The sequence below is a fragment of the Hyla sarda genome, chromosome 5 (assembly GCF_029499605.1).
Source record: "Hyla sarda isolate aHylSar1 chromosome 5, aHylSar1.hap1, whole genome shotgun sequence".
Classification (NCBI taxonomy): Eukaryota; Metazoa; Chordata; class Amphibia; order Anura; family Hylidae; genus Hyla; species Hyla sarda.
The window spans coordinates 32,838,653-32,982,831 of NC_079193.1; the positions used below are offsets into that span (position 1 = coordinate 32,838,653).

Below are 144,179 nucleotides of genomic sequence, written 5' to 3' on the forward strand. Positions count from 1 at the left end.
CTGAATGGATATAAACTGATCAGTAATAACCCTATAACCAGGTGAAGTGAATAACATGGATTATTTGGTGGAACATATTAGGTTACAAAGTCAAACTGCTAAAAATGTTAATACTGGACACCTACAGAGGTCCTGTGGAGTCCAAGCCTCGAGGGGGCTGTGGTGACTGGTAAGTGGGGAGTAGTACAGTAGACATTTATGACACAGCCATATAACAATGTTGGCTGAGGGGGTGTGAGAACTTTAATATTTTCATATTGTTGAATGTGGTCAACATAGATATACAGTACAAAAATAAAATACACTTCCAATCTTTGTTGCTTTACTTTTTTGTGTTTTCTTTCTATAAAAAGATCACAATGCACCTTGTGTACTCAATGAGTCAGTGTCGGTCTTGATTTGAACCTATAAAAAAAAGAAAAGAAAAGTACAGGACAGAATGTGGTATTGGAAGACTGAAGTCGTATGAGGTTATTCGGGATAATAAACCAACAGGTCCTTCGCCACATGTTGAATCAGAAAGTCAAAAGACTGGTTGTAAGAAGAGAGTCCTGTAGATCGTGCTCATAGGGTTAATCGTCCTTTTCAACAAAGACTTCTCCGTGCAGAACTTTCCTTCTTTGACGCAGCATGTGAAAATATAGCTGGGGAAATACTGACAGGAAAAATAAGGAAAGATTAGAGAAGAATATTTGGCGATACCTTTTGATGATAAATTTCCTATCATTTTGTGTCTCCATGGTCACAGACTACAAAAGAAATCCTCTGCGTTTTCCTACTACAGTCATATTTTCTTGTATATGTTCCCCATTTTTTGTTAAAGGGGTATTCCGGACAAAAACATTTTATCCCCTATCCTTTTGGATAAGACATTTGATCGCGGGAGGCCCACTGCTGAAACCCCCCGCGATCTCCCTGCAACACTTGCATTCCATGCGGGGCTGCGTCTCCAGTTTCGGAAACCTCCTTGTTCCCGGGACTGGGGACGTGACGTCATGCCATGCCCCCTCCATTCATGTCTATGGGAGGGGTCGTGACGGCTGTCACGCCCCCTCCCATAGGCATGAATGGAGGGGGTGTGGCGAGATGTCACGTCCCCAGTCCCGGAAACCCGAAGGAACTGGCGACGCAGCTCCGCATAGAATGCGGGTGCTGCAGGAAGATCACGGGGGGTCTCAGCAGTGGGCCCCCCACGATCAGACATCTTATCCCCTATCCTTTGGATAGGCGATAAAATGTTTTTACCCCGAATACCCCTTTAATACAGCATGTGTTCAGCAGGTTAGAAAGAATGAAAGGAAATGTGATAGGGTTCATAGCCAGCCATAGGGTCAGACCATTGCCGTTACATTGGCTTACATAGGTCTACATGGGAGCCGGAGGAACACAATAATTTTGTTTCATCAATGATGTATAATTTTTCATTATGAAGTTAATCTTCACCAGTGCCATAAACATTAAATGGAGCAGCCATACTAGACGACCGCTTCAGTTAAACATGGGCAATAGGGGCCTCTGCCTGGGTGATTGGTGAGCGCCCCAGTTGGACTGCCACAGATCAGATACTTATCACCCATTAAAGGGGTTGTGCGCTGCCCTGGCTTTCGGAGCTCCGCACGCAGCGTCCGGAAGTTCATTACCAAAGTCTATGGGAAGGGGGCGTGACAGTGGTCGCACCCCCTTCCCATAGACTTTCGTTGAGGGGGCGGGCGTGACGTCACGAGGGGGCGGGGCGTGACGTCACGCCCGGCGGCCGTGAACACGGAAGCCCGCACACAGCGTTCGGAGTAATGAACTTCCGGACGCTGCGTGCGGAGCTCCGAAAGCCCCCAAAGGGCTATCCCCCAAGTCTAAAGGGATATTCCTACAATTTGAAGGGAATCTGTCAGCTGTTAGGGTATAAAAGCAAACTTTACCTTTCAAGGAGCTGATGCTGGTTGCTAAACTTACAAAATCTCCTATTTATTTCTCAAGCAAGTGTTAAAGGGGTTATCAAGGAATAGAAAAACCGTAGGTAATTTCTTTCCAAAACCACTCCCTGTCCCCAGGTTGTGTGTGGTTTTGCAGCTCAGTTCCATTGAAGTGAATGGAGCCAAGTTGTAATACCACATCCAAAGTGGAGACAGACAGGGATCGGTTTTGGAAAGAAATTACCTGTGTTTTTCTATTCCTGGATAACCCCTTTAAGGAGGTGGGAGGAGGGGAATAGTGTTGAGCGGCATAGGCCATATTCAAATTCGCAATATTTGGCGAATATATGGACGAATATTCGTCATATATTCGCTACATTCGCATACTCGTAATATTCGCAAAAATTTGCATATGCAAATATTATCATATGCGAAAATTTGCATAAGCGAAAATTCGAATATGCGGAAATTAGCATATGCAAATTTTCACATATGCGAAAATTCGTACGCCAGTCTCACACAGTAGTATTAGAGCCTTCTTTACACCACACAAGCTGGAAGCAGAGAGGGGTGATCACTGTGAGGTGTACTGTGAAAAAAAAAAAAAAAAAAAAAAAAGCGTATATTCGTAATTGCGAATATATAGTGCTATATTCGCGAAAATTTGCATTGTGAATATTCGCGAGCAACACTAGAGGGGAACTGTAACCATCACCTATTGTGAATGGATCCTATGTTATCTATACACAAAAGTATATTAAAAGTTGACACCAGTCTGTATTAATAAGGAGAATACTGTTGAAAAGTTTTCTATACAGAACAAGTGTCAGCTTGTTATTAGGCTTAGTAGCCAGACAGAAAACTGCAACATATTCATATAAAAATGTGATTCAAGCTATAGGTGAGGACACATGACAGTAGCAGATAAAGGGGCCATATGTTCCACCTGATTGTCACAACAATCTTACAATTGCCCTTCAGCGAAGACTAAGAAAATATGATATGAAATAATTTTCCAGTGGGCAAAGCAATTTGTCACGAGGGTCCAGAAGAAAAAAAAAAGACCATTTAGAAGGAAGCAAAATAATGTTTACGCCAGGACAACAGAATAACCCTGAGAAATTTGTAATCATGTGACCTCCCTGTAACCACCTTAACTCCTTAGAAATCTGTCATGCTTGGCCAGCAGTCCATTCCCTTGCTGTGGGATTTCTGAAGATAGCTGAGTACAATGTTAGGCTATCCCATAGAGAGTCCAATAGAGAGTGAATGGAGCAGCAGTTGAGCATGTTTGGTGCCACTCCATTTATTAAGGGACCCCCATTCCCATGATCCTGGGGGTTTCAGTGGTTTGACCACCACCGATCAACTACCTATCAGCTATAAGTCAGTGGGAGTCTGACACTGATCAACAAAATGGAGGGAGAAATGTATCCAGCAATTAAAGGAGCAGTTAGATGCCAATTATTCACCTACTTTTTCCCTATCCTATGACTAGAGGATAATTTTAAAGGGATTCTGTGGTGGTTTGGCACAAGATGGCACACCACTTGCTCAACCACGCCTCCCAGCCTCTGCTCAATTGATGTACCTTGTATGTCAATCAAAGAGACAGAGATGAGGGCGAGTGAGGAGGTGTGCCAGGCTGTGGAACTTGAGCAGCTCGGTCCTGCCCTCTAGGCATGGCTGAGAAGTCTATCGTCCCAGATTAATGTCAACTTTCATTATACTGTGTATAGATAGCACAGAAGCCACCATTCACAATAGGTGATGGTCACAGCTCTCCTCCTCTCCCTCCCTGCACAATGACCTCTGCAAGTTAGATAAGCCAGGGAAGATAGAGCAATAAACAGTGTCTGATAACACAAAACAATATTTTACTATATTAAACTCCTGTTGAACTAATCCTGTTCAATAAGACAAAATATAACATTTCAAGTTTTGTAAAGATAAACTTTTTTTTATTTTATTTTTTTAACCCCAAGACAGGTCGATACCTGACAAATGTATTTTGGAAATGACTTACATGGTACATAAAAACACATGACAGCGATGAGAAAGTAGTAGTAGTCGAATGACACATTGTATTTGTTTGGAAGTCTCAGTGAGTACATCCCAGTCTTCCGCACATACGGTAAAGCAGCATAAATTGTTAAGAGTTCACCCGCTACGCCGAGAGGATACAATACAATAAATAAATTATACCTGCGGAGGGAAAATAAAAGAGAGAAAGCATTAAAGACTCTACATCCCTACATAACAGTGAAAACGCACAACATGGAGCCCAGGAACCAGACCGATGCGCAGGAAGCCTGTCAATCAAATCTGTTCATTGATTCTGTGTCCAATTATATTGTATACAATGGTCTTATTATAGGTGTAGCGGGATCATGATGTGAGAAGGATTATGTCACAAGAGGGGTCATGAATGAATTGTGTTTTATCTTATAGTCTATGGGGGAGATTTTTCAAAACCTGTCCAGAGGAAAAGTTGCTGAGTTGCCCATAGCATCCAATCAGATCACTTCTTTCATTTATAACAAGGCCTCTACAAAATGAAAGAAGCTATCTGATTGGTTGCTATGGGCAACTCAGCAACTTTTTCTCTGGACAGGTTTTGATAAATTACCCTCTATGTCTATGTATACTCATGCACTCTACGGCTGAAGAGAACTATTCAACCCCAATATATGTAATTTTCTTTCTTTTTTTTTAATATGCAAAAGAAAATAGTGTTGGCACTCACCCCCTTTAAAAGCAGCTTTTATTTCTTCTTTAAAAACATGCCTGCCGGTCGGGAAAGAACCTAGCCTGGCCAGAGGAAGCAGGGAGTACGTGAAACAGGCTGTCGCTTTCTTGGCTCATTCTTACCCAACTGGCGGGCATGTTTTCAAAGAAGAAACAAAAGCTACGGTTCAAATGGGGTGAGTGCCAACACTATTTTCTTTTTTAATATACGTTTTTGGCATGTTTTGCTTCATGTTTGAAACCTTCGCCCCCCTTCCCTTAACATACTATCCTGCATTTCAAAGACAGGTATTTCGGTTGTATAAGAATAGGTTGTACTAGTACAAGTTAAGCAGTAGTGCCACCTGTATATTTTTTCTGTGCCTAGTATCTAATTGGCATAAGGCTGCAGTTTATGAGTGTTTTTGATAAAAAAAAATGTCTGTGATTTGGTCGAAATCTTAGAAACAAGAGGGGAGAGACCAATGTTTGGAGGGTAATATATGTACAAACAATAAATCACCAATAGGTGGTCAAAAAAGACCCCTTAGTTCCCAACCATTAAACCGTATTGGGCTATGATCGCTCCATGTAGTATTGAATGCATGGAGGGGACATATCTGCAGTAAATGTCCCTTAACTACATGAGAATAATGCACACAGCGAGTTAAAAACAGCTATCTCCGGGCTGGAAGCGGCGGCATCCGGAACACGGAATCTTGGAGCTTCTGTGTTCATGATGTCACGCCACACCCCCTACATTCATGTCTATGGGAGGAGGCATGATGGCTAGTACGTAGCTTTTACACCTCCTCCCATAGACATGAATGGAGGGGGCATGGTGGCTTTAGTCGCCAGTCAACCGTTATGAGCGGAGTTCGCTCCGTGCACCAGATGACTGGGGTGCCACTGTGGAGATCACAGGGGTCCCACCGTAATCCTTTGGATAGGGGATAAGATGTTTTCCGACGGAGTACCCCTTTACGCCCCAGCAGTGATAAGCTGCTTGTCCTCCCTGCACTCATTACTTCATCAGCGCTGCCATGCACTGATGTCTTCTCTCCTACTCACTCTTCTCTCAGGGTGCAATAAATCTTCTCTCTCCTTCCCCCTGCCTACTCTCTGCACCTGCCTGCCGAACAGTTAAATCATACTTTATCATGACATCCAGTGGCAGGGTATTTAAAACTTCTTGTCAATGTCCGCAGCCCAAGAGGAACAAGATCAGGAGATGTTTTGAAAGTCTATAGACTCCTATAGACTTGCATGGGACTTTTGGTACATGTATGATTTACTTGTCCGAGGTTCGCTGTTTTACTCTTGAGCTGTGGAGATTGTTGGTATGGGGACATCCCCAAATCTGTTTTTTTTATTTGACATATAAAAAAGTTAATACCAAGTTTAATCGCAATATATTCAGCCATTAAGAAGTAAACATACATATACACAAACATATGTTGTGAGTGTGTGTGTATATATATATATTTCTGCTGGACCTGGCTGTTAAAAATAAACCATAACACTATCAATGTCCTCTCAACAAAAACCTGTAATCTATAACCTATAGCTTATTTTTATAAGCTTTCATTTGGGGTTCTTAGGGGTGCCTTAACCATAAGGTGCTTTGAGGGAGATTTATCAAACCAAAGCCGGGGTAAAGTTGACCAGTTGCCCATAGCAACCATTTTTTCCCCTGCACAGGTTTTGATAAATCTCCCCCATTTGTTGGCACGCAACTACAACTCCCAGCATGCCGAGACAGCCTTTTACTGTTCATGCATGCTGGGAGTTGTAGTTTTGCAAGATTTTGAGGGCCACGGTGTACAGACCACTGCACAGTGATCTCCAAACTGTGGCCCTCCAGATGTTGCAAAACTACAAATCCCAATATGCCCAGACAGCAAACTGCTGTGTGGTCATGCTGGGAATTGTAGTTTTGCAAGATCTAGAGGGCCACAGTTTAGAGACCACTGCACAGTAATCTCCAAACTGTACCCCTCTAAATCTTGCAAAACAACAAATCCCAGCATGGCCAAACAGCAAACAGCTGTCTGGGCATGCTGGGAGTTGTAGTTTTGCAACATCTGGAGGGCTACAGTTTAGAGACCACTGCATAGTGGTCTCCAAACTGTTGCCCTGCAGATGTTGCTAGGCAACTACTCACCTCCTGCAGGAGGATCACCACACGACGTTCAAGCTGGAGGATTGCTGCCCACCACTGCCGATCGCCACCTGGTAAGGGACCTCCACTGCTGCCGCCGCTCACATCACGGTTCCCACACTCTGCCCAGACTACCGTGGGTGGGCAGAGCAGGGAAACTGAACTTTAACCCCAATCCCTGCCACCTCACTCCTATCCATTCAGAGGATCGGGGGTGTCTTGGACACCCCTGATCCCCCTTATTTTCCGGGTCACCGGAGACCCGTATGACCCGGAATCGCCGCAGATTGCCGGTCTGAATTGACCGGTGATTTCTGGCAATTGCGGAAATGGGGGCGTCTCAGGACCCCCCTCGGCGATGTGCTGGGATGCCTGCTGAATGATTTTAGCAGGCATCCCGGTCCTGTCCCCGACCAGCTAGCAGCAGGGATCGAAATTCCAACGGGCGTACCTGTACGTCCTGCATCCTTAAGGACTCAGGATGCAGGGCGTACGGGTACGCCCTGCATCCTGAAGAGGTTAATAGTTGTGAGCCTGGGGGTGTCATCTTGTTTTATAAATATATGAATGGACAATAAAGAGACCTTTCTAGGGATCTCTTAATACCTAGGCCGGTAACCGTGACAAGGGGGCATCTACTATGTCTAGAGGAAAGAAGGTTTCACCATCATCACAGACAGTAGATCTTTACTGTAAGAGCAGTGAGACTATGGAACTCTCTGCCGCATGATGTTGTGATGTCTGACTCAATAAACAAGTTCAGGGGGGCCTGGATGTTTTTCTGGAAAAATATAATATTACAGGTTATGGATACTAGAATTATATGGATAGAACATTGATCCAGGGATTTATTCTGATGCCATGTTGGGGTTGGGAAGGAATTTTTCCTCTGTTATAGGGGAATTGGCATCAGCCTCATGGGATCTTATTTCTTCATCTGGATCAACACAGTAGGGTTATAGTGTAATGTTCCAGTACAGGACATGGTCCTGCACTACTCTTAGTGACCTGGGGGCTCCCCTGCAGGGTCTCCCCTGCTGTTTTTATAATTTTATTTATCTTACCTATGTGTAGTCAGTGTCCTAAAGTTTAGAAAGTCTAAAGGACCTGTGGGAGGTCTCAAGGACCTGTGGAATGTCACATGTTATGTTATGCAGTCACATGATTTGTTGTCACATGTTCTCCCAGAGAGCACCAGCTTAACCTATGACCCGCAGCTTGACCAATGGACCTTAGTTCAGACCCCCACTATATAAAGGGGCGTCAATTACAATTCACTCTCTTCCTCCAGAACCAGCCAGTACAGATCTCAGTACCAGTGATCAGCATCTGGAAGGCCACAAAGCTACAGTCATTCCAGTAAGTCTATGTCTGCTGTCACTACAAATAGTCAAGTCCTGCATATAGTCAAGCCTCAAGATAATTACCTAAAGTCTATTACAATAACTACAAGTCCAAGCAAGCTACGAGGTCCTTCTGGACAACCATAACTGGTTGTGGACTCTCCTTTCCTTAACTAGCCATTGGAATAGCAGAGATACCAATCGTGTGGTTCCGGTACCAAAAACCACTCTGGCGTCACGAACACTAGGGGTTAACAACATCTGGCCCCCAGTGTTAATACCATCTGATCCCACCATCTACACCGCTACACCCGTGGTCCCGCCATACACCGGTGGTCAACCACAATTTGTTGAACTTGATGGACTCTTCTTTTTTTTTTTCAACGTTATGAACTATGTAACCCAGATTCAGTTCCATTTTGAGGTGGAAATTTTATAATTTGCTGGAACCTGTGGACGGTTTTAAAGCAAAGAAAACAGGGGTGTAAATTAGCTATATGGCTATAAAAAGCTAGTCATCAGGATTTCATAGTCATACTCATCTACCTCTCACATTCTGAAGTGTCCCATGTCCCCCACCGCCAGCCACATGTACTGTGTCAAAAGTAACCAGGAAGTAGAGACTGCTGGGAGATCCAGGATCTGATGGAACAGGAGCGGCAGGGGATCGGTAAGATGAGTATGACGTCCTTCTTAGTGTTCTGAGCTTCCTGAAAATAAATGTTTGAAGGGTATTCCACTAGAAAACATTTATTTTTTAATCAACTGGTGCCAGAAAGTTAAAAAGATTTGTAAATAACTCCTATATAAAAGTCTTAATCCTTCCAGTACTTATCAGCTGCTGTATACTACAGAGGAAGTTCTTTTCTTTTTGAATTTCCTTTCTGTCTGACCACAGTGCTCTCTGCTGACACCTTTGTCCATTTTAGGAACTGTCCAGAGTAGGAGCAAATCCCCACAGCAAACCTCTCCTGCTCTGGACAGTTCCTGACATGAACAGAGGTGTCAGCAGAGAGCACATCCTGTGAAACACAGCTGTTCAGTGTGAGAAGTGTGCGGGTGTGTCCCTGTTTGAGCTCTCCAGGACTTCCAAGAGAACTACAGAGGCAGGTGTTCTAACTGCTTTTCCCAGGAGGGTGACAGACTCCTGGGGAGAGCCTCCCCTGCATGGAGCCCCGGAAATCTCGAGCCTCCACTTCCTGTTCTTCCAGGCTGGCGGGGGGTGGAGAGAAAACTGCAACAGCCATTGTTCCGGCCGGAGGAAGAAAATCTGGCAGAGTCTGCAGCAATGCAGGCTCTGCTTCCACGGCGACGGGTGCCAACCAGAGATCTGGAGGAAGCAAGGCGAGGAGGAAAAAAGTGGAGATGTGGGCAGAGAGAGGGCCCAAGGAGTCGAGCGATACATACTGCTCCCGCATGGCCGCACGCTTTGCGGAATATGACCAGTGCGGTAAGGAGCTGAGGATGGCCAGGGAGGATCTACGTGTGGCTCAGAATCTGGTGAGCACGGGGTCCAAAAAGAACAGGCCAGAGCTAAGAAAGAGGATCACAGCGCTGAAAAGCAAGATTGTGAAGCTGGAGGAGAGGAGAGACGAGATCCTGGAGGGAAGCGGTCTTTTCCAGGAAAAGCTGATTAATGAAGACCGGTTTGCCGCCACGAAATCCCCAGGTAAGGTGGAGGTGGATGATGGGGAGAGTAGTGGCGGTGAAGAAAGTGAGGATGGTGGTGATGAGGAAAAGGATGAGAATGTGGAGGAAGACGCTGTGCCTGTGGCTGCTCCCTGTGACACCCAGGCCACCCAGGACAGCTATATTGAACCGGCCCAGGTGGCTCTTCCTTCAAGTGAGAGCGAGGAGGATGATGTGGAGAGTGAGGCTGGGGGATTGCTAAGGGCGATAGTCATGCAGGAGTCCCCAGCCCACCTCCAGCATTTCACCTTTGGTGATGATCTCTGTGATGATGTGGCAGTTAAGAGGAAAAAGCAAAAGACACAAGAATCAGTGAAGTACGTGTTTGTTCCTTTCCAGCAGTCTGGGCCAGCTGCAAAGCTGGTTCAGGCTGCTGGGCCCCCCAGACTGCCAGACTCCGTTTCTGTGGTGGAACGGAGCCAGCATGGGGGGTACAGCATGGCGTCAGTAAAAGCTGCAGACGCAATAGATGTGAAGCCCACCCATCCTGCCGGTAGGGAGGGGCAGGATGGGCTCATGGTGGGCAGCGCGAGTTATGCCCCTGGGTGCTCGGGGGGCGGTTCCCCGAGTACTGTGGGCATTACCGGCACTGCGGGGCACTCCCCTGTGAGGGGGGGGAGTGTCCGGGCGCCGGGATTATCCACAGAGCCTGTGAAGTTGGGTGAAGCAGGTGCTGGCGCTGTGGGAGGAGCTGGGGTGCGCCCGGTGGGGCAGCCCCAGAATCAAGATATGATATCAGCCATGAAGGAGAAACCATCGGCGTCGACCCCAGCAGCGGCTAAGCCAGCACAAAGGACTTTACTAAAGCCAGCCATACTACAAGTCCCAGCCAGCCCAGAATTTGTTAGTCAGGACAAGAATGTAGGATGTGATATTGATGGGTGTAGTAGTGTTGTGGGTGAGAGGAGTGTATGTGGGAGTGTCAGTGGATTGAATGTTGATGGGAGTGGTAGTAGTATGGCTGGAAATAAAGAGGTTGAGAGTTGTGGTGTGAATGGTGTTGTAAGTGGTTCTGGCTCTGGGTCTGGTCCAGCTGCCCCCCCGGCAGTGACTGCTCCTAGGAGCTATGCTAATGTCGCTGCCGGGGGTTCAGGGGGGTCCCCGTCTCCGTCCGGCCCTGGGGGCCATTTGCAACAGCGCCTCCTGGAGGCTCTACGCAGGGGTGACAGGTCGATCCAGGTAGAGGGAAGGGGTGAGGTCGACCTGTCTTTCTGGATAGAGAGGCACGGTTTGGGGGCTTTCCGAGAGCGGAATGGGGAGGTGGTCTGGTCCCTCCCGACAACCGGGCAGGACAATAACCGTAGGAATGTGGTCCGTCTGATTTGGAGGGGCGAGGATGCGTGCCCACCTCGCGCTAAAGTGGTTGAGCTCCTCCTTCAGATGGAATTCAGGGCGAGTGACATCTTTGCCCTGATTCACCCCTACGGATCGTCTGAGTTTGACGTCAGTTTCGTTCGGCCAGAGGGTCTCGAACTCTTCTGGTCGAATTACGAAGTGGCAAAAAACGAGCCCGGCTGGCGGGATTTCGCCGTAAAGGCGATTTCCCGTCAGAATGCTGTCAAGAAGGTGACCGTTTTGACCCGTAACGAGTCACTTTCTTGTTATGACATCATGACCTGGCTCGGACGGTATGGGGATGTGACGGACATGCCCAAGAAAAACTTGGATGAGCACGGGATCTGGTCTGGGGCCTGGACGTTTTCCGTCAAACTCAAGCGTTCAGGGAGTACGGTTGCCCACATTCCGTCAGCCGCCTTCCTTGGACGTGATAGGATCCAGGTCTTCTACCAGGGGCAGCCTAAGGTCTGTCACAGGTGTGGCAGCCCCACCCACTTTAGCGCAGCCTGTACTGTACAGGTCTGCGCTTTGTGTGGTGGGGTGGGACATCTGGCCGCATCCTGTAGGCAGATCCGGTGCCACCTGTGTGGTGTCCTTGGGCACCCATTTAGCCGTTGTCCTAGCGCCTTCGCCCGTGCAGCGGCCGCTCCGGCTGAGGAGAGCTGTGAAGTTGCCTCGGCCGGGGAGGGTATGGGCAGGGATGGGGGTGCAACAGGGCTCGTGAGGAGGAAAAAGGGCCCCGCCAAACTAAGGCGGGAGGAAAATCGTAGAAGGAGTAGGGAGCTGGAGAGTGCCCAGGTGACGGGGGTAGCTCTGGCCTCTGCTCCTGAAGCTGGCCCTGTAACCGCTGAAGCCCTGGAGGAGGATGTGCTGGATGGGGAGATCAGGAGGCTTCACAGAGAGGAAGGCAATATGGCCGACCCTTCCGATTCCTCCCACTATGAAAGTGTGGATGAGGAGAGTGGGGAGAGGCCTAAAAAGAAAGACAAGGGCAAAAGGAAAGGGAGAAAGAAGAGGTCAGAGCCCTCTGTTCCTTGTACTACGGGCCAGGTTCAAAACGGAAGCCTGACTGCCCCCCCTCTGGTTGACCTGTCAAACCGGTACCTCGTCCTCGATACCATCTCCTCCCCCTCCTTGGCTGGGGAGGGTGAGGGCGAGGTGCCTAGGGAGAAAGAGTCTCTGGGAGGAACTGGGCCCTGTCCTATTGAGGCACCTTCCTCAGAGGGCAGGGCTAGACCGGGGCCGGACGGAGACGGGGATAATATGGATCTATCTGAATCGAAAAAAAGATCCAAGAGTGGTCCTGCCCTCTCGTCTTCTTCGGGGGATGAGGGGGCAAAAAAGAAGGGAAAACAAAAGTAAAGGGTGTGGCCGTCTAATTTAATCACCCTGTATGGCGGCACTCACCCCATTGACGCTGGCATCTATTAATTGTGCCAGCATAAAGTCGGATACGGCTAGATTCGCAGCCTTTGATTTTCTCGGCCGCGTTGAAGCCGACATTTTCTTTTTACAGGAGACCAGGTTGTCAGATCTAGCCTCTCTGGTAAAAGCCAGAAGAGAGTGGAGGCGCGGTCCCTCCCACTGGTCTCTTGCGGCTGAGCCGTATAGTGGGGTGGCGGTCCTTTTTACCGCTCCTGTTGAATGCCGACGGGTTATTGAATTAGAAATGGGGAGGTGCCTGATCTTAGATGTCTTCATGAAGGGACAAGAGCTCCGGCTTATTAACATCTACGCCCCGCAAAGTAAGCGGGGCCGTAAAGATCTCTTTATGAGGATTAAGCCCTTTCTTTTTACGAGTCGGCAGGTGATCTTTGGAGGGGACTTCAATAATGTCACGAGGTCCCAAGATAGGAGAGGCTCCAATAGTCCGCTGACTTGCGATAGTGTGGCGCTGATTATCATAGCTAGAGAAGCTCGCCTAGAGGATGCCCACATCCGGAGCCCCTCGGGCCACGCGGGTTTCACCTATCATCAAGGTAGTCGCAGGTCTAGGATAGATAGGTTTTATTTAAAGGAGGAAGCCGTCTCTTCTGCAGTGTCCGTGGTTGAGGTGGAGTTCTCCGATCACTGTATGATTTTGTTTTCCCTGAATGTTTCAGAAACCCCCCGGATGGGAAAAGGTTATTGGAAGCTGAATTCGTCCCTCCTGGAGGAAGCGGAGATAAGACAGTCCTTTGAGGATTTTCTTCAGAGTCAGGTACCTTTACTGGGCCTATGTAGTAGTAAGTCAGAGTGGTGGGAGATATTCAAGAAGCGGGTTGCGGGGTTCTTCCGCCAGCTCTCGAGCCTCAGGTCCCTGAACAGGTATCGCCTGTATCAGGGTCTGAGGAGGAAACTCGAGCTTCTTGTCTCGACTGGAGGTAGCCAAGAGGATATCTCCAGAGTGAAGTCCTTGCTGATGAGGTGTCAGTACGATAGGCACGCATCTTTGGTTTTTGAGAGGGATTTCGGGAAGTACCGCTCGCCCGACCCTTACAGAAACTGTAAGATGTCAGTGAGTAGTAAAGTCATTTCAGGACTGATTGATAGTACGGGATCTCTGAATCGGTCCAGATCAGGGATCTTGGAGATCGTCAGATCCTTCTACTCTCACCTCTTGGGAAGGAAGGATCTGGATCGGGATGTGATGTCGGGTTTCCTGGCTGAAACCATTCCTGAGCCAGGGGTAGACCCCTCTCTTGGCGTTTTGGCAGAAGAGATCAGGGAAGAGGAAGTGAGACTGGCGATCGAGGGGCTTGCCCCCAAGAAGTCGCCAGGTCCGGATGGCTTAACATCTGAGTGGTACAGGACCTTTAAGGAGTCTTTAGCTCCCCTCTTGACTGAGGTATTCAATGAGTGTCTCTCCTCGGGCACTCTGCCAAAGTCAATGAGGAGGTCAGCCCTGATTCTTCTCTCAAAGGGTAAAGATCCCAGCCGTATTGAGAATTGGAGACCCATAGCTCTTCTCAATACGGACAGGAAGCTTCTGGCCAAGATACTGTTTAATCGGCTGGTGAAGTTTGCACCCCGGCTCCTTTCGGAGGCCCAGCACTGCACTGTTCCAGGCCGAAGCACCTTAAGTGCTGTCCTTAGTGTCAGGGAGGCAGTGGAGCGGAGTAGTGCGGGTTTCTGGAAGGGGTACTTGCTGTCCTTGGATCAGGCCAAAGCATTTGATCGGGTGAACCACGAGTACCTCTGGTCCGTCCTCCTGAGATATGGCTTACCGAGTACTTTTGTTAATTGGCTTAAGATCTTGTATGCAGGGGCAGAGAGTTTCCCACTGGTGAACGGGTGGTCTGGCCACTCTTTTGGAGTGGGGTCTGGAGTCCGTCAGGGTTGTCCTTTGAGCCCGCTGTTATATGTGTTCGCGATCGATCCCTTCCTTAGGAGGGTGAGTTGCGGACCGTTGGTGGGAGTCGGGATGAGTTTGGCGGAGCCGGGGGCCATCCAGGGGGTAGTGGCGTACGCCGACGATGTCACTATTTTCGTCTCCTCAAGAGAGGGGGTTGATGTGGTGATGTCGGAGGTGGAACGCTACTCGGAGGCATCCGGGTCTAAGATCAACCGGGATAAGTGTGAGAGTCTCTGGCTGGGAGGGGGGGATCCCACGTTTGATCTCCCAGACACCCTTCCAGGGCCCCAAGAATCAGCAAAAGTCTTAGGCATCACATTTGGCCAGGATGATTATCCCACCAAAAACTGGGATGGTAAGCTCCAGGATGCCACTCAGAGGGTGAACCAGTGGAAGGGTTGGTCTTTGACCCTCAGGGAAAGGGTACACCTGATCAAATCGTACCTGCTCCCCTTGTTTATCTATCTGGGCAGCGTATGTATCTTGCCAGAGGCTTACTACACTAGGATCTACAGCCTGTTTTTTCAACTGTTATGGGGGAACAGGATGAACCTAGTCAAGAGGGAGGTTACGTACCGCACGAGGAGACTAGGGGGTTTATCTATGGTAAACCCTGTGGTGTTCTTAACAAACACCTTTTTAAAAGCTAACATCTCAAACCTCTGGTCAGAGAGGGCTCCTCCGTGGGTACTCTCCTGCAGGGAATGGTTTCGGCCTTTCTTCCAGGAATGGGAGACAGGAGGGCAAGTGAAGGACCTCCGTACGCCCCATGGATATCTTCCGGCTTACGCTACCCCGACTCTGAAGGCGATACGTCGGTGGGGTCTGGGAGTGTGGGAGATCAGGACCCAGTCAAGGCAGTTCCTTGACAAACGGGTTCTGTTGACCCACTTCCAGAAGCCTCTGGCACTCAGGGACTGCCCAGGTCGGGATCTGAGGGTGGGGTTGTACCTTTTAAACATGAAAAGGATCCCCCAGAAGTTTTGGGACTTGGCCTGGCGCTGCTTTCAGGGGAAGCTATATGTAAGGGACAACCTGAAGTGCAGGAACTCTGATGACCGGGGATGTCCCCGAGAAGAGTGTGGGGACACGCTGGAAAGCATGGACCATTTCCTGCTTCATTGTCCCTTTAATATAGGGGTTTACAACCGGGTGGGCGCTTCCATCGGCTGGAGTCAACTTGCCGGCCTTACCTATCCGGAGTGGGCTTATGGGGCATTCAGGACACTGGGTGGCCGAGACCGGGGCACTTTATTCTTAGTTAGTTTAGTGGTTAGGTACTACACGTGGAATGCACGGTGTTTAGTGTCGACCCAGCAGAAAATCCTCTCCGAGGTGGAGGTCTGTAGGAATATCACCGGTGACCTCGGGAAGATCAGGTCTTTGGAGTATGGCAGTCTTGGTACCAGTAGGGCTTCTCTCCTGTGGAGAGGGTTTTCTTTTGATGTGCCCTAGGTACTAGATCTTTTGGGTAGAGTACCTTTATTTTGGATAGGGGAAGTGTGATAGGGATAGAGATAGGGTGAGAGTAGGGTTAGCTTTAATGGAGGGATAGAATTAGGGAGAATTGTAGGGGGAGTTAGGAAAAGAGTTAAAAATTATTTTGGTGTATCAAGTCTGCCATCCTTCTTTCTGGTGGTGGGCTAATGCATGTGCACGCTAGCTTTTTTGTTTTGTTTTAAGCTGATATGGCATGAAGGGCTTACAGGCGACCAAACTTGGGCCTAAAGTGGGTTGTGGTTCAGTGTCTGTTAGTTAGTATGTATAAGTTTGTGTATAAGTTGGTTGGGTGGAGTGCTAGGTGGGGAGGGTGTATTTGTGGGTGGTGGTGTGTTTTCGTGTTTTTGGGGGACCTGACATGGGTCAGTTAAGGACAGAACTTTGTAAACTGTAGAGGAACGGTATGGACTCTGACCCATGTGCAGGAGGGGTGGTGTGGGTGAGGGCACAGTTCTAGTGTAGGGATTTCCTGTATTTTTTTATTTTTTATTTTTTTTGTAGGTTTCTGTAAATAGGGTGCATATATTTATGTTTATATACTATAATTTATTAATTTCTATTAGTGATTTTGTATCTATTTGGTTTTGTATCTACATCGTTTTATATTGTCTCATATTATAGTTATGGCAGTCGGACCAGTTGTTGTGTTATGTGTTTTTGTTTATTTATTTATATTTTTAATTTTTATATTTTTAATTTATTTATTTTCCCCTTTTGTTTTGTTTCCCGAGTATGGATGGTTTTGAGTCACAGCCGGGTAGTGCTAATTTTATGTTTATGTTTAAGCCAAGTTGTGCTGTTTATTTTTATTTATTTATTTCTTTATTTTTATAATTATTATTTATTTATTTATTTATTTTTTATTTTTTACCCCCCCCCCCCCCCCCCCGAGTATGGATGGTTTGAGTTACAGCCAGGTAGTGCTAATTTTATGTTTATGTTTAAGCCAAGTTGTGCTGTTTTTATGTTCATTTTTGGTATGTGTGTCAGTGTGTTTTTGTTTGTTTGTTTTCTTTTTGCTTTGTAAAGCTGGGCTGGCCGGTTAGGCAGGGTTTTGTTTTTGATTTATATTATAGCTGGTTAAGCTTGTTTTTTGTTGTATTGGATAAGTTTTGTATTTTTATAATAAAAAGAGTGTCAGCAGAGTGCACTGTGGTCAGACTGAAAGGAAGATCAAAAAGAAAAGAACTTCCTCTATAGTATACAGCAGCTGGTGAGTACTGGAAGGGTTAAGATATTTAAATAGAAGTAATTTACATATCTGTTTAACTTTCTGGCACCAGTTGATTAAAAACATTTTTTTCTAGGGGAGTACCCCTTAAAAGCAGGACAACCCCTTTAAAGTGAATCTTCATGGTTTTATTCAACAATGAAGTTCTGACCTCTTTAAAATTTTAAGTCTTTTTTTTTTTTTTTTTTTTTAGTAATGGTTTTCACAGTGGACATTCAGCAGCAAAGGAGCAAGAGGTGAAAATATGCAGAACGGAAAGCTTTGGAAAAAGAAGCTGATGGCGATTCTCACATAAAATCTATAACCATGTCCTCTCCAATTGTAGCCGAACCAGCTGAAAACATTTCTCCTGCAGAGCCTTTATACCTCCATTTCTCTGACCCCCTGGTGCACCGCACTTTACTTTACAGGGAATGAGGGAACAGATTTAGAATATAGGTCAACATTTCCCCGTTTCATTATGTTACTAAAGAAAGACAGAAAAACCCTTCCTGGATCAGGAGCCTCGCCATTGTTTGCATTCACTTAAAAAGAGTTCGTAATGCTTAAAAAAGAAATTATCTGGACAGGGCCGGATCTTAGAATGGGAGGGAAGCAGAGCTGGTGCAAAAGCTTTCTCTGGGCCCAAAATGTAGCCACTGAGTCCTGATGAGCTGAATATAAGCAGTGATACTTTCAATAGGAAATTGTTTTCTAGGATTTGCCCTTTTGCATCTAGTGATCAATGTGTTTGCATCCAGCAATAATGCAGTGATTTCAGTGATCAACCTATTAGCATGCAGCGATCATTTCAGAGATCAACCTATTAGAATGCAGCGATCATCCCAGTGATCAACCTATTAGAATGCAGCGATCATCCCAGTGATCAACCTATTAGCATGCAGCAATCATCTCAGTGATCAACCTATTAGAATGCAGCGATCATCCCAGTGATCAACCTATTAGCATGCAGCAATCATCTCAGTGATCAACCTATTAGCATGCAGCAATCATCTCAGTGATCAACCTATTAGCATGCAGCGATCATCCCAGTGATCAACCTATTAGCATGCAGCGATCATCTCAGTGATCAACCTATTAGCATGCAGCGATCATCTCAGAGATCAACCTATTAGCATGCAGCAATCATCTCAGTGATCAACCTATTAGCATGCAGCAATCATCTCAGTGATCAACCTATTAGCATGCAGCAATCATCTCAGTGATCAACCTATTAGCATGCAGCAATCATCTCAGTGATCAACCTATTAGCATGCAGCAATCATCTCAGTGATCAACCTATTAGCATGCAGCGATCATCTCAGAGATCAACCTATTAGCATGCAGCGATCATCCCAGTTATCAACCTATTAGCATGCAGCGATCAACCTATTAGCATGCAGCGATCCACCTATTAGCATGCAGCGATCATCCCAGTGATCTACCTATTAGCATGCAGCGATCATCTCAGAGATCAACCTATTAGCATGCAGCGATAAACCTATTAGCATGCAGCGATCATCTCAGTGATCAACCTATTAGCATGCAGCGATCATCTCAGAGATCAACCTATTAGCATGCAGCAATCATCTCAGTGATCAACCTATTAGCATGCAGCAATCATCTCAGTGATCAACCTATTAGCATGCAGCAATCATCTCAGTGATCAACCTATTAGCGTGCAGCGATCATCTCAGTGATCAACCTATTAGCATGCAGCGATCATCTCAGAGATCAACCTATTAGCATGCAGCGATCATCTCAGTGATCAACCTATTAGCAAGCAGCAATCATCTCAGTGATCAACCTATTAGCATGCAGCGATCATCTCAGTGATCAACCTATTAGCATGCAGCGATCATCTCAGAGATCAACCTATTAGCATGCAGCGATCATCTCAGTGATCAACCTATTAGCAAGCAGCAATCATCTCAGTGATCAACCTATTAGCATGCAGCGATCATCTCAGTGATCAACCTATTAGCATGCAGCGATCATCCCAGTTATCAACCTATTAGCATGCAGCAATCATCTCAGTGATCAACCTATTAGCATGCAGCGATAAACCTATTAGCATGCAGCGATCATCTCAGTGATCAACCTATTAGCATGCAGCAATCATCTCAGTGATCAACCTATTAGCATGCAGCGATAAACCTATTAGCATGCAGCGATCATCTCAGTAATCAACCTATTAGCATGCAGCGATCATCCCAGTTATCAACCTATTAGCATGCAGCGATCAACCTATTAGCATGCAGCGATCATCTCAGTAATCAACCCATTAGCATGCAGCGATCATCTCAGAGATCAACCTATTAGCATGCAGCGATAAACCCATTAGCATGCAGCGATCATCTCAGTGATCAACCTATTAGCATGCAGCGATCATCTCAGAGATCAACCTATTAGCATGCAGCAATCATCTCAGTGATCAACCTATTAGCATGCAGCAATCATCTCAGTGATCAACCTATTAGCATGCAGCAATCATCTCAGTGATCAACCTATTAGCGTGCAGCGATCATCTCAGTGATCAACCTATTAGCATGCAGCGATCATCTCAGAGTTCAACCTATTAGCATGCAGCGATCATCTCAGTAATCAACCTATTAGCAAGCAGCAATCATCTCAGTGATCAACCTATTAGCATGCAGCGATCATCTCAGTGATCAACCTATTAGCATGCAGCAATCATCTCAGTGATCAACCTATTAGCATGCAGCGATCATCTCAGAGATCAACCTATTAGCATACAGCGATCATCCCAGTGATCAATCTATCAGCATACAGCGATCATCTCAGTGATCAACCTATTAGCATGCAGCGATCATCTCAGCAATTGACCTATTAATCACTTCATGCTAATAGGTTGATCACTTGGATGATCACTGTGTTCTTATAGGTTGATCACTGATATGATCGCAGCATGCTAATAGGTTGATCACTGAGATGATTGCTGCATGCTAATAGGTTGATCACTGAGATGATTGCTGCATGCTAATAGGTTGATCACTGAGATGATCGCTGCATGCTAATAGGTTGATCACTGAGATGATCGCTGCATGCTAATAGGTTGATCACTGAGATGATCGCTGCATGCTAATAGGTTGATCACTGAGATGATCGCTGCATGCTAATAGGTTGATCACTGAGATGATCGCTGCATGCTAATAGGCTGATCACTGAGATGATCGCTGCATGCTAATAGGGTGATCACTGAGATGATCGCTGCATGCTAAAAGGTTGATCACTGAGATGATCGCTGCATGCTAATAGGTTGATCACTGAGATGATCGCTGCATGCTAATAGGTTGATCACTGAGATGATCGCTGCATGCTAATAGGCTGATCACTGAGATGATCGCTGCATGCTAATAGGTTGATCACTGAGATGATTGCTGCATGCTAATAGGTTGATTACTGGGATAATAGCTGTAAGCTAATAGGTTGATCACTGAGATGAGCGCTGCATGCTAATAGGTTGATCACTGAGATGATCGCTGCATGCTAATAGGTTGATCACTGAGATGATTGCTGCATGCTAATAGGTTGATTACTGGGATAATAGCTGTAAGCTAATAGGTTGATCACTGAGATGATCGCTGCATTCTAATAGGTTGATTACTGGGATAATAGCTGTAAGCTAATAGGTTGATCACTGAGATGATCGCTGCATGCTAATAGGTTGATTACTGGGATAATAGCTGTAAGCTAATAGGTTGATCACTGAGATGATCGCTGCATTCTAATAGGTTGATCACTGAGATAATAGCTGTAAGCTAATTAGCAGGAAGCAATCATCCCAGTGATCAACCTATTAGCATGCATTGATCCACTCGCCTGCTCAGTGCAGGGACTAGAGACCCTGAGTTGTGTCACTGCAGATGCCCAGATAAATATTCATGGAGGAGATGCTGATAACATTAATGTTAAACAAAAACAACGCAGTGGAGAGTATTATTTAAGGTCCATTGTTAATCATGTCCCCTGCCCTGTTAGCCCATAGCAAACGGTTAGATTCTTCCAACCTGCTGTCAATTTCCCTTTAGGACTCTGTTTTGTTCAGATTTGTCTCATTTGAAGAAGGGGGCGGTCCTATTCAAAGATTGACAGCTATCTGTGAATAGGTGAATATAGAGAGAAAGAGCCGGCAATCACGCAGTAGAATCGCCCACTTGACTACTTAGCTTATTTTGGAAATAACTACTTTTGGGGTTATCCAGGAAAAAACATATATATAAATCAACTGGCTCTGGAAAGTTAAACAGATTTGTAAATTACTTCCATTAAAAAATCTTAATCCTATCAATACTTATGAGCTGCTGAAGTTGAGTTGTTCTTTTCTAAGTGCTCTCTGATGACACGTGTCTCGGGAACCGCCCAGTTTAGAAGCAAATCCCCATAGCAAACCTTTTCTACTCTGTGCAGTTCCCGAGACAAGTAGAGAGCACTGTTGCCAGACAGAAAACAACAACTCAACTTCAGCAGCTGATAATTATTGAAAGGATTAAGATTTTTTAACAGAAGTAATTTACAAATCTGTTTAACTTTCTCGAGCCAGTTGATTATATATATAAAGTTTTTTCCTGGAATACCCCTTTAAGTTTTTTGGGAACTTTCCCTGTAAAACTATAAACCATTCTGCTTAGCTCCTCCTGCTGTATAACAAGATACCTACAGATTTAACTGCATTTTAATCTGACAGGTTTCCTTTAAAGGCTTTTTTTTTTTTTACAAAACCCCACAATAAAAAGTGCCGGTTGGCGCGGTGCCTAATTGATTTATAAATACAGGGAAATGCAATCTGGCGTAGTGAAGGATAAAGTGACAAATATGTCAGTACGTGATTGCGTTATTTCTTCAATCTGTCCTGTACTAATAAAATTCCATTAAAAAACTCTGCGATCAGAGCTGCCATCCATGCCCACCAATCTGTCCCGGTACGTGCACGCGGCAAACACCAGCGACCATGCACGCTGCCCACCTGGCCCATTTAATGAAGTACGGCAAGTGATGGAGAAGGTTAAATGTGTAGTAGGAATATCGAGTGATCTCGGTCACAGTCCACACCACCAGGAAGAGAAGGACGCTCTGTTCATTCTGGATCTGAGAAAACATCAAGGAACATAAAGCGTCATCTAGAAGTGTAATAATACAGCGGCCGCACATAAATCACATCACAGAAAACCGGAGAAATGACTGACAAAACGACTGCAGTCTGAACAGTTTTATGGATGGTCTGGACATATGGCGCTCATGGAGAGTACAGATAGTGGTTACAGCAGCGTCTCCAAACCAGCGTGCCTCCAGCTGTTGCTAAACTACAACTCCCAGCATGCCCGGACAGCCTTTGTGTATCATTTGAATAAAATGATGCACAAAAAAATCCAATGGAAAAAATAAATAAATACATCTAAAAAAATAAAAAATAAAATTCCACCAACATCAAAAACAAAAAATAAAAAAACACAAATAAAAGTACAAGGCAGAAAATGTCACTACTGCAGCACCTGCTACTCAGTATTGGTCCCATTGGAACTGCAGAGTTACACTATAAGTCTATGTTCACCTAGCATAAAACCAAAACAAAAAAAACGCCCATAAAATAGGTATAAAAGCATTAAAAAAAATTTTTAATCTAATAATGTTTTATAGTAAAGTCTATGAAAAAAAGCTGAACAATGATTGCAATGAGGGGCATTTTTCCATAGACTTTAAAGGGGTATTCCAGGCAAAAACTTTTTTATATATATATATATATATATATATATATATATATATATATATATCAACTGGCTCCGGAAAGTTAAACAGATTTGTAAATTACTTCTATTAAAAAATCTTAATCCTTCCAATAGTTATTAGCTTCTGAAGTTGAGTTGCTGTTTTCTGTCTAACTGCTCTCTGATGACTCACGTCCCGGGAGCTGTCCAGCTCCTATGGGGATATTCTCCCATCATGCACAGCTCCCGGGACGTGACATCATCATTGAGCAGTTAGACAGAAAACTTCAGAAGCTAATAACTATTGGAAGGATTAAGATTTTTTAATAGAAGTAATTTACAAATCTGTTTAACTTTCCGGAGCCAGTTGATATATACAAAAAAGTTTTTGCCTGGAATACCCCTTTAATATAACACATTAGGGTGTGATTGCTTACACTGTGTTTTGTCGTTTGCGTTATAGTACCTTATAATACCTTAACAACAATACCTCGAAATCCATATTTTATAATATAAGTCAAGGGGAAACAGATACAGGTGATCGCGGTGATGCCCTGTATTAACCCTTCAGACGCGGCGATCAAAGCTGACCACCGCGTCTGAAGCGAAAATAACACTAACCCGGCTGTTTGATCGGGCTGTTCGGGACCGCCACGGTGAAATCGCGGCATCCCAAACAGCTTACAGGACACCGGGAGGGACCTTACCTGCCTCCTCGGTGTCTGCTCCGTGCCGGGATCCCCTGCATGGCCGGAGCTCTCCTTTGTAGTCATCACGTAGTCGCGCACGTCATGGCGGCGACGGAGAGCGAGGATACCGGGCAGCAGAGACGTTCCGGAGCGACGAGGACACCCTGGGGACGCAGCGACAGGAATGGAGGGCGACATCCAGGGCAGCGGTGATGAGTGGTGACGGGTCCGGAGTGGCGGGGACACGTGAGTATTACCTTCTAGACCAGTGGTCTTCAACCTGCGGACCTCCAGATGTTGCAAAACTACAACTCCCAGCATGCCCGGACAGCCAACGGCTGTCCGGGCATGCTGGGAGTTGTAGTTTTGCAACATCTGAAGGTCCGCAGGTTGAAGATCACTGTCCTATACTTCACATTGTATTTGGTTCAGAATCTTTATTTTCGAGATTTTTATCCTATAAAATTAGGTGCGTCTTATATGACGAAAAATACGTTACATAAGAGCAATAAAACTGCAGTGTGAATCCAGCCTTATTAGTTTAAAAAAAAATTATGATAAATTGCTGGTTTTTATAGCTATTGCATGGCCTTTTTTTCGTTGTTGTTTTTCATTTTTATTTTTATTTTATTTTACAGTGTGTGAACGTAGCCTAAACCCCATTTAATCAGCATTAAAGAGTACCTGTCAGGATCATGTTAAATTTTATAATCCTCCCAGTTCACTGCCCCCATCATGATAAACCACCTCCTGCCTTTATTTTTATTATTTTTTAGTTTTCTACCTTGATATTGCTCTGTATTTTCTGCTCAGTCTCAGTCCGATTCACAGACTGGGAAGGGGCGTTCCCCAGCAGGCGTGACATCATCTGAAGCCATACAGGGGAGAACTTCCTCCCTCACTCTGCTACACATAGCCCAGAGCAGTTCAGTGTGAGATGAGCTATGATGGCCTAAGGCTGCACACACCCCTCTCAGCACTCCTGACTGCATTTCCTGATTTTGGACTTCTGCCAGGCCAGCAGGAGTCCAAAGTCTGTAAGAGATAGGGGGGTGGGGGGGGGGATGTGCTCTGAACAAGTAGGGTGACACCTAGTGGCAGCTTTTTTTTAAGCACAAATAAAACCTAGAAAACTTCATTTTTTTTAAAAACAAAGTACATTAGAAAGATTTTTTTTTCCCTCGGACTCCCCTGGCGGACGTCAGTCTGGGCAGTGTTCACCCCCTCCTAACACTTCCGACATGGCTACTACCTGATGTTGGCATACCGTGTTCGGGGGTCTGGCCTGTAAACCTTCATTTGCTCTTACACCCTGTCTTCTCTCTCCCCCTTTCTCATTACTGACCCTCTTCTTTCTTCTCTTTTTCTTTCACTTCTGCACACCCCGCTCCGTTTCTAACTATACTCGGCTCATAATGGGGCCCTACGGGACTATAAGTGATACTGGATGGATTTTAGATTCCACACGGGCTGTCCAACCCACCCATCGATCCGGAGCTATTCATGTTTGTTGTTACTACATTACTTTTACTGAGATTTTGCTGTATTTGCTGTTGTAGTGGACACTCGGTGTCCATTTTGGCACATGTATACTTGTTCCTCTGAAAAATATCCAATAAAAATTATACTATAAAAAAAAAAAAAGGAATAAATAAGAATAGAAAGATTTTTTTTATTTACCATACATAGTGCAATAGCAAAAAATGTGTTTTAATGACAGTGCCCATTTAAAGGGGTACTCCAGTGGAAAACATTTTTACATCGACTTGTAAATTACTTAAATTACTATTTAAAAATCTTAATCCTTCCACTATTTATAAGCTGCTGTATGCTCCAGAGGAAGTTGTGTAGCTCTTTCCCGTCTGACCACAGTGCTCTCTGCTGACACCTTTGTCCATGGCAGGAACTGTCCAGAGTAGGAGCAAATCCCCATAGAAAACCTATCCTGCTCTGGACAGTTCCTGACATGGACAGAGGTGTCAGTAGAGAGCACTGTGGTCAGACAGAAAGGAAATTCAAAAAGAAAAGAACTTCCTGTGGAGCACACAGCAGCTGATAAATAATGGAAGGATTAAGATTTTTAAATGGAAATAATTCAAAAATCTGTATAACTTTCTGGCACCAGTTGATTTAAAATTAAATTGTTTCCCATTGAAGTACCACATTAATGTGTAATATTTTTTTTTTATAGATGGATAGATAGATGTGATATAGATAGATAGATAGATAGATAGATATGAGATAGATAGATAGATAGATAGATAGGAAATAGATATGAGATAGATAGATATGAGATAGATAGATAAATATGAGATAGATATGAGATAGAGAGATAGATAGATATTTATTAGATATGAGATAGATTGATAGATAGATAGATATGAGATAGATGGATATGAGATAGATAGATAGATATGAGATAGATAGATATGAGATAGATATATAGGAGATAGATATATAGATATGAGATAGATATATAGATATGAGATAGATAGATAGATAGATATGAGATAGATAGATAGATAGATAGATATGAGATAGATAGATAGATAGATATGAGATAGATAGATATGAGATAGATATGAGATAGATATATAGATATGAGATAGATAGATAGATATGAGATAGATAGATGATAGATAGATATGAGATAGATAGATATGAGATAGATAGATAGATAGATAGATATGAGATAGATATATAGATATGAGATAGATATGAGATAGATATATAGATATGAGATAGATAGATAGATATGAGATAGATAGATAGATATGAGATAGATAGATATGAAATAGATAGATGATAGATAGATATGAGATAGATATGAGATAGATGGATATGACAATTCACATTGACAATGAACGGTGTAATGCTCCTATGTTTGGTAATACTGCCACCTAATGGTTATATTGCAATGTTGCAGCACAGAGCACCTGCAATTTTAATTTCTATTTCACTATTTTTGCAGATCTTTTATGTAATGGAACGACTGCTTTTTCTTTTGTCTGACTGAGCTAATAAAGATACAGTTGTTTTCTAAGCTTAAAGGACAATAAGAAGCTGTAAATCTTTTATTAAGCATTTGAAATGTTCTTGAGTGATTAAGCTTCATGCACATAAAACCAGCAAACTCCTTTATGGACAAGCTCACACACCGCAGTCATAGGGAGTTAGTTTTTCGTGTTTTTTTTATTTTTATTTTTTGCCAAATCGGCAATGCCTGTACCAAATTAAGATGAAGAAGTAAAAGTTAGCGCAAACCAATGAGGTCATCAGACACATCTACAGAGCTATGCATAGGACTCCACACATTTCTGCTTCCTTGGTCATTTAATTAATTCAGTCATTTTATTTATTTTTTATTTATTTTATTTATCTTATTAAACTTTATTAATCTTAATTTGACTATTTTTAAAAGCTTAAAGGGGTACTCCCGTGGAAAACTTTTTTATTTATTTATTTTTTTTTTTTATCAAATGGTTCTAGAAAGTTAAACAGATTTTTAAATTACTTCTATTAAAAAATCTTAATCCTTCCAGTACTTTTTAGCGGCTTTATACTACAGAAGAAATGCTTTTCCCTTTGGATTTCTCTTCTGTCACGACCACAGTGCTCTCTGCTGTCCATTTTAGGAACTGTCCAGAGCAGGAGAAAATCCCCATAGCAAACATGTGTTGCTCTGGACAGTTCCTAAAATGGACAGCAGAGGTCAGCAGAGAGCACTGTGGTGGTGACATCAGAGAAATCCAAAAAGAAAAGCATTTCCTCTGTAGTATACAGCCCCTTAAAGGTACTGGAAGGATTAAGATTTTTTTAATAGAAGTAAATTACAAATCTGTATAACTTTCTGGCAGTTTTTCATGGGAGTACCCCTTTAATTTGAAGTTGGAACAGTTCACTGGGCATTCTGGGGGTTATAGTTCTGCAACAGCTGGAGAGCCATGCATTGAAGAGCATTGGTCTATTACAGTGTTTCCCAACCAGGATGCCTCCAGCTGTTGCAAAACTACAACTCCCAGCATGCCCGGACAGCCTTCGGCTGTCCGGGCATGCTGGGAGTTGTAGTTTTGCAACAGCTGGAGGTGCCCTGGCAGGGAAACACTGGTGTATTATATGACAGTGCGGCCCCATATAAATGAATGGTCAGCTCACAGTATATCTATTACAGTAGATTTGCTTTCCACATGCGAGAAGCTTTCTGCAGTCACCACAGAGACACATGGAAGGAGCCCAGGAGCTCACAGAATGAACTCCGCTTCATCTCCAGCAGCTTCGTCTGCACATATCTGCCGATCCGACAGGAGCAGCTCCAAGAACCACAAGCTTCAAAAACATCAAAAAAGTAACCTGAGCCCAATGCCGCCGGTGCCAACCCAACCCCAAGCATAAATCACAGTCGTGTTTATTTAGAAATCGTGAATCATACGAGGTAACATTCCACGGTCAAGACAGGTAGATGTAAGTTAAAGGGGTACTCCAGTGAAAAACTTTTTTTTTTTTTAATCAACTGGTGCCAGAAAGTTAAACAGATTTGTAAATTACTTCTCTTAAAAAATCTTAATCCTTCCAGTACTTATTAGCTGCTGAATACTACACTGGAAATTCTTTTCTTTTTGGAACACAGTGCTCTCTGCTGACATCACAAGCACAGTGCTCTCTGCTGACATCTCTGTCCATTTTAGGAACTGTCCAGAGTAGGAGAAAATCCCCATAGCAAACATATGCTGCTCTGGACAGTTCCTAAAATGGACAGATGTCAGCAGAGAGCACTGTGCTCATGATGTCAGCAGAGAGCTCTGTGTTTCAAAAAGGAAAGAATTTCCTCTGTAGTATTCAGCAGCTAATAAGTACTGGAAGGATTAAGATTTTTTTAATAGAAGTAATTTACAAATTTGTTTAAAGGGAACCAATCATCAGATTTTACCCTATATAACGCTTAGCAAAGCGTTATATAGGGTAAAATCTTTATTTTCACCATTCCCAGGGGACGCTGCTGCCCCAGGGATGGTGAAGATATGAAGTTATAAACTAGTCACCGCCGCCGCCGTAAGTAGTCACCTGGGCGGGGAGCTCTTCTCATCTACTCCTGTTCTTCAGCCGGCAGCGATGTCCCCTGCGCTTGATTGATGGGCCGCATCATCACTCTGCTCCGTCCGTTCAGTGAGCGGAACGATGACGCAGCCCATCAATCAAGCGGAGGGGGCGTCGCTGCCGGCCGAAGAACGAGAGTAGGTGAGAAGAGCTCCCCGCCCAGGTGACTACTTACCGCGGCAAAGGAATAGAGAGGGCGCTACCTAGCGCATTACCACTAAAAACCAGGGTGAACAGAGGTAATTACAATGCTCACCCAGAATGTTACACTCGCCAAGTGTAACAATGGAAAATAACTTGTATGTAAGTATGCCGGCAGCCGGTCCACCTTCAGAAAGATGCACAAGGAAAACAAGGAGCCTCCAAGGAGGTAGCGGACATCAGGAGGCGCTGGACACACTCAGAGGGTAAAATCAACTTTAATCACCCATCATGCAACGCGTTTCACAGATTATCTGCTTCATCAGGCATACTCAGGTGAGTAAAAGCATACTATATATAGGGAACTGGGTGGTTAGCCCTCCAGGTGAGCCAAGGAGGGCTAACCACCCAGTTCCCTATATATAGTATGCTTTTACTCACCTGAGTATGCCTGATGAAGCAGATAGTCTGTGAAACGCGTTGCATGATGGGTGATTAAAGTTGATTTTACCCTCCGAGTGTGTCCAGCGCCTCCTGATGTCCGCCACCTCCTTGGAGGCTCCTTGTTTTCCTTGTACTTACGGCGGCGGCTGTGACTAGTTTATAACTTCATATCTTCACCATCCCTGGGGGCAGGAGCATCCCCCGGGGATGGTGAGGACAACAATTTTACCCTATATAACGCATTGCCAAGCATTATATAGGGTAAAATCTGATGATTGGTTCCCTTTAACTTTCTGGCACCAGTTAATTTAAAAAAAAAAAAAAAAAGTTTTCCTCCAGAGTACCCCTTTAAAGGCTAGAATGGTGTTTCCCAACCAGGGTGTCTCCAGCAGCAGAAGAACTACAACTTCCAGCATGCACAGACAGCCAAAGGCTGCATTGGTCAATCCAGTATATATATATATATATATATATATATATATATATACATATATACACACACATACATATCTCACAACTAAGGCAGGGTTCACACTGTAGAATTTCAGGGCATAATTCTGCTTAGAAATTACGCCCGGACACATTGCTGTCAATGAGATCCCGATGCACAGTCCACAATATGGAATTTCAGTAGCAGAAACTCATTCTTTGAGTATCCATGTGTAAAAAAATTGGATAGAGAGATATGAGATATATAGATGATAGAGATATAGACAGATAGATAGAAATAAGATACCACAGTGCTCTCTGCTGACACCTCTGTCCATATCAGGAACTGTCCAGAGCAGCATATGTTTGCTATGGACAGTTCCTGACACGGACAGAGGTGTCAGCAGAGAGCGCTGTGGTCAGACAAAACAGAAATCCACAAGTTCCTCTGAAGCATACAGCAGCTGATAAGTAGTGGAAGGATTAAGATTTTTTAAGAGAAGTAATTTACAAATCTGTTTAACTTTCTAGCACCAGTTAATTTGAAAAATAATGTTTTCCACCGGATTACCCCTTTAAGGCCTATTTTCATTTTTTCCTCCTTCCCTTTTAAAATCCATAACTCTTATTTTTCCACCTACAGACCCATAGGAGGGCTTGTTTTTACGTGACCAATTGGACTTTGCAGTAAGAGCTTTCATTTTACATAAAATGTTCTGCGAAACAAAAATAATATTATTTGTGAGTAGAAATTTATAAGAAATCAGCAATTTTGCTAATTTTGGGGGGTTTGGTTTTTACGTAGTGCACTTTATGGTAAAAATGATACATTATCTTTATTCTGTGGGTCAATGTGATTCAAATGATACCCAATTTATATCGTTTTTCTATTACTGTACTACTTAAAAAAATGTAAGCTTTTTTTTTTTTTTATTATTATTAACAAAATTGGTATGCATACATTTGTCCTTTGACCCCCTATAACTTTTTTATTTTTGTATACAGGGATGTTTAAGGGCTCATTTTTTGTACAGTGATCTGTATTTTTTATCAGTACTATTTTTGTTTTGATGGGACATTTTGATCACTTTTTATTATTTTTTCTCTGATATATGATAAAAAAAATCAGTATTTTTGGTGTTTGATATTTTTCAAAAATTTTCCCTTTCAAGACAATAAACATTATATTTTAATAGTCTGGAAAATTACGCACGCGGCAATACCAAATATGTTATTTTTTATTTTACTTTTCTATGTAAAATGGGAAAATACGAGTGATTTGATTTATTTTTTAGGGTAAGGGGTTTTATATAATTTTACAAACATTTTTTAATTTTAAATTTTTGACTTTTTAAGTCCCCATGGGGGACTTTTATATGCAATCATTAGATTGCATTCACTGTACAATGCTATTCCTATGCATAGCATTACACAGTATGACTGGTGATCGACTGATATAGCCTGGCTAAGCCCAGGCTACATAATTAGATCAGCGATCGGCAGCAGGAGGCAGATAAGGGGACCGGGGGGGGTTCCATGAACTCCACTGAGCTACCAGCAAGCTTTACTTTTACTTCAGACACTGTAATCGGCAGTGATCATGGCGTCTAAAGGGTTAAATGGCCGGCGACAGCTGGATCTCCATTGCCAGTCATTAGCACTCAGTGTCTGGCTACTGATTGTAGCCGTCACTCACTGCTCTGAAGCTCCTACGCTCGCTTCAAATTCACTTAAGGATTCAGGGCGTACAGGTACGCCCTTTGTCCTTAAGTACCAGGATACAAGGGAATACCTGTACACCCTTTGTCCTGAAGTAATTTAAAATACAGATCTATTTTATTTCTATTTTACAAATGTATTTAACTATTCATTTTTCAATGTGTGAATTGTTTTTGTCTCTGTTTCACTGTTTTTTATTACGGTACATTTAATTTTGCTGTTAGCAAAAACTACTTTATTGTGTACACCCCAAAAATATATACCCCCTTCCCCGGCATGCCTTTGGAGCCTTAAAATGGAACTTTCACCTTTGTATGAGGTAAAGAGGATCAGGAACACTAGGAGCATTAGGAGATGTAAGAGAAGGTAATTTTACTAGACCGGAGCTGTCCCATTTACATGAATTGGAGAAGTTACCGGGCATTTTCTGTGACCTTTACAGAGGTCATGATACAGGGAGGGGGAGGCTGATCTTCTGCAACAGCTATTGTGTGTTATCTTTGTTATCTATACACTGGTGTCACCTTTCACTGCACTCCGGTTTAGGGTGAGAAGAAAGATCTTACTGCGAAGTGATCTGTACAGAACAGGAAACTTAGTTTTAGCCCTAATGTCCAGAATAAAAACTGCAAGATTTTAGGATTATTATGAAATATAGATAGCAAAATAAAATAAAAAACTATCAAACATTCTTACAAAATATGGTTACCATAAAAACCTGATTTAAACAACAGGTAATTTTCTTATGACACATTCTCTTTAAGGTTTTTAATAGATTGGGGAGGAACACACAATTACAATACATGAAACACAAGGCCATAAACAGGGGAGGGGGAATAAGTGAGCAATACCACCCTATTATAAGTCACAGGCCGGCTGGAAAGTAAAAATACCCGGTCGAGTCAGATATACTCTCTCCTAATCCACTATTCATCCTATGTAGACCGGACTACATCAAAGAGAGCAATTTTGGTATCAAGCATGGCTGTCAGGTTTTCCATAATCCGCACCTCCTGAACTGTAGAATAAAGAGCTGTCTGGGACAGAGAGGTTTAATTATTCAATTTCTTAGCAATTAAAGTGTCACTGTCATAAAAAAAAATTCTTGTGACATGTGTAGTATAGGTTGGGGTCCCAATGCTGGGACCTCCACTGATCAGAAGAATGAGTGGAGATACAGTGTGCATGTGATAGCTCCATCATAAGTCTATGAAGCAGCGTGTCACAAAGAGAGTCGGGACTGAAGCACGCTACCACTCGCTTATCCCATTTCATTCTTCTGATCTGTAGGGTTCTTAGCATTGAGACCCTGACCGGTAAAAACTTTTGACATGTCCCTGTGAGAATTCAAAAGTTTTTCTTAAATGACAGGGACACTTGTTGCAGTATGAGTGAGTATGACGTAACATTTGAATAATGTTTTACCTATCAGGAATGGGCATACATTCAGAGGATAGAAGAGGGCTTTAAAGGGGTACTCCATTGGCCATCGTTTGGAACTTAATGTTCTGAACGCGGTTTTCGCACTGCCGGGGTCAGCCATGTCCCCTCAATGCAAGTCTATGGGAGGGGCGTGAATATCATCACGCCCCCTCCTAAAGACTTGCATTAATGGGGCATGGACAACCCCGGCAGCGCGAAAACAGCGTTCGGAACATTTAGTTCTGAACGCTGGCTGGTAGAGTACCCCTTTAAGGCTCTCTCAGAAGGCATCTCTAGATATGTGCTACTGCTTACTGTCCCAAAGAGGAATTATGTGGGATCAGGTCCAAAAAATACAGGTCAAGTCACCATCAGCGGCACCACAAAGCCAACAGACTTGGGAATAGATTCATTAAGTCTGTGCAATAGAGTCGGAGTATAGATCCAAAAAAATATGAAAATATGGAAAACAAAAAGATGTTTTGGCCGCCCTACTCTAAAATTAATGGGAATCCTCTGAAGGCATATTATACGTATTATATGTAGATTTAAATGTTGGTAAGTATTCATGTGAATACTGTGTCTATACAGGGCAAAAACGTAACAAAGCTAGAACGCAGTTCAAGACATAGGACTCTCACTTCAGGTCAAAGACATAGGACTCTCACTTCAGGTCACAGACATGGGACCCTCACTTCAGGTCACAGACATGGGACCCTCACTTCAGATCACAGACATGGGACCCTCACTTCAGATCACAGACATAGGACCCTCACTTCAGGTCAAAGACATAGGACTCTCACTTCAGGTCAAAGACATAGGACTCTCACTTCAGGTCACAGACATGGGACCCTCACTTCAGATCACAGACATAGGACCCTCACTTCAGGTCAAAGACATAGGACTCTCACTTCAGGTCAAAGACATAGGACTCTCACTTCAGGTCAAAGACATAGGACTCTCACTTCAGGTCACAGACATGGGACCCTCACTTCAGATCACAGACATGGGACCCTCACTTCAGGTCACAGACATGGGACCCTCACTTCAGGTCAAAGACATAGGACTCTCACTTCAGGTCAAAGACATGGGACCCTCACTTTAGGTCACAGACATGGGACCCTCACTTCAGGTCACAGACATGGGACCCTCACTTCAGGTCAAAGACATAGGACCCTCACTTCAGGTCAAAGACATAGGACCCTCACTTCAGGTCAAAGACATAGGACTCTAACTTTAGGTCACAGACATAGGACCCTCACTTCAGGTCACAGACATGGGACCCTCACATCATGTCAAAGACATGGGACCCTCACTTCAGGTCAAAGACATAGGACCCTCACTTCAGGTCAAAGACATAGGACCATCACTTCAGGTCAAAGACATGGGACCCTCACATCAGGTCAAAGACATGGGACCCTCACTTCAGGTCAAAGACATGGGACCCTCACTTCAGGTCAAAGACATGGGACCCCTTCTTACAAGTTTTATGCCAGATAACATTTCTAATGGGAATAATCACCTGTTTAATGCTGTTCGTAATAAACCAAACCATGAAGATTCTGGAACTGACTTGGACCCAAGTTACTAGCACCGAAGTTCGCACTATTCCTAAAAAGGGAAAGACAGAAGTTATAAACTCAGATGCGAAAAGAACCCAAGAATAATTTTTATATATTTTTTTTTTGTTTCATCACAGGAAGAGAAGAAAGTAAAGAAATGGCAGTGTTGGATACATTATGTGATGGGCACCACTAGTGTCGGACTGACCCCATTGACTATAATGAGGTTCATCAGGTTTCAGTTATTTAACTGGATGAATGTGCCCACTAGAATGAAGTGAGGAAGCAGCGCCTGCGCTTTGCTATTCCAGAAGAGCGCTCACATGGGCACAGGCTCTCATGTCATTAGGATGTGAAAGTGAAGATTTATGCATATGCAGAATATGAGTGGGCATATGGGAGAATGGAGAAAGGAGGCAGGGAAGCTAAGAAAGCCGCCTCTACCTCAAAAACATTTTCTGAATCCACTCATTTGGCTCTAAATTACTGGTACATGCCCTCATCATCTCCTGCTTGAACTACTGCAACATCCTTCTCTGTGGCCTTCCATCAAACACTTTTGGTTCCCTTCAATCCATCCTTAACTCTGCTGCCCAACTAATTAACCTCTCCCCTCCCTTCTTTTCTGCCTCTTCTCTCTACCAATCCCCTCCCCATTTCGATTGTAAGCCCTCGTGGGCAGGGCCCTCTCTCCCTCAATACCAGTCTGCCATTTACTCTGTATCACGTTTACTGTGCCTGCATTTTTGTCATGTATTTTAACCCTTATCTAATGTAAAGTGCCCTATTAGTGAAGGCACTATATATATATAAATAAATAATAAAAACTTTCCAAAAGCACTGTACTGCTGTCTCGCCACAGGCTTCAAACATAGTATACTATGCTTTAAAGGGGGACCCCCGCGATCCCCCATGCAGCAGCCCGGCACCTCAGCAGCCTGGAGCTAAGATTTCTCCGAGGCTGGTGACGGGCGGTGCAGGGGATGGAGCATTGTGACGTCATGGCCCCGCCCCCCTGGTGACGTCACAACCGCCCCCTCAATGCAAGTCTATGGAAGGGGCGTCACTGAGCTGAGGTGCCGGGCTGCTGCAGGGGGAATCGTGGGGGGTCCCCAGCGGCGGGCCACCCGCGATCAGACATCTTATCCCCTATCCTTTGTATAAGGGATAAGATGTATAGGGGCGGAGTACCCCTTTAACTTTTTGGCACCAATGTTTTAGAAAAAAAAATTTGGAAAATTTTAAAATTTAGAAAAAAAATAGGCTTTAATAATTCTACTAAAGCCTATGTCTATGCTTGGTATATCTTTGGTATATACTTTAAATTCTATTACACCATAGGGTAAAGGTGTTTATCCAGTTATCCTCGGTTATTTAGCTGTGAACTTCACACACAGTCATTTTATTTTTCTATGTCTACACTCGGCTGAAGGCCAACGCCTGATGGGAATGGGATGTAATGTGTATGAGCATGCCAAGTATATTTTATATACATATTTCCTAACAGAAAGGGAGATACATAAACAATAATTATACAGTATATATTGTGATCGATAAATGCAAAAACTCACCAAGTGCGCAGTGAGCCAGCTGAAATAGAGAATAAGGTAATAATAGATTAGATACAATAGTCTACAGAGTATATAATATAAGGCACATACAGGAAAATGGTTGGAGGGGTTTTACTTCATATATAGTGATCCCTCAACTTACAATGGCCTCAACATACAATAGTTTCAACATACAATAGACCATTGTAAGTTGAAACCAGACTCAACATACATTGTACAGACAGTGCAGATCTGTGAAATGTGTCAATGGCTGGAAGAACCAACCAATCAGAATGGGCAATTTACTGGTAAAACCCCTGTATTACTGAAGTGTATGCACTGACTGGTGTCTGGTAGCGCCCCCTACAGTACAGGGAGGTATTACATGTTCTGTACTCTTTACCTGTATTACTGAAGTGTATGCACTGACTGGTGTCTGGTAGCGCCCCCTACAGTACAGGGAGGTATTACATGTTCTGTACTCTTTACCTGTATTACTGAAGTGTATGCACTGACTGTTGTCTGGTAGCGCCCCCCTACAATACAGGGAGGTATTACATGTTCTGTACTCTTTACCTGTATTACTGAAGCGTATGCACTGACTGGTGTCTGGTAGCGCCCCCTACAGTACAGGGAGGTATTACATGTTCTGTACACTTTACCTGTGTAGGGTTAGCTTCTCCTTTGGACACCAGGTAAGGGCGACTCCATGTTACTTTTTTAGGACACTGTGTACTGTACAGGACCCTGAAGAAGCTCCTGTCCTCTACATAGACCAGTGTTTCCAAAGCAGGGTGCCCCCAGCTGTTGCAAAACTACAACTCCCAGCATGCCCAGAAAGCCTTTGGCTGTCCGGGCATGCTGAGAGTTGTAGTTTTACAACAGCTGGAGGCTCCCTACTTAGAAAACACTGACATAGACAGCAGATCCCAGCAGATCTTTCTTACTTTTTTTATATAACTGTTTATTTTTATAAACAATTTTTCATTTTAACAGTAAGGGAATCAAAAAAGAAAAAACAGACATTGAAAACAAATAAAAAGAAAATATATCGGTATTATCTGAATCCGAACCAATAAATTGTTAGTCCTCTAATTGTATAATTCACTCAGATATGTCTTGTAATCATAACTTTCAGTTTCATGAACGTACATATCTAATTACAATAAGGAATAAGATTTGGCATATCACTATATGATACAGCAAGGTTACCACGTGATGATGCCTCTATATTAGTTATCTACTTATTTTTCTTTAATCCTCACTTTTTCCTATTTTTGGATGACATTTTGGGGCTTTAGAACCAATTACCAGGTTTCCATAGAGTTCTGATCTCAACATACGATGGTTTCAACATACAATGGTCGTCCTGGAACCAATTAATATTGTAACTTGAGGGACCACTGTGTATATATATATATATATATATATATATATATACATACACAGTATTATTTCTTATTTCTAGTTAGACTTCCACATTTCAATCAGCAAAAATAATTGACATGTCCTAGGAGGTGCTGTCCTCGTATTTTCACTGGTGCCCCCCACTTTAATAATAAGGCATTGGCCTACATATATAAATAATGTCATATTTTATGCCAAATTAGTGAAAGTAGGTAGATGTGCACCAATATTAATAAAAGGCGCAATTTTGACATTTTCACACTTGTTTAAACTTGAAAATGTCATAATAACAGGTAAGCAATACAATTAAATCACACATTCAGAATGAAAGGGAAAGAAAAATAATACAAAAAGTGTCAACAAAATGATAATTTTACAGCTAGGGTCATTACTGGTGCGGGGATACACATTTTGTATATATTTTTTAATTTTATAAAAATACATTTTTTCAACTTGAAATTCTTATTTTAATGTCTCCAAAAGCAATTTTGAGCTTTCAATATTTTTTTTTCCCTCCCAGTAGGGAACCTGTAATATAATCAAAGAAAATGTCATCTCACAGCTTCCTGGTGTTGACTCCAGTCTCGGAGGCATTTTTTAAAGTTCAGAAAATGCAGCAAAGAAATATTTTTGCAGCAGCTGGAACTTGTAAAATCCATATTAATTGTTTCAAATGTTTAAAAACATCAATTATCAAAGCCCATAAAGCCAAGTAAGGTGACGCAGACCTAGCACGTAGCCTGCAGCCAAAACATAAAAGACACTTGTCAACCCAATTGTTCGCATCATAATGTCATGTCCGAGGTAGGGATCAGTGCTGGCCTGAGCTTGCCCCAAACCACTGTCCCTACCTACTAGGATAATCCACTCTAAAGGGCAGCTCCCATCTGGGCAATGGTCCCTACACTCATTAAGGGCATAGGGGTCAGGGATGTCAAACATCCCAGGTCAGCAATAAGCAGGCACAATAGGTACCAAATGAGCAGGGAAGGGTTAATCAGGGAACAGCCTGAAAGTCAAAACAAAGGGGGGCAAAGCAGTATAAAAAAACAGAACCAGAGTCAAGCTACCAAACGGTCAAACCAGGAGGATAGCGTAGTACAAAATTTGCAGGCAAGAGCAAGGTCAGGGAACAAGCGAAGGTCAAGTTACAGCAGATCATATCAGATTCGAAAACAGGGAATAAAACAGGGGCCAAGAACACTGGAGAAGGGTGTGAACCACAATCACAGGCAACTCGGCTAGTACCGTATTTTTCGCCGTATAAGACGCACTTTTTCTTCCCCAAAATTGGGGGGAAAAAGTCGGCGCGTCTTATACGGCGAATACACCCCTATCGCGGCGGTCCCTGTGGCCATCAATGGCCGGGACCCGCGGCTAATACAGGACATCACCGATCGCGGGGATGCCCTGTATTAACCCTTCAGACGCGGCGGTCAAAGCTGACCGCCGCGTCTGAAGGGAAAGTGACACTAACCCGGCTGTTCGCCGCGATTTCACCGCGGCGGTCCCGAACAGCCCGACTGAATAGCTGGGTTAGTGCTTACAGGACACCGGGGGGGACCTTACCTGCCTCCTTGGTGTCTTCTCCGTTCAGGGATCCCCTGTATGGCCGGCGCTCTCCTTCCTCGTCATCACTGCGTCATCGTTGCGTACGCGCATCAGCGTGCGTAACGACGTGATGGCGGCGACGGAGAGCGCCGGCAGCAGAGACGTTCCGGAGCGACGGGGACAGCGATGGAGCGACATCCATGGCAGCGGTGACAGGTCCAGAGCGGCGGGGACACGTGAGTATTACCTCCTATGCAGTGGTCTTCAATCTGCGGACCTCCAGATGTTGCAAAACTACAACTCCCAGCATGCCCGGACAGCCAACGGCTGTCCGGGCATGCTGGGAGTTGTAGTTTTGCAACATCTGGAGGTCCGCAGGTATAAGACCACTATTGGGTTCAAAATCTAAAATTTTTTTGATTTTGCACCTAAAAATAGGGTGCGTCTTATACGCCGGTGCGTCCTATAGGGCGAAAAATACGGTAATATGCCCGTTTAGTATTGGCACTGCAGCTGACAGGCCCGATACTTCCCACCTCCTCATAAAGTGATGCAGCCCAAAATATAGAGAAACATGTACATCAGGAAGGGGTTAATAGGGGTGGTTTCATTCCAGCCGCTATAGGCTTTGAATAAGTACCTATGTCCGAAACATGTTAGCCAGCTGCATGGGCTGGGAGATATGAGGTTACTAAACATGTGAAATTTTAAGGGTGTAATCACAAATACAGTATCCTGGGCATATTTGATGCGCAGGATTTGAAGCTGCAGATTTGATGCTGTTTAGTTATTCAGATTACATTAAACTCTGCTGCGTACAATCTACAGCTTTAAATCCTGCACATGATACGGTACGTGTAAGCACACTCTTATTTTGTTTTTTATATAAAGTTAAATTTTCTGCTCAAACTTTTATTAATAAGGAGCTGGAAATTCTATGATCATTCACATAAACACAAACACTGCAGAGGCAGGATGTAACAGTTGTGCAAAAAACCTGAGGACTATGACCACAACAAGGGTGATGGAATAAAAGAGAAATTCTCCTCCTCCTGTTTATCTGCATACATGCCACATTAACCTATTGCCTGCAGCATCCAAGGGGCTGAACAGCTGGGACTAGAGTCATCTCTGTGCTGTACATGTATGTTGTGCTGAGAGAAATATTTAATAATTCCTCTTATACCGTCCTTCTATCCCAACCTCATATCCCTCCCTCATGTCCCATCCTTACTGTATATCCCAACCTCATATTCCTCCCTCATGTCCCATCCTTACTGTATATCCCAACCTCATATCCCATCCTTACTGTATATCCCAACCTCATATCCCATTCTTACTGTATATCCCAACCTCATATCCCATCCTTTCTGTATATCCCAACCTCATATCCCATTCTTACTGTATATCCCAACCTCATATCCCTCCCTCATGTCCCATCCTTACTGTATATCCCAACCTCATATCCCATCCTTACTGTATATCCCAACCTCATATCCCATTCTTACTGTATATCCCAACCTCATATCCCTCCCTCATGTCCCATCCTTACTGTATATCCCAACCTCATATCCCTCCCTCATGTCCCATCCTTACTGTATATCCTAATTGGACTGCAGCTCCATTCATTATCTATGGCAAATATTTTAGACCAGTGGTTCTCAACCTTTTTCGCGACTGTACCCCCAAAGGGTATGTCCGTGGGTACCCCTCACGTGTAAGTTCACGTGGAACTTACGCACAAGGGGTACCCGCGGACAAAATAAGTCATAAAAGTACTTAATTTCATAATAGTGTATGCTTACTTTTCTAATGCAATACTAATGCGATACTGAATCCCCTTGTGCCATTATTCCCCCCTCTCTCTGCTCCACTTTTGCCATTATCCCCCCCCCATCTTAATCCCCTTGTGCCAATATATGAGATACATACAATAACACCCTCCAATACTGCGGTGTTACACTTAGCTTAAAGGGGTACTACGCCCCTAGATGTCAGATCGCTGGGGTCCCGCTGCTGGGGACCCCCGGGATCGCCGCTGCGGCACTGCGCTATCATTACTGCACAGAGCGAGTTCGCTCTGCATGTAATGACGGGCGATACAGGGGCCAGAGCATCGTTACGTCATGCCTCCGCCCCTCGTGACTTCACAGCCCGCCCCCTCAATACAAGTCTATGGGAGGGGGCGTGGTGGTCGCCACGCCCCCGCCATAGACTTGCATTAAGGGGGAAGGCAGTGATGTCACGAGGGGCGGAGCCATGACGTAACTATGCTCTGGCCCCTGTATCGCCCGCCATTACGCACAGAGCGAACTCACTCTGTGCAGTAATGATAGCCCGGTGCCGCAGCGGAGATCCTCAGCAGCGGGACCCCGGCGATCTTACATCTTATCCCCTATCCTTTGGATAGGGGATAAGATGTCTAGGGGCGTAGAAGCCCTTTAACATGCTTACCAGGTCTGTGTCTATCCCGTTCGGCAGGAGTCCGCGGGCCGCACTGACAGGTGACGTCCCTCTGTGCTGTGATGTCAGGGATGTCACACGTCAGGGCCCGGCAGCCACTGCAGCTCCGGCCATGGTACAATATAGTGAGCTGCCGCGGCGACTGTGACGTCGTATTCCCCGCTCTGCGCTGACAAATACTGGCCAATGCATGGCTCGCATTTGTCAGCAAATTGCCGTACCCCTACATAACCCTTGGCATACTCCTAGGTGTAAGCGTACCCCTGGTTGAGAACCCCTGCTTTAGAGATTGAATGTAGTGGTGGTGTGCATGCTTGACCCACTGCTGCATTTCTATGGTAGAATCTGGTTCCGTTCACAAGATCATGAGGGTCCCAGTTGGACCCCTGCAATAAGACACATCTCCTATTTCTTTAATTCTGCAACCACAGTTTGTGTTTGGACAATTTCTATTCCAGCTTCACTGTGCCCTAATGCACAAAGCAAGATCCATAAAGTCAGGGGGTGAGGAGTCTGGTGTGGAAGAACTTGGGTGGGGTTGAGGTCAGGACAACAACTTTGGGATAAACTAGAATAAAGACTGAGAGACAGGTCCTCTCATCCAACATCAATGTCTGACTCCACAAATTATTTTCTGGATGAATGGACAAAAATTTTCTGACACCTCCAAAATCTTGTAGAAAGTCTTTCCGGGAGTGTAGAAGCGGTTAAAGCTACAAGGGGAGGGGTTATCAATTCCAAATAGAATGGGATGTCCAACAAGCTCAAGCAGATGACATGTATGTGCATTCTTGTGACCAAAGAGTGGGCTTAAAGGGGTACTCCAGCCCTAGACAGTTGAGATCGTGGGGGTCCCCAGTCCCCTTTGGATAGGGGATCCAAAGGGGACTGGGGACCCCCACGATCTCAACTGCGGCACCCCAGACATCTGGTGCACGGAGCTAACTTCGCTCCATGCCGGATGACTGGCGATGCTGGGCGGAGGCTTGTGATGTCACAGTCACGCCACCTCCCATAGACTTGCATTGAGGGGGCGTAGCCATGACGTCACAAGCCTCTGATGCTGCACCAGACGTTCTAAACAAATGCTGGGTGCAGCAGGGAGATCGCAGCGGTCCCCAGAAGCAGGACCCCCGCGATCAGACATCTTAACCCCTATCCCTTGGATAGGGGATAAGATGCCTAGGGGTGGAGTACCCTTTAATCTAAGAAGACCACTTATCTTTAATAAGCAGGAAACTTACCTCAAGTAAAGCAAATGTCTGGAAAAATTTGAGAGTCTTCTGAATACTCTTGTACAGCCCTTTGTGTGTTTTTTTCCCCATGTAGAAGCGACACATAGCTATCGCAAGAACCAACCACCTGCAAAGATAGAGGATTTACAAAATTACATTTCCCAATATTTATAATGTGTCACGCTAATTTGGAAAGTGTCATCCTATTGATTTGTAGGAACACTATAGCCAAAAGTGTACCACTTTTTCCAGGCAGTCAACCTACAGTGTGCAACTATCTCCAGGTCTACTTAAAGGGGGCAACTATCTACAGGGAATCTATCTACAGGGGTTAACAATCTACAAGGAACATATCTACAGGGGAAACTACCTATAGGGGGCAGCTATTCATAGAGGGATCTACCTACAAGGGGGAAAGGGAAACCTACCTACTCAGGGAACCTATATAATAGACTATGTAAGTCTATGGGAGGGGGCGTGACGTGCATAGCATGGGTGGGGCATGACGTCACATGGGGCGGAGTCATGACGTCACGATACTCCGGCCCCATGGTCGGCACCCTGGAGGTTGTGAGCTGGCAGCACAGTGTGCAGCTCAAAGAGGTGGGTGCCGAATGCAAGATTGCAGGGGTCCCCAGTGGCGGGACCCCCGCGGTCAGACATCTTATGCCCTATCCTTTGGATAGGGGATAAGATGTCTAAGGGCCGGAGTACCCCTTTAAGGCCAAGTTAATAAGACATTGCTGCAACAGGACCACCGGCCTACAAGTATTTGTTAATGACTGCACAGATGTGTAACCTCTAAACTTAAAGTACATCTGAGGAGGATCACTAAAAACGTATATAGCCACAGGATAGAGAATGATTGTCTGATCATGGGGGGTTCGACTGCTGGGACCCCCTGCGATCTCCAGTACTGGGCGTCCTCAGAACTCAGGTTCTCTGCAGCCACCATCAGAGGAAGCTTAGGAATTGTACCAGGAGAATAAAAACTCCGACCAGATATTAGGAAATGAATGAGAGCAGATTGATGTGTGCGACATTGTATTATAAGGTAGAAATTCAATATTACAGATAGTAGAGACTTGTACTGTATAATGCCACCCCAGGCCACAACACAGTGGGTTTCAGTGGAAAAACAAAAAACAAAACAAAAAACAGGGTTTCAGTGGATTTCACAAGCTATATATTCTTATGTCACATGCCATATTACTGCAGACACAAATACTCCGCTCTATATATTTATATATATCTAGACACCTATGAATCTGTATTTGTCAGATACGTCAACACTGTAACGCTGGTCACCTCATAACGGACACCTGACACATAGTAATTCAGCAGTCAATGAGCTTAAAGGGGTACTCCAGTGCTCCAGCATTCTGAACAGTTTGTTCAGAACGCTCGGAGCCCGAGGCCGTGATTGTAACGTCACAGCCACGCCCCTCGTGATGTCACGCCATGCCCCCTCCATTCATGTCTATGGGAGGGGGCGTATCTACCGGCACGCCCCCTCCCATAGACATGAATGGAGGGGCGTAGCGTGACATCATGAGGGGCGTGGCCGTGATGTCATGAACACTGCCGCAGGAACCCCGCGTTTGTTTGGAATGCCATGTGCTGCTGGATATTGGGGGGGGGGGGGGTCAGCAGTGGGACCCCCACGATCAGACATCTTATCCCCTATACTTTGCATAAGGTATAATATGTCTAGCAGTGGAGTACCCCTTTAACACATGATAATACTGAATATATCTAAGCTACAAATTCTCTGGAAATGTTATATAAAACACATAAAATATATAAGTTAAAGTATTATTGAGTTGAATGTATAGCAGTATGCAGAAAGGTCCACAGCTCCCTCTAGAATATTAGACAGTTTTAATTATTCTGTGCCTGTTTTTTGTTTTGTTTGTTTTTTTGTTTTTTTAACACTCCTGCAGTTTTTGTTGCAGTTTCTTGAGCCAAAGCTAGAAGTGGATTTAAAAGAAATTGTAAATATGCGCGAAGTGCAGTATCCCACTAAGATCTCTGTGGGCCTGTGGTTGGGTGTTGTTCAGCCAGTGCCCAATTTTATGTTTTTCTTTGTTTGTTCTGTTTTACAATGTTTGTGCATGTTTTATACTGTAACTGTGATTATAAGAAGTAAGGTTGGGGGCTATAAAGTTAACACGTGCACACACCGTTATCTAGGGACCATCTAAAGGGAAAGGAAAAGCTTGCTCTGAGCGTGTCCCTCTACTCAGGGGGAGAAAGTTTTGTAAGATGAGAGCTAGTCTCTCTAGTGAGAGGACGTGTGAGAAGCCTCTCTGCTGAAATGTCTGCAAGTTAGCCAAAGTGGAGAGTGATTTTGTCATCAGGATTTGTGTTGTCCTAAGCGATCCTCAGTAATTTCCTCATAGTATTCCTGAAACCTGCTTTGGGTTCTGTGGCCTGTTGGTGTCCACAATTTCGGTTCAGAGTCTGATCCAGAACAGTCATAGTCTGCTAGTAGGCTGGAGTTTATTTCTCTTTACACCCTATTATTGGGAGAAAGATTTTCAGTGAGACAAGTGGATATTGGACACCGCCTGCTTGAGAGAAAGATAAAGGGACAAGAGACGCCCAAAGTATAGTAAGGAGGACCAGCTTTAGGTAACTTGGTACACAGCTTTGTGGCCTACCTCGTTCCAGCCACCACTTGTCTGTTTGTTGTTTAAGAGACTGTGTCTCCTTTTTGTGGACAATAAAGTTATTCAAATAAAGAATTTGTCTGGTGTTCTTCCCAGGCACCCCTTATCAGTGTGCCAGCCCACGAAGGGTGGACAGTCCCTGGAGAAGCTTTCAAGCCTTTGTGACCAGCCCTCTTGGCCTTTTTCCTTACTGCACCATCTGGGTTTTCTCTGGGATGCCACAAAAGGTCTTTTTCTTATTCTTCCTACTGGATCATCTTTTGACTTTGGTTAAAAAAAATGCATCATGGCATTGCAGTGGCATTTTTTTTTCTCCAAAAAACTAACTGCTACCACCCTTGGGGATTTTCTCACGTGTATCACCGGATATGCTGATGTTAGGTATTTCATAGGGATGTGCCAAAAGTGTCTTTAATGGAGGAAACATTTTTAATAGGATCATCCCACATCCCACTTTGACATTGATGGTATATTCCTAGGACATCGTCTTCTACAAGGTTGTATCAAGTAAAGCTGGATTAAGGTGCAACATTAAAAAAAAAATATTAAGGATGATGAAGGACAGAGGGTCTGGGCCGTATTCCAACATGCTGGTCACAGTGTTCTTAAGGATAGGAAGGCATGGACAATATGTTAGTCTTGAGCTTCCACTGAGATTATATGACATTATGCAGAAGTCGCTTGGACCACTGTCAACTATGCTTTCATGCAAGAACTTTTTTCACAAAAATATTCTATCACATGGGAAACTGTTTTGCGTTGTAAATCACTGATAAGTGTATGGCCGGCATACACCAGGGGCAGATACCTGGCAGAACATTTTAAACAATCCTACAAAACACAAGGTCCCAATGAGGAGTGAATAAAGCCCAAAGCTTAGGGCTCGTTCACACTATGGAGATTCAAGGCTGAACTGATGCAATTTGCTGCGGACAGAAGCGCCGTCCTATTGACAAACAGGACTTCTCTGACAGATTTCATCAGAAGATTAATTATGTTGGTTGGATTTGACATGAATTTTGGCACAAAATCTATTCCAGATCATCTACAGTATGTGTCCCATGCGCATGAATGAAGTTTTCAGAACACCATGTACATAGATCAGAATATTTCCGAAGTAGTCAAAAATATGAGAGAATTCTGACTTATTTTGGATGGACACACTATGAATTAGCCACCATTAGAATTTTTTTCACAATGAAGTGGATTACAGCTCACCCTCGGCTTCCATAGAGCACAAATGGGCACAAAAGCAAAGAAATGCCCGGCATCCAGATTGCTTTAGAAGACTTCTTACTTTATTAATCAAACATGTCCATCAGAAGATGTACAACACAGTATAAAACTCCGACACGTTTTGCTCCGGAGAGCTCAGTCATAGAGTAACTAACAAATACAAAGTGCTCATTAAAATAGTCTTGCACTTGGTCACCTGACTGTAATGTCATTCAGTATTAAAGGGGTACTCTGCCCCTAGACATCTTATCCCCTATCCAAAGAATAGGGGATAAGTTTGTCTGATCGTGGGGGTCCCGCAACTGGGAACCCCCGCGATCTCTCCTGCAGCACCCCCTGTCATCTGATGCACAGAGCGAAGTTCTCTCCATGCATCAGGTGACAGGGGGTGCTGCAGGAGAGATCGGGGGGATTCCCAGCAGCGGGACCCCCATGATCAGACATCTTATCCCCTATACTTTGGATAGGGGTAAAGGTGTCTAGGGGCAGAGTACCCCTTTAAAAAGACCACAAAATGGGAAAAACCTAAAATCCAAATCTGATTGAATACAAAATTCCAGATAAGTATCCCAATAATAAATTTTATACATACATAGACCTACATACATACATAGACAAACTGTTCCGAACGCTGGAGCCAGCACTGGGAGCTCGTGACATCATAGCCCCAGCCCCTCATGATGTTACACCCCACCCCCTCAATGCAAGTCTATGGGAGGGGGCGTGACGGCTGTCACGCCCCCTCCCATAGACTTGAATTGAGGGGGCAGGAGATTATGTCATGAGGGGGCGGGGCTACGACGTCATGAGCTGCCGGCGCCGGCTCCAGCGTTCGGAACAGATTGTTCCAAACGCTGAGCAGTGGAGTACCCCTTTAAGTTTGGTCTTATAATTTTTGGTGGGATCCCCACATTTGCTGTTTTTTGTGTCTGACAACAGATCTCTATTTATTTTGTTATATAATCCGGTATCCAAGACAACGATGTTGCTGCCTTTGTCCGCATTGCGGATAACAATATCACTATTAATATGGAGTTTTTGTAATTCTAGTCTTTGGCTTTATTCAGCTTATCACATAACACGTTACTCGCAATAAATTCATACAATTTCACAAGGTCCCGTTCCACCAGCTCCTGAAATCTATCCAGGGCCTCCGAACGGGAGGCCACAATATAGAAAGCAGGATTGGGAAGGGAGTACGGACATCATGAGAATAAACATTGGATTCACATAAACTTTTTAACAGAAATACATTGTTTTGATCAACAAAATTAACACCCGCTAAATCCGCATCCTCTACTCCTTCGGCAATGTTCTATGGTATGAAAATGTCTCAATGTAATGTTCCTTATTAATGGATGGTATTAAACAAATTAAAGCGTACCTGTCATAGTGCAAAAAAAAAAAAAGAAAAAAAGTGATATGTTACTCGGGACCCGATCCTGATCATGTGCATATAATTTTATGTGTCTCGGACCTATATATCCAGAGATATAAGCATTTATCTGCTGGTGAGTTACTTTTTCATTGTGCAGGCTGGAGGGGGCGTGTCAGTCTGTCTCCCTCACAGGAGCCAGCCTGGGCAGTCAGCCAATCAGTACTCTCTACTCTGTAACCCCTTCCTCTCTGGTTTTATGCTGTGTCATGTGTCAGAGGAAGATACTTGGAGCTTGCCTGCAGTAATCAGAAGACATTATGGTGAATTCATAACAGGATAAAATGTATAAATATAAGAATAGATCTTTATAAAATTAGTGCAAGGATTTTTTAGATAAAAGTACCGCATTTTTATGAATACATGTTCTATCTGTTTTATCTTCTCCTTGTAAAGCTGGATGCTAATCAGCATAGCTGTCGCTATGTGTGTCATTCATCTTTCACAGACTCCTGAATGTCTGATCAACTTCTTTGTCATTCAGGAGTCCGAGAAAGCTTTGACTATTTCAGCATGCTGGGAGTTGTAGTTCATATATATCAACTGGCTCCAGAAAGTTAAACAGATTTTTTAAATTACTTCTTTCAGTTGAGTTGTTCTTTTCTGTCTAAGTGCTCTCTGAGGACACCTGTCTCGGGAACTGTCCAGAGTAGAAGCAAATCCCCATAGCAAACTTCTTCTACTCTGTGCAGTTCCCGAGACAAGCAGAGATGTCAGCAGAGAGCACTGTTGCCAGACAGAAAAGAACAACTTAACTTCAGCAGCTGATAATTATTGGAAGGATTAAAGGGGTAGTCCAGTGGTGAAAAACTTATCCCCTATCCCAAGGATAGGGGATAAATTTGAGATCGCGGGGGGTCCGACCGCTGGGGCCCCCTGCGATCTCTCTGTACGGGGCCCCGGCTCTCCGGCCAGATAGCGGGTGTCGACCTCCGCACAAAGCGGCAGCAGACACGCCCCCACAATACATCTCTATGGCAGAGCCGGAGATTGCCGAAGGCAGCGCTTCGGCTCTGCCATAGAGTTGTATTGAGGGGGCGTGTCAGCCGCCGCTTCGTGCGGAGGTCGACACGCCCCCTTCCCGCGGGCTGTCGGGGCTCCGTACAGGAGATCGCGGGGGGCCCCAGCAGTCGGACCCCCCGCGATCTCAAACTTATTCTCTATCCTTAGGATAGGGGATAAGTTTTTCACCACTGGATATCTCCTTTAAGATTTTTTAATAGAAGTAATTTACACATCTGTTTAACTTTCTGGAGCCAGTTGTTATAAAAAAATAGTTTTTACCTGGAATACCCCTTTAACATAAGACACAGATGACATTTTCCTGACGTTTTCCTCTTGAGTTTTTTCTTCAAACCAGGGGAGCTTAGATGGAGGCAAAATATTCTCTATCATTTGTAAACATTTTCATGATTTTTTGGAAATTGCTATTTTTATTTAATCTTGATAATCCATTTATTAATTTGATCCAATGGGTGGGGAGGTATATTGATGACCTCTTTATCATATGGGGAGGCACACAACAACAACGAATATTGCAAGGAATAATTTAAATCTACATTTCACAGCATATTTTAGCAAGGAAACAGTACATTTTTTGGACATAACTCTTTCCTCCCAGGATAATAAGATTATCGCTACTCCTTACAGAAAAGAGAGAGCCAGTAATTCTACCTTACTGCCTTCCTCATGTCACCCAAAGCATGTCAAGAAAAATATCCCCTTTGGGGAATTCTGCAGATTAAAGAGAAATTGTTTGGAGGAATCCACCTTTAAAAGAGAGGCAGAGGCCATTAAAAATCGTCTTAAAGGGGTACTCCCGTGGAAAACTTTTTTTTTTTTTTTTTTTTTATCAACTGGTGCCAGAAAGTTAAACACATTTGTAAATCATTTCTATTAAAAAATCTTAATCCTTCCAGTACTTTTTAGGGGCTGTATACTAAAGAGAAATCCAAAAAAGAAATGCATTTCCTGTGATGTCCTGACCACAGTGCTTTCTGCTGACCTCTGCTGTCCATTTTAGGAACGGTCCAGAGCTGGAGAAAATCCCGATAGCAAACATATGCAGCTCTGGACCGTTCCTAAAATGGACAGCAGAGGTCAGCAGAGAGCACTGTGGTCAGGACATCAGAGGAAATGCATTTCTTTTTTGGATTTCTCTTTAGTATACAGCCCCTAAAAAGTACTGGAAGGATTAAGATTTTTTTAATAGAAGGGATTTACAAATCTGTTTAACTTTCTGGCACAAGTTGATTAAAAAAAAAAGTTTTCCACGGGAGTACCCCTTTAAAGCAAGGGGGTATTCACATGATGTTTTAGAAACTGCTAATGATAACATAATGAAGAGAAGTAGAAAGAGTCTAAGTAAATACACTACTAGAAATAAACATTTAGGTAATGTAGGAGCACGAAAACCTACTTTTGCTACTGCCTATTCGTCTCAGTTTGCAGCGGTAAAAAACTGTGAAAAAATACATCCCAGTACTTGAGACAGATACTGTTCCTATAGAGATAGTGGCTTCTGGTGTGAACATAGTGTATAGATGAGGTCCATCTTTGGGGTCTATCCTTTCTCCTAGCCTATTTTATAGTACCGTATATACTCGAGTATAAGCCGAGTTTTTCAGCACGATTTTTCGTGCTGAAAACGCCCCCCCCCCCCCCTCGGCTTATACTCGAGTAAACTCTCCGCCTGTCAATCCCTTCTCAGTGGTCTTCATTCAACCTGTGGACCTCAAGATGTTGCAAAACTACAACTCCCAGCATGCCCGGACAGCCATCGGCTGTCCGGGCATGCTGGGAGTTGTAGTTTTGAAACATCTGGAGGTCCGCAGGTTGAAGACCACTGTGGCCTTCGTCATCATCCAGACCCCCCCTTGACGTTGCCTTGACGACGAAGCACAGGGACGTCCATGAGCAGCAAACGTACCTGCGCATGAACGTCCCTGTGCGTCATCATCAAGGCAATGTCACTAGGCCGGCCCGGAGCGGAGAAGAGGGCCTCCCGGTGAAAATGGACAGCCCGGAGCAACTAACCCTCCCCACCGGACGGTCCCTACAGCATAGATGGCCCGGACCAGCTCACCCTTCCATCCCACCGAGGGGAGGGGAGTAGAAAACTAAATGGGGGGGGGGGTCTGGTTGATGACGAAGGGCACAGTGGTCTTCAACCTGCGGACCTCCAGATGTTTCAAAACTACAACTCCCAGCATGCCCGGACAGCCGATGGCTGGGAATTGTAGTTTTGCAACATCTGGAGGTCCGCAGGTTGAAGACCACTGGGATTGACAGGCAGTGAAGATGAAGGGGGGGGGTGATGACGGGGGGATGATGACGGGGTGATGATGATGGGGGTGTTAATGACAGGGGGGATGATGTATTTCCCGCCCTAGGCTTATAGTCGAGTCAATAACTTTTCCTGGGTTTTTGGGGTGAAATTAGGGGCCTCGGCTTATATTCGGGTCGGCTTATGCTCGAGTATATACGGTAAGCCTAAGAGAGGAACAGGTTTTTGGTTGAGTTATACTGGAAGCTTGCGCACTGTGGCCACATGTGTCTATATGGAACATAAGAGGGCTTTCACATTGTGTTTCACTAATAAGACATATGATATCCATGGCCACATTAATTACAATTCGGCTGGAGTGGTATGTTGCCTCTTGTACTGGTTGTAAATGCCAGTACGTAGGGTGCACAGTTAACCCCCTAAAAGTCAGGATTAGGAGACATGTCTCTGGTGTAAGAAATGAAAGAGTAGGGGTGTTTATGTTATCAAAACACTTTAGAGGGGTACATGCAGGGGAAACTAGCACCTTAAAAATAGTAGGCATTGAAAAGGTGAAACATGGGAACAGAGGTGGTGACTTTAAAAGACGCCTTATGAATAGGGAGACCTACTGGATGTTTATTTTAAATATCAGACAACCATCAGGTCTGAATCAACGCCTAGATTTAATCATGACATATTGAATCTGTTAATATATTTTTACTAATTTACAACGGAATATGCTATAGATGGAAGGTATTGCTAGTCCGATTTATTGTGCTATTGGTTTTATTTATTGCTTGGGAATTATAGATAAGTGTATATATTCTTGCACTAGGTGCAGGGTATCATATTATCTGTCACAACCTATAAGGTTAAAAAGTTCTGACAGGTTCTTTGTTGTTTTTTGTTGCTGGGTTACGCCGGGCTGTCTGGACTGATCAGCTGACCTTGATTGGAGCACCTGTTCTGGCTCCATATAAGCTGGCAGTCTACTCCCAGTCTTTGCCTGTTAAAGAGCTCAGTTTGTTCTCCTAGATAGCTTTCTACTGTATCTGTAATATCTGGCATTTTGACCCTCTGGCTCCGCTCTCTGACTCTTCTCTGATATTAGTGATTTTGTACTTTGATTACTCGTTTTTTTGATGTGGAAAGTGGACTTTGACTTATTGTGTGAGTGTGTTAGTTTTGCTTATGTCTCTCTTCTCCCTACTGTACCTTGACCTGTGTCTGTATTATTGTATTCTATTATTTTGACAGTTGACTCCCCTCACTTGTCTAGGGAGGGACTGTCACCGTGGTCACGGATCCGTCGCCTAGGGCGGGTACGTAAGTAGGCAGGGATAGGGGAGTGGGCAAGAATGGTGTGCACTCCTTCCCTGCCAAATCGTGACATTTTAGCAGGCACATATACTGCATTTGCCTTGCGCCTGCATTATGAAAGCAATGTCTGCTTTGGTGGAGCAAATGCATGGCTTGTCCATGATCTAGCTGAAAGACTTCAGCAATATGAGTCTTCTCAGTCTCAGTCAGTATTAGTCCAGACCTTGACTCAGAGGTTGCAAGATCAGGAGCAGTTAGTTCAGAGCTTGCTAGCCAGAATTCAGGAGCTGGAGTCTGTCCGAAATTAGGTGTCACCTGTGCTGCTTCAGCTCCTGTGGAGCCACAAGTTAGTCTCCCTGACTGATTTTGAGAGCCCCAAATTGTACTTCAGGTTAAGGCCTTACACATCTGGTACTGAGGCCGAGAGAGTGGGTATTATTATGTCTCTTTTGCAAGGGGGTCCCCAGGAATGGGTATTTTCTCTTGGTCCCAATGCTCCGGAGTTATCCTCATTGGACGCTTTATAAATTTAGATTTAGAAATTGGTGTGTGGCCTCCAACTGGAATACTCCAGCCTTAATTTATCAGTTTAGATTTTGGATTATCTGACACTCTAAAAGATATGCTGGTGATTTACCCCTATCCTGACACCCTTGACCAAGCCATGATGTTAGCTGTCCGTTTAGATAGACGTATACGTGAGTGCAAACAAGAATGTTCATCTTCCTCCAATTCTCCTCTTTTGCTTGACTCTTTACCTTTCTATAAAAACTAACCTGTGCCTGAGGTGGAGCCCATGCAAATTGGGTCAATTCGTACCACAGAGGAGCTCAGAAGATTTCGTCAACTAAACAGCCTGTGTTTTTACTGTGGGGAGAATACCCACTTCATCGCTTCCTGTGTCAAGCATCCGCATCCAAGTGGCAATCGTGGAGGCCACTTGGGCGAAAAGGTATGTCATGCTTCTCAGAGAGCTATGCCTGGCAGAGTTCTTCTGGGGGGCATTGTTCCATCTAGACAGTTTCTGTCTGAACCGGCATGATGTGACACCATGGGCAATAAGAGTGTGGAGTGTTCGCCTGTTGACTTGCAATCAGAGGGAAGTAGTGAGATTCTGGAGCATGACTGTGAGGACACCAATGAGTGGTGTGATTTGGAGGATGAGGATACAGATGAGGACATTAATGGTCCATCTGTATCCAAGTCAAGACCTCTTTACTCTCAGGTTGTAAAGGGTCTGGTGGCCCCTCCTAAAAGGGGGGGGGATACTGTCAGAACCTATAGGGTTTAAAGGTTCTGACAGGTTCTTTGTTGTTTTTTGTAACTAGGTTACGCCCGACTTTCTGGCCTGGTCAGCTGACCTTGATTGGAGCACCTGTTCTGGCTCCATATAAGCTGGCAGTCTACTCCCAGTCTTTGCCTGCTAAAGAGCTCAGTTTGTACTCCTAGTTAGTTTTTTACTGTATCTGTAATGTCTGGCATTTTGACCCTTTGGCTCTGCTCTCTGACTCTTCTCTGGTATTAGTGATTTCGTACTTTGATTACTCCTGTTTTTTTTACATGGATAGTGGACTTTGACTTATTGTGTGAGTGTGTTAGTTTTGCTTCTGTCTGCTCCCTACTGTACCTTGACCTGTATCTGTATTGTATTTCATTATTTTGACAGTTGACTCCCTTCACCTCTCTAGGAGGGACTGTCACCGTGGTTACGGACCCGTTGTCGAGGGCGTGTAGGTAAGTAGGCAGGGATAGAGAATAGTGTTCACTCCTTCCCTGCCCAATCTTGACATTATCATTGGTATATGCAGAGGTTTTCTCTTCTCTGCAGGGTTCACTGGCACCTTATGGGATCAAGATATATTTTAAATAGCATCAGTTTGTGTATTATGAAACATGATTTTATGGTAAGGGCTATGCATGTATACGATTTATTATTGGGATAACCTTTCTGTGGTCTTTTTAATACAGTCAGGTAACCAAGTGCAAGACAATTTTAATGAGCACTTTGTATTTGTTTGTTACTCTATGACTGAGCTCTCCGCAGCAAAACGTGTCAGAGTTTTATACTGTGTTGTACATCTTCGGATGGACATGTTTGATTAATAAAGTAAGAAGTCATCTTAAGCAATCTGGGTGCCGGAAAATTCTTTGCTTTGCCTATTAAAAATTTTTCTCCATGCGTAACAAAAGCAAAAAATTTAAATAAAAATATGAATAACAATCCAATAGATTGGAGTAGTAAAACAGTATCCAATACCCTATAAATAGCATATGTATCTATAAAATACTATACAAACTGTAATGGAAGTTATGATACAAATTTTGGTAAACTTATTATTTTATAATGCATGCTCCCTCCATAGATACTGGTATTGTAATATTAAGGTATGCCACAGGGCCCTTGCAGATACAGTTAATACATCCAACCACACACGTGATACATCAAAGACAAGTAAATGATAGTAGTGGCTTTAGATCACTATCAGTCATACTATACAACACAAAGTCCTTGATTGTCAATACATGAATCAGTAACAATTAGAGATCATGTCTTATCTTAGTTGCAACAATAGTAAAAGGGTCCATCTGCAGACTCATTCAATGGGAAACTGTAAATAAGTAGATCAGCAGCAATAAGTGGTCATATCGGTCCTTATTAGACAATAGCAGAAATAGTCACTATGGGGAGTAATGGATCTGTACTATATACAGAATATTATATACAGTAAACCCTTGACTTACAAATGCCCTGACATATGATTGTTTTAACTTACAATGAGCTCTCAGATATTTTTCTACCTAGCTACCTATCTATTTACCTAGCTAGCTACCTGTTTACTTATTTACCTACCTCCCTTCCTTCCTGGATACCTATTTACCTACCTACCTGGCTACCTTCATTCCTGGTTAGCTACCTAGATCGGTATAGCACCTACGCTGATATAGCACCTTGCCAGGTTCTAGGGGCACAAGGTACCAACTTGTGTGATTCCTTTCACCTCAGAGGCTCTAAACATCTCAGGAACTAGCTCAGAACACTTCTAGACTTTTGCAGTTAAACTCTGCAGCAGCTGCACCACCTGTTTCCATTTCATTTACGATGGAACTGTAAGCCATTCAAGAACTGTGCCTCCATGTATATGGATGATCTATTACTGAAAGTGAAATTACCCATTGATCTGCACTGTTCTCTGGTTTTGTACTTCCATCTTAAGGTGACCCGACTTCACCTGCACCAGATTAACACCAAGAGCTTCTCAATGAACCAACAGCCGGGTAATGTCTTTGGGTGTGCCCGAAGAAAACAAAAACAAAACTCAAACATCTCCTTCAACATCTGTACAGATGCCCCCCCATTACCACTTGTTGACATACCCTAGAGGTGCCCCCTGCCAGAGTCACAGCCTACGCTCTTGATCCCCTAGTTTAAGGCATTACAGATTCCAGCTAGCTGTTTCGAACAACAAATGCACCCTCATGACGGCACTCTCAATCACCTTTCCAATAATATCAATGCTATGACAGCAACTTCTCTATCCTAAAATGGAGCAAGCAGAACTTAAAATGTGCTAAAAATGTTCTCTTTTATTGCGGCAAAATGTTTGTACTGTATGAGAAATTTCCAAATAATAACTAGACACTTTTTTGGAGAGCCAATCTCCGTCTAGCCTTTCATCCCCAGATTCCATTGATACTTATGACTCCCCCATCCCGCTCTGCCTACCGGAGAAATTCCTTCCCCAGCCTCGAATGCCTCGGCTTCACCTTCAAGGACCTCAATCTCAAAATAAACCTTTGGCCCATCTGTCTGTGCTGTTTACTTTGCACGACGTCTCTACTATGCTGTAAGACTGGCACCGAATCTAATACTTAGTATTGCACTGAACATAGTTGATAACTACTCTATGCTGTATGGTAATAACATATTTTCTGGATTACAGTAAGGGATTGTAGGCTTCATGCAAGGTCTTGTTCACACCGCATTCCATGTGTTTGCCAACATACTTTGAACTTATACAACCGAATACCATATGGTAGAACATGGCTGCCATTGACTCCCATTGCAAAAAAAAAAAAAAAAAAAAAATATATATATATATATATATATATATATATATATATATATATATGGCAAGTTTTACATTTTTGTCCTGTATTTGGGAGTATAAAAATCGGGTATGACCGTGAATATTGCTCAAATTTATGCCAAAAATTAACTTTTTTTTTTGCATAGACTGTGAATACATTGCCAAAGTGTAGAACAGAGCCTACACAGTAGAGCTGTGTGCACAGTGTCTGTATGGCAATACACAACTGGGTACTGCAGAAGCAGAACTGTAAAGAGCCTCCACAGTATTTACTGTAGTGTTGGCTGTACGAGAATAAAACAATTAATCAAAAGAAAGTCTACATGAAGTGGAAGCCATATGATGGTACAGTAGGGCCATGTAGAACCTTATGGATGCTGTATTATGGATCTGTACAACTGAGAGGTAGAAGAGAATAGCAAGAGAATATTGTCAGGCAAAACTATGCAGAGAATCTTGGCACTATACACCACGTGATAAATACACAAATACACCCACAAGTACAAAACCACAACGTCCCAAGGTAGGGCTGGGGTAACAGCAGATCCCCAGGAAAAACCTGGATGACGGGGTAAGAAAGCCCTAGATACAAGACCCCCATCCTGGAGTGATATATTATAAAACTTCACATTTAAAAAGGGGTATTCTGTCCCTAGACATCGTATCCCCTATTCAAAGCATAGGGGATAAGATGTCTGATCGTGGGGGTCCCGCAGCTGGGACCCCCGCAATCTCTATGCAGCGTTCGTTTAGAACACTGTGTGCCGGCGGCAGGGGTTGTGATGTCACGGACATGCCCCCTGATGACATCACAGCCACGCCCCTCACATAGACTTGCATTGAGGAGGCGTCGTGTGATGACACAAGGGGCGTAGTTGGAATGTCACGACCCCCACCGCCCGCTCCAAGCGTTCGGAACAACACGGAGCATCCTAAAACAGCTTTAGGACAGCAGGAGGGTCCCCTACCTTCCTCCTCGCTGTCCGATCGCTGAATGACTGCTCAGTGCCTGAGATCCAGGCATGATCAGTCAAGCAGCAGAATCATTGATCAATGGTTTCCTATGAGAAACCATTGATCAATGTAAAAGATCAGTGTACACAGTGTTATAGCCCCCTATGGGAGCTATAACACTGCAAAAAAAAAAAGTGAAAAAAAAGTTAATAAAGATCAATTAACCCCTTCCCTAATAAAAGTTAGAATCACCCCCCTTTTCCTATTTAAAAAAAACAGTGTAAATAAAAATAAACATGTGTGGTATCGCCGCGTGCGGAAATGTCCGAATTATAAAAATATATTGTTTAATTAAACCGCACGGTCAATGGCGTACATGCAAAAAAATTCCGAAGTCCAAAATAGCGTATTATTGGTCACTTTTTTATATAATGAAAAAATAAATAAAAAGCGATCAAAAAGTCAGATCAATACAAAAATGGTACCGCTAAAAACTTCAGATCACGGCGCAAAAAATGAACACTCATACCGCCCTGTACGCGGAATAAAAAAGTTATAGGGGTCAGAAAATGTCAATTTTAAAACGTATACTGTTACGCCGAGCGCTCCGGGTCCCCGCTCCTCCCCGGAGCGCTCGCTTCACTCCCTCTGCTGCAGCGCTCCGGTCACGTCCTCTGACCCGGGGCGCTGCGATCCTTGCTGCCTGCCCCGACCTTCTGCTACGTCCGACCTTGCTTCTGCCTACTCCCTTGTACCGCGCCTATCTTCAGCAGCCAGAGAGGTGAGCCGTTGCTAGTGGATACGACCTGGTCACTACCGCCGCAGCAAGACCATCCCGCTTTGCGGCGGGCTCTGGTGAAAACCAGTAGTGGCTTAGAACCGGTCCACTAGCACGGTCCACGCCAATCCCTCTCTGGCACAGAGGGTCCACTACCTGCCAGCCGGCATCGTGACAGTAGATCCGGCACTGGATCCCGCTGAAGTTCCTCTGCCAGTTGTCGCTGACCTCACCACGGTGGTCGCCCAGCAGTCACAACAGATAGCGCAACAAGGCCAACAGCTGTCTCAACTGACCGTTATGCTACAACAGTTGCTACCACAGCTTCAGCAGTCATCTCCTCCGCCAGCTCCTGCACCTCCTCCGCAGCGAGTGGCCGCTCCTGGGATACGCTTATCCTTGCCGGATAAATTTGATGGGGACTCTAAGTTTTGCCGTGGCTTTCTTTCCCAATGTTCCCTGCATCTGGAGATGATGTCGGACCTGTTTCCCACTGAAAGGTCTAAGGTGGCTTTCGTAGTCAGTCTTCTGTCCGGAAAAGCCCTGTCATGGGCCACACCGCTCTGGGACCGCAATGACCCCGTCACTGCCTCTGTACACTCCTTCTTCTCGGAAATCCGAAGTGTCTTTGAGGAACCTGCCCGAGCCTCTTCTGCTGAGACTGCCCTGTTGAACCTGGTCCAGGGTAATTCTTCCGTTGGCGAGTATGCCGTACAATTCCGTACACTTGCTTCAGAATTGTCCTGGAATAATGAGGCCCTCTGCGCGACCTTCAAAAAAGGCCTATCCAGCAACATTAAAGATGTTCTGGCCGCACGAGAAATTCCTGCTAATCTACATGAACTTATTCACCTAGCCACTCGCATTGACATGCGTTTTTCTGAAAGGCGTCAGGAACTCCGCCAAGATATGGACTCTGTTCACACGAGGCGTTTCGTCTCCTCGGCTCCTCTCTCCTCTGGTCCCCTGCAATCTGTTCCTGTGCCTCCCGCCGTGGAGGCTATGCAGGTCGACCGGTCTCGTCTGACACCTCAAGAGAGGACACGACGCCGTATGGAGAACCTCTGCCTGTACTGTGCTAGTACCGAACACTTCCTGAGGGATTGTCCTATCCGTCCTCCCCGCCTGGAAAGACGTACGCTGACTCCGCACAAGGGTGAGACAGTCCTTGATGTCTACTCTGCTTCTCCACGTCTTACTGTGCCTGTGCGGATGTCTGCCTCTGCCTTCTCCTTCTCTACAGTGGCCTTCTTGGACTCTGGATCTGCAGGAAATTTTATTTTGGCCTCTCTCGTCAACAGGTTCAACATCCCAGTGACCAGTCTCGCCAGACCCCTCTACATCAATTGTGTAAATAATGAAAGATTGGACTGTACCATACGTTTCCGCACGGAGCCCCTTCTTATGAGCATCGGATCTCATCATGAGAGGATTGAACTTTTGGTCCTTCCCAATTGCACCTCGGAGATTCTCCTTGGACTTCCCTGGCTTCAACTTCATTCCCCAACCCTGGATTGGTCCACTGGGGAGATCAAGAGTTGGGGGTCCTCTTGTTCCAAGAACTGTCTAAAACCGGTTCCCAGTAACCCTTGCCGTAACTCTGTGGTTCCTCCAGTAACCGGTCTCCCTAAGGCCTATATGGACTTCGCGGATGTTTTCTGCAAAAAACAAGCTGAGACTCTACCTCCTCACAGGCCTTATGATTGCCCTATCGACCTCCTCCCGGGTACTACTCCACCCCGGGGCAGAATTTATCCTCTCTCTGCCCCAGAGACTCTTGCCATGTCCGAATACGTCCAGGAGAATCTAAAAAAGGGCTTTATCCGTAAATCCTCCTCTCCTGCCGGAGCCGGATTTTTCTTTGTGTCCAAAAAAGATGGCTCCCTACGTCCTTGCATTGACTACCGCGGTCTTAATAAAATCACGGTTAAGAACCGCTACCCCTTACCCCTCATCTCTGAACTCTTTGATCGCCTCCAAGGTGCCCACATCTTCACTAAATTGGACTTAAGAGGCGCCTATAACCTCATCCGCATCAGAGAGGGGGACGAGTGGAAAACGGCATTTAACACCAGAGATGGACACTTTGAGTATCTGGTCATGCCCTTTGGACTGTGCAATGCCCCTGCCGTCTTCCAAGACTTTGTCAATGAAATTTTTCGTGATCTGTTATACTCCTGTGTTGTGGTATATCTGGACGATATCCTAATTTTTTCTGCCAATCTAGAAGAACACCGCCAGCATGTCCGTATGGTTCTTCAGAGACTTCGTGACAACCAACTCTATGCCAAAATTGAGAAATGTCTGTTTGAATGCCAATCTCTTCCTTTTCTAGGATATTTGGTCTCTGGCCAGGGACTACAGATGGATCCAGACAAACTCTCTGCCGTCTTAAATTGGCCACGCCCCTCCGGACTCCGTGCTATCCAACGCTTTTTGGGGTTCGCCAATTATTACAGGCAATTTATTCCACATTTTTCTACCATTGTGGCTCCTATCGTGGCTTTAACCAAAAAAAATGCTGATCCCAAGTCCTGGCCTCCTCAAGCAGAAGACTCCTTTAAACGACTCAAGTCTGCCTTTTCTTCGGCTCCCGTGCTCTCCAGACCTGACCCTTCCAAACCCTTCCTATTGGAGGTTGATGCCTCCTCAGTAGGAGCTGGAGCTGTTCTTCTACAAAAAAATTCTTCCGGGCATGCTGTCACTTGTGGTTTTTTCTCTAGGACCTTCTCTCCAGCGGAGAGGAACTACTCCATCGGGGATCGAGAGCTTCTAGCCATTAAATTAGCACTTGAGGAATGGAGGCATCTGCTGGAGGGATCAAGATTTCCTGTTATTATCTACACCGACCACAAGAACCTCTCCTACCTCCAGTCGGCCCAACGGCTGAATCCTCGCCAGGCCCGGTGGTCTCTGTTCTTTGCCCGATTTAATTTTGAGATTCACTTTCGTCCTGCCGATAAGAACATTAGGGCCGATGCTCTCTCTCGTTCCTCGGATGCCTCAGAAGTTGATCTCCCTCCGCAACACATCATTCCACCTGACTGCCTGATCTCCACTTCTCCTGCCTCCATCAGGCAGACTCCTCCAGGAAAGACCTTTGTTTCTCCACGCCAACGCCTCGGGATCCTCAAATGGGGTCACTCCTCCCATCTCGCAGGTCATGCGGGCATCAAGAAATCTGTGCAACTCATCTCCCGCTTCTATTGGTGGCCGACTCTGGAGACGGATGTTGGGGACTTTGTGCGAGCCTGCACTATCTGTGCCCGGGATAAGACTCCTCGCCAGAAGCCCGCTGGTTTTCTTCATCCTCTGCCTGTCCCCGAACAGCCTTGGTCTCTGATTGGTATGGATTTTATTACTGATTTACCCCCTTCCCGTGGCAACACCGTTATTTGGGTGGTCGTTGATCGATTCTCCAAAATGGCACATTTCATCCCTCTTCCTGGTCTTCCTTCTGCGCCTCAGTTGGCTAAACAATTTTTTGTACACATTTTTCGTCTTCACGGGTTGCCTACGCAGATTGTCTCGGATAGAGGGGTCCAATTCGTGTCTAAATTCTGGAGAGCTCTCTGTAAACAACTCAAGATTAAATTAAATTTTTCCTCTGCATATCATCCCCAGTCCAATGGACAAGTAGAAAGAATTAACCAGATCCTGGGTGATTATTTGCGACATTTTGTTTCCTCCCGCCAGGATGACTGGGCAGATCTCCTTCCATGGGCCGAATTCTCGTATAACTTCAGGGTCTCTGAATCTTCCTCCAAATCCCCATTTTTCGTGGTGTACGGCCGTCACCCTCTTCCCCCCCTCCCTACCCCCTTGCCCTCTGGTCTGCCCGCTGTGGATGAAATTTCTCGTGACCTTTCCATTATATGGAGAGAGACCCAAAATTCTCTCTTACAGGCTTCTTCACGCATGAAGAGGTTCGCGGATAAGAAAAGAAGAGCTCCCCCCGTTTTTTCCCCTGGAGACAAGGTATGGCTCTCCGCTAAATATGTCCGCTTCCGTGTCCCTAGCTACAAGTTGGGACCACGCTATCTTGGTCCTTTCAAAATTTTGTGTCAAATTAATCCTGTCTCTTATAAACTTCTTCTTCCTCCTTCTCTTCGTATCCCTAATGCCTTTCACGTCTCTCTTCTCAAACCACTCATCCTCAACCGTTTTTCTCCCAAATCTGTTCCTCCCACTCCTGTTTCCGGCTCCTCGGACGTCTTCTCGGTCAAGGAAATTTTGGCTGCCAAAAAGGTCAGAGGGAAAAATTTTTTTTTAGTAGACTGGGAGGGTTGTGGTCCTGAAGAGAGATCCTGGGAACCTGAGGACAACATCCTTGACAAAAGTCTGCTCCTCAGGTTCTCAGGCTCCAAGAAGAGGGGGAGACCCAAGGGGGGGGGTACTGTTACGCCGAGCGCTCCGGGTCCCCGCTCCTCCCCGGAGCGCTCGCTTCACTCCCTCCGCTGCAGCGCTCCGGTCACGTCCTCTGACCCGGGGCGCTGCGATCCTTGCTGCCTGCCCCGACCTTCTGCTACGTCCGACCTTGCTTCTGCCTACTCCCTTGTACCGCGCCTATCTTCAGCAGCCAGAGAGGTGAGCCGTTGCTAGTGGATACGACCTGGTCACTACCGCCGCAGCAAGACCATCCCGCTTTGCGGCGGGCTCTGGTGAAAACCAGTAGTGGCTTAGAACCGGTCCACTAGCACGGTCCACGCCAATCCCTCTCTGGCACAGAGGGTCCACTACCTGCCAGCCGGCATCGTGACATATACATTTTCCTGCATGTAGTTATGATTTTTTCAAGAAGTACGACAAAATAAAACCTATATAAGTAGGGTATCATTTTAATTGTATGGACCTACAGAATAAAAGATAAGGTGTCATTTTTACCGAAAAATCTACTGCGTAGAAACGGAAGCCCCCAAAAGTTACAAAATCGCATTTTTTCTGTTTCGCCGTAGATTTTTGGGTAAATGACTGTTGTCATTACAAAGTAGAATTGGTGGCGCCAAAAATATGCCACCATATGGATTTTTAGGTGCAAAATTGAAAGGGTTATGATTTTTTAAAGGTAAGGAGGAAAAAACGGAAAAACCCTCCGTCCCCAAGGGGTTAAAGAATTTATTTGCAAATTATGGTGGAAAATAAGCATTTGGTCAATAACAAAAGTTCATCTCAATACTTTAAGTAGAAAAAGAAAACAAAGGTGTGCTCCTAGTGTAGAGGTCTCAGATAAGCGGGTGCCCCCAAACAATATGTAGTAAGCTTACCAGAGGTTGTTGTGCTACGGCACAACGCCGTGGATTGCATGTAGAATCGCAATGAAGACAGAGGTCAGCTAGCCGTAGCGACCTTCTCAAGTGGCTCTGGGTCACTTCAGTGTTGGATAGGCATCAAGTGGATATAGATCCGGAAAACAGGACTTTACCAGGCACTTCTCCTCAAAGGAATGACAGCCCAAACCACACTTGCTGGATTCAGGGACAGTCAAATTTATTATGTGCACCTATTAAGCTCCTAATAAATTTGTCTGTCCCTGAATCCAGCAAGTGTGGTTTGGGCTGTCATTCCTTTGAGGAGAAGCGCCTGGTAAAGTCCTGTTTTACGGATCTATATCCACTTGATGCCCATCTCAATACATTGTCATTTCCAACAAAGGGTATATAACAGAGGTCAAATGTTTTCTGTAAGTCTTCACAAGTTTTCACACACTGTTGATGGTATTTTGGCTCATTCCTCCATGCAGATCTCCTCTAGAGCAGTGATGTTTTGGGGCTGTCGCTGGGCAACACAGACTTTCAACTCCCTCCAAAGGTTTTCTATGGGGTTGAGATCTGGAGACTGTCTAGGCCACTCTAGGACCTTGAAACGCTTCTTACGAAGCCATTCCTTCGTTGTCCAGGCAGTGTGTTTGGATCATTGTCATGCTGAAAGACCCAGCCACGTTTCATCTTCAATGCCCTTGCTGATGGAAGGTTTTTACTCAAAATCTCACAATATATGGCCCCATTCATTCTTTCATTTACACGGATCAGTCGTTTTGCTCCCTTAGCAGAAAAACAGCCCTAAAGCATGATGTTTCCACCCCCATGCTTCACAGTAGGTATGGTGTTCTTTGGATGCAACTCAGCATTCTTTCTCCTCCAAACACGACGAGTTGAGTTTTTACCAAAAAGTTCTACTTTGGTTTCATCTGACCATATGAAATTCTCCGAATCCTCTTTTGGATCATCCAAATGCTCTCTAGCAAACTTCAGATGGGCCCGGACATGTACTGGCTTAAGCGGGGGGGACATGTCTGGCACTGCATGATTTGAGTCCCTGACGGCATAGTGTGTTACTGATGGTAGCCTTTGTTACTTTGGTCCCAGCTCTCTGCAGGTCATTCACTATGTCCCCCCATGTGGCTCTGGGATTTTTGCTCACCGTTCTTGTGATCATTTTGAGACCACAGGGTGAGATCTTGTGTGGAGCCCCAGATCGAGGGAGATTATCAGTGGTGTTGAATGTCTTCCATTTTCTAATAATTGCCCCCCACAGTTGATTTCTTCACACCAAGCTGCTTGCCTATTGCAGATTCAGTCTTCCCAGGCTGGTGCAGGTCTACAATTTTGTTTCTGGTGTCCTTCGACAGCTCTTTGGTCTTGGCCATAGTGGAGTTTTGAGTGTGACTGTTTGAGGTTGTGGACAGGTGTCTTTTATACTTATAACAAGTTCAAACAGGTGCCATTAATACAGGTAATGAGTGGAGGACAGAGGAGACTCTTAAAGAAGAAGTTACAGGTCTGTGAGAGCCAGAAATCTTGTTTGTTTGTAGGTGACTTATTTTCCATTATAATTTGCAAATAAATTCTTTAAAAATCACACAATGGAATATCTCTCATAGTTGAGGTATACCTATGATGAAAAATACAGGCCTCTCTCATCTTTCTCGTGGGAGAACTTGCAGAATTGGTGGCTGACTAAATACTTTTTTTGCCCCACTGTATGTCAGGGGGCCCATGTGTGTTATACAACTAAACAAAAGGAGAAGGAAGCAAGAAGTCTCACAGAGCTGTCAAAATAATGAGACCTCGCTGCTGCTGACTTTTAGCCAACTCCACTCTCCTTTTCTTAAAGGGTCAGTGCTGTATTACTAATTGATAGAAGACTGATTATATATAATTAGTAGGGATGTCCCGATACCGATACGGGTATCGGTATCAGGGCCGATACTAGCCATTTGCATGGTATCAGGGACTCGTTTAATGTCCCTGATACCATGCCCGATACCTGCTGCCACTCTGCTGCCCCGTTCTTCCATCCTCCCGTCCGCATCATAGTGTTCCATGGAGGAGCATGTGACACACACGTCACTCCACCTCCTCCCCTGTGCCCAGCGTAACGCTACGCAGGAAGCAGAGTGACGTGTATGTCACATGCTCCTCCATAGGACGACACAATGCGGACCAGAGGAGAACGGGGCAGCAGAGTGGCAGCACCAGCACCCGACCCGAGGAGATGAGCTGCCTGCAAGGAAGGGGCTGCTACTAATGTCTAAAAGGGGGGGGGGGCCTGCTGCTGTCTAAAGGGGGGGGGGCCTGCTGCTGTTTAAAGGGGGGGCCTGCTGCTGCTGTCTAAACAGGGGGGGCTCTGCTGCTGTCTAAATGGGGGGGGGGGCCTGCTGCTGTCTAAACGGGGGGGGGGGGGGCCTGCTGCTGTCTAAACGGGGGGGGGGCTGCTGCTGTCTAAAGGGGGGCCCTGCTGCTGTCTAAAGGGGGGGGGCCCTGCTGCTGTCTAAAGGGGGGGGCCCCTGCTGCTGTCTAAAGGGGGGGCCCTGCTGCTGTCTAAAGGGGGGGGGCCCTGCTGCTGTCTAACGGGGGGGGGGGGGCCCTGCTGCTGTCTAAAGGGGGAGCCCTGCTGCTGTCTAAAGGGGGAGCCTGCTGCTGTCTAAAGGGGGGGCCCTGCTGCTGTCTAAAGGGGGGGCCCTGCTGCTGTTTAAATGGGGGCCCACTGTCTAAAGGGGGGCGGTGGTCTACAGGGGGGCTGCTACTTATGTCTACAGGGGGGCTGCTGTCTACAAGGGGGGCAGCTGTCTACAGGGACAAGTATTCTATCAGCAGCACATTGGGCCGGGAACTTGTCTTTCATAGCACTGCGGCTATATGTACATAGAAACACTGTGGGGGCCAGATAACGCTATGTCTGGCCCCCACAGCACTTCTATAATCATTTGCCTCTGATGCGCTGCTGTTAGAATACTTTTCATTCATAGTGCTGCCAGGGGCTTATGATAGCGCTGCGGGGGGAAAATATATATACACATGTGTTGCGGGGGGAATATGATTGCGCTGCGGGGACAATACCTATAAAAATGCGCTGTGGGGAGCAAGGCATATATAGTGCAACAGGGGGGCAAGATATATATTCTATATATCTTTCCCCACCGCAGTGCTTCTATTTGAAAACCCCGATGGGTACCGGCCATTTAGGGCTCCCAGAAGGGAATTAAAAAATTAAAAGTTCACTGTACGTTGCTGGGGAGCGGAGCATGCCGGTCACTCCCCTACTTAATAACTTCTGATCGGATCGGGCCTCAGCCCCTCTACTACTGCCCCAAACATGGAACAGATGATGGGGGTAGGATTCACTCGGTTTTGAGTAATTTCCAGACAGCTCAGAGCTGTCGGGTTTTGGTGAAGCAAAATTCACATGTTTTTCCTCATACTCGGAGTGTTTTTCTTTTGTTGGGAACACGCCCCTTTTTCAGCTAACCACGCCCATTTTTACGGGTTTAAAAAACGCTCTGAGTGATGGTATTTTGTATCGGAAAATTGTGTCGCACAAAGTGTTCCATGGGCTATGCGACACAAATTTGGTCGCACAACCCGAGAAAAAGAGTCGGGTTGACATTAGTAAATCAGGGCCTATGTTTGACCCAACCCAAGTGAATTATTCCATTAAGGCCAAAATTAACAACTATATAAAGTTATAAGGTTTTCTCTAGTAACACTTCATTACATGGTCCACAAGAGCAGAATAAGAGGCCATGGTGGAGGACACAGATGTTTCTTTGAATAGCTCCCTTCTTGGACAAGTTGTCCACAATGAGCTTGTAGTACAGCTGCATTACACAGAACCTTTACCACCCCAGGTGCCCTGTAAAATGGTCTGGTTGTAAAATAAAACAAATATAATAATCGGTTGTCATTGTCCCTAAGAGCGAGTTCACACTATGGAAAATCAAGGCGGAATTTCCACATTAAATTCCGTGCTGATTCCGCCTTGAATCGCACTGACTTCAATGGGTTTTCTTACTACTCTGTGCATACAGTGGAATTTCTACTATGTTTATTCTTCCAGTGAAATCAGAAAGGTAAAACCTGTTAAAGAGGAACTCCAGTGAATAAGTTCTTACCCCCTATCCTGATTGCACTGGTGTCCGACTGCTGGGACCCAACGACATTTCCTCCCCGATGCCCCGGCTCTCCCCATGAATGTAGCTGTTTCGACCACAGCACGAAGCGGTGGCTGACACATATCTCTATGAAATTCACGAGTGTTGTATGGCCAGCTCTCCCATAGAGATACATGTCGGCCACTGCTTCATGTGGTGGTTGACAGTAATCTGTGCACTGAGCGGCGGTCGCTCTGTGCATGAGGAAAGCTAGGGTGCTGGGAAGTAGATGGCAGGGGGTCCCAGTGGTCGGACTCCCCACGTTCAGACACTTATTCCCTATCCTGTGGATAGGGGATAACAACTAATGTACCAGAGTTCTTCTTTAAAATCAATGGGACTTTACATTTTTGCACTAAATTCTGCTGAAAATTTAGCAGAAAATAAGCACCAATTCCAAATAATGGAGCAGTTCCAAAATCCTAGAATGTTGCAGAATCTTGTAATTCCTTTTTTATTGGACTGACAGTGTTTTGAAGAGATAAGCTTTCGGGAGCCCAACATTTTCCTTGCTGAATTCTGTAGTATGAATATACCTCTAAAGGTATGCTGACATGGCCTCACTTGGACTGCTCGAAAATACACCGTCTCCATAGACAGCAATGCATTTCTAAGCGGATTATGCAGAAAGAATTGTCAATTCTTTCTGCAAAGGCCGGAATCAGAATTTCCACCACAGATTCTGCCATGGAAAGAAATTTCCCTTTACAAACAATGGGATTCTGCTGCCATGGAATTTTCGAGTTGAATCTTTCTGCTGGATTCTGCCGTGTGAACGAGGCCTAAGAGTTCCAGCAATTTATCTGTCATATGAAACTCTATGCACTTTTCTAATGTTACACATGGATTCCATGGCTCCACCAGAAAATAGTTTTTTAAGTATTTAATGGTTGTTCATTCATTTTGACTGATGAGGACAGAAGGCTGACAGATTACTTTCACTGAAATAAAACCTTAAGAACATGGACTAGATGTTGGTAATACCCATGTTTATTTCCTGTATGTCATGAAGTTGCTTACGTTAGGCTCAAGGACCAAAAGAGGACAACAGCATTGTGAATGAAACCTTTGCCTCTGGTCCCGTCCAGCTTGCTTGTGGCAGACAGTGATGGCCGGGAAACCAAAAACAGCCAAGTGGGGTATCATACACAGTTTATAAAACTACCAACAACCCAATTCCCAATAATAGGAGTTATGCAAACAGTGATACACCTCGAACTGTGCTGTATCTGCAACTCCCTTGTTACAGAAACAGTGTAGCTCTCATTGCTATGCTAAAGTCAATGGTCATTACAGAAAATGCATAATGGTATAATGGTACGGTGACACGGACAGGTTACCCACAAGTGTCCAGCATCAGGCCTTCTACAGGGAAAAATCCACAGCAGACACCAGAGGCCTTTCAATTTTGACTTAGGTTCAGGTCAGACCCCTATCTTAAAGACATTTATGGTGCTATCCTGTAGATATGCCATGGAGGAAAACCAAGCACGAGGAGAACAAACATACATGCAGATGTTCTTGGATGAATTCAAGACCAGGACCAGGACAATACAAACCACTGAGCAGCCGTGCTGCCCAAGTGGTTAAAAGGTTATGGCTGGATGAATGGAAGAGGTATGGGTGGATGAATGGAAGGGGTATGGGTGGATGAAGGAAAGGGGTATGGGAAGATGAAGGGAAGGGGTATGGGTGGATGAAGGGAAGGGGTATGGGTGGATGAAGGGAAGGGGTATGGGTGGATGAAGGGAAGGGGTATGGATAGATGAATGGAAGGGGTATGGATAGATGAATGGAAGGGGTTTGAGTAGATGAATGGATGGGGTATGGGTGGATGAAGGGAAGGGATATGGGTGGATAAAGGGAAGGGATGTGGGTGGATAAAGAGGAGGGGTATGGGTGAGTGAAGGGAAGGGGTTTGGGTAGATGAATGGAAGGGGTATGGGTGGATGAAGGGAATGGGTATGGGTGGATGAAGGGAAGGGGTATGGATAGATGAATGGAAGGGGTTTGGGTAGATGAATGGAAGGGGTTTAAGTAGATGAATGGGTGGATGAAGGGAAGGGATATGGGTGGATAAAGGGAAGGGATGTGGGTGGATAAAGAGGACGGGTATGGGTGAGTGAAGGGAAGGGGTTTGGGTAGATGAATGGAAGGGGTATGGGTGGATGAAGAAAAGGGATATGGGTGGATGAAGGGTTAAAGGGATGTGATATGATGGAAGAAGGGAAGGGATATGAGTGGGCAAAGGGTTAAAGGGAAGGGGTATGAGTGGATGAAGGGGAGGGCTATGGATGGATGAAGAAAGGGAAGAAATTGTCACGATTGGGCTGGCTGGAGGTGGATCCTCTGTGCCAGAGAGGGATTGGCGTGGACCGTGTTGGTGGACCGGTTCTAAGTTGCTACTGGTATTCACCAGAGCCCGCCGCAAAGCGGGATGGTCTTGCAGCGGCGGTAGCAACCAGGTCGTATCCACCAGCAACGGCTCAACCTCTCTGACTGCTGAAGATAGGCGCGGTACAAGGGAGTAGACAAGAGCAAGGTCGGACGTAGCAGAAGGTCAGGGCAGGCAGCAAGGATCGTAGTCAGGGGCAACGGCAGGAGGTCTGGAACACAGGCTAGGAACACACAAGGAAACGCTTTCACTGGCACAATGGCAACAAGATCCGGCGAGGGAGTGCAGGGGAAGTGAGGTATAAGTAGGGAAGTGCACAGGTGAACACACTGATTAAGCCTGCTGCGCCAATCAGTGGCGCAGTGGCCCTTTAAATTGCAGAGACCCGGCGCGCGCGTGCCCTAAGGAGCGGGGCTGCGCGCGCCGGGACAAGACAGACGGGGAACGAGTCAGGTACGGGAGCCGGGACGCGCATCGCGAGCGGGCGCCTCCCGCATCGCGAATCGCATCCCGGCTGAGAGGGATATTGCAGCGCACCCGGTCAGCAGGTCTGACCGGGGCGCTGCAAATGCGAGAATGCTGCGAGCGCTCCGGGGAGGAGCGGGGACCCGGAGCGCTCGGCGTAACAGAAATGGATGGTGGGAAGGGGTATGTATGGATGGTGGGAAGGGGTATGGATGGATAAAGGGAAAGGGTATGGGTGGATGAAGGAAGCGATATGGGTGGATGAAGGAAGGGGTATGGGTGGATGAAGGAAGGGGTATGGGTGGATGAAGGAAGGGGTATGGGTGGATGAAGGAAGGGGTATGGGTGGATGAAGAGGCGGGGATATGATACTAAATTTCTACATATGCATTTATGGTATTTTGTTCTAAGAATGTGTCAAATCCTGTTTTGAAGCCCTCTGCTGTTTTAGCTCTGACCAGTTCCTGAGGTTACCATTTCTGTTCATGAGATCTAAAGCAGAGGTGAGACCACGGCCACCCAGACCTTAGTTGTCACCTTTCAGAAGAGTATAGACATGTGATACCTAAATGTAACCCCCGTGTCCCATTAGATAATGCTAACCTCAAGAATACTAGCACCAGATTATAAAGGATTTCTTAGGTTATAACAATCCTCGAACTTGGGTTCTTTGGGCCCATCAGGCGCAATTCTCGTGAGGGTCCATCCTCCATGTACACAGAACACGTACATGTCTCCTTCACATTGTAAACCTTGTTCTTATCATTGCACACCTACGACATAGAACCTATTAGATCCTTCTGATATGATATGTGAATCACTACATAAGAAATAGTAATGTTAAGTTATAATCACCCCAAATCAGCTCTAGATGGGGTGTCCTCATGTTGGGCCTTTGGTTGCCATTATTGTCGGAGGCTTTTCGGAGGATCCTTTTGTACTCAAGTGGGCTAGTCTGATCACTGTATAACCTGGGTGCCTCCAGCTGTTGCAAAACTACAATTCCCAGCATGCCCGGACAGCCTTTGGCTGTCCGGGTATGCTGGGAATTGTAGTTTTGCAACAGCTGTTTTATGCGCAGATAGCGCATGAACCATATAAACCAAAGCAATAGTAAACCTTCAGCTCTCTCACTTGGATCCCCGCTTGGACAGGCGTGCGGCAACACCCAAACAGGATCAACAGTGCGGATATACAGGTAAAAAACAAAACGTGAAACAGCGGTGACGCATTTCGAGTGCTATCCACACTCTTAATCATACTCAGTCATCATATGACTAAAAGAGCAGATAACACTCAAAACGCATGACCGCTGTTTCTATTGTACCCATTGTAGTTTTATGAAACAAAGGCTTTGCGTTCCTTTCTTCATAAACCATATAACACACTGAGGGAGATTTATCAAAACGTTGCTGAGTTGCCCATAGCAACCAATCAGATCGCTTCTTTCATTTTTTTAAAAGACCTGTGAAAAATAAAAGAAGCGATCTGATTGGTCTATGGGCAAATCAGCAACCTTTCCTCTAGACAGGAAAATTGCTGCAAAAACAGTTAAAATGAAGTAAAAAATTCAATATCTTCAAAATTCAAGACTTCAAATCCTCATAAGACGCCTCAATTGTGATTATAGGTCAAATCACTTTTCTCCTCATGGCAATATTTCTCTAAAAAATGCACTTTGAGAAAGAAAACGAATGAAAACTGCACAGTGTGAACTCACCTTAACTCACTTACTAGTCTAATGAGTTCATGTGGGTGACCTCCAGCACCTGCAGCCTGATGAGATGACCAGGTGCAGTGATCAAACCCCTTGTACCAAAGCCATGGGAAATCTAGAGTCATGGGAAATCTAGACTGTATTACAGAACCCACATCACTGTATTTGTAAAGCAAAATGGAGCCTATACCATGCCTATCAAACCAGCCAAAAGAGTTAAAGGGGTACTCCAGTGGCAAACCTTGTTTTTTGTTTTGTTTTTTTAAATCAATTGGTGCCAGAAAGTTAAACAGATTTGTAAATTACTTTTATTGAAAAATCTTAATCCTTCCAGTACTTATCAGCTCCTGTGCAAGTTATTTTTTTTTCTTTTCTGTCTGAGCACAGTGCTCTCTGCTGACACCTCTGTCTGTGTCAGGAACTGTCCAGAGCAGGAGATGTTTGCTATGGGGATTTGTTCCTGCTCTGGACAGTTCCTGACATGGACAGAGGTGTCAGCAGAGAGCACTGTGGTCAGACAGAAAACAATCGTAGAAAGAAAATAACTTCCTGTGGAGCATACAGCAGCTGATAACGACTGGAAGGATTACGTTTTTTTTAATAGAAGTAATTTACAAATCTGTTTAACTTTCTGGCACCAGTTGATTTAAAAAAAATATATATAATGTTTTCCACCGAAGTACCCCTTTATCCCCTTATGGGCGCAGGGTTTTTCCGTTTTTGCATTTTTATTTTTTCCTCATCACCTTCTAAAAATCATAACGCTTTCAATTTTGCACATAAAATTCCATATTATGGCTTATTTTTTGCCCCACCAATTCTACTTAGCAGTGACATTAGTCATTTTACAAAAAAAAAAACACGGCGAAACAGAAAAAAAAAAAAATCATTGTGCGACAAAATTGAAGAAAAAAATTTCATTTTGTAACTTTTGGGGGCTTCCGTTTCTACGCAGTGCATTTTTCAGTAAAAATGACACCTTATCTTTATTCTGTAGGTCCATACAGTTAAAATGATACCCTACTTATATAGGTTGGATTTTGTCGTACTTCGGAAAAAAATCCTAACTACATGCAGGAAAATTTACACGTAAAAAATTCTCATCTTCTAACCCCTATAACTTATTTATTTTTCCGCATACGGGCCAGTTTGTGGACTAATTTTTTGCGCCGTGTTCTAAAGTTTGTATCGGTACCATTTTTGTATTGATCGGACTTTTTGATTGCTTTATATAAATTTTTTCATGATATAAAAAGTGACCAAAAAATACGCTATGTTGGACTTTTTTTGCGCGTACGCCATTGACCGTGCAGTTTAATTAACAATATATTTTTAAAGTTCGGACATTTCCACACGCGGCGATACCACATGTTTATTTACACAGTTTTTTTTTTTTATGAGAAAAGGGGGGTGATTCAAACTTTTATTAGGGAAGGGGTTAAATGACCTTAACTTTTTTTTTTTGCAGTGTTATAGCTCCCATAGGGACCTATAACACTGCACACACTGATCTTTTACACTGATCCCTGCAAAGCCATAGCTTTGCATTGATCAGCGAGATAGGGGCTCGATTGCTCAAGCCTGTAGCTCAGGCTTGGAGCAATCAAACGCTGATCGGACACGATGGAGCAAGGTAAGGGGGTCTCCGCTCGCGTCCTAGCTGATCTGAACCTCGCGATTTTATTGCGATGTCCCAATCAGCCCGACTGAGCTGCCGGGAAGCGTTTACTTTAATTTTTAGACGCAACTTTGATTGCCGCGTCTAAAGGGTTAATAGCGCACAGCACAACGGTCGGTGCCGCACGCTATTAGCCCAGAGTCCCGGCTATCGTTAGCAGCCAGGACCGTCCCGGTGTGATGCGGGGTTTTAAACACTGGGACAGGGCGTACAGGTACGCCCTACGTCCTGAAGGAGTTAAAGGGGTATTCCAGGAAAAAAATTATTTTTATACATATCAACTGGCTCCAGAAAGTTAAACAGATTTGTAAATTACTTCTATTAAAAAATCTTAATCCTTTCAGTACTTATGAGCTCCTGAAGTTTAGGTTGTTCTTTTCTGTCTAAGTAATCTCTGATGACACCTGTCTCGGGAAACACCCAGTTTAGAAGCAAATTCCCATAGCAAACCTCTTCTAAACTGGGCGGTTCCCGAGACACGTGTCATCAGAGATTACGTAGACAGAAAAGAACAACCTTAACTTCAGAAGCTCATAAGTACTGAAAGGATTAATATTTTTTACCAGTTGATATATAAAAAAAAGTTTTTTCCTGGAATACCCTTTTAAGGACAAAATGGGCTGAGTCCTTAAAGGTTTGAAGGGGTTCTCCACCCCTAAACATCTTATCCCCTATCCAAAGGATAGGGAATAAGATGTCTGATCGCGGGGGTCCCGCAGCTGGGAACCCCCGGGATCCCCTGCATGCAACCCGGGCATTCTGAACTTTTGGTTCGGAACGTTGGGTTCAGGGTTGTGGTCGTGACGTCACGCCACGCCCCCTCGCTATGTCACATCACACCCCCTCCATTCAGGTCTATGGGACGGGGAGTGAATAGGGGGATATGATGTCTAGAGACAGAGTACCCCTTTAAGTTTGAAAATAAACCATCCCTTGAGTGGTGTCCCATTGCGATAAATGACATTTTTTTTTTTTTTTTTATAATTTCAGCACAAAATATAAACCCTGTCAAAAGGCGAAAGTCAGTGTTAGTTGCATACATCTGTAAAAAGTTGCGAAGTTATAATTTGCAGATTATTGCAATGTATATTCATGTCTGTTCGAGTATTTCCCAACCAGCGTGCCTCTGGCTGTTGCCAAACTACAACTCCCAGCATGCCCGGACAGCCTTTGGCTGTCCGGGCATGCTGGGAGTTGTAGTTTGGCAACAGCCAGAGGCATGCTGGTTGGAAATCCCTTCTGTAGGCCATAAATTAAACCTATAACATTACATTCAAAAGCAAAAGGGACAGACTTTACCCCCCTGGGCGAGCAGAACGTAGACTCTTATTTTAGCATTAATACACGTACAAACTATGTTAAGTTGAGTGAGGGGATACATGCTTCTATTACAGTAAAATGTGCAGAGGGAAGCACTTTCCCCGCCTACTGGCTTCCCAGGCTATACTTATCCTCACAGACCGGCAGTAGGTTGACGCAGCTGCTGCAATGAACCGTATTAGGAAATGCAACTCGGGTGAGCAGCAAACTCCCGTCCATTCACCGTTACTTTCTTTTTCCTTCGCTTTCCTCAAAAATGATTTTGTCAATAAAGCTTTTACAAGTCAAAAACTAAACTTTTCTGTTCTTTCCAAGCACGCTCCTATCCGTGCCCTATATCCTCCCTATAATTGTTTTACCATATATATATATATATATATATATATATATATATATATATATATATATGTGTGTTACTCTAGGACACTTTGTTGCCTTTCCCTAGGAAACGTAAATATTTACCGAGAGACTTTACACGACTTTCCGCAAACGTTAAACAAAATCAGTTTTGCAACATTGTTGCAAAAGAAAAAACACAGAGTCCAAATCACGAAGGTTCTACGTTAAGGTTCTATGGAGCGTGAAGGAATAAGGTTGGTACCTACCCGGCAGTCATGGCGATGTTGTAAAAGGTGAGCCATGCTGTGGCCACGGGTCCGATGGGCTTTTTCCTGGAGTTTTCCTTCTCTTCTACGGATCCCTCGTCCTCACTTGGTGCCATGGCTTCACAAGCACAGGCTGCCGGTCAGCCTGGAGTTGGAGCAGAGCTGACAGCTGGGGCTGAGAAATCTCACATTCAGTGGCACACGGACCCTCCAATAATAGAGCACGAGGGAGGAGCAATTCAATAGCTTTGTCTTCTTCTGTACGGTCAATGGCCGGCATTTATCATTGTGTTTACCCCTTTTTTTTCTGTCTATATTTGGCGCAAGTTTTTTTTTTTTTTTTTTTTTTTTTTGCACCTTTTGGTTTACACATTTCTGATGATTTTCAGTTGCAATCCACTGATTTTGGCAATACGCATGATACGGAAGGGTTTTATGAACTGTGCTTTCTTGTGAAAAGGCACAAAAAAATAAATAAATAAAAAAGGCGCAAAACCACCAAAAAGCCTCCAAACTACACCAGCCCAGACTTAGCTTTTTGGTGTATGTGAAGAGTAAAATTTCAGAAAATGTTTACCTGCACAAAATGTATCAAATGCTCTGTGACCATTTAAAGGGGTGCTCCGGTGAAAACCTTTTTTCTTTTAAATCAACTGGTGGCAGAAAGTTAAACATATTTGTAAATGACTTCTATTAAAAAATCTTAATCCTTCCAAAGTACTTATTAGCTGCTGAATGCTACAGAGGAAATTCCTTTCTTTTTGGAACACTGATGACATCACGAGCACAGTGCTCTCTGCTGACATCTCTGTCCATTTTACCAACCGTGCATAGCAGATGTATGCTGAGGGCAGCATGGTGGCTCAGTGGTTAGCACTGCTGCCTTGCAGTGCTGGGGACTTGGGTTCAAATCCCACTAAGGACAACAATAAATAAAGCGTTATTATTATTATAATAACGTCAGCAGAGAGAACTGTGCTTGTGATGTCATTAGAGAGCATTCCAAAAAGAAAAGAATTTCCTCTGTAGTATTCAGCAGCTAATAAGTACAGGAAGGATTAAGATTTTGTAATAGAAGTAATTTACAAATATGAAAAAACTATGTAGGTGTATGCAGCTCACAACTATTACGCACCGAGGTCAAACTGGGCAAGCAACTATACCTTAATTGCTAGAAAAGGAAAACCAAAAAATACAATGTAGCCCGGACCTTCTAGGCGAGTAAAAAATGGATATACGTGGATCGTGCTTCATTAATAATTATCATTTATTTGTAAAATATAGATAAGATTTCGACACTTCTCACAGGGCCCTTGTGAGAAGAACATACATATTAAAAGGCAACCTAACAATGTATTTAGGCAATAGTAATAAAAACTATAAACTTGGCATAGAATAATAGAATGAAATAGCAGAGTAAGATCTGTACCATGCAAATATATAAAGTGTTGCTCTTCTAGATATTTAGGGTAGATATGTCCCTTTTAGATACAGTAGCAAACAGTCTGTAATATTAGAAATTGTTACCGGTCTGTAAATGGTAACTCAGGCGATGGGTATTGCTCCCGCAATGGCTGAGTGTCCGTGGTGTGCACAGTTCTCTGTGCGGTGCTTCCAATTGTGAGCCTGGTCCAGTAGGATCTGAGCGTGGTGGCAGTCGCTGTCGGCTAAGGCGATGGCAGGCGCCGAAGATCGCAGTGGTGTCCGGGGACTGCTGTCGCTGGCGTGCGCTGGAGTTGGTATTCCTCACCGCTTTGTTAGTTGGTAGACAGGACCATGTACTGGAGGGCTGGAAGTTCACCTCGTGGTGCCGGCGTCTGACGTCAGAGCCGGGATGGCTACACCAGGATGGTTACACCGGGATGGATCTGAACTGCTGAACCAGGTAGGTAGCAGAGTGAGAGCGCTAATGATGGTACAGTTCATGAAGGGTAACTGGCCATAAAATTTGGGCACAGTTCAAGTACTACTATGCCAGTAGATACGACTAGACGCGTTTCAGGGTTGTATAATGTAACCCTTTCCTCAGTAGTCATGATTACTGAGGAAAGGGTTACATTATACAACCCTGAAACGCGTCTAGTCGTTATCTACTGGCATAGTAGTACTTGAACTGTGCCCAAATTTTATGGCCAGTTACCCTTCATGAACTGTACCATCATTAGCGCTCTTACTCTGCTACCTACCCGGTTCAGCAGTTCAGATCCATCCCGGTGTAACCATCCTGGTGTAGCCATCCCGGCTCTGACGTCAGACGCCGGCACCACGAGGTGAACTTCCAGCCCTCCAGTACATGGTCCTGTCTACCAACTAACAAAGCGGTGAGGAATACCAACTCCAGCGCACGCCAGCGACAGCAGTCCCCGGACACCACTGCGATCTTCGCCTGCCATCGCCTTAGCCGACAGCGACTGCCACCGCGCTCAGATCCTACTGGACCAGGCTCACAATTGGAAGCACCGCACAGAGAACTGTGCACACCACGGACACTCAGCCATTGCGGGAGCAATACCCATCGCCTGAGTTACCATTTACAGACCGGTAACAATTTCTAATATTACAGACTGTTTGCTACTGTATCTAAAAGGGACATATCTACCCTAAATATCTAGAAGAGCAACTTTCTAATATATTTGTATGGTACAGATCTTACTCTGCTATCTTATTCTATTATTCTATGCCAAGTTTATAGTTTTTAATACTATTGCCTAAATACATTGTTAGGTTGCCTTTTAATATGTATGTTCTTCTCACAAGGGCCCTGTGAGAAGTGTCGAAATCTTATCTATATTTTACAAATAAATGATAATTATTATTGAAGCACGATCCACGTATATCCATTTTTTACTCACCTAGAAGGTCCGGGCTACATTGTATTTTTTAATTTACAAATATGTTTAACTTTCTGCCACCAGTTAATTTAAAAGAAAAAAGGTTTTCACCGGAGTACCCCTTTAAAGGGTTATTCCGGGCAAAAAACATTTAATCCCCTATCCAAAGGATAGGGGGTAAGATGTCTGATTGCGGGGGGCCCACTGCTGGGACCCCCCCCGCGATCTCCCTGCAGCACCCGCATTCTATGCGTCTCTAGTTTCGGAAACCTCTGGGTTTCCGGTACTGGAGACGTGACGTGATGCCACGCCCTCTCCATTCATGTCTATGGGAGGGGGCATGATGGCCGTCACGCCCCCCACCCATAGACATGAATGGAGGGGGCGTGATGTCACGTCCCCAGTCCTGGAAAACCGGAGGTTTCCGAAACTGCGGGTGCTGCAGGGAGATCGCGGGGGCCCCAGCAGTGGGCCCCCCGCAATCAGACATCTTACCCCTTTAATACAATTGGTGCTCCTACACATTACCTTTAATACAATTGGTGCTCCTACACATTACCAGCACCCAAAAAAAACAGGTGTAAAAAAATACTTACACCTACAATGATAAATGCCGGCCAGTGGGGGGGATTCATCATTGTAGGTGTAAGTCAAGCAAATGATCTATCATTTGATAAAATTTGTGCAGGTCACATTTTCAGAAATTTCACTCTTCACATACACCAAAAAGCTAAGTTAAGTTAAGACTTTTTGGTGGCTTTGCGCCTTTTTTTTTTTTTTCCCCAAATCAGTGGATTACAACAGAAATTAGCAGAAATGTGTAAACCAAAAGGTGCAAAAAAGGACACTTGTGCCAAAATAGAGCCAAATATAGTTGGGGGGAAAAAAAGGCAAACACAATAATAAATGCCGGCCAATGAGTTTTAGGATAAAATATAGGTATAAGCAGAAAAGAGTATTCCGGCACCAACGGCAGGTAAAAGGATCCACTTTATTGAAGCATAAATATAAAATACAAGCTGGGCACAGCAGCCTTTGGCTGCTGTGCCCAGCTTGTATTTTATATTTATGCTTCAATAAAGTGGATCCTTTTACCTGCCGTTGGTGCCGGAATACTCTTTTCTGCTTGTACTGAAGGAGGGGAGGCGCCACCCCACCGCCCGAGCACAACGGAGTTAGTAAGGTTTGGAGCGATCACTTGCTATATGGAAAAAATCTTGGTATATTCCTTTAGGGTGAATTCACATGTACATTATCCTGTTCATATTTGATGCCCAGGATTTGAAGCTGCAGAGTTCAATGTAAATTTAAAGACATATGTCATACCGAAAAATGTATTCCCTATCTGCAGGATAGGGGATAAGATTTAGATGGCGGGGGGTCCGACCGCTGGGACCCAACTCATCACTAAGAGTACGTTCACATGTGTATATTATCTGCTGCAGATTTGCTGTCACAGATTTTGCCATTCATTAAAGTCAATGGGCAGTGAAATCTGCAGCAAAAATAAGCAAGTGTGAACGTACCCTAAAGGTCCGGTCCCATGTAGCGTTTACGCAGCGTATTTCACGCTGCGCAAAATGGGAGCGCTGCGTATTCTCCAATCAGCATACACACAGCTAACTGGCGGCAGCCCTTTGTGCTCAGTGAGGTTTAGGGGCTGGGCCACGTGCTGACCCCCAAACCTCACTGAACACATGTTGCTGCCACGGGTAGCCCTGTGTGTATACTGATCGCAGAATATGCAGCGTATTTCCTGTTGCGCAGCACATTTTACGTAGCATGAAATACACTATGTTAGTGCTATGTGGCCCCATACCCTAAGGGTGCATTCCCACATGGTGTATTTGCTGCTGCGTATTTTATTTTCCCATTGAAGTCAATGGGTAGGAACATACGCAGCAGCAAATACGCCACGTGGGAATGCACCCTTAGGGAACATTCCCACACGGCGTATTTTGCTGCGTATTTGGTGCTGCGTATTTTCCTACCCATTGACTTCAACAGAGAAAATAAAATATGCAGCAAAGACGCCGTGTGGGAATGTACTCTTATGGTGTATTCACACGTACAGGATCTGATGCGGATTTGAAGTTGCAGATCCTCAGTTATGGAGCTTCAGTCGTAAAATAAGTTTGGTGGGGCTGCCTGGCCACTGGGTCATTCCCCCTGTGGACTTGGTGTCATGGAGGCAGTGGTTGCTGCCCAGCGCTATGCCAGTGTTAGGTTAGGCGAGTGGGCTTGTACTTTTTGATCAAAATGTATACTAACAACCTGTTCGTTTTTGAAATTATGCTGAGAAGCAAGTAGATCAAATTAAAAATGGTGGATGTGCGGCTGTGTTTCTCTATTTGTGTTGTACAGTTGTAAATTAAAGGGGTACTCCGCTGCTCAGCGTTTGGAACAAACTGTTCCGAACGCTGGAGCCGGGAGCTCGTGACGTCATAACCCTGCTTCTTCATGACATCACGACGGGGCGGGGCTATGACATCACAAGCTCGCGGCCCCGACTCCAGCGTTCGGGACAGTTTGTTCCAAACGCTGAGCAGCGGAGTACCCCTTTAAGTATTTGTCCGGCAGGAAAATTCAACTTGAAATTTCTGTTACATGTGAGTCATTCACACACACCGGATTCTCTGCGAATTTGTTGTAAAACCCGCAATTGCGGTTCCACAACTGTGGGTTTTACAAGTTAATTCTTGGTAATAATTTATCACCTTGTTAAATCTGCAACTGCAGATCTGTAATAACGGATCTGCAACTTCAAATCCGCAGCAGATCCTGTACGTGTGAATACACCCTGAGGGTAGGGTCACAAAAAAACTTCACATTTGGATTCTGGTGTCGCACTCCTGTTATGTAACCACACTGACAATCATTAAAGGGGTACTCCGGTGGAAACTTTTTATCTTTTAAATCAACTGGTGCCAGAAAGTTTTGTAAATTACCTCTATTAAAAAATCTTAATCCTTCCAGTACTTATTAGCTGCTGTATACTACAGAGGAAATTCTTTTCTTTTTGGAACACAGTGCTCTCTGCTGACATCACGAGCACAGTGCTCTCTGCTGACATCTCTGTCCATTTTAGGAACTGTCCAGAGCAGTATATGTTTGATATGGGAATTTTCTCCTAGTCTGGACAGTTCTTAAAATGGACAGAGATGTCAGCAGAGAGCACTGTGCTCGTGATGTCAGCAGAGAGCTCTGTGTTGCAAAAAGAAAATAATTTTCTCTGTAGTATTCAGCAGCTAATAAGTACTGGAAGGATTAAGATTTTTTAATAGAAGTAATTTACAAATCTGTTTAATGTTCTGGCACCAGTTGATTAAAAAAAAAAAAAAAAAACGTTTTCCACCGGAGTACCCCTTTAAATGTGGCACTGAGATCTTCATGTCATGAGACTATGTAACCCTAGCCTTTCTAATGTATATATGTGTATATATATATATATATATATATATATATATAGTTCCTTCATTAGTCTTAGGAGATTCTTGAATGTAATAAATGGGTATTGAATAGGATGTGGCCTATGTAGCACATGGATTTCTCATATTTAGGGGCAGAATTGTGTCTTAAAGGCAATCTGTCAGCTGCAATTCACATTACAAACTGCTGACACTGTTAGGCTAGGTTCACACTACAGATTTTTCGCCTGCAATTCTGCTTTGAAATTGCAGGCAGAAATTCCGCTTGCTGAAATGTATAGTGTAGTGAATGGTTTTCCGTTCAAAAATTCACACTTCGGAATTTGTGAATGGAAAATCTGATTGGAAATTTCCGCCTGAAGAATGGCGTTGCTCATTCTTCAGGCGGAAATACTCGCGGAACACATTGCAGTCTATTGGAGACTGCAGTGTCCGCATGGTCCTGGCTGGCTGCACTCAGAATCTCCGGGCGGAGATTCCGCAGTGTGAACCTAGCCTTAGATACTGTTAGGACATGGACACCCATGGTACCTTTCATATATCTGTCTGAGAGTACATAATATCGAAAAATGTTTTAGTCAAAGATGCCTTCCCAAGACCCTGAAGCGCTGAGTACTGGAACACCCACTCACTACCCCTGCCATTCTTGCTTGATTGACAGCTGGAAGCCAAGCCCTGTTCCCAAATCTCACACCTAGGCTCAGTTTGTATGCACAGTTCTAGAAAGAGTGCTCGGCTTCCAGCTGACTGTCAATCAAGCAGGGAAAGGGATGGGAGGGGAAGTGAGGAGGCGTTTCAGCCCTTAGTATTCTCGGGAACGCCTCTTTGCACCAGAAAATGAAAGCGCTGACAGATATATAAAAGGAACCATGTGTCTCCTTGTCCTAACAGTCATCTCAAGCCTCATTCACACGGTGGGAAGTCCACCCGGAAAATCTCTTGGGGAACATACCACTGGCACAACAACCTGGCGCTAGGACCACTCGGAAATGCGCCATCTCGATAAATGGCAATGCATTTTGGAGCGGATTCTGAAGAAGTTTTATTGCAGATTCCACATGTTTGGCCATGTGAATGGGGCCTAACAGTGTCAGTAGGTTGAAACAAGTTGAAGCTGACAGATTTCCTTTAAAGGGGTACTCCACTGGCCAGTTTTTGAGCTGCGGGATCGGCCATGCCCCCTCAATGCAAGTCTATGGGAGGGGGCGTCACGCCCCCTCCCATAGACTTGCATTGAGGGGGAATGAAGTACCCCTTTAAATCTAGATGTGGGCAGAGATATGCAGCACTGCAAGCTCTATACTTGCCAAAAAAGGATCAGCTCCTGAGATCCCCGGCCAGGATAACCCCGAAAAGCCGCCATAAACCACCTGAGATCTTGTATTGGAAACACTACTGCAAATGAGTAACAGCGATTACTACTAAAGTTGTATTTCCTATGCTGACCTCTACTGGATCATGATGGTACAGCTCCAATGTTACGGTCAGCACAGATTTTAGTTTAAAGGGGTATTCCAGAAAAAACTTTTTTTTTTTTTTATATCAACTGGCTCCAGAAAGTTAAACAGATTTGTAAATTACTTCTATTAAAAAATCTTAATCCATCCAATAATTATCAGCTTCTGAAGTTGAGTTATTTTCTGTCTGGCAATAGTGCTCTCTACTGACATCTCTGTCTGTCTCGGGAACTGCACAGAGTAGAAGAGGTTTGCTATGGGGATTTGCTTCTACTCTGAACAGTTCTCGAGACAGGTGTCATCAGAGAGCACTTAGACAGAAAAGAACAACTCAACTTCAGCAGCTCATAAGTACTGAAAGGATTAAGATTTTTTGATAGAAGTAATTTACAAATCTGTTTAACTTTCTGGAACCAGTTGATATATGTTTTTTTCCTGGATAACCCCTTTAACTCCCTTGGGGGGAGATTTATCAAAACCTGTTCAAAAGGAAAAGTTGCTGAGTTACCCATAGCAACCAATCAGATCGCTGCTTTCATTTTTAACAAGGTCTCTGCAAAATGAAAAAAGTGATCTGATTGGTTGCTCTGGGCAACTTTCCTTTCCACAGGTTTTGATAAATCTCCCCCTTGATGCCACAGTATTTGTTCATTTTTTCTTATGGATTTGGGGAGAATAAAAATCATAACGTTGAATTTCATGCAGTATTCTCCCCTAGACGTTCTGCTTCTCTGACCATGTTGACAAGACAAAATTTCTGAGTGAAATCCGGTTGAAAAATTTGACTCTGATGGGCTTCTGCTGCACAGTGCACACGGCGGAATTTTCGTGTCTGAAATCCTGATTCCAGTCTCTACCGAAAGAATAGAAATGTCAATTCTTTAAGTGGAATACACTTGGAAATGCATTGCCGTCTATCGGGACTGCGCCTTTCTGAGCGGTCCTCGCGCTGGCATGTTCTGCCCCCCACCTGCTATTTGCAGAATGTCTGCCCGTGTTTTCTGGGTGGATATTCCACAAAATGTCCGCCGTGTGAACGTGGCCTTAGAGAGGCATCATAGTGCGTCAAAGTAACAAGGACCTGAAGTCGTCGTGTGCTGCCATACAGGGTCCATTTGGGCTACACTGTTACATTCAAGGGCAATAAAAAATTATATATACAACAGATGTTAAAACATAAATAGAAATATACAGTGGTCCCTCAAGTTACACTATTAATCAGTTCCAGGACGACCATTGTATGTTGAAATCATTGTATGTTGAGCCCATAACTCTATGGAAACCTGGTAATTGGTTCTGAAGCCCCAAAATGTCATCCAAAAATAGGCAAAAAAGTGAGGAAGAAAAATAAGTAGATAACTAATACAGATAAAGCAAATCCTTATATATAAAAGTAAGAAAGATCTGCTGGGAGCTGTAATCACTGTCTATGTAGGGGACAGGAGCTTCTTCAGGGTCCTGTACAGTACACGCAATGTCCTAAAAAAGTAACATGGAGCCGCCCTCACCTGGTGTCCAAAGGAGCAGCTATCCCTGGTACAGGTAAAGAGTACAGAACATGTAATACCTCCCTGTACTGTAGGGGGCGCTACCAGACACCAGTCAGTGCATACACTTCAGTAATACAGGTAAAGAGTACAGAACATGTAATACCTCCCTGTACTGTAGGGGGCGCTACCAGACACCAGTCAGTGCATGCACTTCAGTAATACAGGTAAAGAGTACAGAACATGTAATACCTCCCTGTACTGTAGGGGGTGCTACCAGACACCAGTCAGTGCATGCACTTCAGTAATACAGGGGTTTTACCAGTGAATGCCCATTCTGATTGGTCAGTTCTTCCAGTCATTGACACATTTCACAGATCTGGACTGTCTGTACATTGTATGTTGAGTCTGGTTTCAAGTTACAATGGTCAAGAAAAGACCATTGTATGTTGAAACTATTGAATGTTGAGGCCATTGTAAGTTGAGGGATCACTGTAAAGCACTATGGGGTAGATTTATCAAAACCTGTCCAGAGGAAAAGTTGCCCAGTTGCCCATAGCAACCATTCAGATTGCTTCTTTCATTTTTAACAAGGCCTCTGCAAAATGAAAGAAGCGATCTGATTGGTTGCTATGGGCAACTTTTCCGTTGCACAGGTTTTGATAAATCTCCCCCTATATTTACGTCATCGTATTCATTGCTATAATAACGTCTTCTGATATTCTGTTCAGTGACATATTTCATTACCAGTCACATGGTGATATTGAGCGCTGGCACTTGTAGTTCCACATAGACTTCTGTAGCCTTGAAAAATGATCTCCAGTTAGACTGCATTCACACCACTTTTTTGCAGTACAGTTCCCGTATACAGTAGTCCCTCAAGTTACAATATTAATTGGTTCCAGGACGACCATTGTATGTTGAAACCATTGTATGTTGAGACCATAACTCTATGGAAACCTGGTAATTGGTTCTGAAGCCCAAAAATGTCATCCAAAAAATAGGAAAAAGTGAGGATTAAAGAAAAATAAGTAGATAACTAATATAGATAAAGCAAATTCTTACATATAAAAGTAATAAAGATCTGCTGGGAGCTGTAATCACTGTCTATTTCAGTGTTTCCTAAGCGGGGAGCCTCCAGCTGTTGCAAAACTACAACTCCCAGCATGCCCGGACAGCCAAAGGCTGTCCGGGCATGATGGGAGTTGTAGTTTTGCAACAGCTGGGGGCACCCTGCTTGGGAAACACTGGTCTATGTAGAGGACAGGATCCTGTACAGTACATGCGATGTCCTAAAAAAGTAACATGGAGTCGCCCTCACCTGGTGTCCAAAGGAGCAGCTAACTCTGCACAGGTAAAGAGTACAGAACATGTAATACCTCCCTGTACTGTAGGGGGCGCTACCAGACACCAGTCAGTGCATACGCTTCAGTAATACATGTGTTTTACCATTAAAATGCCCATTCTGATTTGTTCGGTTCTTCCGGCCATTGACACATTTCACAGATCTGGACTGTCTGTAGAATTGTATGTTGAGTCAGGTTTCAAGTTACAATGGTCCAGAAAAGACCATTGTATGTTGAAACTATTGTATGTTGAGGCCATTGTAAGCTGAGGGATCACTGTATGTTTCCAATTTGAAAACCGTATAGAACCATATTGAAAACCGTATGCATTGACTCTCCATTGAAAACCGCATGCCAAACGACGTATCCGGTGGGGTGTCCATTTTGCATCCAGTACGGTTTTGTCGTTTTTTTTTCCCCGTACCCACAACCGTAGCCTACCACGTTTTTTGGTCCAGGTAAAAAAACGTATTAAAACCGTATACAGTTGTTTTTTTTTTTTTTTTACATGGGAGTCAATGGGAACCGTAGAGAACCGTATGTGCGTACAGTTCCATACGTTTTTTTACTTTGCCCATGCGCAGTGCATTCCGAAAGGTTTTTTTCTCGGAATTTAAATCAAACAAGTGAAACTTTATTCATAATGGAATGAAAAAAGTTAAAAACTTACACGTTTTTTTTCTTAAAAAACAGATGCAACCGAACATCATTTTTCAAACTCTATACAGGTTAAAAATTTGTACAAACATTTTCATACAGTTTAGTCCGGTTTTGAAGAATCCATTTATCAAAAAAAACAGATACGGGAACTGTATTGCAAAAACGTGATGTGAACCCAGCCTAAAAACCGTATACGGTTTGAAAAAATAATGTCCGGTTGCATCCGTTTTTTAAAGAAAAAAAAACCTGTATACGTTTTTAACTTTTCACTCCATTTTGAATAAAGTTTCACTTGTTTGATTGAAATTCCAAGATAAAAAAATGTCGATGTGCACTGCGCATGTGCAAAGTCAAAAACAGTATGGAACTGTATGCACATGCGGTTATGTACGGTTCCCATGTTAAAAAAAAAAAAAAAAAACTTATACGGTTTTATAACGGTTTTTCACCCGGACAAAACCGTACAAGACGCAAAACGGACACAACCGGACGCAACGTTTGGCATACGGTTTTCAATGGAGAGTCAATGCATATGGTTTTCTATAAGGTTCCGTACTGTTTTCGAATTGGAAACGTATACGGGGACTGTATTGTAAGAACGTGGTGTGAACCCAACCTTGACTAGTCACGTGCATGACGTAATCTGAGTAATAAATGGTGATGCATAGAAAGTGCATGACCCGAGCACATGATCCTTGTCCGTGACTCAGCTGAACAATACTGACGGGTTCTCAAGGACCGGACTGAAGTCCTCCGACACTCACCAGCTGTTTCATGTCCTGCCAGCTCCACCCTCCGATGAGCTGGGTCTTAGAGGCCTCAGCTGGAGATTTTCTATAGCTTGCCTATTAGGATTACACTATAGGTCAGTGGTCTTCAACCTGCGGACCTCCAGATGTAGCAAAACTACAACTCCCAGCATGCCCGGACAGCCAACGGCTGTCCGGGCATGCTGGGAGTTGTAGTTTTGCAACATCTGGAGGTCCGCAGGTTGGAGACCACTGCTATAGTTGATCCCATTAAAGGGGTATTCCGGTGGAAAACTTTTTTTTTTTTTAAATGAGCTGGTGCCAGAAAAGTTAAACAGATTTGTAAATGACTTCTATTAAAAAAATCATTACCCTTCCAGTACTTTTTAGCAGCTGCATACTACAGAGAAAATTCTTTTCTTTTTGAATTTCTTTTTTGTCTTGTCCACAGTGCTCTCTGCTGACACCTGATGCCCGAATCAGGAACTGTCCAGAGCAGGAGAAAATCCCCATAGCAAATCTATGCTGCTCTGGACAGTTCCTGACACGGACAGAGGTGTCAGCAGAGATCATTGTGGACAAGACAAAAAAGAAAATAATTTCCTCTGTAGCATACTTCTGCTAAAAAGTACTGGAAGGGTAAAGATTTTTTTTTTTAAATAGAAGTCATTTACAAATCTGTTTAAGGGTACGTTCACATGCGTGGATTTTTTAGCGGGTTTTCCGCTGCGTATTTGAAAGTGGGCGGGCTCTTCTCGGCTGTCCGCAGCAGATTTTCCGCGGCGGAATGTACACTGCGGAAAATCCGCCGCAAGCCCCATTGAAGTCAGTAGGGACTGCGGCGGATTTTCCGCAGCGTAAATTCCGCCACGGAAAATATTCTGCGGAAAGCCGAGAAGAGCCCGCCCACTTTCAAATACGCAGCGGAAAACCCGCTAAAAAATCCGCGCGTGTGAGCGTACACTTAGGGTGCGTTCACACGCTAGTAGCTGGCAGCGAGTTTCTTGCTGCGGCAAACCCACTGCAAGTTACGCGGACAGTCCACAAATCTGACACTATTGCGGACTGTCAGTGGACCCAAATCAATGGTAGAGTAACTCGCAGCAGGTTTCCCGCACCCTAACTTTCTGGCACCAGTTGATTTAAAAAATAATAACTTAAAGGGGTACTCCACTGTAAAATATTTGTTTCTAAATCAACTGGTGCCAGAAAGTTAAACAGATTTGTAAATTACTTCTATTTAAAAATCTTAATCCTTCCAGTATGTATCAGCTGTTGTATGATCCCCATGAAGTTCTTTTCTTTTTGAATTTCCTTTCAGTCTGACCACAGTGCTCTCTGCTGACACCTCTGTCCATGTCAGGAACTGTCCAGAGAAGAAGCAAATCCCCATAGCAAACCTCTCCTGCTCTGGACAGTTCCTTACATGGACAGAGGTGTCAGCAGAGAGCACTTGTGGTCAGACAGAAAGGAAATTAAAAAAGAAAAGAACTTCCTGTGGATCATACAACAGCAGCTCATAAGTAGTGGAAGGATTAGGATTGTAATTAACTAATCTGTTTAACTTTCTGGCACCAGTTGAGTTAAAAAAAAATTTTTTCCAGGGGAGTACCCCTTTAAGTTATTTTTTAACAACTTCCCCTCATTTTTGCAAGGCAACAAAACACTGCATCTAATGATAGGCAGTGCACTGCTAGCCACAAAATACCACCGCATGGCGCTCACCCAAATTCGATTTTTTTATTGCAGGTCACATGACTTTGCCAGCACTGACCTCAATGGAACTTTTCTGCAATTCTAACAAATTGAGCAACAGAAAGTCACTGACCATTCGCGCAAACTTGGATGCAGAGTGCGACCAATGTCTCCCACTGCGTAGTCCTAGTCTAACCTATGACTGCACGGAGTCGTAATAGATAAGACCAACATTGCCAGACTGGGTCAATGCCGAGAACTGAAATAACATTTTAAAGGGGAATTTCCCATCAGAGGCGCACATGGTACCGGCGTTTATTTTGACAGCAAATTTTAATGTAATTTTAGTCGTACTTTAGTCATCTGAATTCTTTTAGTCGACTAGCAGACATATATTTAATTTAACTTTAAATTTAGGGGTAACGAATTGAGTTAAAGCAGTGTTTTCCAAACAGTGTGCCTCCAGCTGTTGCAAACAGCCAAAGCCAAAGGTTTATTGCTTCTAGGCCTGAATTTCCCAACCAGGGTGCTTCCAGCTGTTGCAAAACTACAACTCCCAGCATGCCCGGACAGCCAACGGCTGTCCGGGCATGCTGGGAGTTGTAGTTTTGCAACAGCTGGAGGCACCCTGGTTGGGAAACATGGGGAGGGGGAACATGCATATAGCTCTTCACCTACTCTTCTTCTGGAGGTCAAAACAGTGGTCGGGAGACCCTCTATTCTCCCAGTATGGCCACATGGTGATCACAAGGCTATGTTCACACTGCAGAATTTTTGTCAAACGACCGTTGGCTGTCCGGGCATTCTGGGAGTTGTAGTTTTGCAACAGCTGGAGGCACACTGTTTGGAAAACACTGCACTACATTCTGGTCTATTGGGGAGGGGGGAAGATGAGACAGGTGTGACTGCCGCTCACTTCACCGGTTTATAACTCACATTCGCAGCCAGTCTCAGGAGTGAGACCTGATGCAATCTAAACCTTTGACATGTCTGGATGACATAACACAGTGGACGGCTTAAATGGGCACTCTCTCATTAAAACTGATTTTTACTATTGTGCTCCTTATGGTAAATAAAAAATCTTTCTAATGTACTTTGTTTAAAACAAAAAATGAAGAAGTTTTCTATGTTTTATTTGTGTTTAAAAAAGCTGCCACTAGGTGTCTCCCTACTTGTCCAGAGCAAATTTGCCCCATCTCTTGCCCAGACATTGGACTCCTGCTGGCCTGGCAGAAGTCCAAACACAGGAAATGCAGACTGATGTGCTGAGGGGTGTGTGTGTGTGCAGCCTTATCCAATCATAGCTCATCTCACCTTGAACTTCTCTGGGCTGTGTGTAGCAGAGTGAGGGAGGAAGTTCTCCCCTGTATGGCTTCAGATGATGTCACGCCTGCTGGGGAATGCCCCCTCCCCAGTCTGTGAATATGACTGAGCAGAAAATACAGAGCAATATAAAGGTAGAAAACTAAAAAAATTATAAAAATAAAGGCAGGGGGTGGTTTATCATGATGGGGGCAGGGAACTGGGAGGATTATAAAATGTAACAAGATCATGAGAGGTACTCTTTAACTCAGTGTGAAAGAAGCCTTAGAACCTGCCTGTCTATGCTCACATGCTGCATGTCTCATCCCTTTATGTGAACAGCAACCAGTCCAGATCTGCAGGTCTATGTCCAGGTGGTGGGGGGCTGCAGAGAATGGCAATATGTTGTGCACCCCACTCTAGAATAAGAGCCCCTCATTGCCATCTCCCATTGGCTAAAGAAAGGGGGGGGGGGCAACTACAACGTAACCAATGGGTCCACAGAACTGGTGCAGATAGACAATGATGGTGGAAACCTCCCCTTACTGTACGTGTATGGAGTATAGGGTGACACTAAGTGACAGTCCGGGGGTCACCTGCAGGACAGTGTGTGTTGTAGTAACATGGTGCGTGCCTACACTGTTATGAGGGCTCCGTGGTATATATTAGTGTCTTCTCCAACCTGCCGCTCTCCAGTATATTAGGATATGTAGTTTTGCAATGGTTGCTGAGCCGCAGGTTGGGGAACATTAAATTATATGGAGAACTCTAAGGTCAAATGTGACGTGTGGCCCCTGTTTGGAGATATGGGCCCCTGTTATCTGTCCTGTAGACCACCACTACTGTCTGGACGATACCTTTTTATAAATGTATCAGGAGCCAGGGTCCTGTGGAGGAAGAATTACCAAAAAACACTTGTTACTATAACCATTAGATACCGGATGTCCATGTGCTGCTCTTCCCACAATCTCTACATATAATGTATCAGGAAGCAGGCTACACACTCAGCTCTGCTACATAGCAAGATACATAAACACAAAAACTGCTGTATACAAGGTACACACTCAGCTCAGCAGCACAGACACTACACACACTTACACACTCAGCACTGCTGCATGGTAATACACACACACACACACACACACTTACACAGCCTTCTGAATATAAGGCACACACTCAGCTCTGCTATATAGCAAGATACATAAACACAAAAACTGCTGTATACAAGGTACACACTCAGCTCAGCAGCACCGACACTACACACACGTTACACACTCAGCACTGCTGCATGGTAATACACACACACACACACACACACACTTACACAGCCTTCTGAATATAAGGCACACACTCAGCTCTGCTATATAGTAAGATACATAAACACAAAAACTGCTGTATACAAGGTACACACTCAGCTCAGCAGCACCGACACTACACACACTTACAGCACACGTTACACACTCAGCACTGCTGCATGGTAACACACACACTTACACAGCCTTCTGAATACAAGGCACACACTCAGCTCTGCAGCACCTGCACTACTTACAGCACACATAACATAGCTCTGCAGCATGGTAATATACACACATTCACACAGCCTGCTGTATACAAGGTACATACTCAGCTCTGCTGCATGGTAATATACACATACACTAACACAGCCGGCAAAATACAAGGCACACACTCAGCTTTGCTGCATCGACACTAAATACATACAGCACACATTACACACACTGCTCTGCAGCACACATTACAAACTCCGCTCTGCAGCACACATTACACACTCCGCTCTGCAGCACACATTACACACTCATTCAGCTCTGCAGCACACATTACATACTCAGCTCTGTAGCACACATTACACACTCATTCAGCTCTGCAGCACACATTACACACTCCGCTCTGCAGCACACATTACACACTCATTCAGCTCTGCAGCACACATTACACACTCCGCTCTGCAGCACACATTACACACTCATTCAGCTCTGCAGCACACATTACACACTCATTCAGCTCTGCAGCACACATTACACACTCCGCTCTGTAGCACACATTACACACTCCGCTCTGCAGCACACATTACACACTCATTCAGCTCTGCAGCACACATTACATACTCAGCTCTGTAGCACACATTACACACTCATTCAGCTCTGCAGCACACATTACACACTCCGCTCTGCAGCACACATTACACACTCATTCAGCTCTGCAGCACACATTACACACTCCGCTCTGCAGCACACATTACACACTCATTCAGCTCTGCAGCACACATTACACACTCCGCTCTGCAGCACACATTACACACTCATTCAGCTCTGCAGCACACATTACACACTCCGCTCTGTAGCACACATTACACACTCCGCTCTGCAGCACCGAACAGTGGCTCAGACCCTCCCACACCCGCTCCTGGTAGATTCTCACAGACATCACAGCCAGGAGTCTGACTCCTCCCATCATGTGACTCATCACATGACCGTGACATCATCGCAGGTCCTTCATCTCCCGCATCCAGGCAGCAGCGTCCTGTGGCCTCTCCGGGGCTGATGCTGAGCTAGAGGAGGGGGCAGAGCCGAGACCAGGAGCCGACCGACAGCTGTCCGGAGAGCGGCCTCGTCTAGTGTGGAGCCTCCGCCCCGGGGACCGGCAGCCATGCCTCTCTTCACATCCAACCCCTTTGATCCAGATGTAGGTAAGAGACACCCGGCCTCAGCCATTGTGTGACTCCAACCGCTCACCCCTCCTCCAGCCTCAGCCGGTCTCCCCTCCGCCCCCGACAGAGCTCCTGCCTGACCCCCCCTCCATACAGTACAGCTCCTGTCTGACTCTCCCCCCCCCCCCTCCATACAGTAGAGCTCCTGTCTGACCCCCCCCTCCATACAGTAGAGCTCCTGTCTGAACCCCCCTCCATACAGTACAGCTCCTGCCTGACCCCCCCCCCTCCCTCCATACAGTACAGCTCCTGTCTGAACCCCCTCCATACAGTAGAGCTCCTGCCTGACCCCCCCCCCTCCCTCCATACAGTAGAGCTCCTGCCTGACCCCCCCCCCTCCATACAGTAGAGCTCCTGCCTGACCCCCCCTCCATACAGTAGAGATCCTGTCTGAACCCCCTCCATACAGTAGAGCTCCTGTCTGTACCCCCCCCTCCATACAGTAGAGCTCCTGTCTGAACCCCCTCCATACAGTAGAGCTCCTGTCTGAACCCCCTCCATACAGTAGAGCTCCTGTCTGAACCCCCTCCATACAGTAGAGCTCCTGTCTGAACCCCCTCCATACAGTAGAGCTCCTGTCTGTACCCCCCCTCCATACAGTAGAGTTCCTGTCTGTACCCCCCCCTCCATACAGTAGAGCTCCCGTCTGAACCCCCCTCCATACAGTACAGCTCCTGCCTGACCCCCCCCCTCCCTCCATACAGTACAGCTCCTGTCTGAACCCCCTCCATACAGTAGAGCTCCTGCCTGCCCCCCCCTCCATACAGTAGAGCTCCTGCCTGACCCCCCCCCCTCCCTCCATACAGTAGAGCTCCTGCCTGACCCCCCCCCCTCCATACAGTAGAGCTCCTGCCTGACCCCCCCTCCATACAGTAGAGATCCTGTCTGAACCCCCTCCATACAGTAGAGCTCCTGTCTGTACCCCCCCCTCCATACAGTAGAGCTCCTGTCTGAACCCCCTCCATACAGTAGAGCTCCTGTCTGAACCCCCTCCATACAGTAGAGCTCCTGTCTGAACCCCCTCCATACAGTAGAGCTCCTGTCTGAACCCCCTCCATACAGTAGAGCTCCTGTCTGAACCCCCTCCATACAGTAGAGCTCCTGTCTGTACCCCCCCTCCATACAGTAGAGTTCCTGTCTGTACCCCCCCCTCCATACAGTAGAGCTCCTGTCTGAACCCCCCTCCATACAGTAGAGCTCCTGTCTGAACCCCCTCCATACAGTAGAGCTCCTGTCTGAACCCCCTCCATACAGTAGAGCTCCTGTCTGAACCCCCTCCATACAGTAGAGTTCCTGTCTGAACCCCCCCTCCATACAGTAGAGTTCCTGTCTGTACCCCCCCTCCATACAGTAGAGTTCCTGTCTGTACCCCCCCTCCATACAGTAGAGTTCCTGTCTGTACCCCCCCTCCATACAGTAGAGTTCCTGTCTGTACCCCCCCCCTCCATACAGTAGACCCTCCATACGTAGGTCCTGTCTGTACCCCCCCTCCATACAGTAGAGTTCCTGTCTGTACCCCCCTCCATCAGTAGCAGTAAGTCTGTCCCCTCCTACGTGAGTCCTGTCGTCCCCCCCCCTCCATACAGTAGACGTCCTGTCTGTACCCCCCCCCCTCCATACAGTAGAGCTCCTGTCTGTACCCCCCCCTCCATACAGTAGAGCTCCTGTCTGTACCCCCCCCCTCCATACAGTAGAGCTCCTGTCTGTACCCCCCCCCCCTCCATACAGTAGAGCTCCTGTCTGTACCCCCCCTCCATACAGTAGAGCTTTTGTCTGTACCCCCCCTCATATACAGTAGAGCTCCTGTCTGTACCCCCCTCCATACAGTAGAGCTCCTGTCTGTACCCCCCTCCATACAGTAGAGCTCCTGTCTGTACCCCCCTCCATACAGTAGAGCTCCTGTCTGTACCCCCCTCCATACAGTAGAGCTCCTGTCTGTACCCCCCTCCATACAGTAGAGCTCCTGTCTGTACCCCCCCTCCATACAGTAGAGCTCCTGTCTGTACCCCCCCTCCATACAGTAGAGCTCCTGTCTGTACCCCCCCTCCATACAGTAGAGCTCCTGTCTGTACCCCCCCTCCATACAGTAGAGCTCCTGTCTGTACCCCCCCTCCATACAGTAGAGCTCCTGTCTGTACCCCCCCTCCATACAGTAGAGCTCCTGTCTGTACCCCCCCCCTCCATACAGTAGAGCTCCTGTCTGTACCCCCCCCCCCTCCATACAGTAGAGCTCCTGTCTGTACCCCCCCTCCATACAGTAGAGCTCCTGTCTGAACCCCCTCCATACAGTAGAGCTCCTGCCTGACCCCCCCCCTCCATACAGTACAGCTCCTGCCTGACCCCCCCTCCATACAGTACAGCTCCTGCCTGACCCCCCCTCCATACAGTACAGCTCCTGCCTGACCCCCCCTCCATACAGTACAGCTCCTGCCTGACCCCCCCCCTCCATACAGTACAGCTCCTGCCTGACCCCCCCCTCCATACAGTACAGCTCCTGCCTGACCCCCCCCTCCATACAGTACAGCTCCTGCCTGACCCCCCCCTCCATACAGTACAGCTCCTGCCTGACCCCCCCCCCCCTCCATACAGTAGAGCTCCTGCCTGACCCCCCCCCCTCCATACAGTAGAGTTCCTGCCTGACCCCCCCCCTCCATACAGTAGAGCTCCTGTCTGAACCCCCTCCATACAGTAGAGCTCCTGCCTGACCCCCCCCCTCCATACAGTACAGCTCCTGCCTGACCCCCCCCTCCATACAGTACAGCTCCTGCCTGACCCCCCCCTCCATACAGTACAGCTCCTGCCTGACCCCCCCCTCCATACAGTACAGCTCCTGCCTGACCCCCCCCCCCTCCATACAGTACAGCTCCTGCCTGACCCCCCCCCCTCCATACAGTAGAGCTCCTGCCTGACCCCCCCCCTCCATACAGTAGAGCTCCTGCCTGACCCCCCCCCTCCATACAGTAGAGTTCCTGCCTGACCCCCCCCCCCCTCCATACAGTAGAGCTCCTGTCTGTACCCCCCCTCCATACAGTAGAGCTCCTGTCTGTACCCCCCCTCCATACAGTAGAGCTCCTGACTGTTCCCCTTTCCAATCATTAGAGCGCCTGCCTGCCCCCAGTAGAGCTTTTGCCTGTCCCCCCAACTCCCCACAGTAGAGCTCCTGCCTGCTTCCCCCCCCCTCCTCCTCATAGTGGAGCTCCTGCCTGTCTCATTCTTCAGGGAATGGTATGATTCTCATTCCGCTCTCCAGGACTCCTCTGCTGAGCTATCTTATGCCCGGCGCCATATTGGCCAAGCAGCCATGGAAATTACCGGACTGTGTCATGTGACTGATCCGGACCACGGGGTCCACAGCTCAGCTCTATCCCAGTCTCTGGCGAACAGCACCTGCTCTGTACTGGCTGCACTGGTTTTCGTTTCCAGGGTTTACATAACAAAACGGTTCAGTCTCCGGCAGACACAATACAAGTCCATAAATAAGTCAGCATGAGGATTGTTGGGGAAGATCAGTCCCGGGCAGGGAAGGGGTTTATCTCTGCAGACAGACTGGGGCATTGATACATGAATGGGAGTCACAGACCGCGCCAGGGGGATTTATTTCACGCTTTTTGGCGGTGATTAAAAGTACAGGGTCCAAATGTGATGGAATAGTCTCCTATTCACCAGACATGTGATCCCATCGATACCATCAGTAATGACACCGGGGGGGATCCGGGGACAAATTCATTTAAAGTGGTCTTCCAAGACTCACTGAAGCTCGGCAAATCCCATTACTGTGCTCCCATTAGTACAAGACATTCTGGCAGATTGCCCAAGCCATGATTGGCCACCATGTTAAAGGGGTACTCCGCTGCTTAGCGTTTGGAACAAACTTTTCTAAACGCTGGAGCTGGCACCGATAGCTTGTGATGTCATAGCACCGCCCCCTCATGACATCACGCCCCCTCAATGCAAGTCTATGGGAGGGGGCGTGACTTCCGTCACGCCCCCTCCCATAGACTTGCATTGAGGGGGTGGGGCTATGACATCACAAGCTGCCGGTTCCAGCGTTCGGAACAGTTTGTTCCAAATGCTGAGCAGCGGAGTACCCCTTTTTAAAGACCACTTTGAATCTCGCATAGAAAGGGAAGGTTGACTCACCAGCCACGTTGGTGGAGATTTATCAAAACCTGTCCAGAGGAAAAGTTGCGGAGTTGCCCATAGCAACCAATCAGATCACTGCTTTCGTTTTGCAGAGGTCTTGTTAAAAATGAAAGAAGCGATCTGATTGGTTGCTATGGGCACAGGTTTAGAGAAATGTCCCCCATTGTGAACACGCTATCCTGCTCTTTACAATCCTGGGCACCTTCATGCTGCTTTACGCCAAAACAAAACTGTTTTTTATTTTTTTTATTTTTTTAACTCCCTAAGTAAGTGTTTTGTCTTTTTCAGGCAACATAGTAGAATCATAGGGGTACAGCACCTCATAGTAAAAGTAAAAAATGTTTAGTTGAGCAAATCTACAGTAAGATCATCTGAATCGGAATCAAATCGGTCAATGATTTGTTTGCCTTAAAGGGGTACTCCACAGGAAAACATCCACTCCACCCCTCTAGACCACCAGGGATAGCTCTAAGATCCCTTTAGACACCGCTGTCAACTTTGACAGCAGCGGTCTAAAGGGTTAATAGCCGGATTACCACATGGCGGACCATTAGCGGCGGCCCCCGGCTATTGAAATCAGCTGGTGGCCGCTGGGTATGGAGCGGGCTCGAGTCAGGAGCTCTCTTCATACACCGTGAGCGCCGGTGTGAGGTGCAGACTTGTGTCCCATGCAAGACAGCGTCCGCTCCTGCACCTCACGCCGGCGGTAATAAAAATAAGAGGGAAGTCAGTCCAGCCCTGCTTACCCGATATAGGGTTAAATGTGTGAAAAATTCAGCTGCCCGGAACTATATGTCCTGGCCATTGGGCCATAGCATTTTCAGGATATAGGAAAATGCTCTTTCTAATAATGGACCGTCCCTTTTAAAGGGGTATTCCAGGCCAAAACTTTTTTTTTTTTTTTTTATATATCAACTGGCTCCGGAAAGTTAAATAGATTTGTAAATTACTTCTATAAAAAAATCTTAATCCTTCCAATAGTTATTAGCTTCTGAAGTTGTTTCTTTTTTTCCCTGTCTAACTGCTCTCTAATGACTCGCGTCCCGGGAGCTGTGCAGTTCCTATGGAGATATTCTCCCATCATGCACAGCTCCCGGGACATGACATCATCATTGAGCAGTTAGACAGAAAACTTCAGAAGCTAATAACTATTGGAAGGATTAAGATTTTTTTAATAGAAGTAATTTACAAATCTGTTTAACTTTCTGGAGCCAGTAGATAGATAGATAGATAGATATATACATATATAATTGCCTGGAATACCCCTTTAACACTCAGGGACCAGTCAGGTCTGTATTCGGCCACACACTACAAGTAGAAGCAAGTCCAAAGCGTAGTCCTGCTCCGGCTTATGCGATGTTTCTCGGATGATTCTGTCACCTGTGGAAAGTTTAACCCCCGCAGCTATAGATGTGGATCTCCTGCTCCACACCTGCAGTGTTTAACCTATGAGCGTCACATGTTAGGGAGAGATAACATTGTAATCTGATGCCGTATGTCACGGGGGAATTGTCCATGGTTACAGCGAATGATTCACTACCGTATGGGAGGGATTTTTAAAGGGGTACTCCACTGCTCTGCGTATGGAACAAACTGTTCCGAACGCTGGAGCCGGGAGCTTGGGATGTAGTAGCCCCGCCCCCTCATGATGTCACACCCCAACCCCTCAATGCAAGTCTATGGGAGGGGGCGTGACTGAAGTCACGCCCCCTCCCATAGACTTGCATTGAGGGGCCTAACATAATGAGGGGGCGGGGCTATGATGTCACAAGCTATCGGCACTGGCTCCAGCGTTCAGAACAGTTTGTTCCAAACACTGAGCAGCGGAGGACCCCTTTAATGCATTTTAGTCAGTAAGGAATGTAACTTACAGACTATAGGTTGCTCTTCAGTCAGGAGGAGTATTAGGGCCCATTCACACGGAAGAATGTCCGCCTGCGGAATTCCGCTCAAATTAAAGCCCAACAGACTTCTATGGGATTCCGCACTCCCATTCACACTTCTGAATTCCCACATGCGGAGTTTCGTTACGGATTCTGCACAAATTCCGCACAAGCCAGAAACTAACTAAGGAAGCGGAACTAGTGCGGAAATTCGGCCATGTGAATAGACCCTTAGGGGTAAGTTCACTCAGGTGGGTGACTGGAGATTCCATTGTGGGAAAATCTGTAGCAGATCTGCTAGTTGCTGCAAGATTATCCCTCCAGAGCACATTGTTTACCCTGCTGCCACTCTCAGGTCGTGTTCTCTCAGCATAGACGGCAATTAGAGCTGAGCGAACTTACAGTAAATTCGATTCGTCACGAACTTCTCGGCTCGGCAGTTGATGACTTATCCTGCTTAAATTAGTTCAGCTTTCAGGTGCTCCGGTGGGCTGGAAAAGGTGGATACATTCCTAGGAAAGAGTCTCCTAGGAATGTATCCACCTTTTCCAGCCCACGGGATCACCTGAAAGCTGAACTCATTTATGCAGGATAAGTCATCAACTGCCGAGCCGAGAAGTTCGTGACGAATCTAATTTACTGTAAGTTCGCTCATCTCTAACGGCAATGCATTTCTGATAGGGTTCTGCGGTTCTGCAGAAAAAATGTCATGCCAATTCTTTCTGCAAAGCCTGGAATGTGAATTTCCATGCCAGGTGGACTCTGCTGCAAAGGAATTTCCGAACTGAATTTTTCTCTGAAATTCCGTTGTGTGAACACTGCCCCCTAAAGGGCCAAGTCATCCAGAATTGATATCAGAAAAGGCATAGGAAACATTCTTAAAGGGGTATTCCAGGAAAAAATATATTTTTTTTTATATCAACTGGCTCTGGAAAGTTAAACAGATTTGTAAATTACTTCTATTAAAAAATCTTAATCCTTCCAATAATGATCAGCTGCTGAAGTTGAGTGGTTCTTTTCTGTCTGGTAACAGTGCTCTCTGCTGACATCTCTGCTATTCCTAAAATGGACAGAGGTGTCAGCAGAGAGCACTGTGGTCAGACAGAAAAGAAATTCAAAAATAAAAGAACTTCCTGTGGATCGTACAGCAGCTGATAAATACTGGAAGGATTAAGATTTTTTTTAATTAGAAGTAATTTACAAATCTGTTTTAACTTTCTGGCACCAGTTGATTTAAAAAAAAATTTTTCCACCTGAGTACCCCTTTAACATGGCAGCCATGTAGGTCTAGCGGTCACCTTGCGATCATTCTTCTGCAGGTCAGACCATCTTGAGGGCCCTCAATTACCATGTAACACTGTCCTTACAGGCAATGCTTCCTGGGATAAATATGCAAACAAGCTCCCCCCCCCCCCCCCCCCCCCCCCCCAAAAAAAAATAAAAAAATAAAAGGAAACCGACCTCTCTATCACCACCTATAGGTAGCTACAGTGTAAGTCAGTGTTTCCTTCCGGGCATGCTGGGAGACATAGTTTTGCAACAGCTGGAGGCACCCTGGTAAGTCACTGTTCCATATAAGAGCCTTTGGGATGTGACTAGGGATATCAGACAAAATAATAGGGGGTCGCTGGAAAATTCAGCATTAACAATGTTTTATTTCTCTTCATGACAGAGAAAGCAACAAGTGAACTCAACACGGCGGAGGACTGGGGGCTTATTCTTGACCTATGTGATAAAGTTGGGCAGTCACGTACAGGGTAAGTGTATTTATGTGCAGGTTATGTATTATGCCGTATGTAGATGTACAACTGATGCAATCCTACAACGTGCAGCGGGTAAGAGGTGCATGGGGACCCCTTTCCCATTCACCTTTCTGTCTCTCATCAGCTAAACACTGGAAGCCTGAAACGGCCGGTCACCCAGAGTACACCCCCTGCTTTTTCTGGGCTACAGTCCGTTTCAGGCTTCTAGAGTTTTGTCAGGCCCAGAGAATGTCTCCCTCCCCATGCACGGTCTGTCTCTCACCCATTGCACGTTGTAGGATTGTCCTGATGATGGAATAAAGAAGTTTATGCAAGACAACAAATGGTGAGTGCTCTACCTACTTTCTACTTTAAAGGGGTACTCCGCTGCCACAGCGTTCGGAACGTTTTGTTCCGAACGCTGGGTGCAGGCGGCGAGAGGTTGTGATGTCATGGCCAGGCCCCTCGTGATGACACGCCACGCCCCCTCAATGCAAGTCTATGGGAGGGGGCGTGGCTGATGCCACGCCCCCTCCCTTAGACTTGCATTGAGGGGGCGTGGCGTGTCATCACAAGGGGTGTGGCCGTGATGTCACAACCCCTTGCCCACTCCCAGCGTTCTAAATGAACGCCGGGTGCTGCACAGAGGTCCCCAGCTGCGGGAGCCCTGCGATCAGACATCTTATCCACTATCCTTATGGATAGGGGATCAGATGTCTAGGGGCGGAGTACCCCTTTATTTCAAAAGTTGTATACCGTGAATTGCTATGAAGCACAGAGGACCTTGAGTTGACCCATGTCACTGCTGGTTATAAAAAGGGATTAGCACTTACAAATTGTTTTGTAGCTGAACCAGTTGGAAGATAGTTGTATATGAAGGATGAGCTTTATGGGATCATATTTAAAGGGGTACTTCTCTAGATTTTTTTTTTTTTTTTTATAAAGTGGGGCCAGACAGTTAACGGATTCCGAAATCGCTTCTATTTAAAAATCTTAATCCTTCCAGTACTTATCAGCTACTGTATACTCCAGAGGAAGTTCTTTTCTTTTTGAATTTCCTTTCTGTCTGACCACAGTGCTCTCTGCTGACACCTCTGTTCATTTTAGGAACTGTAGGAGTAGGAGCAAATCCCCATAGCAAACCTATCCTGCTCTGGACAGTTCCTGACATGGACAAAGGTGTCAGCAGAGAGCACTGTGGCTAGGCAGGAAATTCAAAAAGAAAAGAACTTCCTATGTAGTATACAGCAGCTGATAAGTACTGGAGGGATTAGTTTATTTTTTTTTAATTTTTTTTTTTTTATAGAAGTAATTTACAAATCTGTTTACCTTTCTGGCACCAGTTGATATAAAAGAAAATGCTTTCCACTGGAGTACCCCTTTAGGAACTATTTACTCGTACAGTATTCTGCACAAATTTGATGCGCAGGATTTCAAGCTGTGTTCAGTTTACATTGAAATTTGCAGCAGAAAATCCTGCACATCAAATCTGCACAGAATACTGTACGTGTGACTAGACCATTAACCCCTTAAGGACAATGGACGTACTCCTACGCCCCCGTTTCCGAGTCCTTAAGTACCGAGGACGTAAGAGTACGTCCTGTCCATTCCGGCCCCCCGCCGCTAGCTGGAGCGGAGTCGGTGCCCGATGCCTGCTGAAATCGTTCAGCAGGCATCGCGGCATATCGCCCAGGGGGTTCATTATGCCCCCCCATGTCGGCGATGGCCGCAGATCGCTGGACAATTCAGTCCCGCGATCTGCGGCAATTCCGGGTCAATCGGGTCTCCAGTGACCCGGAATTACTGGCGGGTGCGGGAAGAAGACCCCGGGTGCTGGGGACCCCGATCCCCGGCGTCCCTGTTGGGATCGGGGCCCCAGGAGCAGCGACGGCGAGGGACAGATGCGGCGTGGAGCAGCAGCAGGAGGTGAATGGCAGCCTCCTGCTGTTGCTTAGCAACAGCTCCCAGCATGCAAAAAGGGCATGCTGGGAGCTGTAGTTATGCAACAGCAGGAGGCAGACCACAACTCCCAGCATTCCCTTATGGGCATGCTGGGACTTATAGTTTTGCAACAGCTGGAGGCACATTTTTTTTCTATGGAAAAGTGTACCTTCAGCTGTTGTGTAACTACAACTCCCAGCTTGCACAATCAGCTAAAGTGCATACTGGGAGTTGTAGTAGTGCATCTGCTGGTTGCATAACTACAACTCCCAGCATGCCCGTTGGCTGTCGGGGACTGCTGAGAGTTGTAGTTTTGCAACAGCTGAGTAGCAAACCAGTGTGTCTCCAGCTGTTGCATAACTAAAAGACCCAGCATGCCCTTCCGCTGTCCGTACATGCTGGGGGTTGTAGCTTTTGCAACAGCTGAAGGCACACTGGTTGCAAAACACTGAGTTTGTTACCAAACTTGGTGTTTCACAACCAGTGTGCCTCCAGCTGTTGCAAAACTAAAACTCCCAGCATGCACTGATAGACCGTACATGCTGGGAGTTGTAGCTTTGCAACAGCTGGATGTTTCCCCCCCCCCCCCAAATGTGAATGTACAGGGTACACTCACATGGGCGGAGGTTTACAGTAAGTATCCGGCTGCAACTTTGAGCTGCGGCAAATTTTGTGCCGCAGCTCAAACTGCCAGCGAGAAACTACTGTGAACCCCCACCCGTGCGACTGTACCCTAAATACACTACACTTCACTAACACACAATAAAATAAAAAGTAAAAAAACACTACATATACACATACCCCTACACAGCCCCCCTCCCCAATAAAAATGAAAAACGTCTGTTACGCCACTGTTTCCAAAACGGAGCCTCCAGCTGTTGCAAAACAACTACTCCCAGTATTGCCAGCCACTGACTGTCCAGGCATGCTGGGAGTTTTACAACAGCTGGAGGCACCCTGTTTGGGAATCACTGGCGTAGAATACCCCTATGTCCACCCCTATGCAAGTCCCTAATTTAGGCCTCAAATGCACATGGCGCTCTCACTTTGGAGCCCTGTCATATTTCAAGGCAACAGTTTAGGGCCACATATGGGGTATCGCCGTACTCGGGAGAAATTGGGCTTCAAATTTTGGGGGGTATTTTCTGCTATTACACTTTAAAAAAAAAATGTAAAATTTTTGGGAAACCAAGCATTTTAGGTAAAAAAAAATTTTTTTTTTTTTTTACATATGCAAAAGTCGTGAAACACCTGTAGGGTATTAAGGTTCACATTACCTCTTGTTACGTTCCCCGAGGGGTCTAGTTTCCAAAATGGTATGCCATGTGTTTTTTTTTTTGCTGTTCTGGCACCATAAGGGCTTCCTAAATGCGACATGCCCCCAGAGCAAAATTTGCTTTCAAAAAACCAAATGTGACTCCTTCTGTTCTGAGACCTGTAGTGCGCTAGCAGAGCACTTTTCACCCCCATATGGGGTGTTTTCTGAATCGGGAGAAATTGGGCTTCAAATTTTTTGGGGGTATTTTCTGTGATTACCCTTTTTAAAAATGTAAAAAAATTTTCCCAAGCATTTTAGGTAAAAATTTTACATATACAAAAGTCGTGAATCACCTGTGGGGTATTAAGGTTCACTTTACCCCTTGTTACGTTCCCTGAGGGGTCTAGTTTCCAAAATGGTATGCCATGTGTGTTTTTTTTTTTTTTTTTTCTTTTTTTTTGCTGTCCTGGCACCATAGGGGCTTCTTAAAGGTGACATGCCCCCCAAAAACCATTTGTCGCTCCTTCCCTTCTGAGCCCTCTACTGCGCCCGCTGAACAATTAACATAGACATATATACAAATATAAGTATAAATTTTCTCCTTTTACCCCTTACAAAAATTGGGTCTACAAGAACATGCGAGTGTAAAAAATGAAGATTTTGAATTTTCTCCTTCACTTTGCTGCTATTCCAGTGAAACACCTAAAGGGTTAATACACTTACTGAATGTCATTTTGAATACTTTGTGGGGTGTAGTTTTTATAATGGGGTCATTTATTGGGTATTTCTAATATGAAGACCCTTCAAATCCACTTCAAACCTGAACTGGTCCATGAAAAATTTCAAAATTGCTGCTGAACTTTGAAGCCCTCTGGTGTCTTCCAAAAGTAAAAACTCATAAATTTTATGATGCAAACATAAAGTAGACATATTGTATATGTGAACCCAAAAATGTTTTATTTTGAATATCCATTTTCCTTACAAGCAGAGAGCTTCAAAGTTAGAAAAATGCTAAATTTTCATTTTTTTTTCATCAAATTTGGGGATTTTTCACCAAGAAAGGATGCAAGTTACCACAAAATTTTACCACTATGTTAAAGTAGAATATGTCACGAAAAAACAATCTCAGAATCAGAATGATAAATAAAAGCATTCCAGAGTTATTAATGTTTAAAGTGATAGTGGTCAGAATTGCAAAAAACGCTCTGGTCCTTAAGGTGTAAAATAGCCTGGTCCTTAAGGGGTTAAAGGGGTTCTCCACCATAAGGCGATTTTAGTACATACCTGGCAGACAGTAATGGACATGCTTAGGAAGGATCTGCGCTTGTCTTGGGGCTAAATGGCTATGCTGGTGAGATTACCATTACACTGTGGCTAGCTTTTTGTGAACTAGTATTTCCTGTTTCAGTTTTATTCTTTGCCTACAAAATCCCAAAATTCCATTTTCTGCCACCCCACCCATTGAAACATAAATGATCAGCATCCATTAAAAAGACCTGTGGTTTTCAATCAGGGTGCCTACAGCTGTTGCATTAGTTGCAGATTGATCCCTCCACCCATTGAAGCAGACAGGCTCCCTGTTATCAGCTGACTAGTGATGTCAGGTCTCGGCCGCATTGCAAGCTGGGAAAAATCTGAGAAAACAGTCATTTTGTATGCTGGTAAAAATAAATATTGGGGTGAAAATCACAGAAGAATTGTGAGAAAACCGTCACACACAGGTACAGACACTATATTATGAACTACACTAACTTTACAGCCCCTGTAGCATATGTACCATATGTAGCATAGTCAAATAAAAAAAAAAATAATAATAAAAAAACTGGAATACCCCTTTTTAAAGGGGGTTTTCCATCCTGGACCTTTTATTCGTATATCCATATGTGCAGACTGAACAGAGAGAAGGCGTTACATGCATATAGTTTGCTGATAGAGCAAATGAAATAAGAATTGAACATGTCCACCATTTACTCCCTAAATGCCATTTCTTTTAGACAGCAGTACCAGGTCTTTTTGAATCTCTTCACACGTGTCCCTTGGCTCTTGGACAACTCTTCTGATCATTCTTCTCTTTCCTGTATCAGACATCTTGCGAGAAGCAACCTGGTGGGGGCAAATTCATGTGAAATGATCATCTTTCCACTTCCGTATTATGGCCCCAACAGTTATCACTGGAACATTCAGAATAGGGATCGACCGATTATCGGCACGGCCGATATTCACATTTTTTTCCGTTATCTGTATCGGCTTCTAACCTGCCGATAATGCGCAAAACAAGGCGTGCGCACGAATCGCCGGACTTCAGTCCCGGCCCTGAACTTCAGGCCGGGACTGAAGTCCCGGGATTCGTGCGCACGTCTTGTTTTGCCGTGCGGAGCAATTGCCTGACAGCTGACAGCATGGTGGAGAGGGAGCTGTCAGCTGTCCCGCTCCTCCACTCCCTCACCTTTCTCACGCTAATTCATTCTTGCAGTGGGAGTGAGAGCCGCGGGGACGCCATCCACGGCAGGCCGGCGTGATAACATCTGTATGGACGGATGGGCAAATTAGAAGTGAGGGGGGGGGGGCAAATATAAGTGAGGGGCACATATCAGGGGGGTATTATATGTGAGGAACACAGGACAGGGGGGATAATATGTGGGGGCACATGACAGCCCCCCCCCTGTCATGTGCCCATATAATGCCCCCCTGACTCATAATACCATCTCTCCTGTGCATAATGCCCAATGTCCTGTGCCCCTCACATAAAATGCCCCCTGAGGGGGCAGGGCATGGGGCATTATATGTGAGGGGCACAGGACAGGGGTATTATAAGTCAGGGGGCATTATTTGGGCACATGACAGGGGTGGGCTGTCATGTGCACCCACATATAATCCCCCCCCCCCCCCGTCATGTGCCCCTCATACATAATACCCCCTGTCCTGTGATCCCCAAATATAATGCCCCATGTCCTGTGTTCCTCACATACAATGCCCCCCTCATATATAATGCCCCATGTCCTGTGCCCCTCATATATAATGCCCCATGTCCTGTGCCCCTCACATATAATGCCCCCTGTTTTACACCCTCAGGGGGCATTATATGTGAGGGGCACAGGACATGGGGCATTATATATGAGGGGCACAGGACAGGGGGTATTATAAGGCAGGGGGAGAGAAGCAAGTGGCGGCTGCGGTCTCTGGCGTCAATGACCTGCAGCAGCTTCAGGGGGGGGGGGGGGGGGAAGAGAAATAGCTGATAATTTATACAGGAATATCTGTATATCTTGATTTTTTTCACCTATTTTGGTGTGCTGCCTATATCCATTTATATTCAAAGAGGACCGGAGCACCCAGGTTTCAAGGGCTTGCACCCAACCATCTGGATACTGGGAGGTGCTGCTTTATACGAGAATTTTTGTATAAATTAACGGCTATCTGCCTTAACCTCCACAGATTATCGGTATCTGCCCTAAAAAATCGATATCGGTCGATCCCTAATTCAGAATCTTAGAAATTTGCCAGTAACAAACGCCATTGTATATGTTTTGTAACAATACGGTTGTGAAGGTCAGGAGACAGCTCTTTGCTGCATTCATACAGTCTTCTAGACTTGTCCCATTCTTCTCCGTCAAAAATAAAAACAGATAAAAAAAAAAAAAAAACACAGACAATAACGGATGCAAACGGATGTTATCTGTTTGGATCCATTATTGTTCAGAGCATGCTCAGAAGTAAAAACGGATTGAAAAAACGCATGCAAACGAACATTAAAGGGGTATTCTTGGAATTTTTTTTTTATTTGACTATACTACAGGGGCTGTAAAGTTAGTGTAGTTCATAATATATTGTCTGTACCAATGTGTGACGGTTCTCTCACCATTCTTCTGTGATTTTCACCCTAATATTTATATTTAGCAGCATACAAAATGACTGTTGTCTCAGAATTTTTCCCAGCTTGCAATGTGGTCGAGACCTGACATCACTAGTCAGCTGATAACAGGGAGCCTGTCTGCTTCAATGGGTGGAGGGATCAATCTGCAACTAATGCAACAGCTGTAGGCACCCTGATTGAAGACCACAGGTCTGCAGCTCATTTAGTTTCAATGGGTGGGGTAACTGATGTGTGGGAAGGAGGAAAATGGTATCATGGGATTTGTAGGCAAACAAGAAAACAGGAAATACAGGTTCACAGAAAGCTAGCCACAGTATTATGGTAATCTCACAGCATAGCCATTTAGCCCAAGACAAGCGCAGATCCTTCCTAAGCATGTCCATTACTGTCTGCCAGGTATGTACTAAAATCACCTCATGGTGGAGAACCCCTTTAAAGGCTCATCGGTTTTCCATAGACTTCAATGTTAAAAAAAACCCACTTTGATAGAATTCCAAATGTTGCACAGGTGTTTTTCATATAATCATATATACATTGGAGTCTAAAATCAATGCACAGCCAATAAAATCCAGCTTTATCATGGTAATAAAGTATTTGGGACAAAAGGAAGAACTACAGATAAGAAAATGCTCAGAACACGAAGCCTAATCTGGGCATAAATACAGACAAAGATGATCCTTATCCTTAAAAACGTATTTGGGAGAAAAAAAACTTCAATATAATGTCGAGACTGAAATAAATGTTCTTTTTCAGGCCCAAAGACTGTCTGCGCTCCATTATGAAGAGAGTAAACCATAAAGACCCCCATGTGGCCATGCAAGCTCTTACGGTAAGTGTCCAACAACAGCCGGCTGCAATCTTACTCCATTAGCCGCCCGTGCGTAATGGAAGAAGGGAAATGGAGTGTGTGAGGTGGAGGCTGGTCACCCTGATGGGTTTATATCATCTGTATAGGGATAAAGAGAATAGAACTGAAATTAATCTGTACTGATTCTAGTAACAAATGCCGAAAAAGACGACCGTGACCCTAGGATATTGCCTGTACTGGAGGTAATGGTGATGGCAAAATTATACACAATTTATAGCTTGGTATCTGGTGGCAGAGAAACCTTTGGGCAGCCTTGGGGGAGGGGGGCCCAGGTTGTTAGTGCAACTTGAGATATTCCACCTTTTAAAGGGGTACTCCGCCCTTAGACTTCTTATCCCCCTATGCAAAGGATAGGGGATAAGATGTCTTATCACGGGGGTCCCACTGGTGGGAACCCCCGTGATCTTCCTGCTGCACCCGGCATTCATTTAGAGCATTGGGTGCAATGCCTGAGGTTTGTGATGTCACAGTCACATCCCGCTCATCCATCATGCCATAGACTTGCATCGAGGGGGCGTGGGTGTGATGTAATGAATGGGGTGTGACCGTGATGTCACGAGCCTCCGCCCCGCATCGCCATCGAAGTTTTCCCCATGTACCGGATGTCTGGGGTGCAGCAACCAAAATCACGGGGGTACCCAGTGGCGGGACCCCCATGATGTCACAGTGTGGGGGGATAATAAATACAGTGATGTCACAGTGTGGAGGATAATAAACGCAAAGTGTCAGTGTGGGGTGGATATTAAAACAGTGTTGTCATAGAACAGGGATAATAAACACAGTGATGTCACAGTGTGGGGGGTGGATAATAAACACAGTGATGTCACAGTGTGGGGGGGTGGATAATACACAGTGATGTCACAGTGTGGGGGGGTGGATAATAAACACAGTGATGTCACAGTGTGGGGGGGTGGATAATACACAGTGATGTCACAGTGTGGGGGGGTGGATAATAAACACAGTGATGTCACAGTGTGGGGGGGGGGGTGGATAATAAACACAGTGATGTCACAGTGTGGGGGGGGGGTGGATAATAAACACAGTGATGTCACAGTGTGGGGGGGGGGTGGATAATAAACACAGTGATGTCACAGTGTGGGGGGGTGGATAATAAACACAGTGATGTCATAGTGTGTGTGAGATAATAAACACAGTGATGTCACAGTGTGGGGGGTGGATAATAAACACATTGATGTCACAGTGTGGGGGGGTGGATAATAAACACAGTGATGTCACAGTGTGGGGGGGTGGATAATACACAGTGATGTCACAGTGTGGGGGGGTGGATAATAAACACAGTGATGTCATAGTGTGTGTGAGATAATAAACACAGTGATGTCACAGTGTGGGGGGTGGATAATAAACACAGTGATGTCACAGTGTGGGGGGTGGATAATAAACACAGTGATGTCACAGTGTGGGGGGGGGGTAATAAATGCAGTGATGTCACAGTGTGGGGGGGCATAATAAGCATATCGATGTCACAGTGTGTGTGTGTGGGGGGGGGGGGGGATAATAAACACAGTGATTCATTTTCTATGGGAGCTGCCAAAGTACAGTGTTCTGTTTCCCTGGCCCCATAGAGAATGATTGGAGCACTGGCCCCTCCTGTTCAAGAGGTTATGGGGGCCCTTATTAGTCGACCCCCCCCATGATCAGATAGTTATCTTTATCCTGTGGAGTTGGGGAAAAAACCCTATAAATAAAAAGATGTTGGAGGTTCTTTTAAAGTAATGTTGACAGGCACTGAACTGCACTAAACATTCAGAGAGGGATTAATTAACAGCATCGCAGATTTCTGACATTAAAAAGTCCTGATTGTTCCCCGGCGTCACGTAACCCTGGTTACCAGCATGATGATGGGGGTTGTCCTTTCAATGCAAGGCAGATATGATATAAGGAATGGTTTATGTACTTTAAGTTGTAATTCTAATAGTTTTGTCCTTTTTTGGGGGGGATTTCAGCTGCTTGGAGCTTGTGTATCAAACTGTGGGAAGATATTTCACCTAGAAGTTTGTTCAAGAGACTTCGCCAGTGAGGTCAGCAGTGTGTTAAATAAGGTGAGTCTGTCCTTGTCATCACTTATCTCTACACTTGTGTATTTGTTCATCCGGTTACACTGTGCGCATATCGTGTATTGCGTCTGCGTAAACAAAGTCTACATAACGGAAGATGGAAACGTGTCTGGTGATCCACATGAGCTATATGCTTCAACTTAAAGGGGTTTTCAATTTATCCGCTATTAACAGAATAGGTGCTAGGTGTCTGATCAGTGGGGACTGACTGCTAGGATGCTAGGACCACCATCACAAGAATTGGGGTAATTTTGTTTCCCTGTTCAGAGCACTTATATTTAAACTCTAGGACTGCTCAGGACATCCTCAGGACTAATATTCTGCATATATGACTACTTGTCAGGACTACGCTGTCTACGTTGTTTCTGCAACTCCCATTAAAGGGGTATTCCGGCTTTGTACATCCTATCCCCTATTCAACGGATAGGGGATAAGATGTATGAATGCAAAGGTCCCGCCGCTGGGAACCCCCGCGATCTCGGTGCAGCACCCGGAATTCTGTGCGGGGCGCGGACATTACATCGCGGGCACGCCCCCTGTGACGCCACTCATAAAAACTACAGCACTACACCTACTCAAGCTGAGCTGCAATACCAGACACTATCTGTGCACGGAAGTGATTCTGCTTTTGCAAGAAAGAAGCATTTTTCTGGCCCTTTAACCTCTTTTAAGAGGCGTTTACTTAAAGGGGTACTCCGCCGAAAAACATCTTATCCCCTATCCAAAAGATAGAGGATAAGATGTCTGATCACGGGGATCCTGCTGCTGGGTAACTTCCCCCCCCCCCCCGTGATCTCCTGGCCGGCTGCGGCCGGAACATGGAAGCTTGGAGCTTCTGTGTTTATGACATCACGCCACACCCCCTCCATTCATGTCTATGGGAGGGGGCGTGACGGTCGTCATGCCCCCTCCCATAGACATGAATGGAGGGGGTGTGGTGTGACGTTGCATCCCCATCTCGGAGGGAGCACCCAGCACAGAATGCTGGAGGCTGCGCAGAGATTGCAGGGTTCCCCAACGGCTGTACCTTGAATCGTACATCTTATCCCCTATCCTTTGGATAGGGGATAAAATGTATAAAGCCGGAATACACCTTTTAAAGGGGTTATCCAGGAAAACTTTATATATATCATCTATCTATCATCCATCTATCTATTATCTATCTATTATCTATCTATTATCTATCTATTATCTATCTCTTATCTATCTCTTATCTATCTCTTATCTATCTCTTATCTATCTCTTATCTATCTCTTATCTATCTCTTATCTATCTCTTATCTATCTCTTATCTATCTCTTATCTATCTCTTATCTATCTCTTATCTATCTCTTATCTATCTCTTATCTATCTCTTATCTATCTCTTATCTATCTCTTATCTATCTCTTATCTATCTCTTATCTATCTCTTATCTATCTCTTATCTATCTCTTATCTATCTCTTATCTATCTCTTATCTATCTCTAATCTATCTATCTCTAATCTATCTATCTCCTCTCTTCTCCAGAAAGTTAAACAGATTTGTAAATTACTTCTATTTAAAAAATCTTAATCCTTTCAGTACTTATGAGCTGCTGAAGTTGAGTTGTTCTTTTCTGTCTAACTGCTCTCTGGTGACACCTGTCTCGGGAACTGTCCAGTTTAGAAGCAAATCCCCATAGCAAACCTCTTCTACTCTGTGCAGTTCCCGAGACAAGCAGAGATGTCAGCAGAGAGCACTGTTGCCAGACAGAAAAGAACAACTCAACTTCAGCAGCTGATGATTATTGGAAGGATTAAGATTTTTTAATAGAAGTAATTTACAAATCTGTTTAACTTTATGGAGCCAGTTGATATAAATTATTATTTTTTTTCCTGCAATTCCCCTTTATCATAGTATTAGACTGACTAGTCTGTCTGCACCACCTATTAGTTGGCTTAGTTTGAGCTAAAAACTTGAGACTCCTTAAGCGCCGCTTCTTTTTACAGATGCCACATCCCTTTTTAAAGTGACATTTATGGTGTATTCTGTGGATGGGTCATAAATGTCCCAGATAGGGTTTACACGAACACGTAAAGTATAGAATGTAATTTTATTTTATTTTTATTTTTTTTATAGTTAATTACTGAAATCAACTGAGAGTCAAAATGCAGATTTTAACTTTTTTATTTTATTTTATTTATTACAGGGGCACCCAAAAGTCTGTGAAAAGTTAAAAGCACTGATGGTTGAATGGGCCGACGAATTCAAGAACGACCCACAACTTAGCCTCATCTCAGCAATGATAAAGAATTTGAAAGAGCAAGGAGTGACCTTCCCGGCTGTTGGGTCTCAGGTATATTTGACATTATAATAAAATAATAAAAATATAATAAAATAAGATTGAAAGGTCCGGTAAACAATTGTACCGAATTACCAAAATTGCCATGTAGATATGTAAAGCTGTCTTTTCTAAACAGTGTCTCCAGCTGTTGCAAAACTACAACTCTTAGTATGCCCGGACAGCCTTTGGCTGTCCGGGCATGCTGCGAGTTGTAGTTTTGCAACAGCTGGAGGCACTGTTTGGACAACACTTAAAGGGGTACTTCGGTGGAAAGCTTTATTTCTTTTTTTCTTAAATTAACTGGTGCCAGAAAGTTAAACAGATTTTGTAAATTCCTTCTATTAAAAAATCTTTACTCTTCCAGTACTTATTAGCAGCTGCATACTACAGAGGAAATTCTTTGTTTTTTTTAAATTTCTTTTTTGTCTTGTCCACATTGCTCTCTGCTGACACCTCTGTCCCTGTCAGGAACTGTACAGAGTAGCATAGGTTTGCTATGGGGATTTTCTCCTGCTCTGGACAGTTCTTGAGCACTGTGGTCAGACAGAAAAGAAGAAAAGAACTTCCTTTGTAGTATACAGCAGCTGATAAGTACTGGAAGGATTAAGAGTTTTTAATAGAAGTAATTTACAAATGTGTTTAACTTTCTGGCACCAGTTGATTTAAAAAAATAAATAAATAAAAATAAAATTTCCAGTGGCGTACCCCTCTAAACACCATCGTGAACTGCCAATGTTTCCCTCTCCATAGAGCTTCTGAGACTTTGCTCAGGTGGTGATAGGAGGATATAAGGTCATATTACAGGAAGACAAATTGGCCGTGCGGTGTTACCAACATCTGCCATGTTTTTTACAGGCAGCAGAACAAGCTAAAGCGTCCCCTGCCCTGGTGACTAAAGACCCCGGTACTGTAGCTACCAAGAAGGAGGAGGAAGATCTTGCTAAAGGCAGGTGAAATCTTTGATTGAGGTCATACAATGGCGTATTACATCAGAATATGGTTTCTTTTTTGTATGTAGCAGATAATAAATATTTAGAAGTTGTCCAGGATGAGGATGAAGGAAACTCTTCTTTCTCGGTCGCTCTTCATTGGGGGACACCTTACTGATGGGGTATATGCTCTTGCCACTAGGAGGCGCTGACACTAGGGAAAAGTCAGCTCCTCCCTGGCAGGATATACCCGCCCACTGGAATTTTTAGCTAGTGTCAGTAGGAGGCAAGACACATGTCTGGGAGCTCCCCAGACCTGGTCTTTATTATATTCTAGTAAGGGCTGTTTAGTTAGGTTTTTATCTCCCTTTTGTCTCGCTTTTTTTAGTTGGGGGTTCAGGAGCATGGCGCTACCTGTTCCTGCCCCCCCCCATATGCGACAAAGGGGCTACAGGACATAAGAGTTTGGGCCGTCAACCCCTTATCGACAACGGCCAGCGCCTGGAGGTTGTACCCTAAGTCCGGGTACCCCACTTGCCCCTGCTCGCTCCGCTATCTAAGCCTGGTATGATGCATACCATAAGCTGGTGGAAGTCTTCAGGGTGAGTATAAGAAGATGGAGCTGTGGGTGAGTATGTACTACAACCCCCCCCCCCCCTCTCCCTCCCTCTTGCTCCTCCAGGGGTCCCCTTCCTCTCATGTGCCCAGCTCCTCAGCCGCCATTACGCGTGGCTGTCCTGGGCTGGCCCCCTTTTGGCCTTTGGCACCATTCTGGAGGGGACAATCCAGTGATTCTTCCCTTCCACCTCTTCGGGCCATGCATCTGGGCACAGTGCCCTGGCCACGTTATCTTCCTACTGGCTGGAGAGACTATGCTGCTGCCCCAGTTTGTCTCTGGGGCAGCGGGTCTCCGGTCCCGTGCGGCCGTCCGCTTCCCTAGTGGGGGCGTTATCTGCCCGCTTACTACCCTGTGCGGCCAGGCACAGTGTCCTGGCCGTGTTCCCGCAGGCTGCGGGTCTCTGGTCCCACCCGACTGACAGCGTTCTCAGTGCGGGCCCACCAGCCCGCTTACTCCTATCTGCTGCGGCCAGGTGCAATGTCCTGACCGCATTCTTACAGGCTGACCGGAGACTTAAAGCTGTAGGCAGAGGGTCTCCGGTAACATTCTCACTCCTATCCTTTGTGGCCAGGCACAGTGTCCTGGCTGCGTTCTTTATGAGCTGACCGGAGACCTACAGCCGCAGGCAGCGGGTCTCCGGTCCCACGTGGTTGACTGCCCTCAGTGCTCCCCATGCGGCCGGGTGCTTCCCCGGTGGGGGAGGAACTGGGCGCGTCTTTCACCCAGTTCCTCAGCACCCTTCCTGTAATGGCCGCAGATTGTGTGCTATTACAGCTTTGGCCTGTCACATCTGTTTTTATCAGTTTAATATCTGCAGGGTCCCTTTTCAAGGGCTTGAATCGGGGGCCGCTTTATTCCTTCAGTCACCCTGTACGGTGGCCGGCCTTAGACTATTTACATTGTCAGTTGATGTATGCATCTGGCGTATCTATTTTCTACAGGGTTCTCACACCGACGTGGTGGGTTACTGCCAGGGATTCCCGATCCCTTGGAAACTGTTGGGGACATACTCAGTGGCTACTACTGAGTGCCATGCCATGTCATGCCCACTGCTGAATTCCAGTCCCTCCCTACTGAGGCAAGACACTGGTTGGGTGCAAGAGTTTTATTTATTTATTTCTTTTTTTCTGCATTCCTAGCGTATGCGAAAGACACTGTCAGGTCTGCCGGTCACCCATCATGGGGGTGTTCTGGCATGTCATACAATATGATTCCCTCCTCTACAAGCTGCTGCATCCGTGGCTAGGGCTCTGGATTCCCGCCCCCTCCCCCCATCTAATGCAAGGTCTCCGTGGAAGTGTCCCTGCGTGGTCATGGATTGATCCTGATGTCTATATCCCAGGCAGTAGTTTCGCCTGTCAGTTACCTCTCAGCTGCCGTGTCCGCAGTTGGCACTCCGGTACCCCACTGCTGATGCAAGGTGTCTGACGGAGTGACCCGTTGTCTACTATAGACCCATACCAGTAAGTCAGACAGTGGTCTGCTTGGTTTCTTCCACTGCCTGCCACTCATCACACAGCTGATGCATCTGCGGCTGGAGTTCCGGTTCCCCACTGCGGTGCGTGGTGTCCGAAGGAGTGACCCGATGGATAATATGGACCCATACCAGTAAGCCAGACTGTGGTCTCCTCAGCCGCCTGATGTATCTGAGGCTGGAGTTCCAGTACCCCACTGCTGTGGAGGTGTACGTAGACGTGTCCTATGGACCCTAGATGGGGTACAGGGATGCATTCCGTGGCTCCTTAGCCTCCCCCGATCTCCCAAGGTGGCAGGGATACGATCTAGGGCTCCTAGGCCTCCCCTCAGTCCCACATGCGGCAGTGGGGCACAGTGATTGCCTATCTGGCTGTCCCCTTTTATCCAGCGCCTAGAAGTGCACTTTCTTCAGCCAGACTGTTTGCATGGTCTCCATCGCTGTCAGTCTCCCATCTCTGGGCTGCCGCGGGCTTGGTCAGATATCCCATACCTCTCTGCTGGTGTAAGGACTCTGGTTGAGGGTCCCTGCCGGTACTCTGAACTGAGGCCAGTTAGTCAGACTCTCGTCTGCTGGGTTTCTTACACCGCCAGGTCGCTCGATAGTTCGGTCGTACTACTACTACTATGTCTGGTCCACTACCATACACTTCCCACGCCGTGGACGGTAGTTCAGTTTATCCACTGCCAAGTTGTAGTTTCGAGTGAGTCTCGCCAAACAATATACCACATACTGGTTTGCGGGGTTCACTCCTTTACCAGGTTGCTCCCTACTTGCCTGCCACTCTCTAGGCTGAAGGATGGTAATCCACTTTCAGTGTGGGATTCTGTCTACTGCAACTGTTGTGGCCATGGTCCCTATGTCAGATAACCAGACTCGATCTGCATGGTTTTCAACTCTGCCAGGTCACCTTCCCCATTCTTTCTGCTCCTGCGGTTACAGTCAGTTGACTCATTTTCCAGGTGAAGTTCCAAAGAGTGTCTCGGGGTGTCATTGGATCTTTTATACTTGCTGGTCAGACTGTCTGCATTTTCCTGCTCCACATATATCCTTCATCCCTTGCGTCCGTGACAGCAGTCCTGAAGCTGGGGTGTGGGCGTTTCCTGCAGGTTCCTTGTACTTTTGCAGAAAGAGCAGCACTCTGTTCCCCTTTCTAAGGGGCAATGTTGGTCTGCTAGGTGCATGGTTGTGACACCATGCTGCCGGATTTTTGAATGTCCTCATCTATTGATAACCACGTCTGTGTCCCTACATACGCTAGGCCACTGTGCACGTGTAGAGTCCACCTTCCCTTTTTTTCTTTGGGGTGTGCCTCCGGCCTTCCTGTGATCTTGCTTCCACAGGTTTAGGAGGTCGAACTCCTCTGCTCTGGCATGGGGCATGATGGGACGACAGTGGGCTCAGCCCCCCCATGCCTCCAGGTATCTGTCCTCGATTCCTGTGCAGGGTGGTTCAGAAACTGTTTCCTTAGGGAATGACTCTGATGCCCTTCTGGTCCACGGTTACACCACGTTTAGGTGTTCCCCTCAACGCTTTGTGTGCGTGTGTGCTTCTTCCATTCATAGTCAGGACTCAAATTGGCTCCTCTATTCCTTGATATGTTGTTGCAGGGTTCCTGGGGACTATGTCCACCCAGTACTTTGCCCTCTTTCCTTCAGGCGGTAATTAACTGCTCCTATAGTGCCTGGCGCACTTTGATCATCCCCCTTCAACAGGGGTACGGGGATCAGGGAGCTTGGCATGGTCTGAGCCTGGGTTTCATAGCGACCACCCCTTGTTTTTCCCTCCTCTATATAGGAGGGGTACCTGGCTGGGCCCTAGTTTTATGCTGAAAGCAATCAGCTGAGATGTGCCCTTTTGCAGCATGGCTCTCTTCCTGTTTCTTGGTTATCAACTGCTGTTCATACAGACTTGGCTCTCTCCTCCGTTGGAGGAGTTGATGCCCTTATGTATGGCTCAGCGACAGCCGGTCTAGCACAGTCTGTTGTTTGGGTCCTGCCATTGCTCTCCTCCTTCCTCGGTGCAATCTCCCTGGAGGGGTTTGTTCCTCCTTCATTGTCTGTGTCAGTTGCGCTACACTGACACTACAGTCTTCTGGAGTAACCTTCCCTTTTGTTTCCTCCTCTGGGGTCCATGTCTGGTTAATCTCCTTGTCTTGGACACTATCCTAGTATGCTGTGGCATGTCTTCTTTTCTAGGTTGGCCCTCCTGGTTCTTTGGGCCTTAGTGATGGTTGTGGTCTCAGGCAGGTTAGCTCTCCTGCCCCCACTTCTCCGTGGTCCTGTTTGTGGGTGGTCTTTCTGTACTGCACTTCTTGATAGACGTAGAAGTTTGTCACCCGGAGCGTTTCGCGGACGTTTGGTTTACTCTACAAGTGTATCTTCTTGGCGACTCTGGAACCTCCGTTTCCCATGTCGGACACTCCAGTGTTCTGGAGTGCCCCTTTTCAGGGCATTCCGCTCCCTTTTTGGCCTTTATTCCTTCAGTCTCCTCCTTCGTGGATCACTCGGTCATCCGGATTACTCTACTTAACTTAAATTTAATCTGATCGATTTTCTGCACCAGGCCTCTCCGCAGCCAGTCTCCATCCATCCTTCCTCTTTCCTGGCCAGCAGCGGCGGCATCCAGAACATGGAAGCTTGGAGCTTTTGTGTTTGTGACGTCACGCCACACCCCTTCCATTCTTGTCTATGGGAGAGGGTGTGATGGTTAGTACGTAACCGTCATGCCTCCTCCCATAGACCTGAATGGAGTGGGTGTGGCGGCTGTAGTCGCCAGTCATCCGGCACGGATCGGAGTTCGCTCCGTGCACCAGATGTCTGGGGTACAGCACCGGAGGTCGCGGAGGTCCCCAGTGGCGGGTCTCCTGCGATTAGGCATCTTATCCCCCTATCCTTTTGGATAGGGGATAAGATGTCTTCCGGCAGGGTACCCCTTTAAAGAGTATCTCCGATTCTTTGTGCCTGATGGTTGGTTGATTTAAAGTCATCACCTAAATGCCTGTTTGGAGGCCCTGCTTTCGATCTAAATCATTTTATTTTTTATTAACAGATCATTTTTTTTTTTTTACTTAGGTTTTGTCTTATTAATTTCAATTACAATTTTGTTTCTTTAAGCATTTCACTCTAACTATACAGTAACAAGATAAATCTGGAATTCAAACATCTTGAAACAAGTCCAGGGATAAAAATGGCAATTAAATCCAGACAGTGAAGTGGATACTTAGAATAAAAAATATAAGGTTTATTCTGGGATTTAGTCAGGTGCTAAAAGGGGGCTTGGCTGCTTTGTCTGTTGTATTTGAAGCCAGCCCACTGATGACTTTACCGGCGAACATGTGCGTGCATTCATCATCACACAGATCCACAGCTTGTGTGTCAGGTTGTGCTGTGCTGCAATGGGTGGGGCCACCAATGTGTGGCAGGGTGATAAGTCACCTCAAGTTGAAACAAAGGATCCTGGGGATTGTAGTCTGAGAGAGGCCACGAAACAGAGAGAACCCAGTTTCCAAAAACAAGCCAGCAGTGTGATGGGGGACACAGCTTTTTAACACCAACACAAGCACAGATCCACGTACTGTATGACACAGAGAAGGGCGGAATCTGGAGTCAAATGTGAAGTGGATCCAGTAAGGTTGTTTTGTAAAGTACTGTGGTGCAGGAAAACTTATCCACAATCCTTTAGATGGGGGGATAAGTGTCTGATCACGGGGGGTACGACTGCTGGGACCACCACAATCTCCTGCCCGGGCCCAGCTCTCCTCCTGCCTGGAGCGATCTTCACTCCATGCAAGGAGACTGTCGAACCTTGCAGAAAGCGATGGTCAACACACCCCTACTTGTATCTCTATGGGAGAGCTGGAGATACATGAATCTGTATCTCTATCCCATAGAGATGCATAGAGGGTGTATGTCGGCCATCACTTCGGTCCCAGTGGTCTGGCCCACCAACCCTACCAACTTTGTAGGTACACTTTGAGGCAGAATTGTACGGCACAGAAGATGTTCCTTTCAAACCATCAATATAACGTGCCATTTCACCGCCCGTCAACAAGAGGATTCAGGTAGTAAAGCTAAGCCCCAGTATTTTTCTGTAGCTTGTTGTGAAGAGATTTATATGGCTAATGCTGCAATGAATAATAGATGTATCGATTCACCTGAGCTCCCCCTAGTGGTGCCTACAAGCAGGCAGTTTGTTTTTCATGTACTGTATGTTGGTAAGCAGAGATTTGTTACTTTATTTTGGCTATTTTTCGGGATGTAGACTCTGGTGTTTAGACCAAGTCGTATATTTATGAACCATTAGCTCTACTTTTTCCAACATAAAGGTTGGGTCAAGGTTGAGTGCAATATTTTCTTTTATAAAAGTCTCATCTTTTCTTCTTTTCCTGTTGGAAAATTTATTGAGAAAAGCCAGTTTCATCAACAAGACGCATACCCTGTTACATCTGTTACCTGCTGCACAGGGTAGGCATGGGCTCAAAATTACCAGCGCTTTCCTCTGTTACAAGATTAGTGAATGTTGACTTCTTGGTAAATTTGTTGGGAGTTTTCAGTTATACTGAAGTTTACTGCTGTAATAGAGTGCTGACTATCTCTCCTATTTTATTTTAGCAATTGAATTATCATTGAAGGAACAGAAACAACCAGGTGCAGTGTCCAGTCTCTACCCAAGCACAAGCTACCTGACCAGTCATAAGCCTGAAGGCCGGAAGGTGCAGGCCATCTACGACTTTGAAGCTGCCGAAGACAATGAGCTGACGTTTAAAGCTGGTGAAATAGTCACTGTCCTGGATGACAGGTGGGTCCTGTGTGTGGAGCAGCAGCTCAGTACAGTGTAACCCTTTCCTTGCTGTGCTGCTGTTTCTATACTTTAGTAACCCTATCTTGCATCTCATGCTATTTATAGTACTGTGCTTTTCATTGCCACCAGCACAGTGCAACCTGTTTAGTACAGTGTACAGACCTGCACTATAGCATAGCAAAGAGGGAATCTGTGGTTTTTCCAGACAACTAAAGGAGGAAAGGCCTGTGTATGTGCTACTGGAAAACATTCCACCTCTGGTCCAGTCACATGAAATGGAGAGAATTAAGTCAATGTGCACCATTAAGGGGGCTCAATAACAGGAAGAGCACTAAAATAGCCTTGTCACTACTATGAAGGATTAAAGGGCTACTCCATGGAGGAAACATAAAAATGCCCCAAAGCCACCACAATACCTGTTCTGTGTCCTCTGTAGTTATCCATGTGGTTTTTGCAGCTCTTTTGGCCCCTGATGTCTCCTAAATACAAGTCCTAAAGACTATAACTCCCAGAAGTCAGTGCAGCTTTGTTGTAATGGCTGTCAGCCAACTGCTTACACTGTAGCGCACACACACACACACACTTGTACAAGTCTTTTCGTTTAGACTATCCTACCTCCAGCAATAAAGCATGCTGTGCTCTGAATGGCAGCAATCAGTGATTAGATCTACACAGGGGGTGGGGGAAAAGCAGCTATGTGCTCATTTGTGACTGAGAATCTTCACTACTTTTCTCTCACAGCTCACAAGCTCTCACACAGAGAGGGGAGGGGAAGGGGAGATGTGGCTGTACAGCCAGGGCTCTAGACCAAACAGAAATCAGACAGAAATCAGGTGGTGTCGTCCTGAAGGGAGGGGGCTAGTCTCACTGAGGAGACAAGGTGGATCTGAAAATTATGATTTTTCTCTCACTTGCTGCATGTAAGTGACAGCTGAGAGAGGGAAACTGCTCTATATATAGCTAATGAATGATATTTAAACAAAGTCATAGGTTGGGGAGCGGGAAAGGATTGGCTATGTGTTTAGTTCCCTGGAGTACCCCTTTAATCTAACAAAGCCATGCAGGTTTAACAAAATAAAAATAAACTTTAGAAATTACAGGCAAGCTCAAAAAGGATATTCCCATCTTAAAAAAGTTTTACTCCCTCCAGTGCCAGTATAGTGCTGCATCCCTTCAATCACCTCACAACCCAGCTGTGCTGAAAACTGCAGCCAGTCACATTCACCTGCAGTTTCCTGCATAGCCAGGTGGACTGGTGGGAGCTGTGCAAGGGTTAAACAGTCAAGGGGATTCTATTCTGATATATGGGCCACAGTTTGTATAGTGCTATGAAATAGCCTGAAATATGTTCAATGCAGGGGGACTATGACCTGCATTGTGTGAATCTGACCTCAGCGTCCATATCAAGCTGTTCACATCCAGTATGGGACACTTGCTGTGCTGACCCTATTCTTTACAATAGGAACTGTACAGCGGGGCTTCCTCCTTTTTTAATACTTTTGGAGATAGATAATTATGTCGAGCCCATGAACCGGCCATAATTCTTATTTTGTACTGATCCTAAATGTAGCTTGAGTTTCAGTGAACTTTTGACATTGCTGCGGTCATCATACAGAAGGATAAGCCATTTCCTACTGTTTGTTGCCCTTGCAGTCTGACGGCCAGGGGTCTCCTATTCAGGAAGTCTATAGTATACTGACAAGGTATTTGTTTCCTTCTTGGAAACAAGCTACATAGAACCAGCGCTTCATGTCTTTGCAGTGGAAGACAAAATGCATGTAAAATCATTTTTGAATTTGAGAAAACTGAACAGACCCTTCTAAAGTAGCTTTTTTTTTTTTTTTTTTTTTTTAGAAGGCACTGTTCAGTATTCACAATCGCTTATGACTAAGGGGTCACCCCCCGAAACACGTCAAGCTGCCTTTTGCTATGTGGCATTTGTTTTGCATGCTTTTAATGGATATTATCACCAAACATTAGAGACCAAAAGTAACGAGTTATAACAAATGAAATCTTTATTGAAAAATACAACATAAAACCCACATAAAATACATATATAAATGGAGAGGTAAAACGGTAGCACAGAGTGTCGTATTTTTCAATAAAGATTTCATGTTTGTTATAACTCGTTACTTTTGGTCTCTAATGTTTGGTGATAATATTTAAAGGACCACTGTATAACCCTTCTCAGATAGCTGTGGTAATTTTGTTTTTGCATGCTTTTAATGGATCTAAAATAAATCGGGCTGTTTCAAGTTTTCAGGCCCAAAGGGTGAGGCTGCACCACTGAGAGAGTCTAATCGCACATCGCTATAATATAGATGTGGGAAAGTGTTATTATTCCTCACCGATAGCAATGTCCAATATGTGGGGCTCAAGAAGCCCCGATAACAATAAGAAAACATCAGACAGATGGCATTTAATGTGTACATGTTATTTCAGTGACCCGAACTGGTGGAAAGGAGAGACGAGTGAAGGAATTGGATTATTTCCCTCAAACTTTGTCACTGCAGACCTGACGGCAGAGCCAGAGATGAGTGAGTAGTTTTTCCTTCATATATTTGTGTATAGGCACTAACCCCACTGACAATGTTGGGTTGTACGTTTCTGGGAGGAATAACAGGAACGGCACAAAGCAGAGGCCTAGGAAAGAGGCTCCAGAATTATTTCCAGAGTGAAGTGCCATCTATAGCTATGAATCGCACTAAAGGGGTACTCCGCTGCTCAGTGTTTGGAACAAACTGTTCCGAACGCTGGTGCCGGGAGCTCGTGACGTCATAGCCTCGCACCCTCATGATGTCACGGTCCCCCCCCCCCCCCCCAAATGCAAGTCTATGGGAGGTCGTCCCACTCCCTCCCACAGACTTGCATTGAGGGGGCAGCGCGTGACATTAGTGGGTAGGGCTATGATGTCACGAGCTCCCGGTTCAAGCCTTGGGAACAGTTTGTTCCAAACACTGAGCAGCAGAGTACCCCTTTGCTGGAATTAGCCCCTTAAAGAAAAACTGTCATCTTGCTTCCCCCCCCACCACACTACCCAGTGGTAGTGCGGGGGATGCTGATCAGTTTGATGCTTACCATGCCCGGATATGCCGCGCCGTTTGGCCGTAATCTTCGATTTTCGGTAAATGCTAATGAGGTGCTAACTGGCATCAATATTCCTCCCCCCCTCCGCCTCTTCCTCTTCTCCCTACTCTGTAATGAAGAGAGGGGAGGAATATTGATGAGCTGGGCGGCGCTGCGACCAGAAACTCTGATGTCAGAGTGCCAGTTAGCCCGGCCGGTGCAAGTTAGCACGTAAGCAGCATATACTGAAAATAGAAGATTAGGGCCGAACGGCGCAGTGGATCCGGGCACGGTAAGCATCAAACTGATCAGCGTCCCCCGCACTACCAGCCAGTACCGCTAATTAGTGCAGGGGGAGCAAGCTGACAGTTTTTTCCTTTTTAAGGACCACATTTTCCATTTCACCTTCTAAAAATCAGAACGCTTTCAATTTTGCACCTACAGACCCATATGAGGGCTAGATGCCACACCCCTTATATATAGCTCTATGGGAGAGCCATTCGGCTATCTTCAGTTTTCCCATAGAGATATATGGAGGGGGCGTGGCAGCCCCCGTTGCGGGCGGGGATTGTGACACACCAATCTGTGGGAGAGATGGGGCTCCTTACAGGAGATCCGCAGGGGAAACCCAGCGATCGGACCCCCCCCTGATCTAAAACATATTCCCTATCCTGCCGATTGGGGATGAGTTTTTCTGTACTGATCGGACATGACACTTCTCCTTTAAGCAAATAATGCTGTGATAATGAATAAGCATTCACATTGAGTACACATTGGTATGGCACCTGTCCCAGGGACAAATGATGTCCTGTCTCTCTAACATGTGTAATGTATATCCTACACTGCCGACCGGTGACCCCTGATCAGATGGGTAGCAGCGGCGTTATGGTTATACTGGATCCCTGCCGTTGTTGTGATGTGCAGCTATCAAGCCAGTTGGCTGCAGAAAATGCCGCCCCAATTTATAGGTCATTGCTCGCCAATATCTATCGCATCAGAGTGGATAGGAATAAAAATCTGAAAAGTCTTATTCACGTTCCATTTTTGCGTGATATCAGAAATCACATTTAGCTAAAATTTGCTGAAATTATATATATTTTTTTAAATATGCCACTTAAATGTACAGGATACGCCTAACACTGTTCATCTGCAGTGTGCCCAGACACAAAGTGGGCTTGAAATGTGACCCTGTGAGCCAGTTGTGCAAACTGTGAGGAACCAAAAACATTGGCGTAATGTAAGCCAACTAATAGGTGGTAAAAAGGCATCCTGATTGTATAGTACAAGATTTCCCAACCAGGGTGCCTCCAGCTGTTGCAAAACTTCAAATCCCAGCATGCCCGGACAGCCTTTGGATGTCCCGGCATGCTGGGATCTGAAGTTTTGCAACAGCTGGAGGCACCCTGGTCTAGATATTAGGCAGTAATAGTAAATATCCCCCACTGTGCCCATTTTATGCAATTCCTTATTAATCTGAATATATTAGAATTGGTTAAAAAAAAAAAATAATTTAATTTTAATCCTAGGCTAAGATATAATCATACTAAGGCGGTAAAGATTTAGGTGCACTGTAACATTACGAACTGGGATGTTCCAACACTCCATGCCAAAGTAGTAGGTCACTGCGCTGGTGTGGACACATAAACGGTGCGCACATCATCATCATCATCACCAGCAGCTGTTGGCTATTATGGCTAGAATCAGAGATAATGCAAATCTCTGCTATTTGACCCATTAACCTCCCCTTAAATGCTGCAGTCAATAAGGACTATGCATCTAAGTGGTTAAGGATGGCTCCCTCCGTCACCCTATACCCACAATGTAATCTGTGTGCCTATCGATTGTAAGTCTCCCATCAGCCATGACAAGGCCCATGTGTCCGCCATGTGTTTTTAAGACCAATGGACAAATTTATTTATTTATTTTTTAGTCCCCCCATTGCTCACTAAAGACTTATGATAGATCTGAAGTGACAATAACCTGTACGTAGATCTGTTGGGTTATGGATGCAGTACCACATAGGATTTCTTATATTTTCAATGGGTGATATGCGCTTCTATTCTTTCTTTGTATCTAATGGTTTATTATTTATTTTCCATAGTGAAGACTGAGAAGAAAACTGTGCAGTTTAGTGATGAAGTCCAAGTGGAAACCATAGAACCGGAGCCAGAGCCTGTATATATCGATGAGGTAGACCTGACTGTGTGCGGAGATCACATACAATTCACAATTCGATATATTGGTGGGCTGTGCAGCGTTTTTCAATTGATATTAAAGCGCAACTGTCATCATATTTTGACCCCCCCCCCCCCCAGACCACTATAATGGTGTTCCAGATGATTATAAGGTGACTGCAGCCATACCTTTTATTTCTGTTTGTTCTTCTTTTCTTACGAATAGTCGGATAGGCGTGGCTTGGGGTTTGCCAAGCTCTACCGCCACGACCCCTTCCAGCACTGGGGCCGCCGTGTCTTACTGTACAGTGCATCCACAGCGCATGTGCCCGTCCCGTCAGCTCTAATGTGCGCGCGCCGCTGCATCCTGAATTGACGGAGCGAGCGCTCGCTCCCGACGTCTGTGCTCAGTGCACGCTCGTCCGCTCACTGCCTCTAGTACAGCACATGCGCACTGAGCGCATAGACGTTGGGAGCGAGTGCGGGCTCTGTCAATTCAGGATGCGACAGGATGGGCACATGCGCTGTGGATGCACTGTGTAGTAAGACACAGCGGTCCCAGCGCTGGAAGACAGGATAGGCGGGGCTTGGCGAACCCCAAGCCACCCATATCCGACTGCCTGACTTTTGGATAAAAGGTTTTTAATAGTAAGAAAAGAAGAGCAAACAGCAATAAAGGTATGGCTGCACCATATAATCATCTGGAACACCAAAAAAAGTGCTCTGGGGGGGTCAAAATATGATCACAGTTGTGCTTTAGATGTCTATGGCTGGAATACTCCTTTAATGTACTGAAATGGGAAATACAATGTAGAGGCACAGTATGTATTTTAAAGGGGTACTCCCGTGGAAGAAAAATTTTTTTTTTTCTTCTTTTTTTTTAAGTCAACTGGTGCCAGAAGGTTAAACAGATTTGTAAATCACTTCTATTAAAAAAATTCTTAATCCTTCTAGTACTTTTGTAGTAGGGATCGACCGATTATCGGTTCGTCCGATAATCACGATTTTGGGCATTATCGGTATCGGCGATTACCTTGCCGATAATGCCCCGCACCGCGACCGCCCCCCCCCGGGTCGCACCGCCCCGGCCCCATTGCCTCCCCCATCCCCAGTTTTATAATTACCTGTTCCCAGGGCCCACGCTACTTCTGGCTCCTGCTGCGTCCTGCATTACGCTGTGCGCAATGACGAGTGACGTGACGTCACCGTCAGTGCGCACAGTGACAGCTGAGGAGGACGCCACCGGAGCCAGATGTAGAGTGGGCCCCGGGAACAGGTAATTATAAAACCGGGGATGGGGGAGGCAATGGGGCCAGGGCGGTGCGGTGGGTGGTGCAATGCAAAGCGGTGCGGCGGTGGGGGGAGCGGTGGCGGTGATAGGACTCAGGACCCCCGGACAGGCAGGGGGAGAGAAGCGGGTGGTGGCGGCGGCCTATGGCACCGCAAAAGCCACTGCAGTGCACTGATTTAAAGCGCCCGCTTTAAATCAATGATCTGCAGTGGTGTCGCGGGGGGATGAATAGCCGATAACTTATACCGATATTCCGGTATAAGTTATCGGCTATCGGCCCTAACCTCCACCGATTATCGGTATCAGACCTAAAAAAACGATATCGGTCGATCCCTACTTTGTAGGGGCTGTATCCTACAGAGAAAATGCATTTCTTTTTTGGATTTCTCTTTAGTATACAGCCCCTAAAAAGCACTGGAAGGATTAAGATTTTTTTAATAGAAGTGATTTACAAATCTATAATATAGAGGAGTTGGAGAGGCTCTTGTCCGACTACCCACCAAATAAACCCGGGCTACCTAATTAGACACCTATACCCAAGGTGTCAAATTATAGTTTGTCTGTAGTAATATAGATATTAGGGCTCCGGGTTTGAGACAACTGGACAAGTAGTGTTTCAATTAATATTTCAATTTATTAATTATATATAGTGTGACAATAGAATATAAGATAAAATGTAAATAGCAGCAACTGCGTCTCACAGGGCCCTTGTGTAGGCGCAGCACCAACTATTAAAAACTATAACATGTGTATCTTACAGTATATAAAATATAAAAAAATTGTTATAAAAAAATATAAAATATAGAGACCACCATAAACATATATAGGGAGAGGGATCTGGGTGGGAAAGTCTTAGTCCATCCACAATAGTCAATTATCTCCTCTCATAAAAAAGTCCTGCTAATATAGACAGATTCCGGTATTTTAGTAACCAATGGCAACCATAAGGTTAGTAACCCGTAGCAACCATTCAGATGAGTCCGGCTATCGTGGTAGTTAGCAATTATACACTTTAGTAGAAGATATACTTGCTATTTGTAGACAATATTCAACATAAACAGCTAGTGTGCAGTCACTATTAATATGCATGCATATTTTTACGATACTTGGTATCTCACCGCTCCCGGACACTGATGCGCTGGACTTCACGGGGATGCTGCGATCTCCTCCTGTTGCGCTGTGAAATCCTGCAGTGTGTTAGCACTGAGTAGCTGTCTTGGCATGAGACAGCATCACCGGAGACTCGGCCGTCTCCCACAGTGGTGATGCTGGTAGATGGTGAGTTACGGGTGGTGTTGTCGCAGCGGTTCTGCGGGTAAGAACGTACATGTGCCGGTGGCGTCCTCGTGGCAGCGAGGCGCGGATGTCTCCTTTACCGGGTCTCGGGTGATTGACAGTTTATTTTCCGGTATCGGAATGCTATTTAATGAGCAGGGCAAGTGAACTGGTGGTTTAAATAGGTATTGGGGGGACGCTGGACGCGTTTCAGGACTGTCTCAGTCCTTTCTTCAGCAGCTAAGAATAAGTAACTTAAGTAGTATTACTTATTCTTAGCTGCATCCCCGTGAAGTCCAGCGCATCAGTGTCCGGGAGCGGTGAGATACAAAGTATCGTAAAAATATACATGCATATTAATAGTGACTGCACACTAGCTTTTTACGTTGAATATTGTCTGCAAATAGCAAATATATCTTCTACTAAAGTGTTGAATTGCTAACTACCACGATAGCCGGACTCATCTGAATGGTTGCTACGGGTTACTAACCTTATGGTTGCTATTGGTTACTAAAATACCGGAATCTGTCTATATTAGCAGGACTTTTTTAAGAAAGGAGATAATTGACTATTGTGAATGGACTAAGACTTTCCCACCCAGATCCCTCTCCCTATACATGTTTATGGTGGTTTTTATATTTTTTTATAACAATTTTTTTATATTTTATATGTTGTACTATACACATGTTATAGTGTTTAATAGTTGGTGCTGCGCCTACACAAGGGCCCTGTGAGACGCAGTTGCTGCTATTTACATTTTATCTTCTATTGTCACACTATATATAATTAATAAATTGAAATATTACTTGAAACACTACTTGTCCAGTTGTCTCAAACCCTGAGCCCTAATATCTATATTTCTACAGACAAACTATGATTTACAAATCTGTTTAACTTTCTGGCACCAGTTGATTTAATTTTAAACAAAAAAAAAAAAAGTTTTGTACCCCTTTAAAGCACCATAGAAGCACCTTACTCTTGAAATACATCATGTAAACATAGCATAGAGGTGCTAATATATATATATGTGTGTGTGTATATATGTCTCTCTCCCTATCTCTCTCTGCCTTAGGCATCCTGGCTGGGAGACACTGCTGTAGTCTATAAGTAGTAATTCTATGTGAAGTGCTTTCTTAGCAGCATTACCCCACCTTCCTCCCAGCTTTGTTGCTAACGGATGGTGCAAAAATATATACATACTTTATGTGCACATAGCATCAAACAAAGAACCGACAAAAGGCCCTAGTGTGTTGTCTCAGCCTGGTGCCTCTCCGAACAGCTGCCTCCATGCCAGCCTTACAGTCTCTCCCTTGCAGAGATCTCTCCTCCAACGCTCCCAATGCAGATGAGCTGAGGAGTAAATCTCCGGTACAGGGAGGCCGAGAGGATCTCATTAACTTAATATACGGCTTTGCCATATGGCAACGATATCACTCATTACCCTAAGGCTATATCAAAGCTTACATTATTATTATGTTAATAGGAAGACAGCGAGTGTATGTGCAGTGTATATGAACGATGGTGGCACAAGATCCGTCCTCTGTTAGTAGATATCTGGGGAATTTCTCCTTCACTTCCTAAATCATTGTCAATTTCTTGGTAATAAATCCCTGACTGCATAGACTATAAATCCTGTCTGGAAGGCTGCACTCTGCACTGCATTAAAGGGGTACTCCGGTGGATAACATTTTTATTTATTTATTTATTTATTTATTTTAAAGGAGTACTCTGGTGCAGAGTATTCCTGCTCCGTCCTGCCCGGGATGCTAAATAAATGAAAGTAAACCATCTCTCACCTTCCTGGGTTCCCGCAGAGCGCCACTACAGCTGATCGGTCCTCCGGTCCATCCTCTTCATACTTCCGTGTGAACGAGGCGTCACATGGCGCTCAGCCTATCGCCGGCCGCCGCGATGTTCTGCCTCGGCCCATAATACGCTTCATTACACACGGAAGTATGAAGAGGATGGACTGGAGGACCGATCAGCTGTAGTGGTGCTCCACGGGAACCCAGGAAGGTGAGTGATGGTTTATTTACATTTATTTAGCAGCCCGGGCAGGACGGAGCAGGAGTAGTCTGCGCCAGAGTACGCCTTTAAATCAACTAGTGCCATAAAGTTAAACAGATTTGTAAATGACTTCTATTAAAAAATCTTAATCCTTCCAGTACTTATTAGCTGCTGTTATGATCCACAGGGAGTTCGTTTCTTTTGGAATGTCCTTTCTGCCTGACCATGGTGCTCTCTGCTGACACCAGAGTAGGAGCAAATCCCCCATAGAAAAATAATTCTGCTCTGGACAGTTCCTAAAATGGACAGAGGTGTCAGCAGAGAGCACTGTGATCAGGCAGAAAGGAAATTCAAAAAGAAAAGAACTTTCTGTGTATCATAACAGCAGCTGATACTTTGCGATCGTATTTGCTGATGTGCATCCATTTTGTATATTTTCCCATGACAGGACAAAATGGATCAGTTGCTGCACATGTTACAGAGCGCGGATCCCACTGACGGGTCTCCAGATGCAGCGGATCTCATTCATCTGGAAGGTGACTGTGATAATCCTGAAATCTTGCAGTTTCCTTTTTGGCCACTAGACCTAAACTAAGCTGAGACTTCCTGCTCTGTACAGATCATTTCCCAGCAGTCTTCTCCGTATAATCACAGGCCAGGATTACACTGAAAGGTGACAGTGTATAGATAATACAGAGAATACACGATAGCTATTGCTCACAAGTCTCCCCTCACTCTTAAATGTCCTCTGAAATGGTTAAAATGGTTGGAGTACTCTGGGATAATTATTAAAAAAAAAAAAAAAAAGTGTACTTACCTGCCGTTGCTTTCCTGGTTCCTTCCGATAACCCGCTCGGCCTCCGCAGCGATCCTCTTCCTAGTTGCTGGTGGTCGGAGCTTCACACGGCAGCGTAGCGAATCACGGGCTGCATCAATGTCCTGTCTTGGCCGGTAATAGGCTGAGTGGCAATGCAACGTATTTGGCCCCATCACCGGTCTTCGTCCTGATGCCGGGGCAGAATATGTCACACTACCGCTCAGTCTATCACTGGCTGAGGCAGGACAACGCTGTGGCCGGTGACTCTCTGACCACAGACAACCAGGAAGATTATTGCTGCAGAGGTCAGGTGAGTTAACGGTGGCATCGGGGGAGAGGCGGCGGGTACGTACACTTAATTTTTTTTTTCTTTTTTTTTTTAAATGCCGGCAGCCTGGAGATATGTATTACCCCAGAGTACTCCTTTAAAGAACACACCCAGACACATTTTCATTCATGCCAATGGAACAGTTTTGTCTATTGTTGTCTATGGCTATGGTACCTGCAGTAGATCATATATTTAAATGCACTTAAAAAACAGCTTGGGTAAGATGGCTGCCCCCATAATAATGTACAAAAAAATAATAATATAAGCAGGAAAAAAATTATATAAACAGGATAGAAATAATCATAACCTATGTCAGTATCTGACTCTAATTGGTAAAAAAAACAAAGTGGAATGTGGAATTTCCGCAGCGTAAAATCTGCAAGTGGATTATGTTGCTACTCATTGACTTCAATAGGTAGTAACATAATCTGCTTGCGGAATTCAGCAGAAAATCCACAAGCAGGATTTGGGCTGCAGAAGACTTGACAGCCAATTATTTATGTGCAAACCTACCTTTTAAAGGGGTCCTCCAGTGGAAACTTTTTTTTTTTTTTTTTTTTTTTTTTTTTTTTTAAATCAACTGGTGCCAGAAAGTTAAACAAATTTGTAAATTACTTCAATTTAAAAAGCTTAATCTTATCAGCTGCTGTATGCTCTAAAGGAAGTTGAGTTGTTCTTTCCTGTCTGACCACAATGCTCTCTGCTGACACCTCTGTCCATATCAGGAACTGTCCATATCAGGAACTGTCCAGAGCAGGAGCAAATCCCTATAAAATACCTATCCTACTCTTGACATTTTCTGACATGGACAGAGGTGGCAGCAGAGAGCACTGTGGTCAGACTGGAAAGAACTACACAACTTCTTCTGGAGCATACAGCAGCTAAGTACTGGAAGGATTAAGATTTTTTAATAGAAGTCATTTACAAATCTATTTAAAGGAAAACTGTCAGCTTGCTCCCCCCCCCGCACTAACCAGCGGCACTGGCTGGTAGTGCAAGGGACGCTGATCAGTTTGATGCCTACCGTGCCCGGATTCATCCCGCCATTCGGCCGAAATCTTCGCTTTTCTGTATATGCTAAATAGGTGCTAATTGGCACAGGCCGGGGTTACTGGCACACTGACGTTAGCGCCACTCGTCCGCAGCGCCGCCCAGCTCCTCAATATTCCTCCCTTCCCTCTCACTCTTCTCCCCACTCTGTAATGAAGAGGGAGGGGCGGAGGGAGGAATATTGAGGAGCTGGGCGGCGCTGAGCGTCAGTGTACCAGTAACCCCGCCTGTGCGAGTTAGCACCTAATTAGCATATACAGAAGATTTCAGCCGAACGGCGGGATGGATCCGGGCACGGTAAGCATCAAACTGATCACTTTCCCCCCACAACCAGCCACTAGCGCTGGTTGGTGCGAGGGGGAGCAAGCTGACAGTTTTCCTTTTAACTTTCTGGCACCAGTTAATTTGAAAACCTTTTTTTTTTCCGCTGGAGTACCCTCTTTTTAACTTTTTTCTTTCTATTTCCTTTAATGAGGTGGCCTTCCTGAGACAGCCGACTCTATACTGGATCCTGTATACACGTTTCATACAGCATTAAACACCTGCAAAATATTAGAAAAGTTTTGTCCGGAAACTTCTTAGTTTATGCACAGCTTAACGTCCCAGGAAACTGTCAGTATAGTATCATGTCCCCCCCCCCCCTTGATAGCACATGTGTATGGTGCCTTCTGAGATCAGTGATAGGCGTTCAGGTGAGCGGTGATGTATTTGGTTCTGCTGCTACCTGGACAGGCTATAATGGCGGCCATTTGTCAAAGCTCCTGACATTTTCAGATTCACGTTGTCTGTCATTTGTCATGTCTGATATGAACACGGCGCTATTCGCTTTAATGCAATATTCTACCTAAAAACAAATATAAAAATAAACACAGAAGAAACAGGTACCCGCACTCACCGCTTGGCTGCTGTAGCCCGACTGCTCCGGCTTGCATGGATGATCCGTTGCAACGGGTCTGACACCGGATCATCCATGCAAGCCCAAAGAGTCGAGCTACAGCAGCCAAGCGGTGAGTGCAGGTACCTGTTTCTTCTTGGTGTTTCGGTACTTTCAGACGAGCGTATTTTACGCCGCAGATCTGCCGCTGAAGGACCTCTGTATGCTGCCTTTACATGTGCCTGCTCTGTGCGGCAATACGCTGTTACGTGCAGACACACTGAAGCGATGTGCGAGTCACCGCGCATGCGCGGTTTACTTGCGCACACATCGCGGCCACTCCCCCTGCTCAATGAGCAAAGCCGAGAGCTGCCGCGATGTTAGAGTATACTGCGCCTGCGCGTGGCGACTCGCACATCGCAGTGTGTCTGCACGTAGTGGCGTATTGCCGCTCCGAGCAGGCACATGTAAAGGCAGCATACAGCGGTCCTTCAGCGGCGGATCTGCAGTGAAATACGCACCGAAAATCCGCTCGTCTGAACGTACCCTTAATTTGGAATATGACTTTGGGCTTTCTGGTTCCCAGCACCCTTGTACTCGCAGGCGGTAAGGACCCTGGTCTCCCGCAGGGACAGCATCCTATAGGCAGTGACCGGTCATATCTATCTAGGTCTCTGACCGCAATAGTGCCATCTTTATTCTTCTAGTAGTTGCAAATAAATATATAAAATTTGGTTTGTATAGGAACATATGTTCTTGTAATATCTGAATGTAGTGAAGTTGAATTTCTGATCTGTTGCCTTTTTGCTTTGTGTTTTATTTGAAAGCTGCGTGTCACCAGATGGGGCCAATGATTGATGAAAAGCTGGAAGACATTGACAGGTTGGTGTCTCGCCAGTTCACAGAAATCTAAGGGTATGTTCAGACTGCGTAATTTGGACGGAATCTCCGCTCGCAGATTCCATCTAGAACACTTCGGCAGTAGGACCATGCGGCTCTGCGCCGTCGCCATTGACGGCTATGCAGTGCTCGTGGATGTCCACATGAAGAATTAACATGTTCTTTCATTGCATGGATTAATTTCAACGGCTGAATTGTGTACGCTGCTGAAATTCCATGTGCGAACGCGTCCGCGGAAGATCCATTCACACTAATGTGTGAATTCAGACGCGCGATTCAGTGCAGGGAATTCCGCGCCGATTACGCAGTGTGAACATACCCATACATGAGTTTACATCAACCAACCATTATGAAACCCAAAAGGGATTAAAGGGGGGAACTGCCTGCTAGGGACGATGTTTCTTAGAAGGGTCCCCTGCAAATAAGATGTTCAGAGTCTCTTGCCAGTGACATGCCCAACACAGCATCAAGGTGTTTACTTTCCTTGTGGTGTCACTGCATGGAAATTAAAGTTTACCTATCATTACAAAAACTTTCGACATGTCAAAGTAAGTACATGTCAAAAGTTTTTATGGGTTGTGCGCTACTCTCTGTGTCTGTGAGCAGCAGGGCAGCCCCATAGACTTACGTTATGAGTCCACCCTAGTCACGTGGCAAATCACTCTACTGCAGTGTTTCCCAACCAGGGTGCCTCCAGCTGTTGGAAAACTGCAACTCCCAGCCAAAGGCTGTCCAGGCATGCTAGGAGTTGTAGTTTTGAAACAGCTGGAGGCACCCTGGTTGGGAAACACAGTTGTACTGATTGGCCAGGATCTGAACACTTGACCCCCCAACCCATAAACTTTTGATATGTGTCTATGACTTTATTATGTTTTTTGTGTTTTTATTTTTATTAGGACAGGAACACTTGAAGCTTTACATGGGTAATATTAAAACTAATGGGCCGTTCATGTAATGTAGAGTTGCACATTCTGCGGACCACACTGCAGCTCCAACATTTTGTGGCTCCAAGACTTTAGGCAGAAACCTGTCTATCTATGTGTCAATCACTACGGGCTCCTGTCAGCTCCATAGACTAGGAAAGGAGCAGCACTGTACATGCTGGACTTCCACCCCTTTCAAATAGCTGTGTTGGACGCCTGTTCTTGTGAACTGTGGGGGTCCCAGGGGTGGGAACTCAGCAAACAGACACTTATCTCCTATCCAGTGAATAGGTAATACATGTTCATTGTGGGACAGCCCCTTTAATTAAAACAAGTGCAAATGGTTGACGACAGAAATAACTGAGATCTCGGATGTTTAGTCCAGAGTTTCCTATCCAGGGTGCCCCCAGCTGTTGTAAAACCACAACTCTCTCCTATGCATCTGGCTGCCTGAGCATAGTGGGAGTTGCAGTTTTTCAACAGCTGTAAACAGTGGTTAAGCCTCTTGGATGCAACTGTCCATATTACTTGTAACAACTGAGTGGCCTTTCTCTGTCTTTCAATCGCCAGCCAATCGCTGTTAAACAAATGCAAATACCCGAATTTTTAAGGGGTACTCCGGTGGAATACAATTACTGGTTCCCGAGTTATACAGATTTGTAAATTATTTTATTAAAAAATCTTAACCTTTCCAGTACTTATCAGCTGCTGTATACTACAGAGGAAGTTGTGTAGTTCTTTCCAGTCTGACCACAGTGCTCTCTGCTGCCACCTCTGTCATGTCAGGAACTGTCCAGAGCAGGAGCAAATCCCCATAGCAAACCTATCCTGCTCTGGATAGTTCCTGACTTGGACAGAGGTGGCAGCTGAGAGCACTGTGGACATACTGGAATGAACTACACAACTTCCTTAGAGCATTCAGCAGCTAAGTACTTGAAGGATTAAGATTTTTTATTTTTTTTTTTATTTTTTTTTACGGATGTCATTTACAAATCTGTTAACTTTCTGGCACCAGTTGATTTGAAAATTTCCCACCGGAGTACCCCTTTAATTTTAGGTATTTTTTGCATTACTTTCTCCAAAAATGTTCCCTAAATGGTGATGAAGTCTTATATAGGGCCAAATTAACGTAGTGTGTGGAGTGCAAAAATCATACCAATAACACCAATAGGAAGCAGGCCAAACAAAGCAACAGTGCAAATCATATCTGTATTAATGCTCGTCCCGCTTTCTCAGCCTGACATGATGCAGGTGACCATAGCTGGCTGAAGACATCTTAGGTGAGTATGGCGGATTTTGGTCAGTATGTCCAGTCTGACCTGGCTAAGGTCTCAAAATCAGTGGCTTTGGAGCGGTCTTCCCTGCGCACGAACCACAGGGAGTCCCGCTCAGTCTCTCCTGACCCCTACTCCCAGCGCTCTCTCAAGCGCCCTAAAGTAGTTTCGCCAGGCTTGTCTCCAGAGTCACGTGTTCGGGTTAGACATTCTTCCCGTAGGTCACGCTTCTGTTCACCAGCAGCTCACCTGGTTACCAACCCAGGTCCCCGACTCCTCGTTCTAGGTCTCACACACCCCAGTCTAAGGCTACCACCGCACGCTCCCACTCTCCAGGGGAAGAAGTGGATGACGGGTCAAAATCCACCTCGGATCATGAGGACCACTCTGTCGTGTCTGATATGGTGGACAGCTTGGTGTCAGCCGTCAGGGACACTTTTCATCTGGAGGACCCAAGAACTTCGGATCCTGATCCAGAAGTTTCCTTTCGCTGCTCTCGTCGTTCCCCCAAGGCCTTCAGTTCTCATGCTGAATTTGACGCCTTACTGGATGCGGCTTGGAAGCATCCGGACAAATGTTTCCAGAGAACCAAGAAGATTCAAGCTCAATTCCCCTTTCCTCCGGATCTGGTTTCCATGTGGATAGCACCACCTGCAGTGGCTCCTCCAGTTTCTCGTCTGTCCAAATCTATGACCCTGCCTCTGGCAGACACAGCATCCTTTAAGGATCTGGAAGACAAGAAGATCAAGAACTTGTCAAAATTTGCCTTTGAAGCGGCAGGTTTGTCCTTTTTATCCACCTTCTCTTCCGCTTGGGTGTCCAAGGCAGTTTAGGTTTGGGCATCTCTGCTATAGCAGGGCATCCTGTCAGGTGCCCCTCGGGAGGACTTGGCAGACCTCGCTCGTCAACTCTCTCAGGCCAGGGACTTCCTCTGTTTGGCATCTTTGGAGTCAGCCCGATGTACAGCCTTTGCCTCAGGTTAGTTGGTTGCGATTCGTTGCTCAATATGGCTGAAGGCGTGGGATGCAGATGCTGCTTCGAAGAAATCTCCAACAGAGTTACCGTTCTCTGCTCTTTAGGAAACGCCTAGAGGAAATTATTTTTTTGTGTGAAGCTACTGGAGGTAAAAGTTCTCTGCTGCTGCAGAACAAATCTCGCCGCTCTGATTGCTGTCGGAAGGCGGCTTCCTTTTGGCCCTTTCGGTCCTTTGCATTGGGTTGCCCTCCCAAGCAAGTGCACTCCCAATCTCGGAAAGCCCCTTCTTTCAAGGCATGTCCTTCCTGAAAGTCGGGCAACCTTTCTGGCAATTTCACGGTCCGGTAACCATAAGCCTCTCTCCTCCTGAAGGGACTCCCCCACCTGTATCCTCTTCTCGGGTGAGAGGGCGTCTGTCACTTTTCTGGGACGTTTGGCTAGTGCAGGTTCAGGACTCCTGGGTCTGGGAAGTCATATCCGATGCTTACTGTATAGAATTCGCTTCCCTTCCCCGGGATTGTTTCTTGCGATCCTGCCCTCCTTGTTCCCCTTCTTTTGAGGCAGCCTTCCATGTTGCTTTAAGTACTCTCCTCGCTCAGGGAGTGATTGTGCCTGTTCCTCCAGGGGAGCATTTTTCGGGGTTTTACTTGACTCTTTGTCGTCCCCAAGAAAGAGGGCTCTGTCTGCCCCATTCTGGACCTCAAGCTACTCAACCGCCATTTGCGGCTACATCCTTTTCGCATGGAATCCCTCCACTCCGTGGTGGCGTCCATGGTTCAGGGGGAGTTTCTTTCTTCAGTGGATATCCGAGATGCCTGCACATCCCCATTTTCCCTCCCATCAACGTTTTCTCCTCTTCACTGTCCCTGCAGGTCACTTTCAGTTTGTTACTCTTCCTTTTGGCCAAGCTACGGCCCTCAGGGTTTTCACCAAAGTCATGGCGGTGGTGATTGCCATCGTTCGGGCCTGGGGATCATGGTCCTCACTTAGCTTACCTTTTTGATCAAAGCACCGTCCTGGTCATTTCACGGTACAGACTGTCCGCCTTCGGTTGGGTGGTCAACCAGGAAAAGTCCAACCTGTCTCCCTCCCAGTCTCTTGTCTTTCTGGGTCTCCTTTTTGACACGGCAACCGCTTGTGTTTGTCTTCCATTGGACAAGCAGCGCTCCCTGCAGGAGGGTGTCTCTAGTCTACGGCGCACCTCTCTTGTTCCAATTTGCTTCTGCATGGAGGTTTTGGGCCGGATGGTGGCGGTCATGGAGGCGGTCCCTTTCGCCCAGTTCCGCGATCGCCCTTTCCAGCTGTCCATCTTGACCCGATGGGACAAGTCGCCGTCTACTCTGGATCTCCAAATTCGGCAGTCTCTTCTGTGGTGGCACCACTTTCCCCTCCTCCAGGGGAGGTCGTTTCTTGCCCTCCACTGACAGGTGGTCACAACCGATGCAAGTCACCAGGGTTGGGGAGGTGTGTTTCAGGACCTAACGGTCCCGCGTCGCTGGTCCCCTCAGGACGCTCCCCTTCTCATCAATTTTCTGGAGCTTTGTGCCATCTTTCTTTGCCTCCTCCACTGGGAGATCCTCCTACAGGGTCATCCAGTTCGTATGCAATCGGACAACGCCACGGCTGTGGCATATATCGAATGCCAGGGCAGCAGTCGCTCAGTGAAAGAGGAGGTCTCTAGTCTCTGCCCAGAGCAGAATCTTGGAGTTCCCACCCTCTCCGTGAGCCACATTCCTGGTGTGGAGAGTTGGGGAGCGGACTTTCTAAGCCGCTCCTCCGCGGATCCGGGGGGGGGAGTGGTCTCTCCATCCGGAGGCATTTGCGCAGAGCTGCGATCTTTGGGGGACCCCATATGTGGATATTGTTGCGTCTAGCCACAACAGAAAAGTTCCTTGCTTTGTCGCGAAGTCGCGAGACCCTCTGGTGGTGGACACACTTGTTATCCCATGGTCATCCTTCAGTCTTCCTTAACTTTCCGCCTCTCCCTCTCCTGTCCAGGGTTCTGAGGAACCTCAAGTCAGAGGGCATTCACGCCATTCTGGTGGCTCCAGACTGGCCCAGGCGCGTGATACTCCAACGTAATTCGGCTGGTCGGCGATGTACCACTCCATCTTCCAGTTCGCCCTGATCTGCTCTCCAAGGGTCCTCTCTACCACCCCAGTTTACTGTCGCTGCATTTGACGGTGTGGCGATTGAAACTGCGTTTTTTAGAGCTCTTGGGGGGGGTTTCTTCCAGGGTGATTCGCACCATGCTTTGGGCTCGGAAGCCTTCCTCTGCTCGGATTTACCACCGCACATGGCGGGCTTATTTTCGGTGGTGTTAGACTCATCAGGACAAGGTGGGTTTTTTGCCTCCCTCCTTCTTGCCCAAGGTGGTTTCCCCCTTTCACGTGAATGAGGAGATTGTTCTTCCTTTATTTTGTCCGGCTCCATCCAATGCTAAGGAGCGTTCCCTACGTAGTCTGGACGTTGTTTGAGCTATTTCTGAATTGTACCGTCGTAAAGGGAAGGTCCCACCTTTTCAGGTGACTGTTCATTCTAAGCGTTCCGTTGGGGCTTCTTGGGCGCAACGCAATAGGGCTTCGGCCTTGGAAGTCTGTAAGGCAGCCACCTGGTCCCTGCATACTTTCACTAAATTCTACCAGGTGCACACGTTTGTGTCAGCTGACGCTGGTTTGGGTCTCAAATTGTTGCAGGCAGCAGTGGCTCAGTCTTCTGCCTGATTCTGTTTTGGGTATTTTTCCCACCCCGGGGACTGCTTTGGTACATACCACGGTCTCGGTGTCCCCCAATGGAGCCGACCGAGAAAAGTAGATTTTAATTTTTTTTTATGCTTTACTGTAAAATCTCTTATTGGAGGATCCATTGGGGGACACAGCATCCACCCATTGTGTTTGTTGCTATGGTTTGTTTTTCTGTCCGAGGGGTTGTTGGTTTATTTTTATTTTTATTATTATTTTTTTTTTTTGGTCTGGTTTCCTTGGACACCTGCTGGTTTTTTTTCTGCTTTGGGACTAAACTGATTTGCTCAGGGTCAGTAGGCGGGGTATACCTGCCAGGGTGGGCAGACTTTCTTTTTGTATGCCTAGTGGCAGCAAGATATAGCCACAGTCTCGGTGTCCCCCAATGGATCCTCCGAGAAAGAGATTTTACAGTAAGTATAAAAAATCTACTTTTTTCAAACTGGTGCCAGAAAGTTAAACATACTTTGTAAATTACTTAAAAAAAAAAAAAAAAAAAAACTTAAAAATGTTAATCTTTCAAGTACTTATCAGCTGCTATATGCTCCACAGGAAGTTGTATAGTTAGTTTCTGTCTGACCACACTGCTCTCTGCTGCCACCTCTGTCCATGTCAGGAACTGTCCAGTTAGGAGCAAATCCCCATAACCTACCTCTCCTGCTCTGGACAGTTCCTGAAATTGACAGAGGTGTCAGCAGCTGATAAGTACTGGAAGGATTAAGATTGTTAAATAGAAGTAACTTCCAAATCTGTTTAACTTTCTGGCATCAGTTGATTTAAAAGCCATTTTTTTTTCCAGCGGAGTACCCTATTTAAATGTCATATATATGCATTTTATTTAATGTAATTTAATAAAGATATAATTAGCTGTCACTCTTTATGGCGTGCTCCCTAAATGGGATGCACATAATACGTATAAAAGAACAAGTTGTAGTTGAATGGGGGAAAAATATTTACAGCTGCTCGAAAACTGGGAGGCCAAAGACCAAAAAAGATGTGCACCCCTGTTGTAATGTATGGGACGTGCTGGTTGGGGCATCCTCCATAGAGCAGTGTTTTCCAAACAGTGTACCTCCGGCTGATGCTGAACTACAACTCCCAGCATGCTGGGAGTTGTAGTTCTGCAACAGCCGGAGGCACACTGTTTGAAAAACACTGCCGAAAAGATCCTGAGCAGAGAAATAAGAATGTACTATATACTATATATTATATATAATGTATGTATGAAAAAAAAAATATATATATATGTGTATGTAAATATTTTTATATATATATATATTATAATAAGTATTATTATTATTATTTATATTAATATTTATATTATTAATATTTATATAATTATATTTAAAATTATATTATACACATATATACACACACACACACACACAGTCGTGGCCGTAAATGCACCCCTGAAATTTTCTCACAGAAATGATTGCAGTAACACATGTTTTGCTATACACACGTTTATTCCCTTTGTGTGTATTGGAACTAAACCAAAAAAGGAGGGAAAATGCTAATTGAACATAATGTCACACGAAACTCCAAAAATTGGGACAAAATTATTGGCACCCTTTCAAAAGAGTTAAAAAATAAGATTGTTTCAAGCATGTGATGCTCCTTTAAACTCACCTGGGGCAAGTAACAGGTGTGGGCAGTATAAAAATCACATCTGAAAGCAGATAAAAAGGAGAGAAGTTCGCTTAGTCTTTGCATTGTGTGTCTGTGTGTGCTACACTAAGCATGGACAACAGAAAGAGGAGAAGAGAACTGTCTGAGGACTTGAGAACCAAAATCGTGGAAAAATATCAACAATCTCAAGGTTACAAGTCCATCTCCAGAGATCTAGATTTGCCATTGTCCACAGTGCGCAACATTATCAAGAAGTTTGCAACCCATGGCACTGTAGCTAATCTCCCTGGGTGTGGACGGAAGAGAAAAATTGATGAAAGGTGTCAACGTAGGATAGTCCGGATGTTGGATAAGCAGCTCCAAACAAGTTCCAAAGATAGTTTGCGCTGACACTGTTGCTTCCTGAGCCTGCAGGACAGCTTGAATATCTGTTGACATTTAAATGAAATGAAACGCTATGGCAGGAGACCCAGGAGGACCCCACTGCTGACACAGACACAGCAAGACTAAATTTTGCCAAAATGAAATGAGTAAGCCAAAATCCTTCTGAGAAAACATCTTGTGTACAGATGAGACCAAGATGGAGCTTTTTGGTAAAGCCCATCATTCTACTGTTTACCGAAAACGGAATGAGACCTACAAAGAAAATAAGACAGTACCTACAGTGAAATATGGTGGAGGGTCAATGATGTTTTGGGGTTGTTTTGCTGCCTCTGGCACTGGGTGCCTTGAATGTGTACAAGGCATCATGAAATCTGAGGATTACCAATAGATTTTGGGTCACACTGTACAGCCCAGTATCAGAAAGCTGGGTTTGCGTCTGAGATCTTGGGTCTTCCAGCAGGACAATGACCCCAAACATACGTCAAAAAGCACCAGAAATGGATGGCAACAAAGCGCTGGAGAGTTCTGAAGTGGCAGCAATGAGTCCAGATCTAAATCCCATTGATCGCCTGTGGAGAGATTTTATAATTACTGTTGGGAAAAGGCGCCTTCCAATAAGAGAGACCTGGAGCAGTTTGCAGAGGAAGAGTGGTCCAACATTCCGGCTGAGAGGTGTAAGAAGCTTATTGATGGTTATAGGAAGCGACTGATTTCAGTTATTTTTTCCAAAGGGTGTGCAACCAAATATTAAGTTAAGGGCGCCAATAATTTTGTCCAGCCCATTTTTGGAGTTTGGTGACATTATGTCCAATTTGCTTTTTTTTCCTCCCTTTTTTTTGGTTTAGTTCCAATACACACAAAGGGAATAAACATGT

The 144,179-nt window shown here is 45.3% G+C and overlaps 2 protein-coding genes across 8 annotated transcripts in view; one reads left to right on the forward strand and one right to left on the reverse strand.

Annotated features, from left to right (window-relative positions):
• Positions 1-232: 232 nt before the first annotated feature.
• HACD1 (3-hydroxyacyl-CoA dehydratase 1) lies at positions 233-86,350 on the reverse strand. Of its 4 annotated transcripts, none has more exons than XM_056519193.1 (7): positions 85,956-86,350; positions 42,654-42,771; positions 36,010-36,028; positions 34,399-34,487; positions 22,200-22,321; positions 3,937-4,115; positions 233-655 (listed from the first exon to the last, which is right to left on the reverse strand). In XM_056519193.1, exons 1-7 carry the CDS (start codon positions 85,997-85,999, stop codon positions 573-575), a joined length of 654 nt encoding a protein of 217 aa, XP_056375168.1. In that variant the 5' UTR covers positions 86,000-86,350; the 3' UTR covers positions 233-572. The 4 variants fall into 4 exon arrangements, with proteins under 4 accessions (XP_056375168.1, XP_056375167.1, XP_056375170.1 ...); XM_056519192.1 differs by lacking the exon at positions 85,956-86,350 and adding an exon at positions 76,006-76,195; XM_056519195.1 differs by lacking the exon at positions 85,956-86,350 and adding an exon at positions 71,289-71,360.
• Positions 86,351-93,468: 7,118 nt separating this feature from the next.
• The window catches only part of STAM (signal transducing adaptor molecule), a 222,722-nt gene continuing 172,011 nt past the window's right edge, over positions 93,469-144,179 (forward strand). For 3 of the 4 annotated variants that reach the window (XM_056519191.1, XM_056519188.1, XM_056519190.1), the window contains exons 1-11: positions 93,469-93,664; positions 101,384-101,468; positions 109,280-109,355; positions 111,359-111,454; positions 113,637-113,783; positions 114,627-114,717; positions 121,407-121,593; positions 124,039-124,133; positions 126,764-126,852; positions 131,858-131,945; positions 135,306-135,360. In XM_056519191.1, coding sequence (XP_056375166.1) covers positions 93,625-93,664; positions 101,384-101,468; positions 109,280-109,355; positions 111,359-111,454; positions 113,637-113,783; positions 114,627-114,717; positions 121,407-121,593; positions 124,039-124,133; positions 126,764-126,852; positions 131,858-131,945; positions 135,306-135,360 — 1,049 coding nt within the window. In that variant the 5' untranslated portion in view covers positions 93,469-93,624. The remainder of the gene's footprint in view (positions 93,665-101,383; positions 101,469-109,279; positions 109,356-111,358; positions 111,455-113,636; positions 113,784-114,626; positions 114,718-121,406; positions 121,594-124,038; positions 124,134-126,763; positions 126,853-131,857; positions 131,946-135,305; positions 135,361-144,179) is intronic. The other variant, XM_056519189.1, reaches the window with a different exon arrangement.

What these genes read in the sequence shown, in the direction of transcription:
- HACD1 (XM_056519192.1), bottom strand. Translation starts at nt 76,121, where the DNA reads ATGGCACCAAGTGAGGACGAGGGATCCGTAGAAGAGAAGGAAAACTCC. An exon ending in AACATCGCCATGACTGCCGG is followed by an intron (nt 42,772 to 76,005) that starts GTAGGTACCAAC and finishes CTATCTTTGCAG; the next exon opens with GTGGTTGGTTCTTGCGATAG. An exon ending in TTACGAACAGCATTAAACAG is followed by an intron (nt 22,322 to 34,398) that starts GTGATTATTCCC and finishes ATGTTTTCTCAG; the next exon opens with ATCCAGAATGAACAGAGCGT.